General features: G+C 46.5%; 3 protein-coding genes and 3 long non-coding RNA genes across 8 annotated transcripts in view; 2 read left to right on the top strand and 4 right to left on the bottom strand.

The window, feature by feature from the left end:
* Positions 1–5,550: 5,550 nt before the first annotated feature.
* LOC138752584 (uncharacterized) lies at positions 5,551–7,117 on the top strand. The gene is made up of 2 exons (XR_011350747.1): positions 5,551–5,634; positions 6,781–7,117. It is a non-coding gene; the product is annotated as an uncharacterized lncRNA (long non-coding RNA).
* A 13,184-nt stretch (positions 7,118–20,301) lies between these two features.
* mpdu1b (mannose-P-dolichol utilization defect 1b) lies at positions 20,302–36,554 on the bottom strand. Its single transcript, XM_069920073.1, has 7 exons — positions 36,387–36,554; positions 33,875–33,940; positions 29,720–29,852; positions 28,637–28,722; positions 22,589–22,707; positions 21,605–21,715; positions 20,302–21,103 (listed from the first exon to the last, which is right to left on the bottom strand). Exons 1-7 carry the CDS (start codon positions 36,481–36,483, stop codon positions 20,981–20,983), a joined length of 735 nt encoding a protein of 244 aa, XP_069776174.1. The 5' UTR covers positions 36,484–36,554; the 3' UTR covers positions 20,302–20,980.
* Positions 36,555–37,204: 650 nt separating this feature from the next.
* Positions 37,205–43,590, bottom strand: LOC138754972 (uncharacterized). Its single transcript, XR_011351970.1, has 3 exons — positions 43,333–43,590; positions 40,391–40,515; positions 37,205–37,509 (listed from the first exon to the last, which is right to left on the bottom strand). It is a non-coding gene; the product is annotated as an uncharacterized lncRNA (long non-coding RNA).
* LOC138754975 (uncharacterized) lies at positions 43,236–49,586 on the top strand. Of its 2 annotated transcripts, none has more exons than XR_011351972.1 (3): positions 43,236–43,951; positions 44,543–44,742; positions 49,373–49,586. It is a non-coding gene; the product is annotated as an uncharacterized lncRNA (long non-coding RNA). The 2 variants fall into 2 exon arrangements; XR_011351971.1 differs by having other exon boundaries at positions 44,543–44,680.
* LOC138754970 (macrosialin-like) lies at positions 48,600–74,724 on the bottom strand. 2 transcript variants are annotated; one of them, XM_069920072.1, is made up of 6 exons: positions 74,604–74,724; positions 57,371–58,008; positions 55,976–56,092; positions 54,037–54,109; positions 52,868–53,041; positions 48,600–49,468 (listed from the first exon to the last, which is right to left on the bottom strand). In XM_069920072.1, exons 1-6 carry the CDS (start codon positions 74,653–74,655, stop codon positions 49,455–49,457), a joined length of 1,068 nt encoding a protein of 355 aa, XP_069776173.1. In that variant the 5' UTR covers positions 74,656–74,724; the 3' UTR covers positions 48,600–49,454. The 2 variants fall into 2 exon arrangements, with proteins under 2 accessions (XP_069776173.1, XP_069776172.1); XM_069920071.1 differs by lacking the exon at positions 48,600–49,468 and adding an exon at positions 50,705–52,110 and having other exon boundaries at positions 74,604–74,721.
* A 58,081-nt stretch (positions 74,725–132,805) lies between these two features.
* The window catches only part of LOC138754976 (eukaryotic initiation factor 4A-II-like), an 8,834-nt gene continuing 8,160 nt past the window's right edge, over positions 132,806–133,479 (bottom strand). The window contains exon 11 of the mRNA XM_069920074.1: positions 132,806–133,479. This exon is cut by the window's right edge and continues 353 nt beyond it. The gene's annotated coding sequence lies outside the window, so the exon portion shown is untranslated.

Consider the following 133,479-nt stretch of genomic DNA (forward strand, 5'->3'; position numbering starts at 1 on the left):
TCCATGGTGTTTATTGTTAGTCCAGGATGTAGAAGCCACTAACTACACCAGAAAACCAAGATTTTGCTTCCTGAACACTGTGGGTGTATTTTATGGATTTTGAGAAGCTGATCATGAAAATCGCCTTCAAACTTTCCGATCACGTACCGTTTTCTTAACATTAATAAAAACAAATGCCCTAATGGGCTCAGTATTCGCAAAGGGACTGGTATCCAAGAAACCTTTTCCATCCCATGCTGCCTGCTCATATTCTGTTGGGGCCGTCTACATTAACATTCCTTCGCTCTCCCATCTCAGCATCTTTCAGATTTCAGGTACACACATGACGTCACGTTCAACCCTACGGGGCGCAGCAGAATTACTGCTTATTGGTAGCGCAGGGAAAAGAAGCTACTCAACGCACACGTGTAAACAAACTGACGGCGCACACAAGTGCGAGTCCTGAAACGAGGCCCTGGTCAAGTTTGCCGTTGAGGAATCCAACGGTGGAGGGGGAACGGCTGGTCCTGAACCTGGGGTGGGGGGGGGGGGGGGGGGCAGTTCTGTATCTTTTGTCCCGTTTCACCCTTGCCAGGGATCCCAGGAATTGGATGCCCCGTCGGCCTTTAGTGGTAGAATCTGCTCAGCCTCGACCCACAGTGCGGTCCCCAGCATCTGCAGATGCTGGCGTTGAGATCAGGCAAGTGTGAAATGGGCAATTGCAGTGTAGGCCCTTCCTATTGAAGGAAGAACAGACCAAACGCCGGAGATGGACCCTTGCAAGTGTGAAAGCATTCAGTGTCCCGGTTAGTGTGAAAGGCCAAACCCCCATTCCTATCCCGGGACTCTGAACAGCCGATTTACCGGGATGCAAGTGTGAAAGGGGCTTTTATCTTTGCTCTGTAAAGGACGTTGTTCGACCAGCTGAGTTTCTACAGCGTTGTGTTCTTCATCTACCCAGCAGTGGTTCCCAACCTTTTACTTTCCACTCACATCCCACTTTAAGTATTCCCTATGCCATAAGTGTTCTGTGATTAATAAGGGATTGCTTAAGGTGGGATGTGAGTGGAAAGGAAAAAGTTTGAAAACCACTGTTTTAATCGTACCAAACTGTCACGGTTTCATAACTCCGAAGGAAATGGGCCAATGACAATTTTTCTCAAGCAAAATATTTCAGTAATAATTGGGTCCAGAGCAGTGATTCTCAACCTTCCCTTCCTACACATCCCACCTTAAGCAATCCCTTACTAATCACAGAACACTTATGGCATACGGAATACTTAAAGTGCGATGTTGGAAAGTAAATTGGGCCATGATGATCTGCAAATGGCAGCACTTACCACTCCTCTGGGAGCCCCTGGTGATGAGCTGGGAGGTGTCTGTGGTAGATAACTGTGTCGTTCACTGGTGATCAACGACTAGGATTGTTCATCCACCACCCCCACCCCCCCCCTGAACTTTAAACCAGCTGGTACATCTGACTGTGGGTGAGGTGCAAGGGAAAAGGGCCAGATATGAATCAGAGCTGGCTGTGCACAGCGAGATCCCACCGACGGTGTGGTGGGGGGCGAGCAGTCACTTCAGGGTGTTTAAAGTCCATCAAACCCCCCTCCCCACAAACATTCAACCTCAACCTAATTCCTCACGCAGCACCAACCCAAATACATCTCAACACCACCGCAGACACGTGGTCCCAACACCTCTCACCGCCTCCCTTTCACCCACATGCTCACACATACGCACGTACACACACTCATATACACCCATGCACATGCACACATACACACTCACACACCTGTATACACACCCCCTCACACACACATCCTCACACATATACACTCTCACACACACACATACATCTACACACACACACACTCACTCACAGTACACACACTCACTCACAGTACACACACTCTCATATACACTCACACACCCCCCACACACTCTCACACATATACACACATATGCATGCACACAGTCTCACACACACACACACTCTGCACTCAAAATCATTGAAGAGCCCTTCCACCCCGCATGCAGCATCTTTCAGCTGCTCCCTTCGGTGGTGGGGGGGGAGAGATCCAGGAGGATCAGAGCCAGCACCACCAGGCTGAGGAACGGCTTCTTCCCACGGGCAGTGAGAACGCTGAACAACCAATGGAACCGCTCGCACTGACCCTCCGAGACTCTCATATTCACGAAACAATATTTATTTGTATAGATAAATGCTTGTCCTACATACATATTGTCTGTCTGTATGAGTGTTATGTCTGGTTGTGTGTCTGCATGTTTTGCATCGAGGACCAGAGAACACTGTTTTGTCAGGTTGTACTTGTACAATTGGCCTTCAATAAACTTAACTTGACTTCACACACACACTCACTCACTTTTTCATTCAGACACACACACATTCACACACACACACACACACACACACACAATCACAGACACATACACACACAGACACATACACACACAGAGACACACACACTCAAATACACACTCACGCTTTCAGACACTCATATACAGAGACAGACATACACACACACACTCACTTATACATTCAGACATTCACACACATACTCTCACTCACACACACGCACAATATTGAATGAATCATCTTTGATGCCATCTCACAGAGGATGTGACTGATGGAACTCACAAAGGTTGGGAATCAAAGGCTTTTCACCAAGGAATGGGGGTGGAGTGGGTGGTGTGGGGAAGGGGGATGTGGGGGAGGGTAAGTTGAGGAGGGGAAGGGAATGAAGAGGAGAAAGGGAGGAGGAGGAGAAGGGGGATGTGGGGGAGAGTGGAGAGAGAGATAGGGAGGTGAGTCCAATCCGCCCAATTTACATGACCCCCCAGGAAATCCCACGCAGACAAGGGAGAGAATGTTCAAACTCCTTTCAGACAGCGCAGGATATGAACAGGGTAAGGCAGTTGGGGGGTGTGGGAGGGAGGAGGGGATGTGGAGGAAAGGGAGGGGAGAACAGGAGGATGTTGGGAGAAGGTGGAGTGGGTGAAGAGGGAAGGATGAGGAGGGAGAGGGAGGAGGATGGGTGGAGAGGAGAGGAGGGGATGTGGCAGAGAAGGGAGGGAAGAATGGGGGATGGTTGGGAGAGGGTGTAGAGGGGAGCAGGGCATAGTGGAGGGGTGCTGGGGCAGGGAGGAGGTGAATGGAGAGGAACAGGGGATAGTGGAGTTGGAGAGAGGAGGGTGAGCAGCGGTAGTGCAGTTGAGGAGCGGATCAGATGGAGGGGAGTTGGGGCAGTGGGTAGTGGAGTTGGGGCAGTGGGTAGTGGAGTTGGGGAGGTAGGTAGTGGAGTTGGGGCAGTGGGTAGTGGAGTTGGGGAGGTAGGTAGTGGAGTTGGGGCAGTGGGTAGTGGAGTTGGAGCGGTGGGTAGTGGAGTTGGGGTGGTGGTTACGGGAGTTGGGGCGGTGGGTTGGGGAGTTGGGGCAGTGGGTAGGAGAGTTGGGGCGGTGGGTAGGGGAGTTGGGGTGGTGGGTAGGGGAGTTGGGGCAGTGGGTAATGGAGTTGGGGAGGTAGGTAGTGGAGTTGGGGCAGTGGGTAGTGGAGTTGGGGCGGTGGGTAGTGGAGTTGGGGTGGTGGTTAGTGGAGTTGGGGTGGTGGGTAGGGGAGTTGGGGCGGTGGGTAGTGGAGTTGGGGCGGTGGGTAGCGGAGTTGGGGTGGTGGGGTAGCGGAGTTGGGGAGGTGAGTAGCGGAGTTGGGGAGGTGAGTAGTGGAGTTGGGTCGGTGGGTAGGGGAGATGGGGCGGTGGGTAGGGGAGTTGGGGCGGTGGGTAGGGGAGTTGGGGAGGTGAGTAGTGGAGTTGGGGCGGTGGGTAGGGGAATTGGGGCGGTGGGTAGTGGAGTTGGGGCAGTATGTAGTGGAGTTGGGGCGGTGGGTAGGGGAGTTGGGGCGGTGGGTAGCGGAGTTGGGGAGGTGAGTAGCGGAGTTGGGGAGGTGAGTGTGGAGTTGGGTCGGTGGGAAGGGGAGATGGGGCGGTGGGTAGGGGAGTTGGGGCGGTGGGTAGGGGAGTTGGGGCGGTGGGTAGTGGAATTGGGGTGGTGGTTAGTGGAGTTGGGGCGGTGGGTAGGGGAGTTGGGGCGGTGGGTAGTGGAGTTGGGGAGGTGGGTAGTGGAGTTGGGCCGGTGGGTAGTGGAGTTGGGGAGGTGGGTAGTGGAGTTGGGGAGGTGGGTAGTGGAGTTGGGGCGGTGGGTAGTGGAGTTGGGTTGGTGGGTAGGGGAGATGGGGCAGTGGGTTGGGGAGGTGGGTAGGGGAGTTGGGGCGGTGAGTAGTGGAGTTGGGGCAGTGGGTAGGGGAGTTGGGGCGGTGGGTAGTGGAGTTGGGGCGGTGGGTAGGGGAGTTGGGGCGGTGGGTAGGGGAGTTGGGGCGGAGGGTAATGGAGTTGGGGCAGTGGGTAGTGGAGTTGGGGCGGTGGGTAGGGGAGTTGGTGCGGTGCGTAGGGGAGTTGGGGCGGTGGGTAGGGGAATTGGGGCGGAGGGTAATGGAGTTGGGGCAGTGGGTAGTGGAGTTGGGGCGGTGGGTAGGGGAGTTGGTGCGGTGCGTAGGGGAGTTGGGGCGGTCGGTAGTGGAGTTGGGGCGGTGGGTAGTGGAGTTGGGTCGGTGGGTAGGGGAGTTGGGTTGGTGGGTAGGGGAGATGGGGCGGTGGATAGGGGAGTTGGGGAGGTGGGTAGGGGAGTTGGGGAGGTGGGTAGGGGAGTTGGGGAGGTGAGTAGTGGAGTTGGGGCGGTGGGTAGGGGAGTTGGGGCAGTATGTAGTGGAGTTGGGGTGGTGGGTAGGGGAGTTGGGGCGGTGGGTAGTGGAGTTGGGGCAGTATGTAGTGGAGTTGAGGCGGTGGGTAGGGGAGTTGGGGCGGTGGGTAGGGGAGTTGGGGCGGTGGGTAGGGGAGTTGGGGAGGTGAGTTGTGGAGTTGGGGCGGTGGGTAGGGGAATTGGGGCGGTGGGTAGTGGAGTTGGGGCGGTATGTAGTGGAGTTGGGGCGGTGGGTAGGGGAGTTGGTGCGGTGCGTAGGGGAGTTGGGGCGGTGGGTAGTGGAGTTGGGTCGGTGGGTAGGGGAGTTGGGTCGGTGGGTAGGGGAGATGGGGCGGTGGATAGGGGAGTTGGGGAGGTGGGTAGGGGAGTTGGGGAGGTGGGTAGGGGAGTTGGGGAGGTGAGTAGTGGAGTTGGGGCGGTGGGTAGGGGAGTTGGGGCAGTATGTAGTGGAGTTGGGGTGGTGGGTGGGGGAGTTGGGGCGGTGGGTAGGGGAGTTGGGGAGGTGAGTAGTGGAGTTGGGGCGTTGAGTAGGGGAATTGGGGCGGTGGGTAGGGGAGTTGGGGCGGTGGGTTGGGGAGGTGAGTAGTGGAGTTGGGGCGGTGGGTAGGGGAGTTGGGGAGGTGAGTAGTGGAGTTGGGGTAGTGAGGAAGGAATGAAGAGGTGGGCAGATGTTGTTCTGAGGTGAGTACGGATGACACACCTCTGGGAGGTCCCAGCCCACTTTGGATTCCTGAAACCGGAATCCCGGGTCTCCCTGCCTGAATACTTGGTGCTGATCGTTATCAGGAGCGAAGTTGTCAGTTGCCCCTGGCAACTGCGGTGTAACACCCGCCTGTCTGTAACTGGGAGGGAGTGAGACACTCCCTGGTCTCACGCGAGGTAAGGTGGACTCCAGGTGTGTCTTCACCATCTGCCCCCACACTGCTCCTGATCCGATCTTGCTACCGTTTCCATTCCCACACAAACAAGACCATTAACCCGCTCGATGCTGGGGGGGGGGGGGGGGGAGGGGGCGGGATTGAGGGTCGGGGTGGGTGGGAGATCCAACAAGGCAGGGCAGGGGAAAACAAAATCCAGACCATGTGGCCACAGAGACCAGGTCAGGCTGTGCCTGGGGGAAGAGGAACGGTCCTCACAGAGGATACAGGGAGAGAGTCAGGGTTTACAGGGGGTCCCGGGGAGTGGGTCGGTATTTACAGGGGTTTCTGAGGAGTGTGTCAGCGTTTACATGGGTCTCTGAGGAGTGTGTCAGTGTTTACAAAGGGGCCCGGGAGTGTGTTGTTGTTTACAGGGGATGTCAGATTTTATTAATGCATACAAGGGGTCTGGGGAATGTGTTGGTGTTCACAGGGGGTCCCAGGACATGTGTTGATGTTTACCAGGGGTCGCAGAGAGTGTGTCATTGTTTATAGGGGCTCTTGCGGAGTGTGTCGGTGTTTACAGGGGCACCAGGGAGTGTGTCAGTGTTTACAGGGGTCCCAGGGATTTGTGTCAGTGTTTACAGGGGTTCCAGGGAATTGTGTTGTGGTTTACACAATGTCCCAAGAATTTTTTTCAGTGTTTGCAATGTCCATTGATTCCAGTGAGGGTTAGACCCATCCCCTAGTGAGGGTCAGGATGGGACCCATCCTCCATTGAGCTTCAGTCTGGGACCTGCCCCCGGCGAGGATCAGTGTGATGGACCCATCCCCCAGTGATGGTCAGTGTGGGACCTTCCCCCAGCGAGGGTCAGGGTGGGACCAGTCCCCCAGTGAGGGTCAGTGTGGGACCTGCCCCCAGCAAGGGTCAATGTGGGACCCGATCCCTGTGGGGTCAGTGTGTGGGACCTGCCTCCAGTGAGGATCAGTGTGGGACCAATCCCCCAGTGAGTGTCAGTGTGGGACCCTCCCCCGGCAACAATGGATGTTCTGTATCACCCCTTTGCACTTATCCCAGCATCACCTCTCGGTCACTTCTCATAGTGGAAAGTGGCACCTTTCCCCACACACCCACCATGACCGATAGCATCTCTTGCTCTATTTGCAGAAGAGAACCTTGCCTCCCTGATGGAGAGATAACGTCGACCACATCAAGATCGAAACGTCACACCAGCTGCCAATGGCCGTCAGCATCTGCTCACCGGACGGTCCTTCATCCTGTCTGATCAACACACCCATGGGTGGGTACACAGGTGCTGAGTGAAGCTATCTGCAAAACTCCCACACACTGCAAATCTACTGAGAGAGGAGGGTGAGAAAATCGAACCAGGAAGGCATGAATTAATTGTAAAAGCACAATGCTGGAAAAACGACTGGTCATACAGTAAGATAACGACATATAAATCTTCATCGGGCTCAAGCCCGAAACACTGGTTGTAGAGACACGGTTTGACCTGCTGAGTTGTGTTTGTACTTCAACCACGGTGTCTGTGGACTTTCGTGTTTTACGACAAAATTAATGCTGGAGTCACCCTTTAATTATCTGACATCTTTGGGGGGTGGGGATTGAACCACCGATAGCCCAACCTGCCTTGGAAAATTTCTACAGGGGTGCGCCGCCAGGAAGTGTGCTATTTGGCTGCATCACGGGGGGTGGGGGCGCCAATGCCTCTAAAAGGTAGCGGGCGCAGTCCGGGACATTACGGGCAAGACCCTCCCCCTCCGTCTACTGGGGGGATGGGGGGTCAAGACACGCTGCCGTCAGAGAGCAGCAGCAGCATTCCATCATGGATCCCAAACCACCTAGCGCGTGCTCTGTTCTCGCTGCTGCTGTCAGGAAAGAGGTCTTGGGGCCATAGGTCTCGCACCCGCCAGGTTCAGGAACAGCTGCTCCCCTCCACCATCAGACTCCTCAACGACAAATTCAATCAGGGACTCTTACTTTGCACATTTATTAGACATAGCAGCCGTAATAGGCCATTCAGCCCATCAAGTCTGCACCACCATTCAATCATGAGCTGATCCATTCTCCCAACTCAGCTCCCTATAATCTTTGAAGCTCCAGCTGTTCAAGAACTTGTCAATCCCTGCCTTAAATACACCTGATGACCTGGCTTCCACAGCCACCTGTGACCACAGATTCACCACCCTCTGGCTGAAGAAATTCCTCTGCGTCTCTGTTCTGACCAGGCGCTCTTCAATCCTCTTGTCCGAGACTCTCTCATTGAATATTTATTTTCTGGACTGTGCAGTTTGTTTGCTCATTGTTGACATTTCTCTCTTTGGCATACATAACTTTTCTTGTGCTCTGCTTTATTTTGGAACTACCGATAAGTAGAAATTCTGCCAGGCCCACAGGAGAAAGAATCTCAGGGTTGTATGTGATGTAGTCTGATGATAAATTGGAACTTTGAATTTAGAAAATGTTGCAGGTCAGTCGGTGTCTGAGGGCAACACAACCCAGCTCAGTGTTAAGAAATAGGAGCAAGAGTTGGCCATTCGGCCCCTCGAGTCTGCTCCATCATTCAATGTCTGATCTGATGAGAGGCTCATCTCCACCGACCTGCCTATTCCCCATATCCCTTAATTCCCCCACTATGTAAGAATCTACCCAACCTTGTCTTAAATATATTCACTGAGGTCACCTCCCCTGCTTCAACAGGCAGCGAATCCCACAGATTCACCACCCTCTGGGAAATGCCGTTCCTCCTCATCCCCGTCCTAAATCTATTCCCCGAACCTCGAGGTGATGTCCCCCTAGTTCTGGTCTCCCCCTCCAATGGAAACAACTTACCTCCCTCTACCTTATTGACACTTCTCATAATTTTATATGATCCCCTCTTATTCTTCTAAATTTCTGCGAGTCCAGCCCCAATCAGAGGCAGACCCCTTCGCCTCTGGAATCAGTCTGGTGAACCCCCTCTGCCCCACCTCCAGAGCCTTCCTCAAGTAAGGAGTCCAGAACTGCACACCGTCCTCCAGATGCAGCCTCACCAGCACCTTGTAGCATAACCTCCCTGCCCTTACGTTCAATCCCTCGAGCAATGAAGGCCGACATTCCATTTGCCTTCGTGACAACCGACTGCACCTGCAATACAGCCTTACACAACTCCTAAGTCCTTCTGCACGGCCGCAGGTTGCAATCGCTTGCCATTTAAATAATATTTTGATCTTCCATATTTCCTTCCAAAGTGGATCACCTCACGTTTACCACCGTTGTCCTTTGTCTGCCAGACTCTTGCCCGCTCGCTTAACCTATCTATAATCTCTCTGCGGACGGTCCATCCCCTCTGCACAATTTGCTTTTCCACTCAACTTAGTGTCAACTTGGGTACACTGCACTCTGTGTTCCATCTTCAAGATTGTTCATGTCTATTGTGAACCGTTTAGGTCTATCAGAAGCGGGAAGAAGGGACGGAGAGGTTCTCTGGCTGCAAGGGGATGTCGAGGGAAGAGTGCAGAGATTAATTAGGGACTTGAACTGAGTTACAGGGAAAGGTTAAACAGATGAGGACTTTATTACCTGGAGTGTAGAAGAATGAGGGGAGATTTAATATTTAAAATTATGATTGTTATAGAGTAAATGAAGCAGGCTTCTTCCAATGAGAGATAAAAATTGGAAGACATGAGTTAAGGGTGAAAGGGGAAAAATTTAAAGGGAGCATTAGGGGGAATGTATTCACACAGAGAATTTGGGCGTCTGCAACGAGCTGAAGTGGTGAATGCAGGCTCAATTTTAACAAGTAAGAAAAATTTGGACAGGTACATGGATGGGAGAGATTTGGAGGGATTATGGACTGACTGGCAGATCAGTGTGTCTAGGCAGAATACTAGTTCAAGTGTACGCAAAAGTCGGCAGACGCTGTGATTGTCATCAAAACACAGAAATGCTGGAGGAGCTCAGCCAGTCTCACAGATTCATAGGAAGTAAATTATTGCTGACATTTTGGGCCTGAGCCCTTCTTTGAAGGAAAAGCAGGCAGGCGCCCGAATTAAAAGGAAAGAAAAAAAAACCCAGGGGATAGTAGCTCAGTGCAGACTAGAAGGGGCGAAGGGGCTGTTTCACTCTGCAGTGCTCTATGGTTCCCTGCTAAGGCCCCTCAGGGTTCCTGGTCCTTCAGTAAGATCCTCCCTTCCCTCTTCTCAAGTCCAAACAAGACAGACCTGTTTTCTGTAGCTGCTTGCAATAGGGCAACACTTCTGGACGGCCTCCAAAGCCAGTTCATCCTTTCGTAAATAAGGGAACAAGACTGTTTACTGTGTGGATACTCCACGTGTGGCCTCAGCCGCACCCTGCACAAAACTTCCCTTCAGCAAACCTCCAGCCTTTGCAATTATTCCCTGGAGCCGAGATAGAGGTCCACAAAATTAATGAGGGGCATAGAGAGAGCACAGTACAGGCCCTTCAGCTCTCGATGTTGTGCTGACCCATACATTCCTTAAAAAAAGTACTAACCCCTCTCTACTAAACCCTGTATTTTCCCTCCATCCAGGTGTAATCTCTTCAATGCCCCTAATGTTTCAGCCTCCACCACCATCCCTGGCAGGCATTTCAGGCCCCCACAACTCACTTACCCCTAAACTTCCCTCCTTTCACTTTGTACAGACGTCCTCTGGTGTTTGCTGATCCCACCCTAGGAAACAGACACTGGCCGTCCACCCTGTCTATGCCTCTTGGAATCTCGTAGACCTGGAATAAGTCTCCTCTCCTTCTTCGCTCCAAAATGTCCCAGCTTTGCTCACCTTACAAGCAGGCTTTTTCCACTGGGGTTAGGCAAAATACAAACCAGAGGGCATGGGTAAGGAGTGAAAGGGTAGGAGAAATTTTAGGGGGAACTCCTTCACACTGAGACTGGTTGAGTTTATTGTCACCCAATGAAACAGTGTTCTCCAGTCCTTGGTGTGAAAGACGGAGACACACAACCAGACATAACACACACACACACACACACACACACAAACAGACAATACATATGTAGAACAAGTATTTTATCTACACAAATATACAAATGACAGGCTCAGGTGGTCAGTGTGAGCAGCTCCTTTGGTCGTTCACCATTCTCACTGCCTGCAGAAGAAGCTGTTCCTCAGCCTGGTGGTGCTGGCTCTGATCCTCCTAGATCTCTTCCCCGATGGGAGCAGCTGGAAGGTGCTGGGAGTAATGTCTCCCTCCATTTTGCCCCATTTCCCCACGGTCAACCCTTCATCTCTGGAATCAGCCTGGTGAACCTCCTCTGCACCGTCTCCAAAGCCAGTCCGTCCTTCCTCGAGTAAGGAGACCAGAACTGCACGCGGTTCTCCAGTCGCAGCCTCGCCAGGACAGTCACAGGTTGCAGCAGAATCTCCCTGCTCCTAAATTCAATCCCTCCAGCAATGAAGGCAACATTCCAGGGACAGGGGAACAGTGGAGAGGGGGGGGGGGTCAGAGAGAGGGGAAGGACTGGGGAGCAGGGGGACAGAGAGAGGGGAAGGACTGGAGAATGGGGGACAGAGGGATGGGACGGACTGGGGTGGGGAGGGGGAACAGAGAGAAGGGATGGACTGGGGAAGTGAGGGGGGGTCAGGGAGAGAGGGGATGGACTGGGGAGCAGGGGGACAGAGAGAGAGAGGGAAAGGACTGGAGAATGTGGGACACAGGGATGGGACGGACCAGGAGAGGAGAATAGGGAGAGGGGATAGACCAGGGAAAGGAGTGGGGGTGTCAGAGAGAGGGAATAGACCAGGGAATGAGGTGGGGGGGGGGGGTGGCAATAGAGAGAGAGAAGGGACAGAGACTGTGGACCAGAGGCAGGGGATAGTCCCTGATCGTGAATGTCCACATTCATGCTGTGAGACCTGCCCCAGAGCCCACTGTCAGGGTAAAGCCCTGGAGTTTGTGACCCCACCTCTGTCTGCTCCACCAGCTTTGTGTGGAGATGAGTTTACAAGGAGACAGCGGTGATAAGAGGTGGAAGTGCAGGCAGCGCAGCCCCTGAGTCACGGACAGGAATGTGCCAGGGTTGGGCAGCCCACACAGGTAGATCCAGGAGAGACCCGGGACTGAAGGTGTGGAGGGGGGAAGGGGATGATCGTGGACTTCAGAGGACTTGAGTCGACCACCCTCCACGACACATCAATAAGTGGAGAGAGTGGGGAGCACCCACGTTCCTCAGAATCACAGCTATCGCGGCTGCTCGGCATCTCCTCACTGGACTAGAAGGCACGACCGCGACTGCACTTCCTGAGAAGACTGAAGCGGGCAAGGCTGCCGGCCACCATCATGTCAACCTCCTACAGGAGCCCTATCGAGAGCGTCCCGGCCGGGGCTATGTCACAGTGCTGCAGAAAAATGGATTGGAGGTCAATCCACAGGACCCGAAGAGTGGCAGAGAGCATCATAGGAGGTCTCCCTCCCCTCCACCCCCCACCATCGACATGATCTACAGGGATCATTGTCTGAAGAGGACGTGCAAAATTGTCGAGGACCCCCTTCCACCCCCACACACGGCATCTTTCAGCTGCTCTCGTTGGGGAAGAGATGCGGGGAATCAGAGCCAGCACCACCAAGCCGAGGAATGGCTTCTCCCTACGGGCAGTGAGAACTGATGAACTGCTCGCACTGACCCTCCGAGACTCTACTATTATTTAACAATATTTATTTGTTTTTTTTCTATCTGTACTGCATGTCTTTGGCTTGGCTTCGCGGACGAAGATTTATGGAGGGGGTAAAAAGTCCACGTCAGCTGCAGGCTCGTTTGTGGCTGACAAGTCCGATGCGGGACAGGCAGACACGGTTGCAGCGGAAAATTGGTTGGTTGGGGTTGGGTGTTGGGTTTTTCCTCCTTTGCCTTTTGTCAGTGAGGTGGGCTCTGCGGTCTTCTTCAAAGGAGGTTGCTGCCCGCCAAACTGTGAGGCGCCAAGATGCACGGTTTGAGGCGTTATCAGCCCACTGGCGGTGGTCAATGTGGCAGGCACCAAGAGATATCTTTAGGCAGTCCTTGTACCTTTTCTTTGGTGCACCTCTGTCACGGTGGCCAGTGGAGAGCTCGCCATATAACACGATCTTGGGAAGGCGATGGTCCTCCATTCTGGAGACGTGACCCATCCAGCGCATGTAAATCACTTGAAAATGTGTTTGCTGTGTTTGCATGTTTTCACCTGAGGACTGAAGGCTGCTGCTTCAACCAGTACTACTTTACAAGTGACTGACGATAATGAGGTGGGAATGGTGTGGAGTGAGGGGCAAGGGAGGAAATGGAGGCCATAGGTGGGTGGGACAGGAGAGAGGGAGGGTGGATGAGCAGGAAGGCAGGGGAGGGCGAGAGGGGAGGAGGGAGGGAGAAAGAGTGGCATGGAAAGAGAGGGGGGTGGATGGAGGGAAGGAGAAAGAGGGGCATGGAGAGAGGAGGTTGAAGGAGAAAGAGGGGCATGAAGATAGGGGGTGGATGGAGGGAAGAGGGGCATAGAGAGAGAGAGAGGGGGGTGGATTGAGGGAAGAGGGGCATGGAGAGAGAGAGAGGGTGGAAGGAAGGAGAATGGGTGTGGAGGGAGAGAACAGTGGATGGAGGTAGGGAGGATATGGAGCTGGGAGTGTGCAAGGGAACAAAGGAATGGAGGGAGGGGTAGAGGAAGTGAAGGAAGGAGAGGGAGGGCAGATGTGGAGGGAGGCTTAGAGGGTGGGTGTGGAGGTAAGGAGGGGTGAAGGGAGAGGGGGAAGGTGAAGAGGGAGGGAAGATGTGTGTGGAGGAAGGAAGGGGTGGAGGGAGAGAGGGAGGGTGAGTGAGGAGGTAGGGAGGGAAGATGGGTGTGGATGGTGGAGAGATGAACGGAAGGATGGAGGGGTTGGATTGCAGAGGAAGGGAGGGAAGGAAGGAGGGAGAGAGGGGGCAGATGTAGCATTAGCCGGGCTATCTGGCCCCACTCACACAGGAGAGTCAGATTCTGGCCTCCTCTGGCACTGAGATCTGCCCCCTGACCATTCACGTTAACTGTCTCTCTCTCCCCACCCTGAGGCTTCCTGCAGGTCTTGATGTGCACCGCCTGTCAGGTACCCAGGAGGTCATTAGGGTCCCTTACACCGCGCAAGGAAGACAAAGAGGGTGGGGATGTGTGGCTGTTGGATGCAGGATTTGGTAACATCCCCCCCCCCACTTTCAGGCTGGTGGGGTGGGGACTAAAACACAGTGGTGAGGGGAGTGAGGGGGTGCAGGTTGAGGACTGCTCCCACCTCCCGGTGCAGACAGAACAGGCCCAAAGCCTATAAGGCAGGGTTGGTCGGGGGAACTAGGCCACAGCCTCCTTTGGACCATCCTGCTAGAGGGGGTGGAGGCATGAAGGAGGGGAAGGTGAAGTTAGGGGGAGGGGGTGGTTGCCAGGGAACTTCCTCCGGGCTTCTCCGAGCCTGACAGGAATGGGAAGAAGCTGGAACGTCTCTGCCCCGGGCCGGTTTCTAAGCAACAGGCAGGTATGTGGTTGGGGGGTGGGGGGAATTAGCGAGGCCCATTCCTCCAAGGGAGGTGAAGTGTGAAAGGAATGCGTGTGGGCAAACAGGTGAAAGGGGAACCTCCTTGGGCAGTGAGGGAGAAGCTCCCTCCTTGGGAAATTAGGTGAAGCTCCCTCCTTGGGCAGGGGGAAGCTCCCTTCTCAGGCAGTGAGGGGATGGGGAGCTCCCTTCTCGAGCAATGAGGAAGAAAGCTCCCTCCTTGAGCAGAGAGGAGGAAAGCTCCCTCCTCGGCCAGAGGGAAGCTCCCTCTGGTGGGGGAGGCTCCCTCCTTGGGTGGGAGTTTCATTAGCCCCTTTCACACTTATGTGGTCCCAGGAATTAACAGTCAATCAGCCTTTAAAGTGTCTAGTGCGAAAGGAAAATCTTCTCAACGCTGTCTCATGCCAGGAATTGATGGCCTTGACCCCCTAATACCAATCCCCGGTGTCTGCAGGCGTTGGTGTTGGCATCAGGCAAGTGTGGGATTGAAAGGACGCAGGTTTTTGCATGAGTGCAGGAACATGAAGGAAAAATTTAAATGAAGGTATAAACATTTCCTTGGGAAAGTCGCAATGAGTGAGAAAGAGGAAATTAAAGCAGTAGTGGATCATTTTTCAACAGCATGGGAAAGTTGGTAGCCCTATAGTGCACAATTGAGAAAGACAATGGGAAAAAGCGATGGACCTGACTTCCCAGGATGCCGTGCTCCGTGCATGCAGCCGTGCTTGCAGCCCTTTCTCTGCTGCATGGCATTCTGGGAGGGCAGGGCAGCGCAACCGACTTTCCTATGCTCTATAAATTGTACACGAGAGCGCTATTAACTTTCCCACGCTGTATAAATTGTGTGCAATAGCGCAACCAACTTTCCCACGCAGTATAAATTGTGTGTGATAGCGTGACCAACCTTCCCACACTGTATAAATTGTGAGTGAGAGCGCGACCAACCTTCTCACGCTGTTTAAAAATTGTCCGTTATTTCTATTTATTTCTTGCACTTTCCCACAGTCCCTTATAAAGATTTATATAGGTTGGCACAACAACAGGGGCAAAAGGGCTCATACTGGACTGTACATAAAGCTTCTTTGGCTTGGCTTCGTGGATGAAGATTTATGGAGGGGTATGTCCACGTCTGCTGCAGGCTCGTTGGTGACTGACAAGTCCGATGCAGGTCAGGCAGGCACAGTTGCAGCGGTTGCAAGGGAAAATTGGTTGGTTGGGGTTGAGTATTGGGTTTTTCCTCCTTTGTCTTTTGTCAGTGAGGTGGGCTCTGCGGTCCTCTTCAAAGGAGGTTGGTGCCCGCCGAACTGTGAGGTGCCAAGATGCACGGTTGGAGGTGATATCAGCCCACTGGCGGTGGTCAATGTGGCAGGCATCAAGAGATTTCTTTAAGCAGTCCTTGTACCTCTTCTTTGGTGCACATCTGTCTCGGTGGCCAGTGGAGAGCTCGCCATAGAACACGATCTTGGGAAGGCGATGGTCCTCCATTCTGGAGACGTGACCCATCCAGCGCAGTTGGGTCTTCACCAGCATGGATTCGATGCTTGTGGACTCTGGCAGCTCGAGTACTTTGATGTTGCTGATGAAGTCATTCCAATGAATGTTGAGGATGGAGCAGAGACAGCGCTGATGGAAGCGTTCTAGGAGCCGTAGGTGATGCCGGTAGAGAACCCATGATTTGGAGCCAAACAGGAGCGTGGGTATGACAACGGCTCTGTACACGCTGATCTTGGTGTGTTTCTTCAGGTGGTTGTTTTTCCAGACTCTTTTGTGTAGTCTTCCAAAGGCGCTATTTGCCTTGGCGAGTCTGTTGTCTATCTCTTTGTCAATCCTTGCATCAGATGAAATGGTGCAGCCGAGGTAGGTAAACTGGTTGACCGTTTTGAGTTGTGTGCTCGATGGAGATGTGGGGGGGGGGTGCTGGTGGTCATGCTGGCTGATGGAGGACCTCAGTTTTCTTCAGGCTGACTTCCAGGCCAAACATTTTGGCAGTTTCCGCAAAACAGGACGTCATGCGCTGGAGAGGTGGGTCTGAATGGGCAACTAAAGCGGCATCATCTGCAAAGAGTAGTTCACGGACAAGTTGCTCTTGTGTCTTGGTGTGAGCTTGCAGGCACCTCAGATTGAAGAGACTGCCATCCGTGCGGTACCGGATGTAAACAGCGTCTTCATTGTTGAGGTCTTTCATGGCTTGTTTCAGCATCATGCTGAAGAAGATAATAAAGAGGGTTGGTGCAAGGACGCAACCTTGCTTCACGCCTTTGTCAATGGAGAAGGGTTCGGAGAGCTCATTGCTGTATCTGACCCAACCTTGTTGGTTTTCGTGCAGTTGGATAACCATGTTGAGGAACTTGGGGGGCATCTGAGGCGCTCTAGTATTTGTCAGAGCCCATTCCTGCTCACGGTGTCAAAGGCTTTGGTGAGGTCAAAAAAGGTGATGTAGAGTCCTTTGTTTTGTTCTCTGCACTTTTCTTGGAGCTGTCTGAGGGCAAAGACCATGTCAGTTGTTCCTCTGTTTGCACGAAAGCCACACTGCGATTCTGGGAGGACATTTTCGGCGACACTAGGTATTAGTCTATTAAGGAGAATCCTAGCGAAGATTTTGCCTGCAATGGAGAGCAGTGTGATTCCCCTGTAGTTTGAGCAGTCTGATTTCTCGCTTTTGTTTTTGTACAGGGTGATGATGATGGCATCATGAAGGTCCTGAGGCAGCTTTCCTCAGAAAGCTTAATTATGTTATAATTAGGCATGATTAATTTTGTTCAAATATAAGATCATAATACATTGATCAGGATTTAGAGTAGGTCCCCCATTGCTCGATGTGTCATGATATCAACGGGAGAAGATAGAACAACCTCAGGGATGCCTCGTTGCAAGTATTAATGCGTTCTGTGCCCCAGTTAGGAGTGGTCAGGTGTGACCACCCAAACCCCTATTCCTATCTCGGGGCACTGAATGGCCAATTTAGTGGGATGCAAGTGTGAAAGGGGCAACTTACATCTGGGAGGAAGGTTCAGGCTGCAGACATGTTATATTCAGATAGAAGCAGGGAGGTTATTTTCACTGGGTGGTGGGATTAGAATTTGGTCACAGAGTCCCAAGATTTCTTTTATTGTAAAATCTCCTGGTGCCCGTAACAACAGGGGAAAGAGAAGCAAACGAGGGTCCCTTCAGAGGCACTGAGTATCCATGGATTCACCTCCAACCCCTCCCACAACCTCTGAAGCCACTAACACTCCTGTTCAAACCATCAAGGTCCAGATCCAAACCTCCGACAAGATGAGGAAGCCCTCAGCGCCTGTCTTGACCCCTCCTGGCTCTGACACCTGGTTCCCACGAGCCAGTCTCCAGCGGCCCCGCAGCCCGTGTGGGTCCATCAGCTGCTGAGCCCCTCAAAGGTCAGCTGCCATGATCATCGTCCTGTGGGGACGTCTCCCTGCCAATGACCAACACCTTTCATCAACTCCCCCCCACCCCTGCAATTTCTCTGATCCCGGAGACATTACATTACCCACCAACCTGTAGTGGTAAGCAGCAGCCGCTCTAGACTTGCTGTAGCTAACAAACAGAAGCGCTGTGCACAAACCTGGATTCAACAGGGGTCTGGCACTGCCACCTGGGTCACCAAACAGCAAGCACTGAGAAGAAGCCACGAGGTTTGAGGGGGTGGTGGAAGGGGTCCTCAATGATTTTGCGCTCTCTCTTCACACAACCCCGGTAAATCTTGTCGATGGCGGTGGGGGGGGGGGGGGGGGGTTTGGGGAGACTCCAGTGATCCTCTCTGCCACTCTTAGGGTCCTGTAGAAGGACCTCCGATCTATTTTTCTGCAGCAACTATACTCACACAGGGGATGCAGCCTGGCCAGGACGCTCTCGATAGAACTTCTGTAGCTTGGGTTGATGGTGGCCAGTGGCCTTGCCCACCTCAGTCTTCTCAGGAAGTGCAGTCACTGTTGTGCCTTCCTGAGGAGATGTTAAGAGTCTACGATAGGTCACTACCACCAGGAACAGCTTCTCCCCACGGGCAGCGAGAATACTGAACGACCAAAGGAACTTGGTGCCCTCCACTACAGAGTTGTCGATGTATAGCGGAGGGTGGTCATTCCTGATCATCTCTTCCATCTTGTCCAGGTTGTTACTCTTGCGCCATTTCACAAGATTTTCCACTGATGAAGCCAACTTGATGGCGCCATTGATCTGGTGATGACACCATGGGTCAGGAGCGTAGGACCCTGAGACGCGCCATTGTTCCTCGCCATGACAATAAGCAGCAATGGTTGTTTAAAAAAAAGGTTTTAATCACATTGGAAAAATATCTGGGAATGCGTTAACAGCCGGGGCAAGTTACAGGCCGCAATTTAGTCGAGATTTGTGGGGTTTCTATCTAGGCAAGGGGCAGCAAGGCAGTGACTCCCAGATGTGACTCAGCAGCACAGCCTGCAGGCCATCAGCGGTGCAACAATGCCCACTGTTCCGCACAAATCAATGGGACAATAGGGAGGTTTAAGTCCCTGGGAGTTCACAGGTCAGAAAAACCTCTCCTGGAACCCTGAAATAAGGTACTTATAAAGGAGGGGGGGTGGGGTGGTGGTACGGTTGGCATAGCGGTCAGTGCAACACCTTGACGGCAGCAGCGATTGGGACCTGGGTTTGAATCCCACGCTGTCTGTAAGTTTGTACGTTTTCCCTGCGAAGCTCCGGTTTCTTCCCACCGTTGGGTGTAAATTGAAAGGCACAAACTCATGGGCTGAAACGGCCTGTTACTGTGTTGTAGGTCTGAATTTAATTTTAAACCTTTTTTTTTGAAAAGCAACACCTCTACTTTCCAAGGAGATCTGGCATATCATTCAAACAAGGCCCTGGTGAGACCTCAGGTAGATTGTGAGCAGTTTAAGAAAGGATGGGCTGACGTTGGAGAGGGGTCTGATATAGATGTAGAATCAGAATTCAGTGTCATGAACGTGGCATGAAATTAGTTTAGCAATTATATTTTAAGGTAAATAAATTAGGGCAAAAATAAGAGAAAGTGAGGCCGTCTCTGTGGTTCATTGATCATTCAAGATTCTGATGGCGGAGGGGAAGAAACCGTCCTTGTTCCGCTGGGTACTCGTCTTCAGGTTCCTGGACCTTTTCCCCGATGGTAGCAGAGCGAAGAGGGTGTGGCCTGGTTGGTGGTGGAGTCCTTGAAGATAGAGGCTGCTTTCTTAAGACCACCTCATGATGGAGTGGAGTCTGGTGCCTGTGATGTCGCAGGCCGAGTTAACCACCCTCTGGAGAGTTGGCACCTCCGTACCAGGCAGGGATGCAACCAGGATTCGAGAAGGACTCCCTAAGAGGCTGAAGGCTTCACGATCGTGTTGGAGGCTTGGGCGGTCAATGGATCGAGCGGGAGTGCCTATGTGGGTGCGGCTGGAGGCAAATCTGCGGACACTCAGTGACTTGGAAGGGACTCTCTTTCGCCTGTTGCTAGGAAGCTGATGTACTGAGAGTCGTCACAGGGGGGCGGTGTGCTCCCAACTCTGGTGCCTGTTGGGACATGGGGAGTTGGGTGAAGGGGTGAGGTTCTCGGTAACTGGGGCTCCTGTGTGGTGGAAGGCACCTGGGCCTTAACCTGCGGAGTGTGGGGAGGGGGCGCGGAGGGGCCAGAGGACAGGTTGACGGAGCATTTCCTGTCCACTCTGCAGACCCTTTCTCAGGCCATTCCGTTTCTCTGCCGAGTGAGACAGTGATGGAGTGGTCTGGTAGGAGGGGCATTGAGGGAGCTCTGCGCCGTGGGTGGGCACGGTGAAGGAGCTCCGCGCTGTGGGAGGGGCAGTGAGAGACCCCGTATCGTGGGAGGGCTGGTGAGGGAGCTCCACACCCTGGGAGGTGCAGTGAGGGAGTTCCACACCGAGGAAAGGGGGGGTGAAGGAGCTCCACACTTTGGGAGGGGCAGCGAAGGAGCATATCACTGTGGGAGGGGCAGCAAGGGATCTCCGCGCAGTGGGAGAAGCGCTGAGAGAGCTCCACACTGTGGGAGGGGCGGTGAGGGAGCTTCACTGAGGAGAGAAGGAAGACGAGGACGGAGAGAAGAGAGTGACAGAGGAAGATGGAGAGAAGGAAATGGAGAAAGGGAGGAGATGGAGAGGGTGAGAGAGCAGAGGTGGAGACACATTTCACCCACATCAGAGACACACAACAAATCTGGTTTTAATCACAATGCATCTGCAGACCTGAGCACGATGTCTTGATCCCTGAGAACATGATAGGAATGTTGAATCTTGGCCCCGCACACCCAGCCCCTCCCTTCCCCACACAGGGAAGGTGCCAGAACAAGCTCCCTATGCTCTCCCCAACGTTGAGAGCCCCCAACAGGAGACCACATGAGGAGCGCAGCCCCTTCCGAGGTTTTCCATCACTGACCCCCGCCAACTGCCTCCCCTCCTCACCCTCCACATGATGATTCTCCATCTCACTGGAAGGATCCAGCAACAGCTTATGGTAACGGAGAGCTCAGAGAGCACGTTCCTGCCAACGAGATCACCAAAATCCAGGTGAACTGGATCCAGAGTCATAGTGTGTGGGACCTGTCCCCCATTGAGGGTCAGTGTGGGACCCATCCCCCAGTGAGGGTGTGTGGGACCCGTCCCCAGTGAGGGTCAGTGTGTGTGTGACCCATTCCCTCAGTGAGGGTCAGTGTGGGACCCGTCCCACAGTGAGGGTCAGTATGTGGGACCCGTTCCCCCAGTGAGGGTGTGGGACCTGTCCCCCAGTGAGGGGGTGGGTGATGTCTACGATTGGGGAGTGGGGGGATTTGTGCACAAACCCGAGGGTAGTCCCATGAATTTCGGGGATACCCAATCCGGATGGATCACTCTGTCTTCTTGCCCATCTCGGTGGGGACGGACCAGTAGTACAGCAGCTGGGCAGCGATAATCCCATTGAAAGTGGACGCCACCACATAGGTGAGAACCATTAGCTGGTCGCCTGTCTCCTGTTGGTGGGAGTGGGGGAACAGTCAGTCACATCTGGGGAGGGGGTGGGTAGGGAATGTGTCTATTGTCAGACACTTCCTGGGGAGGGAGTTGGAGGACGAGAGGGAAGGTAGGGGGAAGCACTGTCAGTGACATCCCAGGGAGGGGCTGGGGAGGGGAGCACCATCAGTGACTCGCAGGGAAGGGGTGGGGGTGCTAGTAGGAGGGGAGGGGAAGAGCAAAGGGCAGGGGGGAGTGCCCACATTCTGGGCCATGGGTCTGAGGGGAGAGAGGGGACAGTGGAGTAAGGGGTAGGGAGGGGCACAGGCTGTAAAGGAGGGGTTGGGTGAGCCCATTTGGGGGGCAGGGGATGGGTCTGTATGGGGGAGCTGAAGGGTGAGGACGGGTGACATTTGAGGGGAAGGCTGGGGTGACCCTGGGGTGGATGGGGAGGGATGGGTGGGTGATCGTGGTGGGAGGCGAGGTGTCCGTGGGGGGGGTGGGGACAAACAGAGACCAACCTGCACCGAGGTGAAGATACGGGCCAAGGAGCCAGCGAACAGCAGGAAGACAGTGAGTGCCGAGAGTTGCCCGGTGTGGCCATTCCGGTAATTGGTGACAATCTGGATCACCTGTGGGGTAAGAAGAGCAGGGTGAGGACCGGGACCCCCCCCCCCCCACCAGTACCCCTGCCCTCACCAGAATCCCTCCTATACCCGCACCAAGATCTCTCCACATTGTGATCCCCCCCCCCCAACCAGGACATCCCTCTCATGATGACACCCCCCTTCACTGGGACCCCACCTTCACAAGGACCAAACCCCTAGCAACCACTTCCCCACCCCCCACCCCACATTCAAACCCTCGTACCTTTCCCTGGGGAGAAGGGGAGGGAGTGGGATGAAGAGGGGATGGACAGAGGGGAGAGATAGGGGTAGGAAGGGAGGAGTAAGCAGGGAGCAAGAGGGAGAGATGGAGTATGGGAAGGAAGGGGAGGGGGAGGGAGTGGGGTTTAGAAGTAGGGGAAGGAGGGAGGCTTGAGGGAGAGAGGGTGAGGAGAGGAGGAAGGAGAGAAAGGAGAGGGGAGGGGTGAGGGAGAATAGGGGTAGGGTGAAATGGAGAGAGGGGGCAGAGAGAGGCAGGTGGGAGAGGGGGAGCGATGGAGAGGGGGCCAGTGAATGGGGGAGGGGGAGGGAAAGAGAAAGAGAGATGGGGAAGTAAGTAGGGGTAGGGAGAGGGGGAGGGAGAGGGGAGGAAGTGGAGAGGGAAAGGGGGAGTGGATGGAAGGGAGAGGGAAGCAAGGGAGAAGGGAGTGAGGGAGAGGGGAGTGAAGGAGAGGTGGCAAGGGAGAGGGGAGAGAGATGGGGCGAGGGAGAAGGAGCAAGGGAGAAGGGGGTGAGGGGGAAGGGGTGAGAGGAAGGAGAAGGAGAGGGGGGTGAGGGAGAGGGGGCAAGGGAGGGGAGGAAGGAGGAGAGGGAGGGAGAGCAGTGCTGCCCACTCCTTACCCGGCTGAACATGATGGCCGGAGTGTTGAGAGCTTGGAGAAAAGCCACGCCAACCAACGGGGTGATAGGTGACAGCAGGAGTCCCACCAGGAGGAAGTATACAAGGAGCAGCACCACGCCTGGCGATAGTGAGGGCAAAAATAGAGTCAGGTGTAGATTGAATGTGTGGCTGGAATAAAAGACAGGGTTTTTAATTCTTGGACCAATGGGACCGTTTCTGGGGGAGATGGGACCTATAGTGTAAGGATGGGATACATCTAAATCCCAGAGAGACCAGTCTCCTGGCCCAGGCATTTGCTAGGCCAAAGTTCCTCAACATGATTATCCAACTGCACGAAAACCAACAAGGTCGGGTCAGATACACCAATGAGCTCTCTGAACCCTTCTCCATTAACAATGGCGTGAAGCAAGGCTGTGTTCTCGCACCAACCCTCTTTTCAATCTTCTTCAGCATGATGCTGAACCAAGCCATGAAAGACCCCAACAATGAAGACGCTGTTTACATCCGGTACCGCACGGATGGCAGTCTCTTCAATCTGAGGCGCCTGCAAGCTCACACCAAGACACAAGAGAAACTTGTCCGTGAACTACTCTTTGCAGACGATGCCGCTTTAGTTGCCCATTCAGAGCTAGCTCTTCAGCGCTTGACGTCCTGCTTTGCGGAAACTGCCAAAATGTTTGGCCTGGAAGTCAGCCTGAAGAAAACTGAGGTCCTCCATCAGCCAGCTCCCCACCATGACTACCAGCCCCCCCACATCTCCATCGGGCACACAAAACTCAAAACAGTCAACCAGTTTACCTATCTCGGCTGCACCATTTCATCAGATGCAAGGATCGACAATGAGATAGACAACAGACTCGCCAAGGCAAATAGCGCCTTTGGAAGACTACACAAAAGAGTCTGGAAAAACAACCAACTGAAAAACCTCACAAAGATAAGCGTATACAGAGCCATTGTCATACCCACACTCCTGTTCGGCTCCGAATCATGGGTCCTCTACCGGCACCACCTACGGCTCCTAGAACGCTTCCACCAGCGTTGTCTCCGCTCCATCCTCAACATCCATTGGAGCGCTTTCATCCCTAACGTCGAAGTACTCGAGATGGCAGAGGTCGACAGCATCGAGTCCACGCTGCTGAAGATGCAGCTGCGCTGGATGGGTCACGTCTCCAGAATGGAGGACCATCGCCTTCCCAAGATCGTGTTATATGGCGAGCTCTCCACTGGCCACCGTGACAGAGGTGCACCAAAGAAAAGGTACAAGGACTGCCTAAAGAAATCTCTTGGTGCCTGCCACATTGACCACCGCCAGTGGGCTGATAACGCCTCAAACCGTGCATCTTGGCGCCTCACAGTTTGGCGGGCAGCAACCCCTTTTGAAGAAGACCACAGAGCCCACCTCACTGACAAAAGGCAAAGGAGGAAAAACCCAACACCCAACCCCAACCCATCAATTTTCCCCTGCAACCGCTGCAACCGTGTCTGCCTGTCTCGCATCGGACTTGTCAGCCACAAACGAGCCTGCAGCTGACGTGGACTTTTTACCCCCTCCATAAATCTTCGTCCGCGAAGCCAAGCCAAAGAGATGTAACAACACAACTTTTGATTCTTGAAGTGTTCTAGATGTAAAGTATTATGAATATAAAGCACAGCAACTCAGTGATGCTGACTCTCAACATCAGCTTATCCTCAAATATCTCAACTAAGATTGGGCGACAACAACATAGAGACCAATGTTTTTTTTTGCTCATTTCTTATAGGGCAGCAACCTCCTTTGAAGAAGACCGCAGAGCCCACCTCACTGACAAAAGACAAAGGAGGAAACACCCAACACCAACCAACCAATTTTCCCCTGCAACCACTGCAACCGTGCCTGCCTGTCCCGCATCGGACTTGTCAGTCACCAACGAGCCTGCAGCTGACATGGACATACCCCTCCATAAATCTTCGTCCGCGAAGCCAAGCCAAAGAAAAAAAACTAGAAAGATTGGGGACAAGGGTTCATGTCAGGGAGGAGAGGAAGAACAGAGTCTTTAGCCAAAGAAAAAAGGCTTTTTCACACAATCTGGAGGTGGAACAGCAGCAGGTAATAAATAGTGGCCATAGTATCAATTGTAGAGAGGGTAAGAGGCAGAAAGTTAAAGGTGGAAGATCTCTGAGATGCATTTATTTTAATGCAAGGAATGTGGTAAACAAGGGGGATTAACTAATGGTGTGGATTGACACGTGGCATTATGATGTGACAGCAATTAGTGAGACTTGGTTGAAGGAAGGTTGTGACTGGCAGTTAAACATTCAGGGAGTTTGCTGCTTTAGACGTGACAGAATTGGCGGGATACGAGAGGGAGGTGTCACATTGCTAGTCAGGGAAGATATTACAGCAGTGCTGAGGCAAGATAGACTGGAGGACTTCATCGCGGGAGGCTCTGTGGGTTAAACTAAAAAATAAGAAAGGTGAGGTTACAAATATAGGGATATATTATAGGCCGCCAAAAGAGGATAGGGAACTGGAAGAGCAAATGTGCAGGGAAATAGCTGAGATGTGTAGTAGAAATAGGGTTGTGATAGTTGGGGATTTCAATTTTCCTAATATTGATTGGGAAACACAATCAGTGAGAGGGCAGGATGGCTTAGACTTTGTACAATGTGCTCAGGATTGCTTTTTAACAGCAGAATGTTGAGGTGCCTACTAGAGGGGAGGCAGTGTTAGATCTATTGTTGGGGAACGGAATAGGGAAGGTGACGGAAGTGTGCATTGGTGAGAACTTTGGATCCAGCGATCATGGGTCCATTAGCTTCAACTTAAATATGGAAAGGATAGGTCAGGTCCGAGGTTGAAGGTCTTCGAGTGGGGGTAAGGCCAGATTTGAAGAAATGAGAAGGGATTTGCAGAAGATTGTATGGGCTGATCTTTTTTCTGGGAAGGATGTAGAGGTGATTTGGAGGGTATTTAAAGAAGAGATATTGAGAGTACAGGATCTTTTCGTGCCAGTCAGATCGAAAGGCAAAGCCAAAAGTTCAAAGGAAACATGGATTTCTGGAAAAATTAGGAAGTTGGTTTGGGATAAGAGGGGGGCATTTACTAAATTTAAGAAGCAAAAAATGGATAAGATCTATGATTGTTATGTAGATTGCAGAAAAAACCTGAAGAAGGAAATTAGAAAGGCAAAGAGAAGACATGAGGTGTCAATAGCTGACAAGGTAAAAGTGAATCTGAAGGGTTTTTACAGATAATGTGAATAGTAAAAGGAGGGTTAAGGATAGAAAAAGGACCGCTGGAAAATGTGAGCGGTGAACTGTGCGAGGAACCGCATCAGATGGGAGAGATAGTAAACGATTTTTTTCTCATCTGTGTCACGAAGGAAAAGGACCTTGGACTATGTGAGATAAGTGAAGCAAATGGCTTAGTTATGGAAAAGATAGGGATTAGTAAAGAGAGGGTTTTGGAGCTTCTAGGGTCAGTAAAAGTGGATAAGTCTCCTGGTCTTGATGGGATTTTCCCCAGGACGTTAAGGGAGGTCAGGGAGCAAATAGCGGAGGTACTGTCAGTGATTTTTCAACGATCACTGGAGGAGGGTGTCGTGAGATTGGAGGGTTGCTAATGTAGTTCCGTTGTTTAAAAAAGGCACGAGATGTCGGCCAAGTAATTATAGGCCTGTAAGTTTGACTTCGGTGGTAGGGAAAGTTATGGAGGGTATTCTTAGAGATGGTGTGTATAAATATCTAGATAAGCAGGGATTGATCAGGAGCACCCAGCATGGGTTTGTGAAGGGGAAGTCATGTTTAACGAACCTTGTTGAGTTTTTCGAAGAAGTGTCTATCTGGATTTTAGCAAAGCTTTCCACATGAAAGGTTAGTAAGGAAGGTTCAGTCACTAGGGATTAATAGAGAAATAGTAAGATAGGTTCAGAGGTGGCTGGAGGAGAGACAGCAGAGGGTCATGGTGGACAACTGTCTGTCAGAATGGAAGCCTGTGATGAGCGGTGTGCCTCAAGGATCAGTGCTAGGTCCCCTGTTGTTCATAATTTATATTAATGATTTGGATGATGGGGTGGTTAAATGGGTAAGTAAATACGCAGATGATACAAAAATAGGGGGAGTGGTGGATAGTGAGGAAGGTTTTCAGGGATTACAGAGGGATTTGATTTGTCTGGAAAATTGGGCTGAAAGATGGCAGATGGAATTTAATGTAGAGAAGTGTGAGGTGTTTCAATTCAGAAAAAAATAATCAAAATAGGACATACATTGGGAATGCACAGGACAAAGAGATCTTGGAGTTATGGTGCAGCATTCCTTGAAGGCGGATTCCCATGTTGTCAGGGTGGTTAAGAAGGCATTTGGTATGTTAACCTTCATAAATCATAGCATAGAGTATAGCAGCTGGGAAGTGATGCTGCGACTGTTTAAGGCATTGGTGAGGCCAGGTTTGGAGTACTGTGTTCAGTTCTGGTCTCCAAATTATAGGAAGGATATAGATAAGGTAGAGAGGGTGCAGAGGAGATTTACAAGGATGTTGCCTGGCTTAAAATACCTGGAGTACCGAGCAAGATTGAAGAGGTTAAGACTTTATTCATTGGAATGTAGACAGTTGAGAGGGGATTTGATAGAGGTGTTTAAAATTATGAAGGGGATAGATAGACTAGATGCAAGTAGACTCTTCCCCCTGAAGGCAGGGGAGGTTGAAACAAGAGGACACAAGTTGAGGGTAAGGGGGCAAAATTTTAGGAGAAACATTAGGGGATGCTTCTTCACTCAGAGAGTGGTGGCTGAATGGAATAATCTTCTGGAGGAAATAGTTGAGGCAGAGTCGATTCTTTCATTTAAGAGAAGACTGGATATATACATGGATAGGAGGGGGTGGGAGGGTTATGGGCAGAGAATAGGTGGGGGGATCTAGCGGAGTTGTTTGAGTGAACCGGCGTGAACTTGAAGGGCTGAGATGGCCTGTTTCCATGCAATAAACTATTTTATGGTTATATATGGAGAGTGAGGGGAGAGGTCAAGTATCCCCTCCACTGACAGCCCCCGCTGCAGTTCACCATCTCACCGCAAACCTCCTGCACAGTGTGGCACTGCATCTGTTGTGGTGGAAACACCGGCTCGGTACCTCACACTGTCTTCCCAGGTATACATACATGGTATTCATCACAGTCAGCAGGACCTGGGATGACAACACTGGGAGCACCGAACACGGTTCCAGTTTCTGTATCCCTGGGTCAGACCACTCTGGGAGCACCATGCACAGTTCAGGTCTCCGTAGCCCTGGATCAGACCACATTAGCCCCTTTCCCACTGGCATCCCAGTTAATTGGCCATACAGTGTCCAGGGATAGGAAGTCCCTTGTGTTGTTTCCACTGGGCCACCCTTAACTGGGGCACTAACTCCTTCTCACTAAACACAACTCATCCCCAGGGATTGGAGTGTTTGACCTTCAACTGGAAATGGACGACTTTCTGTTGTCCCTTTTCCACTGGTTTTATCAGCACACTGGCGTCAGCAAACATCAGGGACGCGAGTAGGGGTTGAAGCCGTCAATCCCCAGCGTGAAATGATGTCAGTTGACTTCGGCATTCGGACAGTGATCCTTTTCCACTGGACCCTGTCCTTGTAAATTCTCGGTTAATTCCTGGGACAGGGTGCCAGTGGAAAAGGGACTACTGGGAACACTGTGTACAGTTCCGTTCTAGTCACTGTGTCCCTGGGTCAGACCGCTCTGGGAGCACCGTACACAGTTCAGGTCTCCGCATCCCTGGGGTCAGACTGCTCTGGGAGGACTGTATGCAGTTCTGTTCTCTGCATCACTGGGTCAGACCACACTGGGAGGACCGTGCACAGTTCCGGTCTTCATGTCCCTGAGTCAAAGCACACCAGGAGTACACCATACAGTTGCGATCTCTGTGTCCTGCCGGAACAGGAAAGCTGCAGGAGACAACACAGGCTCTGATGCAACCATTCTGTGATTGCCTCTCCTGCCCACGTGGCTGAGCCCTGTATCGTTCGGCAGTTAGGACACAGCTGGAAGGGACAGCCCATGCAGCGGCCGTACCTCTCTGCATCCGCCCGCTGTAGTGCTGAATAAGGAATCCGATCGTCAGGGTCTGGAACATCAGGAACACTGCCTCACCCCATGAGCTGTGTGGAAAGCAGAGTGAGTGCTTCAGAGTCACTGTGGGCTCGCTGCAGTAGGAAGCCACAAGGGGGCGGAGTGGGGAGCTTGAGGGAGGGGCAGAGAAGTAGTGAGGAGGGAGGGGCAGTGAGGAGAGAGACAGTGAGGAGGGAGGGGCAGTGAGGAGGAAGGGACAGTGAGGAGGAAGGGACAGTGAAGAGGGAGGGGCAATGAGGAGGGAGGGAGAGTGAGCAGGGAGGGAGAGTGAGGTGAAAGGGAGAGTGAGGAGGGAGGGACGGTGAGGAGGGAGGGATGGAGAGGAGGGAGGGGGTGAGGAGGGGCGGTGAGGGAAGGAGGGCACAGCAGGGAGGGGTCTTGAGGAGGGTCATGAAAATGGGACAGTGAGGAGGGTTGGAACATGAGGGAGGTGCCTTGAAGGAGGGGCAAAGGATGGGGCCGTGAGGGAGCATGCTGGGAGGGGCCGTGAAGGTGTGGCACTGAGGAGAGAGGGGCTGTGAGGATGGAGAGCCCATGAGGAGGGAGGGCGGTGTGGAAGGAAGTGCGGTGAGGAGGGGCCTACGGAGGGGAAGGAGCCCATGACAAGGGAGGGGCAATGAGGAAGGAGGGGAGCAACGAGAGGTCCACAAGGAGGGAGGGGTGGCAAAGAGGGAGGGGCCTGTGAGGAGGGAGGGACGATGATGAGGGAGGGGAGTGAGGAAAGAGGGGCCCACAAGGAGGGATGGCAAAGGTGCACCTTTGGGAGGGGGTGGAGGGAAATAAGTAATGGTGAACCATCACCAAGTTGGTGGGGAGGGGTGGTGGGGGTGCTCAGATCCGGCAATCCAGTGAGCAGAGGGGTGGGCATCAGAACTGGGAGCCCAGTCAGAACTGAAACCCCAATGAGCAGAGAGTGGGTGGGGGGAGACAGAACTGGGTCTGGAGAGGTCCGGAACAACAGCATGCAGCAGACAGACGAGTAGCCTCGAACTGGGCGGAGGGTGGGACGGTCTGCAGGGAGCGTACCTAAAGGGAAAGTGGTTCCTGATGCTGTACGTCATGGACCCCGTGATGGATAACATCTCCAGCAACACCGACTTGAAGCTCAGCCCCACCGCATTCTTGGCTCGAAGGATCTTGAAGATCTGAGGCAGCTTAACTGGAAGAGAAGAGGGAAGGGGGGCTGGGAGTATGAGGGGAGAGGGCCTGGAACCTCCTGTAACCCAACCTCTCCGAAGGGGAAAGGGCTGCAGGGGCAGGAAGTCCGACCATCCCCTCCCCCCCCCCAGCCCACATGGGGAGGAGCAGGGAGGAAGCCCACGAGCTCGGGGTCACAGCAGCTGAAGGCCAGCGGTGAGCCAGCGGGGTGGGAGATTTGACCTTATTCACAATAAATTATTTAGAAACAGAAACCCATTAGGGGAGATAACTCTTTCCACATTTTGGGAAGATATCTTTTGTACCTTATCTTTCTCAATGTGAATCTGATATCTCTCTAATTGCCATTTTTCCTCAATTAAGACAGCTGATTTGAATTTAACTCTCTCTCAATCCAAGTCGTCTCCTTTGCCTTCCTTACTGCTAAACGTTCAGTACTGATGAGATGAAAAGATGCTTCCCCCCTCCCCCCCCCCCACTTATACCCCAAACGCTATCCGATATGTTGGCATGCCTAACTTTGGGGAAAAAAAGGTGTTCTTCTACGGTAACGGATTTAAATTTCCTTTTATTAATTACTAGCAGGATACTCGGCGTTGCCCGAGGAATAAAATTACATGGTTTAAACAAAACACCCCAAAAAAACTTCCATGGTAATTCTCAGTAGACTCTTGTTGTCTGCTCATGGAATGCCTGGAGGCATTAGGACTGAGGCGGGCTTGGCAGCGTTCCTTAGTTTCCTGCTTGTTTGTCTGGAAGCCTGAGCCCTGAGGCAGGCTGGGCCTGGTGCTGCTGTTCTGTTTCCCACTGCCTGCCCCTTGCCTGTCTGGAAGCTTGAGGGCTGAGGCTGGCATATCGCTGCTGTTCTGTTTCCTGCTGCCTGCTTCTGGCATGGCTGGAAGCATCAACAGTGAGGCGAGATGGATGTCTCTTGCTTTCTCCTTTGTCTAACTCTATGGGCTGGCAAAGAGCTTCAGCCAATGTTGCTTAGCTTTTTTTGGGGCCCACATTGAACTGGGTTTGGCTGCTTGTTTTTATTCTGATTGTACATTGATGCACTGACCGTAACTGATCGAGGGGGGCAAGTTCAATTTTTTTTCTGGGAACGTTGAACTTCATTTGGCCTTAAAGGTTAAATTCAATGTGGTCATGACATTCAGCATCAAATGTTACCACAATTCTAGTAAACAGTGGTAATGCGTATCAATACAAGTAAATACTTGTGTAATAATCAGTGATGCAAGTCAGTACAAGCTGGTCAAAAAAGCACTTTTGAATGTCATATGACCGTAAAGATTAAATTCAATGTGGTCATGAAATTCAGCATCAAATGTTACCCTGACCTAACCTCCGTGGACATTTCTTGAGTGCTCCCAGTCAAACATGCACAAATATATATTAGATTTTTGCAACTTATAAGATCACTTAGATGTTAGAGTTTGTCTTTTCTTTTAATGGTAGTGAAATTATATGTACTTACCAGATCACTTCAGAAGGGAAGGGGATAGAACTTGTAGTATAGACTAATCATTATTTTTTAAAATCTTTTTCAATTAGCTGTATGTTGTAATTGTTTAAGTGTTTACTTTTTTTTCTGTTTGACTGTTGTGATATTGAGTTTATATAATTTTTCTTTTATAAATTTTTTTAAATAGGGGGAACATCTTGACGCAGAGAGAAGCGGGGGTGTGGAATGAGCTGAAGTGGTGAATGCAGGCTCGATTCTTTTGACATTTGAGAAATATTTGGACAGGTACATGGATGGGAGGGGTATGGTCTGGGTGGTCAGTGGGACAGGGCAGAATAATAGTTTAGCACAGACTGCCGAAGGTCTGCCTCCATGCCTTGACGAAGGGCCTCAATTATATATCTCAGCCTCTTACGGCCACTGTGGGACCTGCTGAGTTTCTCCAGCAATTTTGCTTATTCACCTGTTTCCGTGCTGTAGTGTTCTGTTTCTGCCGAAGATGAGGAGATTCCATCTCTTCCACTCAGCCCTGAGGGAGACCGGCAGCCCTCAGGTCACATGGCACTGCCTTCTGTAGTCAGCCAGCACCTACCTCCAAAACAACTGCCATGGCCCAGAGAGGGGAAACCCTGCCCCTCCACTGACTCTCTGGGCATTGGCTCGATAGATGGGAGGATTGCTCGTAACGTGCCCTCTTCTCCGCCGGGTGAAAGGAGGGAGACGGGGGGGGGGGAGGGGGTGTCAGGTGGAGACACCAGTGCTCAGAACAGTCTGGGTTCCCAGCTCCCTGGGGCCATAGGCCTGATAATATCTGATTCTGAACGGGCTGCTGGAGATTGGCTCATGGGAGAAGGTGCCGAGGGCTAGAAGGGCTCCTGAAGGGGCTCGGGTGCTGCAGGCGACCTGATCGTAGCGGAGGTTTGGATCTGGGGTTGCCAATGGAGTCGGTGAGACTGTGGGAGCGGCTGGAGGCGAATCCACGGACACTCGGTGACTCCGAAGGGACTCAAAGGGCGCCAGGTAATACTAATGGCGACTCACTGCCTGCTGTTTGGCAGATGAAAGGAAATTTAATATAATTAAATTTAATTCAATGCCAGGGATGTGAGTAAGGGTTGAGGCCGTCAATCCCCAGCATGAAATGATGTCATTTGACGCCGGCGTTCAGACAGTGATCCTTTTCCACTAGACCCTGTCCCAGTAAATTCTCGGTTAATTCCTGGGACAGGGTGCCAGTGGAAAAGGGGCTACTGGGAACACCGTGTACAGTTCCGTCCTAGTCACTGTGCGCCTGGGTCAGACCGCTCTGGGAGTACCGTACACAGTCACGGTCTCAGTATCCCTGGGTCAGACCGCTCTGGGAGCACCGTACACAGTTCCGGTCTCCGTATCCCTGGGTCAGACCACACTGGGAACAAACAGCAAAAAAAGAAAATAAATTTAAAAACTTACAATGAATAAGAATAAAATAATAGGTTAAAAAAATACATGTAAATGTTCTCTGAAGTAACACACAAGCCTTTGGTGGTGACGGGAGCAAATATTCAGCCAGCGGAGAGCCTTGGTCGGGCTTTGCTCAGAGCAGCTGTTTGAATGAAGTTGTGTGAAACAGCAATGGCGTCACTCAAGATGAAAAGCTGGTTGATGCTGCTCGCCGTTGGGGCGACTTCTTATAAGTGTTTCTTTATCCCTGCTTAGTAAGAGCTGCCCTGGTCAGAAGGTTTATCTGAAAACTTAGGGGGGGGGGGGCAACAAGTATTGTTTGCCCGTCGGGCGGCTCCGTGGAGGGGGAGGAACCTGCAGATGCAGCGACGGTTAAATGTTCACACAAAGAATGTGACTGAAAATAAAGTAAAATGCTTTAAGGTTTATATATTCATGCAAGTGAAGTTTGTTCAGTGTAAGTACAGTCGATTATTTTGTCTTTTAAACTATTTATTCTCAACGTAAGTGTATTAGTTAGGCATTATAAGTCTCAAGCCACCGGATAATACACTTATCCGGCATCCACCAATTGGATGCAAGGGTTTAACTGTATTACAGTTTCTGTTTCATTACCTGACAATAAAAGAATCTTGAATCTGTCCCATTCCCATCGAACTGCAACACACAAAATTGCTGGAAAAAGTCAGCAGGCCACGTGGCATCCTTAAAAAGCGAAGGGGAGCTGATGCTTCAAGCCTGGGCCCTTTGTCAGATACCAGGCCTGAAGCCTCGGCTCCCGTTCACTTCCCAAGGATGCTGCGTGGCCTGCTGAGCTTCTCCAGCACCGTTGGGCGTTCCCCTCCATCCCCAGCGCCTGCAGCCTTTCTTGTTTAACTAAACGACCTCGGAGCCCGAGGGAAGCAGGCCCCTGGCCTGCACTCACGGCTGACTCAGGGGTGCGGGAAGTTCTTGGGAAATGGAGCAGCAGGCGCCACTCGGTCCCCTCAGTTCAACCTGCGGGACGGCAGCATGAATGGGGCCCGGTTCGCAATTCGGTCGGCAAGCTGGAAGGCTCAGTCATGCATTCGGCAAGCAGCATTTACAGCAGCAGGAGATTCACGGGGACTCACCCATCACTGATCCTGCAATGATGCCCAGTCCAAGAATCTTGCTAAGGAGAACTTTCAGACATGGAACTGAAAGGGATGGGAAATAAAAGGTTAACATTTTACCTGCAAGAAGACTCAAGCAGGTCGGGAAACACATGACTTAAATCTTTATGAAGAATGCACGTCAGCGCATCAAGAGTTTGCAGAGGTTCGATGTTATATGTAACTGTAGGCCCTTCCAGTCTATGACCCCGTGCTGCCCAATCACACCCAATTGACCTGCAACCCCCATACGTTTTACAGGGAGGGAGAGAACTCATACAGACACAAGGAGAACATACAGACAGTGCCAACCAATGGCACGATAACAGCACCATGCTAACCGCCACATAATCTGTGGCGTCCTCCCAATGACACCACAAACCTTGGCAAACTTCTAGATGCGCAGTAGAAAGTGCGCTGAACGGCTACATCACGGATTGGTTACAGGGGGCACAAATACCTGAGTGTAAAGCCCTGCAACAGGTAGTGGACGCAGCCCAGGACATTGCAGGCAAAACCCTCCCCACCATCGAGAACATCCATGGGGGACGCTGCCGTTGGAGAGCAGCAACAATCTTCAAGGACCCTCACCACCCAGCAGTTCTTGTTGCTGCCATCAGGGAAGAGGTAGAGGTATCATGAGACTCATACAATGAGGATTTATTGTCATGAACAAGTCGTGAAATTTGATATTATAAAAATAACAGTGCACAAAAAGTCAGGTCGTGTCTGTGGTTCATGATCATTCAGGAATCGGATGGCGGAGGGGAAGAAGCTGTCCTTGTGCTTGTCTTCAGGCTCCTGGACCTTTTCCCCAATGGTAGCAGAGTGAGGAGGGCATGGCCTGGGTGGTGCTGGTGGGTCTTTGAGGATAGAGGCTGCTTTTTTTAAGACACTGCCTCATGTCGATGTCCTCAATGCAGTGATGTTGCAGGCTGAGTTAACAATGCTCTGGAGTTTATTCTTGTCCTGAGAGTTGGCGCCTTCGTACCAGGCAGTGATGTAACCGGCCAGAATACTCTCCACCTGTAGAAGTTTATGAGAGTCTTCGGTGACATACTGAACCACCTCAGACACCTCACAAATTATAGCTGCTGGCGAGCCTTCTTTGCAATTGCATCAACGTGGAGGCTCCTGGAAAGATCCTCGGAGATGTTGACACCCAGGAATTTGGAAATTCTTGACCCTCTCCCCTACTGAGCCCTCAATGAGGAGTGGGTTGTGTTCCCCTGACTTCCTCCTGAAGTCCACAGTCATCTCCTTGGCTTTGCTGATGTTGAGTGCAAAGTTGTTGTCATTACACCATTCCACAAGCTGATCTATATGGCAGACTAAAGTAAATTTTGGGTAATATTACACCTGTTTACATCAGTTGTGTAATATTACACTACATGGCAATGAAAGAATCAGATATGAGGTGCAGTCACTAACAGACTGGTGGACAGCCAACAATCTATCTGAATGTTAGTAAAACAAAAGAGATGGTTGTCAACTTCAGGAGGGCCCGGGGGATTACGCTCCGCTGACCACTGACGGCTCAACCATTGAGGTCGTCAAGAGGCTCAAGCCCCTTGGAGTGCACTTGGCGGAGAATCTCATCTGGGCTCAACACCATAAAGCTCAGCTGCGCCTTAATTTCCTGCAAAGGCTGAAGGAAGTCCATATCCTACCCTCCACCCTCACGACGTTCTCCAGAGGATATATCGAGAGCATCCTGTGTAACTGCATCACTACCTGGTTTGGAATTACATCTCCTCAGTACGCAAGACCCTGTAGAGGATAGTGAACTCAGCAGAAAAGACCGTTGGGGTCTCTCTTCCTACCGCAACGGACGTCTCCCTCGATGCAGGCAAAAGGCATTAAACATTGTGAAGGTCTCCACAAAACCCTCACGCAAACTGTTCTCCCTTCTGCCATCTGCTAGGAGGTACCGTAACACTTACACCCTTAAGTCCAAATTGGGCAACAGCTTTCCTCCTCCAAGCCATGAGGCTCCTGAATTCCCAGTCCTGTATACGGCTTAATATTTTAATAATATTTTAATATTCTAACCTATTTATGTAAATCTGCTCCATGGTCCTGGAGAAACACTATCTCATCTTTACCATGTGAACGTGGTAAGAATGATAAAGGTGATTTGACTTGAAAAGATGCCAGGCAATTTCTGCTGATGGTGACTAAAATAAATTGTGTGTAACATTGCACCTGTTTACACCTTCTGTGTAATATTACACATGACAATGAAAGTCTCTCCATTTGCAATGGTCCTTTAAGAAGTCATGGGGTGTCTCTTGTGATTGACAGCCATCTCCACCAACCGGATGTTGGAATAGGACCTCCCCATCTTATTGACCACCGCGCTGTGAAATGAGCCAATCGGAACCTGGCAGAGGCGGGCGTCATCTACATGGCCACCTGGCAGCCTGCGAGAGAATGGCGGCGGCGGCAGCAAAGGTCGGTTCAATGGATCTGCTCCTCTCGCGGGACTCACCATCCAGGAGGTTCATCTCCAGGAAAAACACGTCATAACATTTCTCGGAGAGAAGGAAGTTCAGCAGAAACGTCTTTAGAATCTCCGCGGCCGCCATCGCGGCAAAAAAAAATACACCGGGGAACTCCACCTGACGGCTTCCGGTGTGTCGCACTCTGGGAAGTCCGGGCAGCGCCGGAAGTGGCGTTGTCCGTGTCTAAGGGGCCGGATCAAAGGTACCCTTGCAGGCAGGGATTACACTAGATTTTGCTTCCTGAACGCTTTAGGGTGTATTTTACAGATTTTGGGCCACTGATCACAAAAATCCCCTTAAAATTTTACTATTACGTACATTTTTTAACAAGATTTAACCTATTTTTGTGATTTGTTATATTTTAAGTCGCCTTCAAGCCAACATGAAGTGCAGCGCGTCGTTGAAAATTCATTTTCTGCAACCACACTTGGCCGTCTTCCCTGCTGAACTCGGTGCTGTCAGGTTTCACTGGGACGTTGCGGTCAGAGCGACTGTTGTTGGACACAGACATGAGAGGCATCAGATGCTGAGTACGAACGAAAATCAGTGGGAAGACATTTTTAGGTCAGTCGAACTAACGCAATGTGTCAGCATCTTGATGCGATTAAAAATGCTGAATTCAATAAAAAGTTAATCTAATATTTCTCCGATTTCCTACGTGATACAGCAAATCAGAAATTATCTTTGAGTTCAGCATGAAGTTGTCTATCACAATCCCCATTTTTATTTTTCAGGAAGCAAACCTTTTTGGGGAAATAAAAATGTCGACTGAGAGGCTTTGGAACTGCTGATAATTTACATCTGCTGCATTTTCAGGTCCTATTCTCACCATTACCTCTTCCAGAATTCAGAAAGGTTGATGACTGATGGCATCTTGAAGAAAGTGCGTCAGCTCCTCTACCGTCTCGGGAGTTTGCGGAGGTTCAGTATGATATCGCAAACCTTGGCAAACTTCTACAGAGGTGCGGTGGAAAGTGTGCTGACTGGGTGTATCATTGTCTGGTACGGTGGAGGGGGGGGGCACCAAGACCTCTGAGCAGAAAGCCCAGCAAAAGGTAGTGGTCACAGCCCAGGACACCACAGGCAAAACCCTCCTCCCATCGAGAACATCTACAGGGAGTGGTGTAGATAAGTAAACAAACAAAGAACTGTGAACAGATAACAAATGTCATCAAACTGACTGCAATACAGAGAGAACAAAAAGAAAATTAATAAAGTGCACAAGTAAGAGTCCTTAAATAAACCCCTGATTGAGTTTGTCATTGAGGAGTCTGATGGTGGAGGGGGAGCAGGTGTTCCTGAATCTGTTGGTGCGAGTCTTGTAACACCGATACCTCTTTCCTGATGACAACAGCGTGTGCTGGGTGGTGTGGATCTTTCATGATTGCTGCTTTTCTCCGATGGCAGCATTCCCCGTAGATGTTCTCGATGGTGGGGAAAGTTTTTCCTGCATTGTCCTTGGGCTACCTTTTGGGGGGCTTCAAGGGTATTGCTGTCCCCCATCCCAGTCTGTGATGCAGCCGGTCAGCGCACTTTCCACCACACCTCTGTAGGAATTCACCAGGGTTTCCGGTGTCGTACCGAACCTCCGCAAACTCCTGAGGAAGTAGAGGTGCTGACAGGCTTTCTTCACAATAACATTAGTGTGTTGGGTCCAGGAAAGATCCTTCGAGATAGTGACTCCCAAGAACCTAAATTTGCTCATCCTCTTCCCCTCTGATCCCCCAATGATCATTGGATGGTACACCTCTGGCTTTCCTTTCCTGCAGTCAACAATCAACTCCATAGTTTTGGTGATGTTGAGGGCAAGGTTGTTGTTGGTGCACCATTCAGCCAAGTTTTTAATCTCCCTCCTGTATCCTGACTCATCCCCTTCCTTTATATAACCCTCTACTGTGGTATCGTCAGCAAATTTGTAGATGGTTTTGTTGTTGTACTGAGCCACACAGTCGTAGGTGTAAAGTGAGTTGAGCTTCGGTACTGATGGAGATTGTGGAGGTGAGGAAATCCAGGATCCAACTACACAGAGGGGTGTTAACTCCCAGGTCTTGGACTTTACTGATCAGTTTTGAGGGGATGCTGAAATGGAGTCGATAAAGAGCATCCTGATGAATGCATCTTTGCTGTCTAGGTGTTGCAGGGCTTTGTGTAGGGCCAGTGAGATGGCATCTGCCGTAGACCTGTTGCCGCAATAGGCGAACTGCAATGGATCTCTGTCACCGCTCAGTCAGAAGCTGATCTGCTCCATCACCATCCTTTCGAAACACTTCATCACCTTTGACGTAAGTGCTACTGGTTGATAGTTATTAAGGCAGGTTACTGCACTCTTCTTGGGCACCGGTATGTTTGAAACAGGTGGGTATCACGCCCTGCTGGAGTGAGATATTGGAGATATCCGTGACTACCTTGGTAAGTTGGTCAGCCCAGGTCTTTAATACTCAGCCAGGAATTCCATCCGGGCTGGATGCTTTCCTCGGATTCACTCTCCTGAGGGCAGCATGCACGTCACCCTCAGATACGGACAGGACGGGATCAGGGGACGTGGGGTTTGCAGACAGGTGGTTTTTTGCTGTTACGGTTGTCAAATCAGGTGTAGAAGGCATTAAATTCATCTGAGGAAGAAGCTCTGCCGTCTGCTACTTCACTGGGTTTGGTTTTGTAGCAGGTTATGGCATTTAGGCCCTGCCACAGCTGTTGAGTGCCTCTCGTAGTTTCCATTTTCATCCGGAATCCCAACTCAACCCGGGAGATAGCTTTCCGCAGGGTCATACCTGCTCCTGCTGATCTGGATCTCCAGACTTAAGTGCCTGTGATCTGGCTCTCAGCAGGTTCTGGATTTTATTGTTCATCCAGGGCTTCTGGTTGGGGGAAACCCTAAACAATTTGGTGGGGACACTCTAATCGACAGCTGTTTTGATAAAGTCTGTGACAGTCTCGTTCAGATTCTCAGCAGAATCTTTAAACCCTGCCCAATCCCCTGACTTGAGGAAGTCCTGTCAACATTCATCAGCCTCCTGTGATCACCCTCGAGCTGTCTTGACCTTCAGAGCCTCACATTTTAGGTCCTGTCTGTATGAAGGCAGAAGGAAAACAGTAAGCATTCCTTATCTTGGTGATCGGGTGTACTGTGTCCTCTGGTACAGCAGGTTACCTGCTAGTGGTAGTTGGGCAGAGCTTTCCTGACACAGGCCTGGTTAAAGTCGTCGACCAAGATTTGTAGTGCATCGGGCTGGACCGTCTCTCGTTCACTGACTGCAGTTGGAGCAACACCTTCACAGCGCCAACGATTGGGACCGGACCGGGGTTCGAACCCCGCGCTGCCTACAAGGAGTTTGTTAATCCCCGTGTCACCGTGGGTTTTCCCCGGGGGGGGGCTCCGGTTTCCTCCCACCGTTCAAAATGAACTGGGGGGGGGGGTTTGCATTAATTAGGTGTAAATTTGGCCGCAATGGCCTGTTTACCGTGCTGAACGTCTAAATTTTAAAATCACCCAGCTCCGCAAGTGCCGGCTTGTAACTCCAGTGAGAATCTCTGAAGCAAACTCTTGGAGCAGACAGAAGGGTCTGCATTTAATCGAGATTTGCTGGAAGGCAGTGGAGCAGAATAAATACTCGGTTTTGTATGGTACAATACAATTGGCTTCATCGATTATATGTTACACCTCAAAAGTTAAAAGAATGGAATCCAACAATATTGGACAAGAGATTGGAACAACATGACATGCAATTTGGACATGTACAAAAGTGAAATCTTTTTGGGAAGATTTAAACCTAATATTAAATAGAATTACAAAAAAAAGGACTCCAAAAGACCCAAAAATCTTCCTGTTAAACCACATAAAAGACAAAGAATTAGGCCTAAAATAAGACACGTGTAGTGGGGATCGGCGGCAGCTCATAATGATGTCCCACCCCATCCCGTGGAGCCTGGGTCGTGGGGTATGTAAAGGAGGCCTGTAAAGTCTCAATAAAACAGTCTTGTGTTGACTCACCTGGTGTGCGTGCGTTACTGTAGCGGTTCTACCGAGTGGCCGCTACCCAGGGCTCAGAAAAGATTAACCACAATCAGGCTCGCAGCAGAAAGGTGCATAATGATAACTTGGAAAACGGAGGCAACCTTAAAAATACAACAATGGTAATGAACAAGTGGTTTCCATTAGAAAAAAAATCACCAACAATCTACAAGACAAATATGCTTTATTTGCACAAATCTGGGGACCATACATAAAGTTCATTAGAAACCGTCGATTTCAGACCTTCATCTCTTAAAATGATAAGATACAAGCACGAAAATACTTAAATATGGAACTTTGTGATATGGTTCACAGTGTGAAAAAAAAACTTTGGACGACACGATTTCTGTTTTGTTTCTTTTGTGTTCTATTGTTTATTTTTTTCTCTCTTTCATTTCTTGCTTTAAGTTATAAGGTGAAAATATCACTGTGTATATTTTAATGGTGAATATTTGTATATATTATTGACATGGTTCACGGTGAAGTAAAACAATTATATTAAGTGGAGCAGTAGGTCGACGTGAATCTAGTGCTCGTCCGCCACCCAACATTAACGAAAAGGCTTTTCCACAATCCGAGTTCCGATTTAGTCTGGCACCATCTGGTCGGGTAGTGGTGTCAATCAGTGCAGGGAACAGCCAAGAGTAGCCTCAGGTCATCAGTTTTATTCTTCGGTGACTGGACATTTGCCGAAATTATGGACAGTCGGGGAGGTCTCAGACCCCTGCGCTTCAGCCTTGTTTCAATCCCAGGCTTCTCTCCACGACCCTGACCTTGGTGGCGGCCTGCCCCTTTAAGGCCTCTGACTTGCAGCTGTTCTGTTTCTAACTCAGCAGTTACCCTGGAGATTTCTACATCTTAACTGTGTTCAGATGGCCACAAACCCCCCCACATGCAGCTGGGAAGGTGTTTTTTTTTAAAAGGTTTATGTAACGGGGGTTCTGCAGCCCTCAGAAAGTCACTGTGGGTAGTGGCAAAAGAGACTCCCCCTCAGAGTCACCGAGTATCCGTGGATTCGCCTCCAGCCACAGACTCACAGAGTCCGGTCCAAACCCTCGGTAGCTTGAGCTCAAGATCCGAAACTCCGACACGGTCAAGAAGCCTCCAGCACCCTCAACACCCTCTTGTACCCCAGTTACGATACCCCGCTTCATCCAGTCTGCAGCAGCCTGCCCGGGCTCCTCGCCTCAAGTCACCCACAGTCCTATGAGTCTCTTCAGCTGCAGAACCCCTCACCGGTCTGTGGTTGTCTCCTAATCTCAAATGGGGAGGGGGGATGGTCTCCCTATTTTCTGCGCCGGTCCTCTGCTTCCCCGGAGTCAGCAACCCACCCACCCTTTGTGGCTGTCACCGATTTCTTCGGGATTCTATAATTATTTAAATAGAAAACACAGCCCAGGAGATCGTTTCAGAGTTTATTGACAAGGTTAACCTTGGAGAGTCCACAACAGAGACTCTGCCCATATGAGGCAGAGAACAAGCTTTTATTACCCGAAACAATCAAGTCTTCAATCAATTGCTACAGGATATGTACTCCCTCTCGCACAGTACGGTTACAAGACAATGAAAAGCAGGAAACAGATAAGGACACATCCTTATCACATTCCAGCAACTTCGTGTGAGTTACTCCCTCACCCCCTTCTGTCTTGGCGTCTGTGATAGTACAGACCTATCACCAATGTATATAGTTACAGTATCTAGAGTATGTAATGACTGTGCTTACAGCGATTGGCTGAGAGCTTAGCCACGCCTACTGTCTGGGCCTTAAAGGGTTGTGTCCCTAGCCAGGTCGGATCATTCCGGACTGGTCGGCCACCTGTGAAGAGCTCCTGTCTTTTGCTAATAAAAGCCTTGGTTTGGATCAAGAAGTCTTTGGTTCTTTCGACGAGCTCTACAGCGTCTACTTGATTAAAGTCATGTTCCCTTCCACAGTGGCTGCTGCCAATCACAGGTGCGGACTCCGCAGTCGCGGAATTTTTAAATAAAGCCTGTTCAAAACCGAACTGGACGGGATCACTTTGTCTCCATTCCCCGCGGGTCCACGCCAGTGATGGGGTCACCACCCTGCCCCCTCCTCCCATACCACACCATCCAGAATCCTTAGTAATGCTTTTTGTATTAATGTTACTGGTAAATCGTAATTCCCGTAGATCACTGAATGTGACGGCGATCATAGTGAGATAAACAGTCAGGAAAATTTAAATTAATTAAAATTACACCTCTAACTTACATACGCATGGCCTGAATGTATTTACCTCGTTTCATGGGGTTACAGTGAAAGTTCGGTAAGAAAACATTATTAGTAACTGAACTTTTTTTGATTTTTCTCATTTTTCTTTTAATTACTATGTCATTCTCAACAAAGTTATTGATTTTGGTTCACAAACATTAACGGCCACAATGTTGTCGCTAAAACACCAGAACACCAGCGACTGTGAAAACAGCGGTAGCAACAAAAACAACAGCGCTTGCTGATGGGCGTGCAGGCGGAACCGCGGGATTCAAAGTGTCGCTGCCATTGGGTCACAACGACGGCTCTGACCGGAGCGCGTTAGACGGTTCAAAAAGGAACCGAGCATCATAGGGAGATTGATGCATGTCAGCTGGGCTTACGGAAAATGTTTTCATTGTTAGAACGAACGACAGGGATATTTTTATTTATTTTAAAATACATTTCTGCTGAAACACAGCACAAAAATCTTATAGACGGTCGTTTTGGGGTCACCTCCTCTGATGGTGTCACCCGCTGCGGTCCGCACCCCCCTAGTGATGCTAGTGACTTCTGCAAAATTGCAGAATGATGTATAAAATGGTGGGAGAAAGTGGGACGGAAAAGTCCATTGAGCAACGGGAAGGGGAATTCAGTCAGAGACGAGCCGGGTTTTGAGGGAAACCCATTCTACTCACTGTCTGGCGGGTACCTGTGTTGTCTTTTTCTTCTTCGCGCCCTGCGAACACGGAACACCCCCACCACCCACCACCGCATCTCATAGAGGAGACGACCCTGCAGGGCAGTGGACCAGGTGGTGCCACCTCAGAGGAGAAGACCCTACAGGGCAGTGGACCAGGTGGTGCCACCTCAGAGGAGAAGACCCTGCAGGGCAGTGGACCAGCTGGTGCCACCTCAGAGGAGAAGACCCTACAGGGCAGTGGACCAGCTGGTGCCACCTCAGAGGAGAAGACCCTACAGGGCAGTGGACCAGGTGGTGCCACCTCATAGAGGAGATGACCTTGCAGGGCAGTGGACCAGCTGGTGGTGGTGGGAGGGGGGCGCTCAGCGGCTGAGGGGTCCACGCAGGCTGCGGGGGTGCTGGCGGCTTGCGGTTGAAGGACCCTTCATGGCCCTGCGTGGCTGCTGGAGGCCGGCTCATGGAAACCAGGCGTCGGAGCCGGAATTTGAGGGCGCTGCGGGCAAGAAGGGCTCCCGAAGGGCGCTGAAGGCTTCCTGATCATGTCGGAGGTTTGGAGCTGATTGCCCAATGGATTGAACTGGAGTCGGGCGGCTGCGGGAGCGGCTGGAGGCGAATCCACGGACACTCAGTGACTCTGCTTCTATTGTTTGGGGGGGGGGGGGGTCTGGGAAATACAGCGACTCCTTGTTTGCCTTACGCCAGAAAACCATGTGAGGGGGACAGTTACCTTTGCCGATCGTTTCTGCAAGGACCTGAGTCCCACTCCCCGTTGCGATCTGCATCAGAGCAGCAGGCGGAGGTTCTGGGGTCGCCGGGACTGGCGGACACTCGACGTATACCATATTTATTTGTATATATATATACTCGTGTAATAGTTTTGAGATCCAATTTTTCGGGTCAAATTTGGGGGGGGGGTGGTCGACTTTTATACTACTTTTGACCGCGGTCGAGGACCTGCATCGTTTAAGGCGCCGAGTGCTCGGATGGAAGGGTGGGGCGACGGGAGCTCAGATGGGCGTGCGCCCGGGGCGAGGATCCGTGGTTGGGGCATCGGGAGCTCGGATGGGTGGCCGGCCGGGGTAAGGAGGATCTGCGGTCGGGGTGTCGGGAGCTCGGATGGGTGGGCGGTCGGGACGTTTACACGGGAAATCACGCGATGTTTGGGCCATGAAAAGTGGCGTTGAATGTTGTAGGAGTTTATATGGTGTACAATTCACAGATCCAGCACCGGCACAGGCGCCCAGGAGACCACGTCGTGACCAACGACTTTCGGTCGTGGAATAAACCAGAGAACGTCAACATCTAGCACAATATAGAAACAGATGAAGAAGGGAGAATGTCGCAATGGGAAACAAAAGTAAGGAGCATCTCAGCAATAGTGATCACAATATAATCAAGTTCATTGCCATGTGCACCAAGGTACAGTGAGAAAGTTCGTTTTGCATACAATTCAATTAGTCAACCTATACTTATTACAGCATTAGGATCATAAGAATTATTCCAGAATGAAAGGATTATTAGAGGAGCGTTTGACGGCTCTTGGCCTGAACTCGTTGGAATTTAGGAGAATGGTGGGGGGGGGGGGAGAATCTCATTGAAGCATTTCGAATGTGGAAAGGCGTGGACAGAGGAGGGGTAGAAAGTTTGTTTCCCCACTGTAGGAAAGTATTGGTCTAGAGGGCACATCTTCAGGATTGAAGGATGCCCACTTCGAACAGAGATGGGGAAGAATTTCTTCAGCCAGAGGGTGGTGAATCTGTGGAATTTGTTGCCACAGGCAGTCAAGGAGGCCAAATCATTGGGTGGATTTAAGGCAGAGATTGACAGATTCTTGATTAGCCAGGGCATCAAAGGTTATGGGGAGAAGGCCGGGCAGGGGGGCTGAGTGGGGAAAATGGATCAGCTCATGATTGACTGGTGCGATAGACTTGATGGGCTGAATAGTCCATTTCTTCTCCTATGTCTTGTGGTCTTATTAAAGAAAATGCAGCATTGCGAAGAGAACAGAGCAGAGGCAATATTATGTCACTGGTGTGAGGCTTGTTCTGGAGTTTCATAGCAGAGGGAAAGAAACTGTCCTTGAATCTGGTGGCCCATGATCTTGAACGTGAGATGTAAATGGAACAAACACAAGGTTAATGCTTTGATTTCGGATTTATTGTCAGAGTACATGTATGACATCACATACAGCCCTGAGATTCTCTTTCCTGTAGGCCAAGAAATTGGCAATGCAAAACAAAAACCTGACTCAATGTACACATGTAAACAAATAAAAAATATAAACAAACTGACTGTGCAATACAGAGAGCGAAAAAAAATCAATAAAGTGCCTTTAAATATGTCTCTGAATGAGTTGGACGTTGAGGAGTCTGACAGCGGAGGGAAAGCAGCTGTTCCTGAACTTGATGGGTGTAAGTCTTGTGGCACTGAGACCTCTTTCCTGATGGCGAAAACAGGTGTCTGCTGGGCAGCGTGGGTCCTTGATGATCACTCCTGCTCTCTGACATCAGCATTTGGTATAGATTTTCTTGTCGGTGGGGATGGTTTTGCCACACCTCTGTAGAAATTTGCCAGGGTTTCCAGTGTCATATTGAACCTCCGCAAACTCCTGAGGAAGCTGAGGCGCAGATGTGCATTCTACGCGATGCCATTGGTGTGTTGGGTTCAGGAAATATCCTCCAAGATAGTGACTCCCAAGAACTAAAATTTGCCCACCCTCTCCCCCTCCGATGATCCACCTCAGGCTTTCTCTTCCTGAAGTCAACAATCACTTCTTTAGTTTTGGTGACATTGAGTGTGAGGTTGTTGATGGTGCACCGTTCTGCCTCCTGTAGGCTGACTCATTCCCCCTTTTTATACAACCTCCTACTGTGGTATGGTCGGCAAGATTGTAAATGGTGTTGTTGTCTTACCGAGCCATGCCGTCGCAGGAAAGTTGAGGGCAGGATTTTGGACAGTTCAACGGGCAACAAATTGGCAGATAGAGGGAGCGTTCACAGGGGTCGACCAGGACAGTAAATTCCAATAACAATATCAGGGCTCTGTGGATGACCAAAAGGGTAAGGAAAGGGTTAAGTGCCATCTGAGGACACGAATCCACAGAGGAGGGGAGAACTCGATTAGGGAAGTAACAAAAGAGGAATTAGGAGATTAGATTCTCAAGATAACAATCTCAAGGTCATTTTAACTAGGTGAGGGTTGCCATGGAAACAGACATGAGCAGCTGACTGGTTCATCCCATGGTTGTTCTCTGATTGTTTCCCAGAAGTAGCCCATAAGAATAAGACATAAGAGCAGATATGGGCTATTCGGCCCATCGACCCTGCCCCGCCATTCCATTCAACCCCATTGCCCAGCCTTCTCTGCATGTGGCCTGGCTAATAAAGAACTTATCAATCTCTGCCTTAAATCCTCCCAATGACCCAGCCTCCACATCCGCCTGTGGCCACAGATTCTCCACCCTCTAAGCAGATGCCCTTCAATCCTGAAGTTGTCCTCGACTATCCCACCATGGGGAACAATTTTTCTATGTCTACTCTGTCCACACTTCTCCACCTTCAAATTTTTCAATGAGATCCCTGCCCCCGTTCTCTGAAATTCCAACCAGGCCAAGAGCTGTCAAAAACGCTCTTCACATGATAACCCTTTCATTCTCAGAATCATCCTTGTGAACCTGCTCTGAACCCTCTCCCCCCCTCAGCACCTCCTTTCTTAAATGAGGAGCCTAAAACTGCTCACAATTCTCCAAGCGAGGTCTCACCAGGGCCTTGTAAAGCCTCAACATCACATTCTATTCCTTTTGAAGTCAACGCCAGCATCACATTCGCCTCCTTCACCCCCAACTTCACCTGCAAGTTTACCTTCAGGCCGTCCTGCACGAGGGCTCCCTCTGGATGCTGAGTGTTTGAAATGGGAAAGGAGGACATATTTTATAAATGAACAAATAAAACAAGGGCTGGATTCATCCACGTGCTTTGGTATCAGGTTGTAGAGGCATCAGTCCACACATTAACTCATGTGAAAAAAGAAGTGTGGTGTCCAAGGACCGGTGAAAAGTCAATGTCTCTTAACAAGTGGGACAGGATATATCCTGGGAATTATAGGACAGTTCGTGTGAACTGTATCGTTGGAATTATAGAACATCTGTGGGAAATATATTGTGGGAATTATAGAACAGTTTGTGGGAATTATATCCTGGGAATTATAGAACAGTCCATGGGAATTATAGAACAGTCCATGGGAATTATATCGTGGGAATTAGAGAACAGTCTGTGGAAATTATATGCAGGGAATTATAGAACAGTCCGTGGGAATTATATCCTGGGAATTATAGTCTGTGGGAATTATATCCTGGGAATTATAGAACAGTCCGTGGGAATTATAAAATAGTCTGTGGGAATTATCGAACAGTTTGTGGGAATTACAGATGGTGTGTTTACCTGCAGTGTTAAGAAAAATCTTTGGGGAAAAGGCATGCCCATAATGTTTGGGATAAAGACACTTTTTCCTTTATTTGCCCCTATGCTTCATGGTTTTAAATTTGTGATCAAACAATTCACATATGATTAAAGTGCACATTCCAGATTTTATTCCAGGTTATTTGCAGACATTTTGGTCTGACCCTGTTGAAGTTACAGCAACCATAAAGTCTGGGATACTTGGCTTCACAGCATTTGTGATTGAAAAAGTTTTTCCAAAGCTAAAAACTGGAAAATTCTTGAATGGCCAAGTCAGTCGCCCGCTCTAAATCCAACTGAGGACGCCTTCCATAAGCTGAAGAGAAAATGTAAGGGGACAAACCCCTGAAACAGGCAGGAGCTGAAGATGGCTGCGGTAGAGGCCTGGCAGAGCATCACCAGAAAGATGCTCAGCGCCTGTTGATGTCCATGAATCACAGACTCCAGGCAGTCATTCCAGGGAAGGGCTGTGAAACAATGTGCTAAACACGACTATTTTAATATGCACATCACTGCCACGTCCCCAAAATTATGGTGCCCTGAAAATGAGGGGACTATGTATAAAATGTGCTGTAATTTCTACACGGTGAATCGTGGAGCAATTGGGAAAATAAAGGAAAAAGATGTCTGTCTCAAATATTATGGGGGTACTAATTTCAGATTTATTATTCAAGTACGTACATGACATGCAAACAACTATAAGTTCCTTTTTCCTGCAGGCGAGGCAGAATTATCACTAATTGGTAGTGCAAAAAATAAACTGTACACAGTGTAAACAAATAAAGAACTGTAAACAGATAACAAATGTAAACAAACTGATTGTGCAAAAGAGAATTTTTAAAAAATCTATAAAGTGCAAAAGTAAGAGTCCTTAAATAAGTCCTTGATTGAGTTTGTCGCTAAGGTGTCTGAGGGTGGAGGGGGAGCAGCTGTTCCTGAACCTGGTGGGGGCAAGTCTTGTGGCACTGAGACCTCTTCCCTGATGGCAGCAGCGAGAACAGAGCGTGTGCTGAGTCCTGGGGGTCCTTGATGATCACTGCTGCTCTCCGATGGCAGCGTCCCCCGTAGATGTTCTCGACTGGGGGGAGGGTTTTGCCTGTGATGTCCTTGGGCTGTGTCCACTACCTTTTGCATGGCTTTACAGTCATGGGTACCACAGGCTGGTCAGCACACTTCCTGCTGCACATTAGTAGAAATTTGCCAAGGTTTTCAATGTCATATCTGCAAGCTTTTGAGGAAGTAGAAGCGCTGACATGAGTTCTTCACGATGACATTAGTCACCCACCTTACTGAATTTTTCAAAAGGCAATGGAGAGAATAGGTCATGAAAATGCAGCAAATGCAAGTTATCGGTAGTTTCCAAAACCTTTCATTCGATAACATTGGACAATGAAGATTTTGCTTCCAGAACACTTTTGGTTGTATTTTATGGATTTTGGGCAGCTGGTCACAAAAATCACCTTAAAATGTTTCTATCAGGTAGTTTTTTTAGACATAATCTATTTTTGTGATCTGTCATATTTTAAGTGCAACACATTGCTGAAAATTCATTTTTTCCATCTGCACTTGGACGTCTTCCCTGCTGATCTCAGCGCCGTCAGTGACGAACATGGTGAAAGGTTTCACTGGAACATTGCAACCGTGGAAAAGCCGTATCAGGGCAACTGGAACCCATCAGCGCCGGTCAACTATTGTTGGACCGAGACGAGAGGCATCAGATGCCGAGTACAAAGGAAAATCAGCGGCAAAACTTTTTTGTAGGTCAGTCGAACTGACGCAATGTGTCGGCGTCATGATGCAATTAAATATGGTAAATTCAAGAAAAGCTAATTTAATGTGGGAGGCTGCGAAGAGGGGCGGGCGGCAGAGTGTTGTGTGTGGAGGAAACGTGGCCTTACTACCTGCCTGGAATGTGTACATTGTGTTCTTCCCATCTGAAACTTATTCAGAGGTCACATTACCTGTCAGTCAAATTTGGACTAATTAGTGCACACCTTGCCTTTTGCTAATTTAAATCACCTCGGGTCATCATTGGGTGGCAGCACAAATTAGCACTGTATTTAGCACCAGCACAGAGCACATTTGCTCTCACCCCACATCAGGTCGTTACGATTGTAACACTCGTGTCCAGACTCATCTCTCTGTGAACCCACTGAGCCTGATATTCTTCCCAACAGAGGGGTCTCAGGAGGAATGGATGGTTGCATAGCAAGGTTGCATGCAAGCACTGGGAGTCCCTTCTGTGGGCACAGTAGGGATCCTGAGCCATGCTCCAAACCCTGTTTGGACCACATTTGTTGCAGTCTGTGGAAGGACAGAGCCAGTGAGTGTGGAGGATAGATGACACGTGGCAGTGTGCACCTCAGGAGGGGACGAGTGGCTTTGTCTCCTCCCTCTGTGACCAACTTCAGGCGCTGATAGAAGTGAAGGGTGTCAATGGTTTAGATTTGTGGGAAGAGCAGAACCATAGGCCAGAAACCAAGGAGGGAACAGAGGTTCCACATGGTCCAATGGCATGGCTTGTTTAATCATCCCTGAATTCATAGTCCAATGGGGTTGCTTGGTCAATAGCCAGACCTATATTCACATGAATCAATGGCATTGATTGGTCAATAGCTCCCACCCTGAATTCACACTGACCAATGGCATTAATTGGCAATAACCACACCTTATAGACATATAATAGCATTGATTGGTCAATAGTCCACACTATATTCACATGGACTAATGGCATTGGTCAACAGCCTCACCTTACATTCACATGGAACAATGGCATTAATTGGTCAATAGCCAACCCAATATTCACATGGACCAATGAGAATTGATTGGTCAACAGCCCCGCCCCCTATTAAAGGAATGTTGTACCCTTCTGCATTTTGCGTGTGGGAGTCAGCAGTGGAGGAACTCAGCCCAGGAGGAATTGGTCACAGATTTTTCTGTTTTTATTACAAACATACTTTTTAAAGTCGACAAAGTTGGGTTAGAGAGATGCGGTGAGAGATGGCATTTCAAACCAGCACAATCTCCTCCTTGGCAACGGCTTCCTGTGTCGAGTAACTCCATCATGCCCCTTGCTATCCTACCCAGACCCCCACTCACCGCTGATACTCTGACCCTCCCTGCACTCCCCCCGAGGGATGATTCAGAAGCGTGGGCTTAAGAGCGTTTGAACCTGTGAGAGTTGGAGGGTTTCCCATCTGACCTGTGATAGCTCTCCCACGCTGCCCTGGGCTCAGGCTGTTTATATTCCGCCCAGGTCCAGTGAAGGTTCCTACCTTGCACCCCCACCACTGCCCTTTGACCCCCCTTCCTCTGCCTCCCCAGTCCTCTTCCCCATCCCTCCCCCCCACCCCACCAGGCTAAGGAAGGTGAGTGGAGATGAGAAGCAGTGCAGGTCCCAGTGCCCAGCCTCCAACACCCCTTCCTGGGTGGATGCTTTAAAAATCAACCTCAGCCCTCTCCCCTTCCCAACCCCCCTCCCACACACACACACACACACATTAATGCACGTGGACTCAGACAAACACTCTTGCACACTCAAACTCACATTCGGGCACACACACTACTGAAAACAGCAAGCATTGAGGAGAAGGAATGGTGGAGGGAGGGAGGGAGGAGAGGATCGAAGGAGGGATGAGGGGATGGGGAGGGAAGGGGAGAGGGAAGAGGGGAGGGGGAATGGGAGGAGTGAAGGAGGAAGGGAAAGAGGGAAATAGGAGGGAGAAGAGTGGATGGGGTGGGAGGTGGGACATGGGGAGGAGGGACATGGGGAGGAGGGAGATGGGAGAGGAAGGAGATGGGAGAGGAGGGAGATGGGAGAGGAGGCAGATGGGAGAGGAGGCAGATGGGGAACGAAGGAGATGGGGAGGAGGGAGATGGGGAAGGAGGGAACGGAGGAGGAGGAGGAGAGGGGAAGGAAGGAGGGAATGATACTGACGGACAAAGCATCGCAAGATCACAAGGCAAAGCCAGCGGAGGCAGACACCTCCAGGAAGGACCCCAGCTCAGCCGTGCCAGGCTCCGACTGCATGGCTTCTCTAAGCAAAAGGAAGTTGAAAGGAAAGAGAGTCGAATGGGAGGGTGGAAGGTGGGGATGATGCCCCTGATCCCAGGATCCTGTCCTGGAGGGAGGTGCCCTCAGCCCAGTCCCAGTCAGCTCTGGCCCGGAGCCCAGCAGGGAGGTGGGATGGTCAGAGGCTCTGGTAGCCGGTGGGGTTCCTCTTCCTGCCAATCAGGTAGGCCACCACGATGATGACAATGAGCAACACTAGCACCACAGCAACCACGATGGCCACCACTGGCACCTTATGGTCTCCGGGGCAGATCTCGGCTGCGGGCAGGGATGGAGAGGGTGGGTGAGCAGGCAGAACAATCCTCACCGAGATTCCTCCCTCCCTTCCAAACCCCACTCCCCCTCTCCCCATCCAAACCTACCCCACCCTCCCCGTCCCGATCCCACCCCAGCACACAGCCCCCTCCTCAAGATCCCTCTCCCCACCCACCCTCCAAATCCTCTACCCCAGTCTCACCCACCCATAGCACCTACCTCCCTCCACCCCAGCACCCACCACCCTCTGCCTCCCCACCCCAGCACCCACAACCCTCTGCCTCCCCACCCCAGCACCCACCTCCTCACCTCACCCTACCCCAGCACCCACCTTCCCTGCCTCATGCCACCCCAGCACCCTCCACCCCTGCTTCACCCCACCCCAGCACCCACCTCCCCATCCTCACACCTCAACCCCTACCCCCCTGCACCCACATCCCTTCCCCCACATCCCATCCACCTCATCACCCTCTCCCCACACACCCCCACCCTCTCCCCTCCACTCTCTACCACAAGACTCACCTTCTTTCTCCCCATCCCCATCTAACCAGTGCCCCACCCTCTTCCCCCACACATTTCCCCCACCCCTCCCGCTACCTCTCCACCCTCAGCACCCCACACCAACCCCAACAGCTTCACCCAGTTCACTTCCCCCCCAAGCACCACCCCACCCATATCCTTATTCCACCCTCTTCCCCAACCTGTCTATCTCTTCCCCAACTTCTCCCCCACCCATCCCTCATCAGGGAGGGGTCAGTACCTGGGCCGTAGGTCTGCTTTGGTGGGATGTTGAAGACCTGCACTTGTTGGTCCACCATGTCGACCCAGAAAGCGACACTGGCCTCCACCGAAAGCTTGGAGCACTGGAAGCTGTGGCCCAGATGGGTGTTGATCAGTGCCAGGGCAGAGTTGTGTGCCGCGAACTTCTCCGGAGCTGTCAAAACAAGATGCGTCCTGAGACCCCAGCCCGCTCCTCCCAACCCCAGCTCTGAGTCCCCGGCTCCCTCCAGCCCTCCCAACACCCACTCTTATACCTTGGCCTCTTCTGGACCCGCTCTGAGACCCCGGCCCCCGCGCGTCATCCCAACACTTGCTCTGGGACCCTGGCCCCTGGCCCTCCTGACACCTGGTCTGAGACCATCTGGACCCCTTGGGTCCTCCTGACACCCAGTTCCCTCTGGATACCTGCTCTGAGGCCTTGGCCCTTCCAGCCTTCCCAGAAGGCAAAGGGTGGAAGCGGAAAGGGCGGAGAGAGGGGAGGGAGAGTGGGCGAGAGGGGTGTGAAAAGGGGGAATTTCTGCACTCAGGTGGGCAGGACTCTGACCAGTGGGGCTCGGGGATCCACGGTCCAGGGATCTTGATATATCTTGGGATATCATGAAAGGAAATGGAGGATTTGGAGAAGGATTGGATGACAAGGAGCTTTGAAGAGCTAGAACAGCTGTTATAGGCCAAAAGGCCTTGATCAGAGTCAGTGAGTGCAGATAGCAGTGGTTGTGTCGTGTGGGAGTCAGATCCATCCATACTTTGTACCCTCCCCTCAGATCCCACATCCCTTCCCATTCCTCTCTCCGCGCCCCCTCCACACCATGCCCCCTCTTCACCTGCCTGCAGTCTGTATGTTTCCACACTCTGGTCTCTACACCCCTCCCTGTCTCTGTAACCCCCTCTAGTCCCCAACACCCCTCCCTGTCTCTGTAACCCCCTCCGGACCCCTACACCCCTCCCTATCTCTGTAACCCCCTCCGGACCCCTACACCCCTCCCTATCTCTGTAACCCCCCTCACTATTTCTGTAACCCCACCTCCATACCTCCGTACCCTCCCCCCATACCCTGTAACCCCTTCAGCCTCCCTCTCTCTGCAGTGTACTGTACCCTGAGGGAATGGGTAGCCTTCAGGGCACCAGGGGTGAGAAATGGCCACTCACCAGGGGCTCCAGGGAACTGATAGGTGAGCTGGGCTAAAATCTGTTGCAGGAAGTAAGTCTTCTTTTTGTTATTCTGTAGAACAGAAAGACATCAGGTGGACGAACCTATGGCAACCACACCCTGTGATCCTGACGTTAACCGTGACCCGGGTCTTTCTCATACATCATCAGACCCACTAACTGCTCACTGATCCTGACCCCTGCCCTCAAACCCTGGAGTTAGAGAGGGCTCCTGCTCCCAATGTCCGACCTCAGGGCTAGAAAGGTTTCCTGCTTCTGACCTTTGACCCTACATTTAGAGAGGGTTCTTGCTCCTGAACTTTCACCCTGGATTTAGAGAGGGATCCTGCACCCGACCTCTGACCCCAGGGTTAGAGAGGTTTCCAATTCCCAGTTTCTGACCCTGGATTTAGCGGGGACTCTAACTCCTGATCCCTGGGTTGGGAACATAGAACATAGAACAGTACAGGCCCTTCGGTCCACCATATGGTGCTGTCCTATATTTTAATTATTTTAAAAGTTCTGGTTTAAAATAGGCCATTTCGGCTGATGAGCCTGCGGCATCCAATTACACCCAATTAACCTACAACTCCCAGTACGTTTTGGACGATTGGAGGAAACCCACGCAGACATGGGGAGAACTTACAGGTAGCGTGGGATTCGAACCCTGGTCTCGATCGCTGGTGCTGTAACAGCGTTGCACTAACAGCTAGGCCAACTAGGCCTCCCCTAATATGTACTGTAACTAAAAGAAAAATAACTAAACCCTTCCTACCCCGTAACCCTCTCATCCATGAACCTGTCCAAAAATCTCTTCAATGCCCCTAAGGTTCCAGGCTCCTCCACCATCCCTGGCAAGGCATTCCAGGCCCCCACAACTCTCTGTGAAAAATGTCTCCCCTGGACTTCCCACCCTTCACTTTGTATAGATGTCTGGTGTTTGTTACCTCTGCCCTGGAAAACAGGTGTTGACTGTCCACCTTATCTATGCCTCTCAGAATCTTTTAATCCAAAGAGAAAAACTCAAACTCTGCCTCATAATCTCCAATCCAGGCAACATCCTGGTGAATCTCCTCTGCCCCCTCTCCGTAGCTTCCACATCCTTTCTATAATGAAGTAACCAGAACTGAATTGTGGTCTCACCAGAGATTTGTGCAGCTGCAACATGAACTCTCTACTCCTGAACTCAATCCCTGATTACTGAAGCCCGGCGTTGCAGAGGCCTTCTGTGCCAACCTGTGTGGCAACTTTGCGAGATGTATGGATTTGAACCCCAAGGTCCTCTGTTCTTCCACACTGTTAAATTTATGACTATTACTATACTCAGCCTTCTGGTTTGACCTTCCAAAATATCTCATATTTATCAGATTGAACTCCATCTGCCACTTTTCCTGCATCCTGTCTATATCCTGTTGGAACCGATGGCAACTTCAACATAGTACACAACACGACTCATGTTCCCTGAGTTAGACAAGGTCCTGACTCCCGATCCCTGGGCTAGAGGGGGTCCCGACTCCCGATCCCTGGGCTAGAGGGGGTCCCGACTCCCGATCCCTGGGCTAGAGGGGGTCCCGACTCCCGATCCCTGGGCTAGAGGGGGTCCCGACTCCCGATCCCTGGGCTAGAGGGGGTCCCGACTCCCGATCCCTGGGCTAGAGGGGGTCCCGACTCCCGATCCCTGGGCTAGAGGGGGTCCCGACTCCCGATCCCTGGGCTAGAGGGGGTCCCGACTCCCGATCCCTGGGCTAGAGGGGGTCCCGACTCCCGATCCCTAGGCTAGACGGGGTCCCGACTCCCGATCCCTAGGCTAGACGGGGTCCCGACTCCCGATCCCTGAGATAGATGGGGACCCAATTCCCGATCCCTGCGGTTAGACTGGGTCCCAACTTCAAACTCCTGTTTGACAACCGTTGGCTGATCAGGCATTGAACGCACTCACCATCCGAAATCGGAATTTCAGGAAGCCCTCCAGGAAGTTCAGTGTCATGTTCACAGAGGCGTTACCACATACCCCGGACGCTTTGGTTCTGTTGGGATTGATGAAGAACGATCCCCACTACAACCAATGGCAACAGTTAGCAGAAACCTTGGAAACTCCCCTCACTAACAGCCCACTTCCACTAACAGGGGTCCTGAGCTCGCTGGATGTCTGTGGGCTGTGGGATCCACCTCAAATGTTACCCAGCAAGTTGATCAGATGGTTCTCGGAGTACGGTTGGCAGAGTGAGGCCTTGGGGGCTATTCCTCCTGAAGGTGACCGGGGGGGTGGGTGTCAGACGGCAGGGGTGTGGCAGATGGGAGAGGGTTATGACAGATGGGAGGGGGTGTGACAGTGAAGGTAGAAGACAGAGGGGAGTGTTGGACAGGACAAGTGTGTGATGGAATGGGGAGGCAAGTGGGGAATGTGGGGGAGTATGGGACCTTGTGTGTGTGTGTGTGTGTGTGTGTGTGTGTGTGTGTGTGTGTGTGTGTGTGTGTGTGTGTGTGTGTGTGTGTGTGTGTGTGTGTGTTTGTGGGGGGAAAGAGTGTGTGACTAATAGGACGGGGGTGTGAGGGGGAAGTGTGTTACGGGAGGGGGGTGAGGGGTAATGTGTGACGGGATGGGGAAGTGAGCTGGGTGGGGGGGGTGTAGTATCGGGGAGTATGGTACTATGTGTGATGGGACGAAGAAGTGAGCTGGAGGAGGGGGTGTAGTATGGGGGGAGTATGGGACCGTTTGTGGTGGGGTATGTGTGACAGGACGGGTAAGTGAGCTGGGGAAGGGGGTGGAGTATGGGGGGAGTATGGGACTGAGTGTGGGGGAAAATGTGTGACGCAATGTGGTAGTGAGCTGGGGGGTGTAGTATGGGGTGAGTATGGGACCACATGTGGGGGGAATGTGTGATGGGACGGAGAAGTGAGCTGGGGGGGGGTGTAGTATGGGGGAGTATGGTACTATGTGTGATGGGACGAAGAAGTGAGCTGGAGGAGGGGGTGTAGTATGGGGGGAGTATGGGACCGTTTGTGGGGGGGTATGTGTGACAGGACGGGTAAGTGAGCTGGGGAAGGGGGTGGAGTATGGGGGGAGTATGGGACTGAGTGTGGGGGAAAATGTGTGACGCAATGTGGTAGTGAGCTGGGGGTGTAGTATGAGGTGAGTATGGGACCACATGTGGGGGCAATGTGTGATGGGACGGAGAAGTGAGCTGGGGGGGGGGTGTAGTATGGGGGGAGTATGGGACCGTGTGTGGGGGGAATGTGTGACAGGACGGGGAAGTGAGCTAGGGTGGGGGGGGGGGTGTGTGTAGTATGGGGAGTATGGGACTGTGTACCATCCTGACCCCACCCTACTCACCTTCTCCTGCTTCCCAACCCTGTACTGGACGCGAAGCTCCAACTTCATGGTTGCCATGGCGCAGACCCTTTCCTTGTTTTCCACTTTGTACGTTCCCTTGGTCCACGCCGGTGGCCGCGTTGTTGGCACTGAATGTGTGGTTTGATTGGCCGGTGATGGTGTGGTGTGATTGGCTGGCGTGGGTGTGGTGTGATTGGCTGGCGTGGGCGTGGTGTGATTGGCCGGTGTGGGCGTGGTGTGATTGGCCGGTGTGGGCGTGGTGTGATTGGCCGGCATGGGTGTGGTGTGATTGGCTGGCATGGGCGTGGTGTGATTGGCTGTCGTGGGCGTGGTGTGATTGGCCGGCGTTGGCGTGGTGTGATTGGCCGGTGTGGGCGTGGTGTGATTGGCCGGCGTGGGCGTGGTGTGATTGGCCGGCGTGGGCGTGGTGTGATTGGCCGGCGTGGGCGTGGTGTGATTGGCTGGCGTGGGTGTGGTGTGATTGGCTGGCGTGGGCGTGGTGTGATTGGCCGGTGTCAGCGAATGGGTACTCGCTGGTAGGAGAGACGCTGGGGTCATGGGGAACACAGAGGTGGCTGGTACGAGTGTGGCTGGTCTGGGCGCACAGCCATCTCCCTCACATTGGGTGTCACCTCTTCCTGCAGAGAAAACACAATCCTTAATAAGAACAGAACCTTCCAGGTGGAAGCCATTTGGCCCATCGAACCTGCTTCCCCTCCACTTCAACGTGAGAGAATATCAGAGCACTCCCAGCGCAGTGAAGGCAAGGAAAGGTCCTCGGAACCAAGCGTCAGGATATTAGTTGACACATCCCTGGAGAAGATAGTTTTGGGTCAAAACGATGGTGGAGATTGGAGAGAGAGGGAGGAGACTGGGCGGTTGGGGTGGGAGGGGGATGAGTGAATTCGGGAAGATTGGCAGATCACACTGTGGGCAGCGTGGTTAACTCTGTTCACAGCACCAGCAGTCGGGGCCAGGTTTCAAATCCCATGTCTGACTGGGTACAAGGTTAGTTAGAGCGGACAGACTCTAGGGAATTAACAGGGGCAAAAATAAGGTGATGCCCAGTGTGGTGGACCAGTCAACACCAGGGCTGCTTCACCTGACATCCAAAAGCAGCCCCAGGGATCTGTGGCTCACTGCCAACTCCAGATTGCACCGAGAACATAAGAAATAGGAGCAGGAGTTGGCCGTTCAGCCTGTCAGGCCTGCTCTGCCATTCAATGAGATCTGATAATCGGCTCATCTCCACCGACCTGCTTTTTCCCCATATCTCTTAATTCCCCAACTATGTAAAAATCTATCTAACCTTGCCTTAAATATATTTACTGAGGTCATCTCCACTGCCTCAAAGGACAGCGAATTCCAAAGATTCCCTCTGGGAAAAACTGTCCCTCCTCGACTCCGTCCTGTATGTACTCCATGGAATCTTGAGGCCATGTCTCCTCGTTCTGGTCTCCCCCACCAATGGAAACCACTTATCTTGAAGGAGTGTGTGATGGGACAGTGTGGAAGGGAGCTTCACTCTGTCTGAGCCCGGGAATGTGTGATGGAACGGTGCGGTGGGAGCTTCACTCTGTGTCTGACCCCGGGAGTGTGTGATGAGATGGTGCGGAAGGAGCTTCACTCTGTTCCTGACCCCATGAGTATGTGATGGGAAAGTGTGGAGGGAGATTCACTCTGTGTCTGACCCCGGGAGTGTGGAATGGGACCGTGCAGAGAGAGCTTCACTCTGTGTCTGACCCCGGGAGTGTGGGATGGGACTGTGCAGAAGAAGCTTCACTCTGTGTCTGACCCCAGGAGTGTGTCATGGGAAGTTGCGGAGGGAGCTTCACTCTGTGTCTGACCCCGGGAGTGTGTGATGGAACGTTGCGGAGGGAGATTCACTCTGTGTCTGACCCCGGGAGTGTGGGATGGGACCGTGCAGAGGAAGCTTCACTCTGTGTCTGACCCCGGGAGTGTGTCATGGGAAGTTGCGGAGGGAGCTTCACTCTGTGTCTGACCCCGGGAGTGTGTCATGGGAAGTTGCGGAGGGAGCTTCACTCTGTGTCTGACCCCGGGAGTGTGTCATGGGAAGTTGCGGAGGGAGCTTCACTCTGTGTCTGACCCCAGGAGAGTGTCATGGGAAGTTGCGGAGGGAGCTTCACTCTGTGTCTGACCCCAGGAGAGTGTCATGGGAAGTTGCGGAGGGAGCTTCACTCTGTGTCTGACCCCAGGAGTGTGTCATGGGAAGTTGCGGAGGGAGCTTCACTCTGTGTCTGACCCCGGGAGTGTGGGATGAGACCGTGCAGAGAGAGCTTCACTCTGTGTCTGACCCCGGGAGTGTGCGATGGGATGTTGCGGAGGGAGCTTCACTCTGTGTCTGACCCCGGGAGTGTGTCATGCGAAGTTGCAGAGGGAGCTTCACTCTGTGTCTGACCCCGGGAGTGTGCGATGGGTCGTTGCGGAGGGAGCTTCACTCTGTGTCTGACCCCGGGAGTGTGTGAAGGGATGCAGTGGAGGGAGCTTCTCTCTACATGTGTAGAGGGGTCTTTGCTCTGCCTCTGCCCCCTGCTTTCCCTGCCCAAGGTGTGCTCCATGTCTAGAAGAAAGCAACTTGGCATCTTTGTGGTCCTCATGTCTGGAGGCCACTCTTCATACCTGCACAGGAAGCTGAGATCGGGGCATCAAGGAACATGTGGAGACAAAGCCTGAACAAACCAAAGACACAGTTAGCACAACGCCTTTACCACACCAGCGATCGGGACCTGGGTTGGAATCCTGTGCTGTCCGTAAGGAGTAGGCACATTCTCCTTTGGGGGGGGAGGGGTGGGGGAAGCTCTGATTTCCTCCCACTGTTTGAAATGTACCGGGACTGTAAATTGGGTGGCGCAGATTCGTGGGCCGTAATGGCCTGTTACCGTGCTGTATTTTTAATTTTAAAACTTTTTAAGTGTCTCTAACCCAGGGATGGTACCGGCAGTCACATGTCCCATTCTCCAGACCTCTCTACCCCTCTCTTTCTCCCCTCCCTCCATTCCTCCCTCTCTCCCTCCCCCTCCCTCTCTCTCCCCTCCCCTCTCTCCCTCCTCTCTCCCTCACTCTCCCCTCCCTTTCTCCGTCCCTCCCTTTCTTTCTCTCCCCCTCCCTCTTTCTTTCTCCCCTCCCCTCTATCTCCCTCACTCTCTCTCTCTCCCCTCTTTCTTCCTCTACTGCATGTGCCTCCACTCTCTTGCTCCACCTTGGAATTGGCTCAAAATCTGAAGATGGAAACTGAGCTGTAAACTCTCAGGTACCTTGATGAAGGCCTCAAGCCCAAACCATTGGTTATGTATCTTTATCTTTGCTATATAAAGTCCACTGGTTGACCAGCTGAGTTTCTCCAAAATTTTGCTTTTACTGTAAGCCCTCAGAGCGCTGGCCGTGCCAGAACCCTTTCCCCACCTCGCCATCTCAGTGTTGGCAGTTGGCCGGAAAGTGATTGCTTCATCACCACATGAACAGCAGTCGTTCCCCCCTCCCCCAGCAGGTCAGCATGGAGTCAGGGGCTTGAGGTGGGAGGGTGGGGAAGAAGGGGCGAGAGGATAGAGAAAGGGGAGAGGAGGAAGAGACAAAGGGGGAGAGAGCTGCAGGGTGGGGGAGAATGGGGAATAGAGTAGACTGGGGCAGTGAGATGAGAAAGAAAGGGAGGGGAGCTAAGGAAGAGAAGGGTGATGGAGAGAGAGACGAGAGGGGAGTTAGAGAGAGACAGAGGGAGAGAGAGGCAGAGGGAGAGACAGAGATAGAGACAGACAGCAAGAGAAAGAGAGAGAAAGAGAAAGAGAGAGAATGTGAACGTCCTGTACTTTTTTTATCTAAGTTCCAGTGACTTTATCTTCAGTCCCAGAGATCAGACTGGCAACCCTTCACTGCACCCCCTGAGTTACAAGAATCTCCTTCCTCAGATCAGGGGACCCAGCTGCTACTTTGAGTACTGTAGTTGTTTTGTTTTTAAAGTTTAGTTTCTTTTTTTCTCTCAGTTCCTGTTGAGTGGCTGTAAGTTAAGTATTTTGGTGTAACCGACTGCTGTCTCTCACAATGCGTATGAGATCAACCCTTTCCTCTTATTGAGCAAGGCTCTGTACAATTGCAGACGGATGTCTCTGCATCAAGCCTCTGGCAAGGAAGGTCAGCGTGCAATCCATCAGGCTCCAGATGAGGCCTTGCCACGAACCTACACATTCGCAGTACGACTTCCTTACTTTTCCATCCAAGCCAAGTTACCCTTGCTTCCCTGATGTGCTCTGCCTTGGCTTTCAGTCAATCTCACACCTTTTAACAACTACTCTGCATTTCTGTTCAGCGGCTAACAACACCGTTTGTACCTTCCATTTGGTGTGAAACACGAACATCTGCAGAAGTAAAAACACCACGCTGGAGAAACCCAGCCGGTCAAACAATGTCCTTTATGTAGCAAAGATAAAGATACATCACCGGCGTTTCGGGCTCGAGCAGAATGTCGGCAGGCACCTGGGCAAAATAGTAGTGGAGAGAAGGGGGAGGAGCACAGACCCACAGGCAAAAAGGAAGTAATAGGGGGATAAGGGAGGGAGGGCAAACAGGGGGAGGGGGTGGTGGTTCTGTGAGTGGAGATGGAGAGCTGGGGGGGGGGGAAAATCGGGGAGTGGGCCAGCAGAAAGCAGAGGCTGATGTTAATGCTGTCCAATCAAAAGGTGGTCTCGGTGGGACAGTGTCAGACATGACAGCGCAGGAGTGGGGCACAGAATTGAAATGGTGGTTGGTCACTGGGAGGTCCCTGTCACTGACGCAGACAGAGTGAAGGTGCTCAACGATCTCTCAATCTGGGTCCAGTCTCTCCGATGTAGAGAAAGCCACAACCATAGAACATTACAGAATAGAACCAGGCCTATTCGGCCCTTCTAGTCTGGGCTGAACTATCATTCTGCCTAGTCCCATTGGCCTGCACCGTCCATAGCCCTCTGTACCTCTCCCATCCACATACCCATCCAAATTCTTCTTAAATGTTAAAATTGAGCCCAAATTCACCACTTCAGATCATTCCACCCTCCCACCGCTCTCCGTGTGAAGAAGTTCCCCCTAAACTTTTCCCCTTTCACCCATAACCCATGTCCTCTGGTTTTTATCTCACTTACTCTCAGTGGAAAAAGCCGACCTACATTGACTCTGTCTGTCCCCCTCATAATTTTAAATACCTCTATCAAATCATTCTTCTACACTCCAGGGAATAAAGTCCTAAACTGTTTAACCTTTCCCTGTAACTCAGTTCCGGAAGTCCAGGCAACATCCTAGTAAATCTTCTCTGCACTCTTTCTATTTTATTGATATCGTTCCTGTAGTTCGGTGACCAAAACTGCACACAATCCTCCAAATTTGGCCCCACTCATGTTTTAACCAACTTTACCAATAACATCCTACACTCAATACTTTGATTTATGAAGGCCAAGGTGCCAAAAGCTTTTTTTACAATCCTATCCACCTGTGATACCACTTTCAGGGAATTATTCCCAAACCCCTCTGTTCTACCGCCCTCCACAGTGCCCGACTGTTTAACGTGTATTTTCTACCTTGGTTTGTCCTTCCAAAATGCAACACCTCACACTTGTCTGCATTAAACTCCATCTGCCATTTTTCAGCCCATGTTCCAGTTGGTCCCGATCCCTCTGCAAGCTTTGAAAGCCTCCCTCGCTGTCCACGGTGCTGACCCTCTCCCCCGTCTCATTTCCAAGAGAGGTAGAGAATCCCCATTCTGTTCCCCCTCCATCACTCCTTTCCCTCTTCCCCCCTCTATCCCTGCTTTCTCTCCCTTTCTTTCCTATCTCACTCCCCGTCTACATCCTCTTCTCCTTCATCTCTTCCCCCCCTCCTTGTTTCCCTCCTCTTCCCCTCCCCTGACCTGTTACCTAGTTGGATCCCCCTCCCCCAATTGGAGATACTTCCCCACCCCCCACCTTTTCTGCCAGCTAAAACGTCCGTGCTCCCCCCCACCTTCCAGCTCCAGGACCCAGAATGTGATTGGTTTCACCTTCACAGAAGCTGCATGATACCTGAGCAAACTTTGCTTTGTTTTCCGAGTGATTAAGTGAGTGGCATGGTTAGCGCAAGGCCTTTACAGCGCCAGCAATCGGGACCGGCCAAGGGTTCGAATCCCACGCAGTCTGTAAGGAGTTTGTATGTTCTCCCCATTGGTTTTACCTGGGGGCTCCGGATTCCTTCCACCGTTCAAAACGTACTGGGGGGTTGAAGGTCAGTCGGGTGCAATTAGGCGGCACGGGCTCGTGGGCTGAAAGGGCCTGTATGTCTAAAAGGAACATCCAGGCTTTCAGGCTCAAGAAAGGTTTGCTCGCAAAGAGCAGAGTTGGTGGGGACCAGCGAGCAGGGCGCAGGGCTCCATTCGCCAGCCTTCTGATCGGAGCAGCTGTTCTCAACCTTTTTCTATCCACTCACAACCCACTTTAAGTCATCCCTAGGCCATCGGTGCTCTGTGGTCACTAAAGGGTTGCTTAATGTGGGATGTGGGTGGAAAGAAAAAGTTTGAAAACCCCCCATTTTAATCGTTCCTCATTGACTCGTTATGTGCATGGTTTCAGAGCTCCAAAGGAAATGGACCAATGACCATTTTTCTTAAGCAAAATATTTCAGTCACAACTGGGTCTAGAGCAGGGATTCTCAACCTTCCCTCCCCACCCACCTTAAGCAACCCCTGACTAATCACAGAGCCCCGATGGCCTAGGGATTAGTTAAAGTGGTATATGAGTGGGAAGAAAAAGCTTGAGAACCACTGGTTCATTGCTTATCAGAACTGTTTTACGATTTAAGAACCCCCGTTATCTCGAATTCAAGCAACCAGCAAAAAGATAACGGAAAATAAATACGGGTCTAAAATTGGCATGCCTCGCCATAATCAGGCTACACGCAATCTCAAACAACTGGAAAATTCACTTAACCGGCATCTAGGTGCCGTAGACCAGGGGTTTTACTGTGGTATGTGTGGATGTCGTTCTGAGTACAGTTTCTGTAGTTTGGTCACGTTGCTGTGATTTGAATAAACCTTTGTACATATTAAAAAAAACTCCCAAGCACGTTCAGCAGTCTGGGCTTGACACATTCAGCAGTTCTGGCTCGACATCGATTCTTGTGATCCTAGGCAACTTTCTCTTTCTTTATAACTAATATCAGAACCAACTACTTGCACATGTTGTTGTGACCCCGTGAAACTCACTCCCTCTGCTCCATCACACATGAAACTCACTCCTTCTGCTCCATCACACGTGAAACTCACTCCCTCTGCTCCATCACACGTGAAACTCACTCCCTCTGCTCCATCACACGTGAAACTCACTCCCTCTGCTCCATCACACGTGAAACTCACTCCCTCTGCTCCATCACACGGCTGCCTATCAGCTCGTTGAGTGGTGCAACAACAGCAGCTTTGTGCTCCCTCTAAATAAATCTTCTTACACTTTCATTTCAATCCTGAAAAAACATTACTGGTAAAGATTGAAAAAGGCATTGTATTCTAGGAAAGATATTCATCTTCACACAATTAATCCTTTCTATTAAAGAAATTGGCAAATCTTTCCATCTTAATTTTCCCCAATAAAGGTATGTAGTTAATTTTAGATGTGGGAATGGTTGAAATATTTTATGTTTTAGAAGTGTTGTCATACAGTGCGTTCAAAAAAAGAAAACTGAGAAATGGAAATGGGGAAAAGGGGAAAGGTGGTGGTGAGGAAGCGGAAATGAGATGTAAACAAAGTATGAGATGGCCATGTTGAACTATATGACTATAAATATTAACAGAATACATAACCAAATCAAAAGGAAGAGGCTATTAAATTTACTGAAAAAAGAAAAAATAGATATAGCATTTGTGCAGGAAACACATCTAACTGAAGTGGAACACAAGAAATTAAGGAGAGACTGGGTAGGACACGTAACGGCAGCATCATATAATTCAAAAGTCAGAGGTGTAGCTATATTAATCAATAAAAATGTACCAGTCAAAATAGAGGAGGAACTAATAGATCCAGCAGGGAGGTATGTCATGATAAAGTGTCAGATATATTCAGAATTCTGGAATTTGATCAATATATATGCACCTAATGAAGAGGATCAAAAGTTTATGCAAGATATTTTTTTGAAGATTGTAGATACAAAGGGGAATATATTGATAGGAGGGGACTTTAACCTTAATTTGGATTCAAAATGGATAAAACTGGACAAAAGACTAGCAGAAAGAACAAAGTAGCCAAATTTATGGTTAAATCAATGCAGGAAATGCAACTTTTGGATATATGGAGGAGACAACACCCAAAGGAGAAGGAATACTCATATTATTCGAGTAGACATAAACATACTCAAGGATTGACCTGTTTCTGTTGTCAGCCCAGGAAAACGGAATATAAAGCTAGATTGCTATCGGATCACTCACCCCTGTTATTAGCAATAGAACTGGAGGACATCCCACCAAGAACTCCATGCTACTTAAAAGACAGGATTTTAGAGAATTTATTGAGCGCCATTAAAATGTACTTTGAAATAAATACAGAATCAGTGAAGGACAAATTTATATTATGGGATGCAATGAAAGCCTTCATTAGAGGGCAGATAATAAGTTATGTAACTAAGAGGAAGAAAAACTACAATCGGGAAATCGAACAGTTGGAAAGGGAACTAGCAACAAGGGAAGCTACAACAAAAAGAAGAGAATTGGCAGACAAAAAACTAAAATATGAAACATTACAAATGTATAAGGTGGAGAAGAACATAATGAAAATAAAGCAGAAGTATTACGAGCTAGGAGAAAAAATGCACAAAATACTGGCTTGGCAGTTTAAAACAGAACAAGCTAAAAGAACGGTATTGGCATCAAGGAAAAAGGACAAACAAATTACATATAACCCAACAGAGATCAATGAAAACTTTAAGGAATTCTACGAGCAATTATACCGAACTGAGAATGAAGGGAAAGAAGACAAAATAAATGAGTTTCTAGCTAAAATTGAACTACCGAAATTGCAAGGAGCAAAACAAATTGATAAAACCATTTGAAATAGAGGAAATACAAGAGATATTAAAAAAGCTACCGAACAATAAAACGCCTGGGGAGGACGGACTCCCAATAGAATTCTATAAAACATTTAAAGAGTTACTAATTATTCCTCTTCTGGAAGTAATGAACCAGATTGAAGAAACACAAAACATGCCAGATTCATGTAAAACAGCAATAATTACAGTAATACCAAAGATGGGGAAAGATCCACTAACACCAGCATCGTATAGACCAATATCTCTACTTAACTCAGATTATAAGATAATGGCAAAACTACTAGCAAACAGATTGGCCGACTGTGTACCAAAAATAGTTAAACTAGATCAAACTAGATTTATTAAGAAAAGACAAACAACGGACAATGTCTGTAAGTTCATTAACTTAATTCATGCAGTACAAGGAAATAAGACCCCAACAGTGGCTGTTGCTTTAGATGCAGAGAAAGCCTTTGCCAGGGTAGAATGGAATTATTTATTCAAAGTATTACATAGGTTCAACCTACCAGAGAAATATATTAAATGGATTAAAGCATTATATAAGGGTCCAATGGCGAAGGTGACAGTAAATGGATATATATTGAACCAATTTAAATTAAGCAGGTCAACTAGGCAGGAATGTCCACTATCTCCCTCACTGTTCGCTTTAGCAAAAGAACCATTGGCAGAACTGATAAGAACAGAAAATAAAATAAAAGAGATAGAAATAAAAGAGAAGGAATCAGTCTATTTGCAGATGACATCATAGTATACTTAACAGAACCAGAATTATCAATAAAAGAATTACATAAGAAATTGATGGAATATGGAGAAGTATCGGGGTACAAGATCAATGCAAATAAAAGTGAAGCGATGCCAATGAATAATGGGGATTTCACAAAGTTTAAAAAAGAATCACCATTCAAATGGCAAACACAAGCAATTCGATACCTAGGTATACAACTAGATAATAATCTAGGCCATCTATACAAATTAAATTATCAGCCATTAAAGAAGAAATTACAAGAAGACTTAGAACATTGGAAAGATTTACCACTAACATTGATAGGAAGGGTAAATTGCATTAAAATGAATATCTTCCCAAGGATACAATACCTATTTCAATCATTACCAATTCCCTTAACAGAAAAATTCTTCAATAAGCTAAAGAAAATAATAAGGAAATTCTTATGGAAAGGGGGAAACCGAGAATAGCACTAGATAAATTAACAGAATGGTACAAACAAGGGAGTTTGCAGCTACCAAATTTTAAGAATTATTATAGAGCAGCACAATTAAGATACCTATTAGATTTTTATCAAACAAGGGAAAAACCAGATTGGACCAGGATAGAGCTAGATAAAATAGGGTAGAAGGTACCAGAACATATACTTTATAAGTGGGATGAAAAACTGGTGCCATATAGAAGTTCACCAGTACTGCACCATCTGCTCAACATTTGGAAGAAGATTCATGTAGAAAGGAAAAAAACAAATTATCAACTACCAAAATAATAATTTTAAAAAAATTTTTTTTTATTTTTCACACCATAAACCACATTAACCATGATACATACTTTTTCCTTTTCAAATATATACAGTGCCATTTTCTCCCCCCCCCTCCCATCCCACCCTCCCTACCTCCCCCCTCCCGTCCATTTAAAGTACAAAATCTAGGATACATTAAAGCAGTCAAACAATGTTGTCATTCAATAAAAATAAACAAGAAATTCCACTACGTCAATTCTTTTCATTCCTTCTCCTTTCGTTAATTTAGGTAGTGAATGTCCCCGGTAGGTTTTCGCTATTGTATTTAATGTAAGGCTCCCATATTTGTTCAAATATTTCAATATTATTTCTTAAACTATATGTTATTTTTTCTAATGGAATACATTTATTCATTTCTATATACCATTGTTGTATTTTCAAATTATCTTCCGATTTCCAGGTTGACAAAATACATTTTTTTGCTACGGCTAGAGCTATCTTAACAAATCTTTTTTGTGCATCCTCCAAATCAATTCCAAATTCTTTGTTTTTTATGTTACTTAGGAGGAAGATCTCTGGATTCTTTGGTATATTGTTTTCTGTAATTTTATTTAATATTTGGTTTAGATCTTCCCAAAATTTTTCTACTTTCTCACATGTCCAGATTGCATGAATTGTTGTTCCCATTTCTTTTTTACATCGAAAACATCTATCAGATACTGTTGGGTCCCATTTATTTAACTTTTGAGGTGTAATGTATAGCCTGTGTATCCAGTTATATTGTATCATGCGTAACCTTGTATTTATTGTATTTCTCATTGTTCCAGAACATAACTTCTCCCATGTTTCCTTTTTTATCTTTATATTTAAATCTTGTTCCCATTTTTGTTTAGTTTTACCATTTGTTTCCTCATTCTCCTTTTCTTGCAGTTTAATATACATATTTGTTATAAATCTTTTGATTATCATTGCATCAACTCAGACTGCTTCCTAATTTGTCCTTCAAGTAGGATCTCAATTGGTAATATGCCAGCACTGTATCTTGAGTTATATTGTATTTATCTTTCATTTGTTCAAAGGATAATAATCTATTTCCTGAAAAACAATTTTCTATTCTTTTGATCCCTTTTTTCTCCCATTCTCTAAAGGAAAGGTTATCTATTGTAAAAGGGAGTAACTTGTTTTGCGTCAATATTAGTTTTGGTAATTGATAATTTGTTTTATTTCTTTCTACATGAATCTTCTTCCAAATATTGAGTAGATGATGTAATACTGGAGAACTTCTATATTGTACTAATTTTTCATCCCATTTATATAATATGTGTTCAGGTATCTTTTCCCCTATTTTATCTAATTCTAATCTAGTCCAATCTGGCTTTTCCCTTGTTTGATAAAAATCTGATAGGTATCTTAATTGTGTGGCTCTATAATAATTTTTAAAGTTTGGCAGTTGTAAGCCTCCTTGTTTATACCATTCTGTTAATTTATCTAGTGCTATCCTCGGTTTCCCCCCTTTCCATAAAAATTTCCTTATTATTTTCTTTAACTCCTTGAAGAATTTCTCTGTCAGGTGTGTTGGCAATGCCTGAAATAGGTATAATATCCTTGGAAAAATTTTCATTTTAATACAGTTTATCCTTCCTATTAGTGTTAGTGGTAAATCTTTCCAATGCTCTAAATCGTCCTGTAATTTTTTTCATTAGTGGATAATAATTGAGTTTATATAGTTGGCTGAGGTTTTTATTTATTTGTATACCGAGGTATCTTATTGCTTGCATTTGCCATCTGAATGGTGATTCCTTCTTAAATTTTGAGAAATCCGCATTATTCATAGGCATTGTTTCACTTTTATTTACGTTAATCTTGTAACCCGACACTTCTCCATATTCCTTCAATTTCTTATATAATTCTTTTATTGATAGTTCTGGTTCTGTTAAGTATACTATAACATCATCCGCAAATAAACTGATTTTATATTCCTTGTCTTTTATTTTTATCCCTTTTATATTATTTTCTGTTCTTATCAATTCTGCTAGTGGTTCTATAGCTAACGCGAACAATAAAGGTGATAGTGGGCATCCCTGCCGTGTTGACCTGCTTAAGTTAAATCTACCAAAATAATTATTGATGCAAAATCAACTAATCCCTTTCACAATAGATAACCTTTCCTTTAGAGAATGGGAGAGAAAAGGGATCTAAAGAATAGAAAATTGTTTTTCAGGAAATAATTTATTATCTTTTGAAGTACAAATATGGAATAACTCATGGTACAATGTTTGCATACCACCAACTGAAAACCTACTTGAAGGACAAATTGGGAAGCAGACTGAGGTTACCAGAAGGAAGCAGCTTTGACTATGTGATTACAGACACAATGATAATTAAAAGATTTATAACGAACATGTACATCAAGCTGCAAGAGAAAGAGAACGATGAAATAAGCTGTAAACCCAAACAAAAGTGGGAACAAGATCTAAACATAAAGATAAAAAATGAAATATGGGAAAAGCTATGCTCCGGAACAATGAGAAATACAATAAACACGAGGTTACAGATGATACAATATAATTGGTTACACAGGCTATACACCACGCCCCAAAAGTTAAATAAATGGGACCCAACAGATCAGATAGACGTTTTCACTGTAAGAAGGAAATGGGAACAACAGTACATGCAATCTGGGCATGTGAGAAAGTGAAAAAGTTTTGGGAAGATCTAAATCAGGTATTGAATAAAATAACAAAAAGCATCATACCAAAAAATCCAGAGATCTTTCTTCTAAGTAATATAAGAAGTAAAGAACTAGGCCTCGATTTGGATGAAGCACAAAAAAGATTTATTATGATAGCCTTAACTGTAGCAAAAAATGTATTATGTCAATTTGGAAATCAGAAGAGAGCCTGAGAGTACCGCAATGGTACATAGAAATGAATAAATGTATTCCATTGGAAAAAATAACATATAATTTAAAAAATAAAGTCAAATTATTCAAACAAATTTGGGAACCGTACATGGAACACAACAGAGAGGGACTACTGCGGATCTCCACCCCTAAAATGATAGAATGAGAAGAAGACAAAATGAACTGACCCAGGGTGTAAAAGTAGATGACATGATTTTCTTGTTTATTTTCATTGTGTGATGACATTGTTTAATGGGTTTATTGTATTGTATATGTTGAATGTTTAATGGGTTTGGAGGGAGGGAAGGGAGGGGGGGAAAAAGGGGAGAAAATGACACTGTCTATATTCAAGAGGGAAATGTTTGTGTGTATTTTGGTTAATATGGTTCATAGTGTGAAAAATAAAAAAATTTAAAAAAATAAAGGTATGTAGTTTAATTTAAATAAATTATCTAAATGCTTATTAACATTAACTCCTAAATATTTAATTTCCATTTAAATTTTGTCCTTTTCTTAACTTGAACATAATCTGTCTCAATCATTGGTGTCGCTTCACTTTTATCAATATTTACTTTGTAACCTGATACTAATCCATACTCTGCCAACCGATTATTTACTTTTTGTAATGAGCTTTCAGGGCTTGTGAGATATATCATCTGCAAAAAATCATGGATCTCAAAGCCCTCAATCTCATTATCACTTCTAATCACCTCAGCTAAAGGTTTTACAGCCAATGCAAATACAAAAGAAGATAATGGGCAACCTTGACCAGATGATCTTTCCAACAAAAACAACATTGATATTTGCCTATTTGTAATCACCTTAGCCTTTGGTGAATTATATAATGCTCTTATCTAATTTATAAAATTTGTTGGAATAACGTACAATTTACGAAATCAACCTGAAAAATTTGATAAGATTTGAAAACCCAACATGGATTTGATTGCTACGACTTTACCTGCAGCATCCACCACACCCCCATCCAACCCGCCCTAATTAAGACTTATGTAAACTTCAATTAATTAATTAAAAGATATAGGTTTATTAGACAGGCTTTTTCTTTTCTTTCTACTTTTTTGTGGAGGGGGAGAAAATATATTAAAATTGTATTATTTTTTGTGTTGCAATTTTATCATTTTTGTTATGGATAAATACTGTATATGTTTTGATGCAAATGGAAAATAAAATTAAAAAAAATAAAACAACAGCTCAACGTCAGTAAAATCAGGAGGAAGTCGGGGGGTGGAGTGGAACCCAACCCAGTCCTCATCGAGGGCTCAGTAGTGGAGAGGGTCATCAAGAACCTCAAATTCCTGGGTGCTGACATCTCGGTGGGCCTGTCCACACCGGTGCCATTACAAAGCAGGCTCGCCAGCAGCTGGACTTCATAAGGGGTCTGAGGAGATCCGATTCGGCACCGAAGATTCTTGTGAACTTCCGCAAATGGACCGTGGAGAGCCTTCTGCCGGGTTGCACCACTGCCTGGGTGGTGGTGGTGAGGGGGGGAGGGGTCTTTGGGGGCACCAACTCTCAGGGCAAGAATAAACCCCAGAGGGTTGTTAACTCGTCCTGTGACATCACAGGCGTCAGACTCCACTCCATCGAGGACGTTGACATGAGTAGACTGTTTCACGATTTAAAAAAAAACATTATCTCGAATTCAAGCGACCGGAAAAAAGATAACGGAAAATAAATACGGGTTTTAAATTGGCACGCCTCACCGAAATCAAAGACCCCCACCACCCAGGCCATGCCCTCTTCTCTCTGCTACCATCAGGAGCCTGAAGATGAGCACCCAGCGGCATCAGATTCCTGGATGATCAATGAACCACAGGCACTGCCTGACTTTTCGGGCACTATTAATTTTACAATAATGTTGTAAGATGGTTATAATATAAATGTTTGCCCTGTAACGCTGCCGCAAAACATCGAATTTCATGACTTGTTCATGACAATGAATCCTGATTCTGATTGTATTACCTCACCCTGCCAGTTTATTCAGACAACTGTCTACATACTGATTCAACCTTGAGGACGATCTCAGCCCTGAAACGTTGGTTCTGTGTCTTTATTTGTACAATATAAAGTGCATTTTTTGACCTGCTGAGTTTCTCCGCCATTGTGTCACAACTCAACTTCAACGACTGCAGACGTTTGTGTTTTCCTCCATTTCACCCCCCACCCCAGTTGGATGAAGATACATCACCAACATTTTGGTCTTGAGGTGCAGACAACATATCGGCAGGCACCCAAAAAAGGGCCGTGTGCGTAGCACAACACCAGCGATGGGGTGGGGGCGGGGGGGAGGGAGGCTGTGGTTCGAATCCCGATCTGCCTGCGAGGAGCTTGTATGTCCTGGGGCATCTGGTTTCCTCCCACCCTTCTAAAAATAAAACATGCCAGGACTTGTAGGTCAATTGAGAAGCTCGGACCTGTGGGCCGAAATGGCCTGTAACTGCCTGTTTTTAAAAAAATATACACGACTAACGTTTCGGGCTTGAACTTTCATCCAGGTATGAAGAAAAATACCTCGGTGCCCGAAACGTTGGTGAGGTATATTCATCTTTGCTACCTAAAGTTCACTGTTTGACCTGCAAGTTTCTCCAACATTGTGATTTTACTTCAACCGCAGTAAATCCAGTCGGTTCGTTTCCCCCCCCCCCACCCAATTGGAGACATTTCCTGTGTTCCACCTCCCCAACCTGTTCTGCCAACTAAAACCAACTCGTTACTTCCCCTCTTCTCCGGGACCCGGAAGGCCAACTGTTTCTCCTTCCACAGATGTCGCCCGACTTCTTGAGCAGAGATGGGCTGTTTCTGGAGTAATGCTGGCCAGTGCCTCCCTCCTTTGGCAACCCCCCACCACCAACTGCTGTTATCACGCTCCCTGGTGATGGCTCTCAACCTGCTTCACCTCTTCACGGGGTGGGGAGGGGAGAATGCTTCTCTGCAGCGAGGTGTTGCAATTGGCAACCTGCTGCCTGAAAGAGGGAGAGGGTGGGAGCAGATCCAAAGGGAATAAAAACTCCAGGTTTGGAAATGTGGCGGGCTGTGGGGAGAGGGGCTGTTGGTTGGAGAACTTTTCCATAGGGTCAGAATGGATTTGATGGGCTGAATTACCTCCTCAGAAGCAAAGGAAAAGTTCAGAGAAAGGGTCTTCAAATCACTGCAATGGTGCAGAACACCACTCCCTGTCTCCTCTCCCACCTCCATCACTGTCCCCCACATTCCATCCCCACTCTCCCACCTCCCTCCTCTCTAACCCTCCCTCCCCCCAACCCTCTCCCCCTCTTCCATCATTCCCTCCCACATTCCTTCTCTGCTCCCCTTTCCTAACCCCCATCCTTTCCCTTCCCACTTTTTCTCCTCCCTTCACTTTTCTCTCCTTTTTCCCACTTTTTTCTCCTCCCTTCACCTCTCCAATCCTTCCCCATGACCCTTACTCCTCCCACCTGTTCTTCCACTCTCCCATTTCCTCTGCTTCTCTCCCCTCTTTCCTGACCCCCTCCTTTCCTGATGCCCCCTTCCCTTTCCCCACTCCCCTCCTCTTCCCTTTCCTCCTCCCCCCTCTCCCCTCCCTCCTCCTCCCCCCTCTCCCCTCCCTCCTCCTCCCCCCTCTCCCCTCCCTCCTCCTCCCCCCTCTCCCCTCCCTCCTCCTCCCGCTCTCCCCTCCCTCCTCCTCCCGCTCTCCCCTCCTTTACCCCTCCCCTCCCCCTCCCCCAACCCAGTCCTATCGTAGCCTCTACCCCTCCCCGGACGGCTTCCACCCCGTTCGATTCGGGCAGCCAGAGATGAAACAGAAGCTGGACCGACTCACCCATAGCGCCCGAGAGCAGGACAAGGCAGAGGAGGAGGCATCCGAACACCATGTCTGTAGGGTGTGGGGCGTGTGCGATCTGGGCGACCTCTGTCCACCAACGTCTTCAGGAAACGAAACCGATCTCTCCCTCTTACAGCCACCAATCACGAACAGAATGCGGTTGCAAAAGGAAGGTTGCGCCAAACTGGAGACCTCGCCTCGTGTTTTTCCATTGCTCACTCGCTGATTAATCCCCCTCCCGCTCCCCCTGGGTTCAAGGACCGAAACTAAACCAGGAAAACCCTGGGAGAGGGGCTTCACTTCGACCAGAGGCTTTCAAACTTGTTCAAACTATAAAACTTGTTCAAACTATCAAACTTTCAAACTTGTTCAAACTTTCAAACTTGTTAGTCCCACGTTCAGCTACTGAGGGGAAAGAAAACGTTTCAAAGCCCCTGGATGAATAGATGGGGAGAAGTTTCTTAGCCAGAGTGGGGGTTAATACAGGCCCTTCAGCCCTGGATGTCCTGCTGACTTTCCATAATTAAACCCTTCCTAACCCAACCCTTTTCTTTCTACTCACATCCACTTTAAGTCATCCCGAGGATGACGTGGGGTTAGGGGTTGCTTCAGGTGGGATGTGAGTGGTAAGAAAAAAGTTTGAAAACCACTTTTTTAATGGTACCTCATTGACTCGTTAAGTGCACCGCTTCCAAGCTCCAAAAGAAATGGGCCAGTGACAATTTTTCTCAAGCAAAATATTTCAGGAACAATTGGGTCTGGAGCAGTGGTTCTCAACATTTTTCTTTCCACTCATGTCCCACCTTAAGACATTCCTAGGCCATCGGTGCTCTGATTAGTAAGGGATTGCTTAAGGTGGGATATAGGGGGGAAGGGATGGTTGAGAATCCCTGCTCTTGACCCAAATGTGACTGAAATATTTTGCTTGAGAAAAATGGTCACTGGCTCATTTCCTTTGGAGCTCTGAAATCGTGCACATAATGAGTCAATGAGGGATGATTATAACAGTGGTTTTCAAACCTTTATCTTGCCACACACATCCTTACTAATCACAGAGCATCGATGGCCTAGGGATGATTTAAAGTGGGAAGAAAAAGGTTGAGAACCACTGTCCCATAACCCTCTATTTTCCTTCCATCCATCTGCCTGAGTCTCTTAAATGCCCCCAATGTTTCAGCCTCCTCCACCACCACCCCCATGGCAAGGCATTCCAGGTCCCCACAATTCTCTGTGTAATAAAACCTACCCCTGACTTCTCCCCTAAACTTCCCTCCCTTCACTTTGTACTCTGGTGTTTGCTACTCCTGCCCTGGGAAACAGGCACTGGCCGTCCACCCTGTCTATGTCTTTCTTAATCTTGTAGACCTCGATCAAGTCTCCTCTCATCCTTCTACGCTCCAAAGAGAAAAGTCCCAGCTCTGCTAACCTGGCCTCATAAGACTTGTTTCCAAATGCAGGTAACATCCTGGTCAATCCCCCTCTCCATAACTTCCTGTAATGAGGTGACCATTGTTGAATCTATGGAGGGCAAGCCATTGGGCGTATGTTCGATTAGCCAGGGCATCAAAGGAGGTGGAGAGAAGGCCAGGCAGAGGGGCTGAGTGGGAAAATGAATCGGTTCATGATTGAATGGCGGGGCAGATTTGATGGGTTGAATGACCTGCTTCTATGCCTGATGCTCTGAATCAAAGCGGACAACACTGTAAACCCTTGACCGAATCAGTGGAGAGCAAACATTTAGGTTGGACCCTCGGGTCAGATCAAGGAGGGGGAGGTACGTGTGTGTGTAAGGTGGCAGGGATGGTAAGATCATAACAGCTTCCAGCCCAAAGGTACAAGCTGTGAGTAAAACACAAAGGTCTGTGATTGTAGTAAAAACGCAGCACTGGAGAAACTCAGCAGGTCAAACACTACGTTATGTAGCAAAGATTACCAACTTACCAAGGTATGGAAAAAATGTAGACAGGTGCCTGAATGAAATGGGAGGGGGAGAGCAGGGGGAGGAGCACAGGCCCTACAGGCAGGAGGACTGGGTCAGTACGTTGTCAAACAGCTTGAGAGTAAAGGGAGACCCCAGGGAACCAGTCAGCTGCATAGGCCTCCGGTCCGATGCTTTGTAACTATCCTCCCATGCAGTGACACAGCCAGACAGGATGCTATCAGTTGTCACGGTGGGGACCATTGGTCTTTCTCTGCTCAGCTCCCTTCGGAAAGGTTGGCGCTGCTGCGCCACCGAGGTCGGGCCGCACTGTAATGAAATAAACAGCAGAACCCATGAAGCGTCCAACAATCTCCCTCTCTCAGCGTCGATGACGCTCACAGGAGTGAGGGGTACAAAGAAATTAATTCTCTCCACGGAGCCCCAGCTCCAAGCATCCCATTTTTATATACCTTTTGGCTGGGGTCTGTGTGACACCCTACAGCTGGCAATTCTTGTTTTCACAGCAATATGTTCCTCTTGTGTTTGCAGACAAGGCAGCAAAAACAGGATGTCCTTGGGGTTAGTAACTATCTCACTGCAAGGTAGTACTCATCTAGATTACAAGGCTACTAGATTCTCAATCATTAACCGTTTGTTGAACGTATTTTTTTCACACACATTCAGACATACATCTGCAGGACAAGAATTTCATCTGTTCAAATAAATAAATATTGGTTCATGAATATGAGAGTCTTGGAGGGTCAGTGTGGGCAGTTCCTTGGATCGTTCAGCGTTCTCGCTGTCCCATGGGGAGAAGCTGTTCCTCAGCCTGGTGGTGCTGGCTTCGATACTCCTCCCCCCCGACAGGAGCAGCTGAAAGATGCGGTGGAAGGGGGTGATTTTGCATGTCCTCTTCAGACAGCGATCCCGTCGATGGGGGGAGAGGAAGACTCCAGAGATCCTCTCTGCCGCTCCTAAGGTCCTGTGGGTCTGTCTAAAATGGAAGCTATCATTATGGAAGAGGTACAGTGTTCGGGTCCATCCCATTCTTATTTAGTAGCAGGGTCAGTTTGAGGAGGGATCTGAGTTTGTTGGATAGTTGTGCTTTGAGGGGTGTGGATCACTTAAAGGATGTCTGCTTCAGTGGCCATGAGAGAAGCTCTCACAGGAAGTGGAACAACCGTGGCTGAAGTCAAATCACAAACTCATCAAGTCATACAGTGAACATTCTTTCCAAAGGAAAGATACAGATCTGACGTTTCAGGTCTGAGCTGTTCATTGAGGTATGGACAAAATGTCGACAGGCGTCCAATCAAAAAGATGAGGGGGGGGGAAGGAGGGTCACAGGTAGGAGGTATGAGGTGGATAAGGGAGGGAGGGCACAGTAGTGAACAGGAGATGGGGGGATGGTTCTGTGGATGGAGAGGAAAGGGGGTGGAGAGCCAGAGGGAAGGGGGAAGGGAGGGATAACAGGGAGCAGGCCAGCAGAGAGCAGGCAAGTCGACGTTACTCAGCTAGGGAGGGCCCGGATGGAATACTCTAATTTACAGGGGTCTTGGTGAGATCATACATGAGGCTGTTGACAGACCTGTCAGTGCAGGAGTGGGACGCAGAGTGGTCGGACACTGGGTGGTCCCTGTAACTGGTGTGAAGGAGCTCAGTGAAACAATCGGCCAGTCCCTCCAACGTAGAAGAGACCATGACAGGAGAATCAGATGCAGATCACTCCCGCGGATACACAAGTGATGTGTTGCTTGCCTTGAAAGGCCTGTTTAGGGGCCCTGGACCGTGGTGAGGGAGGAGATGGGGAGGGTGCAGGCGTGGAACCTGCGGCCACTTGCTATGGCTTCCTGCCTCGGTGAGAGGTAAGGCTGTGACCTCCCCCCACCCCGGCATGTTGGGCTGTCTATTCCCAGTGCTCTACCTGCAGTGGACGGGAGGTGGAGGGCAGGCTCCAGGCTGAGGAAGGTGTGGGGGCTGCCTCAGTGGGCAGGTCGCCTGACTCCGACAGTAAAACTGTGAGTTCGAGGACCCACGCTGGGTCCCGCAGAAAGGGAACATAACTCCCCAGGCTGAGGGAGCACCCCACAGACTGAGGGAGCATCTCCCAGGCTAAGAGATCCCCTAGCTTGAGGGAGTGCATTCCAAGACTGAGGGAGCAGCCCCCAGACTGAGGGAGCACACCCAGACTGAGGGAGCACCCCCTAGGTGAAGGTATCTTCCCTAGGGTGAGGGAGTACATGGCCACACTGAAGGAGCACCCCCTGACCAAGGGAGCACTCCACAGACTGAGAGATCACCACACTTCAGGGAGGGAGGGAATATCACTGTAGGGGGGTAGTGAGGGTGGAGTGATGGGGAGGGAGGGAGGGGGTGAGGGGGAGGAGTGAGGGGTATGTGGTGAGAGTGAAGGGGGAGTGACAGTGAGTGGGGGAGTGTGAGAGATAATGGATTATAGGAAATAAAGCTAGTATGAATGAAATAAGGAATACTAGACTAGACTAGAGGAAGTTAAGTAAATGCTGAGTAGGGATGAATTTCGATAAGAGTGTGAGGAAGGGTTATGCAAGTACAATAGAAGAAAGGTCTTATAGTGATAGTACCCCATGGTCTTTCAGGTTTACAGAAACTGGACGTAGGCACCCCGGCTGATACAGCTGGACTCCCGGACGAAGGGTGACTGGTCAGTGGACGAAGCGAGTGATATCCGAGAGGAGGCATTGAGAACAAAAGATGGGAGGATGTTAAGGAAGCGCGCTAGGAATAGCTACTGGATCCCGGTAAGTGGAATTTATTTACCTGCTAGTATGGGAGGAGTAAGTAGCAAGGGAAACATTCCTAAAGAAGGACAGGAGGATCAGATACCTAAACATAGTCCATTAGGATTAATGTTATCCGATTGGGGTGCGGGGAAAACCCATGGAAAGGATAAACAGACCATGGTCAGGTATTGCTATCAGGAATGGGTTAAGAATCCGATAAAAGGGAGTTCGGTATATTGGTCAAAGTTCGGATCCGACGAGGACTGGATGTGTCAGGCATTGAACATCTGGCTCTACCAAAATCAAGGAGGTAATACCGAGAGCAGAGAATATGCAGCCTGTTGGCTCAGTGGATCGTTTGATCAAATGATTTTGAGCGAAAAGGATTGTAAGAACAAGAAGGATGAGGAACCTTCTGCCCCTGAAATACAAGGATGGGATGTGTTACATTCCCTTCCTCCACCTTATGCTCCCCTTGTGCCGACTCCTATCTTCCCCCTCTCACCTACACTTTACCCTTTTTCACCTTCCCCTCTTCCTCCACAGTTAGAGAAAGAAAAAGAAAGTAGGGGTGGTATGGTGACCCGCTCACAGAGTACAAAATTACCACTTCACTTGACACGAGAGGGAGGAGACTTTGATTATGAGGGTCATTCAGAACATCATAGAGGGGGCGGGGGGATGCCAGAAATTAACTGGATGAGACCTTTACGAGAGGTTCCCTTGGGAGGGGACTTGGGGGGGTCTCGGATTCGTAAATGTGCCTCTGACCAGTACAGAGGTTGAAGGAAATGACCTCTCTGATAGAAGACCCTCAGGGATGTGCAGAACAATTAGATCAATTTTTGGGACCTAATATATATATACCTGGGATGAATTAATGTTTATCTTTAAGACTCTCTTTACTTTGGATGAGTGTGGAATGATTCGCCAGGCAGGGATTAGAGTCTGGGATAGGGAACACCAAGGGGGACCAGAGGCGATACCTGCAGAAGCTAAATTTCCCCTGGCAAACCCAAATTGGGATAAGACTACTAATGATGGTTGCACGCGAATGGATGAGTACAGGGTTAATCTAATTAAAGGAATGAAGGAGTCGGTTCCAAAAGGACAGAACTTTAAGAAGGCATTTGAGGTTCCCCAAGGTCCCAAGGAAACCCCCTCCGCATTTCTGAATACATTACGTGCGGCCATACAGCAATATGGGGGGTTGGATATAGGATCCCCAGCAGGTGAACAGTTGGTATTGACGGGCTTTGTTACTAATTCAACCCCAGATATCAGGAAGAAATTACAAAAGACAGAGAATTGGTATGAACAGGGAATAACACAGCTTTTACAGATCGCACAAAGGGCATACGTCCAGAGGTCTGAAGATAAACAGAAAGGAAAGGCTAAGATTTGGATGCAGGCAGTCAAGGAAGTTGTGGAGGGACAGCAGGAAAATGTTCGGAGCTGTTTGCCAGCTCCTGGACGTTGGGAGGAGTGCCAGGAGTGGGGAAGTAGAGACCAGAGCAGAGGCAGAGGTAGAGGAGAATTCCGGGGACGACGACCATCCCCGAGACCCCGTGGAGACCCTGGTATAAATTGGGAAACAGGAGCATTAGTTTGCTATTATTGTAAAAAGGAGGGACACTTTAAGAGGGAATGCCCAATGCGAGCCAGGGAGACGTGATCTTATGCATTGATGGAGGCAGAATATGAATAGGGGGGGTCAGGGTTCTCAGCCAATACACACCGTGGGGCTGCATGGAGAACCATTGGTAAATTTAAGCATATGACTTTTCTAGTAGATTCAGGGGCAGCCCGGTCTAGTATTTTACAACGGCCCGAGGGTGTTAAAACAGAAGGGACAGTGCTGGTTTCGGGAGTGGGAGGTAGAGATTTTACGGTCCCTATACTAAAGAATGTAAGGATACAAATGGGAGAAAAGATAATAACAGAGGATATTTTACTAGTTCCCCAAGCTGGAGTTTGCTTGTTGGGACGGGATTTACAGGACCAATTGGCTATCGGTACCAGACCATAGGGATCATGTATAGGGGTTCAATTTTATGTACTAACAGAGGAGGATCGGGAACTAATAAATCCTAGAGTGTGGGCAAAAAGAGGCAATAGAGGAGGGTTAGATGTTCCTCCCCTGCAAGTCACTTTAAAAGAACCTGACCAAGTAATTAGACGAAAACAGTATCCAATTCCTATGGCTGGCCGAAAGGGGCTGCAGCCAGTAATTGACCAGTTGGTGAAAGATGGTATACTCAAACCTTGTATGTCACCTTTTAATACCCCAATTTTACCTGTCCAAAAACCAGACGGTACCTATCGATTAGTGCAGGACTTGGGGGAATTAAACAAAATCATTCTCACCCATTATCCAGTCGTACCTAACCCCTATATGATAATGGGTAAAATTGATCCCCATAGTAAGTGGTTTAGTGTAATTGACCTCAAAGATGCCTTCTGGACCTGTCCGTTGGCAATAGACAGTAGGGACATGTTTGCATTTGAGTGGGAGAATCCTTTTACAGGACGGAAAAATCAATACCAGTGGACGGTCCTTCCCCAGGGTTTTACAGAATCCCCAAATTTGTTTGGCCAAGTTTTAGAACAGGTACTAGATGAGGCCCCTCGAAGAGAGAATTGTCAATTAATACAATATGTTGATGATTTATTAATCACGGGAAAAACATATGATGTGGTTAAACAATACACTGTTGAATTTCTGAATTTTCTAGGGAATAAGGGTCTTAGAGTGAGCGAGCCAAAATTACAATTTGTTCAATCTGAAGTTAAATACTTAGGTCCTCTGGTCAGTAAAGGAATTAGGAAGATAAGTCCAGAGAGAACACGCGGTATTCTGCAGATCCCACCTCCAAAGAGTGCTCAAGAACTTAGGAAATTCCTTGGTTTAGTGGGATACTGTAGAATTTGGATTGAGAACTATTGTAGCCTGGTCAAATTTCTTTATGATAAACTTGCGACTCTAGGGGGTGAAACTGTTGTCTGGACGGAGGAGGAGATTAAAGATTTTACCTTGGTGAAACAGCATCTTATAGTGCCCCAGTTTTGGCTTTACCCGACCTAAATAAGCCATTTGATCTATATACCAATGCGAAAGACAGTGTGGCCATGGGAGTATTAACGCAAGAGAGGGCAGGCTTTAGACAACCAGTTGCCTTTCTGTCAAAAGTTTTAGATCCCGTTTGTCGTGGTTGGTCAGAATGTGTGCAAGCAATTGCAGCCACTGCTATTTTAGTTGAAGAAGGATCAAAGATTACGTTTGGTGCCCCGATGATAGTTCACACCCCTCACACAGTCCGCACCATTCTCTTACAACGTGCCAGAAGGTGGCTTACTGATTCTAGAATTTTTAAGTATGAAGCGATTCTCATGGATAGGGATGATTTGACACTGATTATGAACAAAGAACAGAATCCAGCCGCCTTCTTGGTTTCTCCAGATTCTGATACCGTCCCCAATGATTTAGAGCATGTATGTTTAGAGGTGATAGATTTACAGACAAAAATTAGAGATGATTTAAGTGATGAACCTTTACGGGAGGGTGAAAGATGATTTATTGATGGATCTTTCCGCTACATTTTTAAAAAATTTTTTATTTTTCACACTATAAACCACATTGATCAAGATACATACATTTTCCTTTTCAAATATATACAGTGTCGTTTTCTCCCCCCTCCCTCTTCCCATCCCACCCTCCCTACCTCCCCTCCTATTCATTTAAAGTTCAGAATCTAAGATACATTAAACCCGTCAAACCATGTTATCACTCAATAAAAATAAATAAGAAATTCCACTGAGTCAATTTTTTTCATTCCCTTCTCCTTCTGTCATTTTAGGTGGTAGATGTCCCCGGTAGGTTTTCTCTATTGTGTTTCATGTATGGCTCCCATATTTATTCAAATATTGTAATATTATTTCTTAAATTATATGTTATTTTTTTCTAATGGAATACATTTATTCATTTCTATATACCATTGTTGTATTCTCAAGTTATCTTCTAATTTCCAGGCTGACATAATACATTTTTTTGCTACAGCTAGGGCTATCCTAACAAATCTTTTTTGTGCACCATCCAAATCAAGTCCAAATTCTTTGTTTTTTATGTTACTTAGGAGGAAGATCTCTGGGTTTTTTGGTATATTGCTTTTTGTGATTTTATTTAATATCTGGTTTAGATCTTCCCAAAATTTTTTCACTTTCTCACATGTCCAGATTGCATGAATTGTTGTTCCCATTTCCTTTTTACAGTGAAAACATCTGTCATATACTGTTGGGTCCCATTTATTTAACTTTTGAGGTGTAATATATAGCCTGTGTATCCAGTTATATTGTATCATACGTAACCTCGTATTTATTGTATTTCTCATAGTTCCAGAGCATAACTTCTCCCATGTTTCCTTCTTTATCTTTATGTTTAAATCTTGTTCCCATTTTTGTTTAGTTTTACCATTTGTTTCCTCATTCTCCTTTTCTTGTAGTTTAATATACATGTTTGTTTTAAATTTTTTGATTATCATTGTGTCTGTAATCACATATTCAAAATTACTTCCCTCTGGTAACCTCAGACTCTTTCCCAATTTGTCCTTCAAGTAGGATTTCAGTTGGTAGTATGCCAACACTGTATCATGAGTTATATTATATTTATCCTTCATTTGTTCAAAGGATAATAATTTATTTCCTGAAAAGCAATTTTCTATTCTTTTGATCCCTTTTTTCTCCCATTCTCTAAAGGAAAGGTTATCTATTGTAAAAGGGATTAGCTGATTTTGCGTCAGTATTAGTTTTGGTAGTTGGTAATTTGTTTTATTCCTTTCTACATGAATCTTCTTCCAAATATTGAGCAGATGATGTAATACTGAAGAATTCCTACGTTGTACCAATTTTTCATCCCATTTATATAATATATGTTCAGGTATCTCCTCCCCTATTTTATCTAGTTCTAATCTAGTCCAATCTGGCTTTTCCCTTGTTTGATAAAAATCTGATAGGTTTCTTAATTATGCGGCTCTATAATAATTTTTAAAGTTTGGCAGTTGTAAGCCTCTTTGTTTATACCATTCTGTTAATTTACCTAATGCTATCCTCGGTTTCCCCCCTTTCATTAAAAATTTCCTTATTATTTTCTTTAACTCCTTGAAGAATTTCTCTGTTAGGAGAATGTCTGAAATAGGTATTGTATCCTTGGGAAAATGTTCATTTTAATACAGTTTATCCTTCCTATTAGTGTTAGTGGTAAGTCTTTCCAACGCTCTGTCATCCTGTAATTTTTTCATTAGTGGATAATAATTGAGTTTATATAGATGGCCGAGGTTTTTATTTATTTGTATACCTAGGTATCGTATTGCTTGCATTTGCCATCTGAATGGTGATTCTTTCTTAAATTTTGAGAAATCCGCATTATTCATTTGCATTGCTTCACTTTTATTTGCGTTAATCTTGTATCCCGACACTTCTCCATATTCCTTCAATTTCTTATGTAATTCTTTTATTGATATTTCTGGTTCTGTTAAGTATACTATAACGTCATCTGCAAATAATCCGATTTTATATTCTTTGTCTTTTATTTTTATCCCTCTTATTTTATTTTCTGTTCTTATCAGTTCTGCTAGTGGTTCTATAGCTAACGCGAACAATAAGGGTGATAGCGGGCATCCCTGCCTTGTTGATCTGCTTAAGTTAAATTGCTTTGATATATATCCATTTACTGTCACTTTTGCCAATGGCCCCTTATATAATGCTTTAATCCAATTAATATACTTCTCTGGTAAACTGAATTTTTGTAGTACTTTGAATAAATAATTCCATTCTACTCTGTCAAAGGCCTTCTCTGTGTCTAAAGCAACCGCTACTGTTGGAGCTTTATTTCCTTCTACTGCATGAATTAAGTTAATAAATTTACAAATATTGTCTGTTGTTCGTCTTTTTTTAATAAATCCAGTTTGGTCTAGATTTACTATTTTTGGTACATAGTCAGCTAATCTGTTTGCTAATAGTTTAGCTATTATCTTATAATCTGTGTTAAGTAAAGATATTGGTCTATATGACGCTGGTGCGAGTGGATCTTTCCCTGTCTTTGGTATTACTGTAATTATTGCTGTTTTGCATGAATCTGGTAAGCTTTGTGTTTTATCAATCTGATTGATTAATTCCAGGAGGGGAGGAATTAATAAATCTTTAAATGTTTTATAGAATTCTATTGGGAATCCATCCTCTCCTGGTGTTTTATTATTCGGTAGTTTTTTTATTATCTCTTGTATTTCTACTATTTCAAATGGTTCTGTTAATTTATTTTGTTCCTCTATTTGTAATTTCGGTAGTTCAATTTTAGTTAAAAATTCATCTATTTTGTCTTCTTTCCCTTCGTTTTCAGTTTGGTATAATTGTTTGTAGAATTCTCTGAAGTTTTCGTTAATCTCCATTGGATTATACGTGAATTGTTTGTCTTTTTTCCTTGATGCCAATACCATTCTCTTAGTTTGTTCTGTCTTAAGCTGCCATGCTAGAATTTTGTGTGTTTTTTCTCCTAGTTCATAATATTTCTGTTTTGTCTTCATTATGTTCTTCTCCACCTTATATGTTTGTAGTGTTTCATATTTTATTTTTTATCTGCCAATTCTCTTCTTTTCGTTGTGTCTTCCTTCATTGCTAATTCTTTTTCTATATTTGCTATTTCCTTTTCCAACTGCTCTGTTTCCTGATTGTAGTCCTTCTTCATCTTGGTTACATAACTTATTATTTGCCCTCTGATGAACGCTTTCATTTCAAAGTACATTTTAATTTGTCTTTCAATGAATTCTCTAAAATCCTGCCTTTTAAGTAGCATGGAGTTTAATCTCCATCTATACATTCTTGGAGGGATGTCCTCTAACTCTAATGTCAATATCAGGGGTGAGTGGTCCGATAATATTCTAGCTTTATATTCTGTTTTTCTAACTCTGTCTTGCATGCGAGCTGATAACAGGAATAGGTCTATTCTTGAGTATGTTTTATGTCTACCCGAATAATATGAATATTCCTTTTCCTTTGGGTGTTGTTTCCTCCATATATCCAAAAGTTGCATTTCTTGCATCGATTTAATTATAAATTTGGTTACTTTGTTCTTTCTGTTAATTTTTTTCCCAGTTTTATCCATGTTTGAATCCAAATTAAGGTTGAAATCCCATCCTATTAGTATGTTTATCTTCAAAAAAAATATCTTGCATAAATTTTTGATCTTCTTCGTTAGATGAATATACATTGAGTAAATTCCAAAACTCCGAATATATCTGACATTTTATCATTACATATCTCCCTGCTGGATCTATTATTTCCTCTTCTATTTTAATTGGTACATTTTTACTGATTAATATAGCTACTCCTCTAGCTTTTGAATTATATGACGCTGCTGTTACATGTGCTACCCAATCTCTCGTTAATTTCTTGTGCTCCATTTCAGTTAAATGTGTTTCTTGTACGAATGCTATATCAATTTTTTCTTTTTTCAGTAAATTTAGCAGTTTCTTCCTTTTGATTTGGTTATATATTCTGTTAATATTTAAAGTCATATAGTTCAATGTAGCCATTCCATACTTTGTTTATCTTCCCTTTCCGTTTCTCCATCATCACCTTTCCTTCATATTCATTTCTGCTTTCTTGTTTTGAACACTTTATAAGACAACATTTCTAAAACATCAAACATTTCCCTTATTCTCCTATCTAAAATTTATTTAACACCACTATCCCCTCCCCTTCCTGAGATGCCCTTTATCCCTTGTCGGGCACCACATCTCCCCTCTCCATTTGGATTTGCGAATTCACTCGCAAGCGTCAACTGATTTCGCAGTGACTGTAACTCCTCCCCACCCAGCCCCACCCAGATAAGATTTTAATTTTCATATATAACAAAGGTCACTCTCTTAATTCCCTCCTTACTTCCTCTCTTCCCTTTCTTTCCCTTATTAATTCTTATCTATACTCTATATATTTTCTTTTAAATACGGATACACTCATGTACACACATATATACATACACACACACACACACATATATATATATATTTATATACATATATATACCCACATACACACATACATATAGTTCGTGGTCATTTTTGCTCTCGTTACATGTCTTCACAAAGATAAGCGTATACAGAGCCGTTGTCATACCCACACTCCTGTTCGGCTCCGAATCATGGGTCCTCTACCGGCACCACCTACGGCTCCTAGAACGCTTCCACCAGCGTTGTCTCCGCTCCATCCTCAACATCCATTGGAGCGCTTTCATCCTTAACGTCGAAGTACTCGAGATGGCAGAGGTCGACAGCATCGAGTCCACGCTGCTGAAGATCCAGCTGCGCTGGATGGGTCACGTCTCCAGAATGGAGGACCATCGCCTTCCCAAGATCGTGTTATATGGCGAGCTCTCCACTGGCCACCGTGACAGAGGTGCACCAAAGAAAAGGTACAAGGACTGCCTAAAGAAATCTCTTGGTGCCTGCCGCATTGACCACCGCCAGTGGGCTGATAACGCCTCAAACCGTGCATCTTGGCACCTCACAGTTTGGCGGGCAGCAACCTCCTTTGAAGAAGACCGCAGAGCCCACCTCACTGACAAAAGGCAAAGGAGGAAAAACCCAACACCCAACCCCAACCAACCAATTTTCCCCTGCAACCGCTGCAACCGTGTCTGCCTGTCCCACATCGGACTTGTCAGCCACAAACGAGCCTGCAGCTGACGTGGTCTTTTTTACCCCCTCCATAAATCTTCGTCCGCGAAGCCAAGCCAAAGAAGAACATGTCTTCATCTCTCTGTCTGTTTTGTAGTTGTTCTGTAAATTTTCGTGCTTCCTCTGGATCCGAGAATAGTCTGTTTTGCTGCCCTGGAATAACTATTTTAAGTACCGCTGGGTACTTTAGCATAAATTTATATCCTTTTTTCCATAGGATCGCTTTTGCTGTATTAAACTCCTTTCTCTTCTTCAGGAGTTCAAAACTTATGTCTGGATAGAAAAAAAATTTTGACCTTTGTATTCCAGTGGCTTTTTGTCTTCTCTTATTTTCTTCATTGCTTTCTCCAATATATTTTCTCTTATTGTATATCTTAGGAATTTTACTAAAATGGATCTTGGTTTTTGTTGTGGCTGTGGTTTAGGGGCTAATGTTCTATGTGCCCTTTCTATTTCCATTTCTTCCTGTCATTCTGGTATTCCTAGGACCCTGTGGATCCAATCTTTTATAAATTCTCACATATTCTTGCCTTCTTCATCTTCCTTAAGGCCCACTATCTTTATATTATTTCTTCTATTATAATTTTCCATTATATCTATCTTCTGAGCTAACAGCTCTTGTGTCTCTTTAACTTTTTTATTTAATTCTTCTAATTTCTTTTTTAAGTCCTCTACTTCCATTTCTACGGCTGTTTCTTGTTCTTCCACCTTGTCCACTCTTTTTCCTATATCTGACATGACCATCTCTAATCTATTCATTTTTTCTTCAGTACTTTTAATTCTTCTTTTTATTTCACTAAATTCTTGTGATTGCCATTCTTTTACTGATTCCATATATTCTTTTAAAAAAAATATCCATTGTCTTGCCCTTCCCTTCTTCTTCCATTTCTCTATATTCTTCTTCTTCTTCTTCCTCTGGGTTGGTCATCTGTTGTTTCCTTGATTTCTTTTTACTCTCTTCTTTCTTGTTCTCGTTGTTTTCTATGTTCTCTTCTTGTCACGCATGCGCAGTTGCGCACTTTTGCTTGGCTCCGCGAGCCATTTTTGTAGTCCTGAACTCGGGACTTCGACTGACCTGAGGGAGCGGGCTTCTCTCTCCACAGCGGGCCTCCTCGGACAGGTAAGGCCTTCAACTTCTTCTTCCGATGTCTTTTCTTTTTCTCTTCTTCCCGTTGCTTTCGACTTTTCTTTCTTCGCTGCCATTTTCTTCCCACCTTTACTTTCACTTTATTTAAATTTTTGTGTTTGTGCCTTTGTGTTTTCTGTGTTGTTTTTAAACTTTTCCGGAGAGGGCTGGAGTTCCACGACCGGCCACTACTCCATCATGTGACTCCCTCATCATCTTTCCGCTACATTGACGGCATTCGTTATAGCGGGTATAGTATAGTGGATGGGAATGAAGGGGGTGGGGGGGTATCTCTACACTGAAATGAACTGTATAAAAGTTGGGTGAGCCCCAGTATGTGTGTGTATTCCCAGGGTAAGGGGAAGCACCCAACTTTGCACTGTTGTACAATAAATGTTCTTTGTTCTCAATTTTTGTCTCAAGCGAAATCTGTGAAGGTACTTCTGTTTCTCACAGGAGTGAGGGGGAGTAACGGGAGAGTGAGTGGGGGAGTAGTCGAGTGAGGGGTGAGGGGAAGAGTGAAGGAGAGGTGCAGTGAGGGGTGAGTGGGAGAGTAGTATAGTGAGGGGTGAGTGGAGGGAGTGAGGGGAAGAGTGAAGGGGAGGTGGAGTGAGGGGTGAGTGGATGGGGAGGAGGGAGCGAGGGGGAAATGAGGAGGGTGTGAGGAGTGGGGGGGGAGTGGAGGCACCAACTCTTAAGACAAGAATAAACACCAGAGGGTGGCTAACTCAGCCTGCGACATCACGGACCCCAGACCACTTCATCGAGGTCATCTACAAGAGGCGGTGCCTCAAGAATGCAGCCTCTATCTTCAAAGACACCCCCCCCCCCCACCACCCAGGCCATGCCCTCTTCACTTTGCTACCATCAGGGACAAGGTCCAGGAGCCTGAAGGCGAGCACCCAGCGGCACAAGGATCATCTAATTCATCTAATTCCCTGACAAGTTCCTGGCAATAAATTCTGATTCTGGAGAGCCTCGTGAAGCTTTTCTCTATATTTTTCAGTTTAATGAGGCCCTGTCCTGCCGGGGGTGGGGTGGGGGGGAGGCGGGAGGGTACAGGACCAGAACTGTGCACAAAACTCCACGTGTGGTTCCACCAACGTCCTGCTCCTGTACTCAGTGCCTTGACTGATGGAGGCAAGTGTGTCAAACAATTTGTTCACACCCCCCCACCCCACCCCGCCACCATCTATCTGTGTCACCACATTCAGGGAACGATGCACCCCAAGTCCCTCTGTTCCACACCATTCTCCAGGACCCAGCAGTGTGTGTCGTCCATTGCGGTAACCTGTGGATCCGAAATGAAACTCACATGTCCGTCCATGGCCTTATGTACTGTCCCACCCCTATCACCTTATTGTCTGTCTGGGCCCCCTCCAGCCCAGATGGCCTTAACACTGACCCCTCTGCTTTCTGCCACACAACTCCTCAACTCACGATGGGGATACGATCTGGCAAACCCATCGCAAGTTGAAAAAAATCGCATGTCGAAAAAGAAACCAGCACTTACCATTTTAAAAAAATAATTACATTTTGAATATTCCGCACTGAACATAACCAGCTGGAAAGCACACTGGACGTGAAGAATGTTTGAGGCATTGAGCTGAAACTCATTGCTGGATGGTGAGGAGAAAGCGACAGGGTCATCAGTCTCACTCTCTTCTGACGAAACGAGAACAGGCTCGTGGACGCTGGCTGCCTTCGTGCTGCGTGAGTATCTTGAGTTAGTCTCCTGAGTCGTTGCTTTCCTCTTGTTCTCACCAGCAGGAGACTCACGTGGGCATTTAGTGGACATGATGGGGTGGGTCCTCCAACCAGAAGGAGACTCACGTGGGCATTTAGTGGACATGATGGGGTGGGTCCTCCAACCAGAAGGAGACTCACGTGGGCATTTAGTGGATGGGATGGGGTGGGTCCTCTAACCAGCAGGAGACTCACGTGGGCGTTTAGTGGACGTGATGGGGTGGGTCCTCTCATCAGCAGGAGACTCACGTGGCCGTTTAGTGGACGTGATGAGGTGGGTCCTCAAACCAGAAACAGGAGACTCATGTGGGCATTTAGTGTATGGGATGGGGTGGGTCCTCAAACCAGAAATAGGAGACTCACGTGGGCATTTAGTGGACAGGATGGGGTGGGTCCTCTAACCAGAAACAGGAGACTCACGTGGGCATTTAGTGGACTGGATGGGGTGGGTCCTCTAACCAGAAACAGGAGACTCATGTGGGCGTTTAGTGAACAGGATGGGGTGGGTCCTCTAACCAGCAGGAGACTCACGTGGGCATTTTGTGGACGTAATGGGGTTTTTTACAGTGCATCTGTTCATGTGATCATTACAGAGACCGCATACAGTTGAGGCAGCCTCGTGAGACATTAGGGCTATACAATACCTCCGCGTGTTGCTGCCGTGGCCCAGCATCGCGAGAGAGTGGTGTACCGCACATCGCAAGCGCGGGAACAGATCGGAATTCGAAATCGAACCATAATAATTTTGAAAGATTGTATGTTGAGTACCTCCTGTTCCTTTGACCCACCACTTTTAAGGAAGAGGTATGGGATGCCGCAGAACCAGGGGTGCCAGGCTGGGGACTGGCCTCTTCCTACAACTTGTGAGATTTAACTTTAATCATACAGCAGGGTAATAGGCCCTTCTGGCCCACGAGCCCGTGCTGTCCAAATACCTGAATTTACCAACCTCCCATATGCTTCGAAAGACGGGAGGAAACAGGAACACCCGGACAAGACACGGGGAGAATGTATAACCTCCTTAGAGATAGTCCTGGATTGTTGAATGATAGATACAGGTTCCAAAATGTTTATGTACATTTATTTTATATAATATGTTTGTACATATAGTATGTGATTATTCTATGCTGTGCACTGTGGCCCAGGGAAACACTGTTTCTTCTGGTTGTCAGTGCATGTTCAGGTGATGATGAACTTGAGGCATGTCCCTGAGAACAGCGTTGTGCAGCTGATTGGTGACAAGTGCCTCTCACATCTTTCTCCCCTCCCTCCATAGTCCGCAAAGAGCTGGGTGACAACGCCCTCCCCGTGGCTGCCATCCTGAGGTTGGGAGCAAGAATCTCCGAACATAGGTGCTCTTTGATTAAGAAGGGGTCCCTTCAGATGGGTCATGAGGGGAAAGAAGAAGGACTGAAAACCTTTGCTTTTATCGTTCCTCGTTGACTCGTTATGTGCACTGTTTCAGAGCTCCAAAGGAAATGGGACAATGGCAATTATTCTCAAGCAAAATATTTTTGCAATCTCTAAGCCAGAGGTGCTCTGTGATATGTAAGGGATTTTGTGAGTGGGAAGAAAAAGTTTGAAAACCACTGATTGAGATAAACCACGTTACAAAATAAATAAAAACAGTGCAAGAAAGAAAAAGTCAAAGTTAGGCTGTGTCTGAGGTTCATTGTTCATTCGGGAACCTGGGAGCGGGGGAGAAGCTGTTTTTGTGCTGCTGGGTGCTCCTAGATCTCCTCCCCGATGAGTGAAGAGGGCATGGCCCGGGTGGAGGGAGAGGGAATAGAGGCCGCTTTCCTGAGACGTCCTTGATGGAGTGGAGTCCGGAGCCCGTGATGTCGCCAGGCCGAGTTAACAACCCTCTGGGTTTATTCTTGTCCTGATGGTCAGGAGGAAGTCCATGCAGGCCACGTAGTAAACTCCATACAGGCAGTGCCAGATTAGAACTCGGGACGCTGGTGCTATAATGCTGAACAGGCCGTCACTCCCCCCGTTACATGACATTAACACATCAGCTTTAAAGAGATTCACTGATCTGCGGCTCTTTCCTGTTTAAGCCTGCAGAGTATTTTTGAAGAGCAGGATTAAATGGTGGCCCACAATGGCAGGAAGTGCAGTACTTCTTCAAAACTGTCCAATAGGCACCAGTGGGGGTGGGGGGTGGGGGCAGGCTCAGTGTCTGAAGAAGCATGTGGCCGTGTGTAAAATCTGGAACGAGTTAAGGGCTCAAAGAGCCTATTCTACCAATGGCTGATCTGGTATTGGAGGCAGTCACTGCTCAATCGGACCATTACAGTACAGAAAACAGGCCCCTTCGTCTCTTCTAGCCTGTGCCAAGCTATTATTTCTCCTTGTCCCACTGACCTGCACCAGTCCGTAGCCCTCCCATCCACATGCTGGTCTAAATTCTTATTTTAGTTTTCTTAACATTTAAACTTCTTTTAGATTTCGACAGACAGCACGGTAACAGGCCATTTCGGCCCCGAGCCATCCAATTTACACCCCGTTAATCCCCCACCCTGCGGAAAACCCAGGCAGACGTACAAACTCCTTGCAGACAGTGTGGGATTCGAACCCTGGTCCCGATGGCGGGCACTGTGAGGGTGTGGCAATGACCATTCACACCACTTAAATTTCAAATGTTCACCACTTGAGCTCGTTCCACACGCTGACCGCTCCCCGTGTGAAGAGATTCCCCCTCAACTTTTTCCCTTTCACCCTTAACCTAGACCCTCTGGTTTGTATCTCACACACCCTCAGTGGAAGAAGCCGACCTACATTTACTCTGTCTGTCCCCCTTATAATTTTAAATACCTCGATCAAATCTCCCCTCATCTTCGACGCCTCTATTTCTCACTATCTTCGCTACCCTTAAAGTCTAAACCTCGGCAGAGAATGCGTTTAGTGACTCCAGCCTCAGCTCATCCATAGCTCCACCTGAAGGTGCAAGGTTCCTTTTATTGTCCACTTGTAAAAAGTAATATAAATTTCACCATATATTGTAATGTTTGTTTGCTGTAAAGAGTCTTTAAGAGCATTACCCAGCACCCCTAACAATAAGAAAGAGGGGAAAGACAGTCCCTTCATGACTGAGCGCCCATGGATTTGCCTCCAACACTCCTGCGGCCTCCCACAAGCCACTCGAGCTTCAGATCCAAACCTCCCGACACAATCAGGAGTCCTTCTTGCCCTCAGCACCCAGCTCCAATACCCCGGTTCCCGTGAGCGACCCCTGTGACTATGGCACGGCTTGGGAGAAAACCAATCCCCTTGAATCCACCCTTATGTCGCAATGTTCACCATCTGTAGTAAGCATTATTGTAATATTTCCCATCACATGGCTGGTTCTGATCTGAGTCATTGATCACACATCATGAGTTCATTGAAGTGCAGTTTCGTCAGTGGTTTCAAATCTGCCTTCCAAGAGAAAATGGGACACAGCTGACATCTCTGCTACTATGGTGAACCCCGTGGGCAAGTGAGACAGATCAGAAACACTCTTCAGGAGGCGGGTGTGGACGTGTCAATGGCGACTGTCTGCAGAAGACTTCATGAGTCATGAGTCTGCAGAGGCTACATTGCAAGGTGCAGACTCTCCAGATTCAACTTTTTTCAAACACCTAACATGGACTTGAAGGACGAATATGTGATTTGAAGAACCAAGGTAGGTGTGAGGGGCCCGGTACATTGCTGTACACCTGATCTAGAGTGCCAACGTTGACATGCTGTCGAAACCTTGGTAAGACTGCTATCAGGTTGGCCTGGTTAAAATCACCAGCTGCGTTCATGGGCCCATCAGGGTGGGATGACTGGGTTTCACCAAGATGGCACCATCAAGGTCCTTCAAGGCTTCCCTCCTCATTAGCCGAAGGTGGAATATAAACTGCGGCAATCAGCGTGGCAGAGAATTCACTGGGCAGGTGGAAGGGTCCGCAGCCTCAGAACGGGAAGGTGAACTCAGGTAGACACCGGGGCTCAATAGTCAGGGGAATAGATAGGAGATTCTGCGGCCACAAAAGAGACTCCAGGAAAGTGTGTTGCCTCCCTGGTATTTGGAACCAGGATATCTCTGAGCAGGTGCAGAATATTCTTAAGGGGGGGAGGGTGATCAACTAGAGGTTGTGGAAACAAGGATGGAGTGGGGTAGAGGTCTTGCAAAGCTTCGGGAGGTAGGAAAGTAGCTGAAGAGCAGGACATACAATCTCTGGTTTACTCTCGGTGCCACAAGCTAGGGAATAGAAAAGGTGTGTCAGAAGGGCAATGTTATGGTGGTCACGGGGGAGTGAGGGAAGATCAGAACAGCAAATGTGTGGCTGAGGAGATGGTGCAGGAGGGAGAGTTCATTGGAACATTTTACGGGGAAGGGGGTGAGCAGTAAAAGTGAGACCCAGACTCAAGGGGAACCAATACCCTGGCGGGGCAGTTTGCTAATGCTCTTGGTTGGAGTGGGGGAAGGGGTTTAAACTAGAACCACGGGGGGTGAGGGTGGGAACCAAAGTGAAGAAGCAGAAGAAGAGGTGGTTAGCACACAGGTAGGGACAACTGGTAGGGAGTTTGTGTAGAAAGACCGGCAAAATGGGGAAAGTTGGAGCCATGGGGATGTTGCGGTCAAATGCCAGTCCAGGGGTTCTCAACCTCTTTGCTCAAAGCCCCACATTAATTTTTCAAAAAAACGCACACCCCCGTAAGAGATCAGTAACACTGATCTAAAAGAAAAGTGAGGATTGTGAGAGATGAGTAACACTGATATAAAAATATGAAGATGAGGAAACTAATATAGATATATGTATAATGAATAAAGCCAGTATGAATAGGATAAGACATGGATATTAGAATGTAGGAAGTAGAGTTAGTCTGAATAAGATAAGGGACTTCTAGCCCTAGATAGAATTAGCAGGTTATGCATATGTAATTAGTAAGCCCTAGACAGTATTAGCAAGTTCTACATATGAAGAGTTGGGAAGGTGTAAATTAGAACAAAGACAGTGTGAATAAGGACAATGAGGATAATGACATGATGAGACACCGATAGGATGCCCCCTGGTCCTCCAAGTTCACAGAAACAGCACATAGGCAGGCAGGATTGCCTAATGCCAAACCTATCCAGGAGGCAGAAGAATGTAAGGGGGAGGGTATTCCTATACTGAAATGAACTGTATAAAAGTTGGGTGAGCCCCAGTATGTGTGTGTATTCCCAGGGTAAGGGGAAGCACCCAACTTTGCATTGTTGTATAACAAATGTTCTTTGTTCTCAATTTTTGTCTCGAGCAATTTCTGTGAAGGTACTTCGCCCCGGTCCGGGCGAAGGGTAGACGGCGGCGGCCCCGATACGGGCAGGAGCAAGGGGGAGACGGCGGCCCCGGCCTCGGTCGAGTGAGACAGGCGGAGGCCCCGGTCCGGACAGGGAGTGGGAGGCGGCGGCCCCAGTCCAGGCACAGGGAGAGCAGCAGCGGCCCCGGCCCCGGTCCGGGCGAAGGGTAGACGGCGGCGGCCTCGATCCGGGCAGGAGCAAGGGGGAGACGGCGGCCCCGGCCTCGGTCGAGTGGGGCAGAGGGAGGCCCCGATCCGGGCAGAGAGTGGGAGGCGGCGGCCCCAGTCCAGGCACAGGGTGAGCTGCGGCGGCCTCGGCCCCGGTCCGGGCAGTATGGACCGACCTAGGAGGGGAGGCAGGCCCCTCCAGCCCGGGTAAGAAACCTGCATAGGAGAAGGCCACTCTGATATAAAACCTACGACCCAAGGACCTCGCTGCCACGTCCCAGCTTGCTTGGCCACGGCACACGAACCATGGGTGTAAAGGGTGGGGCCAGTACTGCGCGCACTGCACTCCACCTAAAAGCTCCTTTGCGCAGGCCCGAGGACAGGCCCACGTCCTCCCCCTCCACGTCCTCCCCCTCCACGTCCTCCCCCTCCACGTCCTCCCCCTCCACGTCCTCCCCCCCCACGTCCTCCCCCTCCACGTCCTCCCCCTCCACGTCCTCCCCCTCCACGTCCTCTCCCTCCACGCCTTCCCCCTCAAAAGATGCTCACAAACTCAAGCTAGCATGCTGGAACATCAGAACCATGCTAGACAAGGCTGACAGCCACCGACCTGAACGTCGGTCTGCCCGCATTGCACATGAACTCCTCAGACTTGACATTGTTAGGAATTAAAGTACCTTTAAAGAAATTGCTCGAGACAAAAATTGAGAACAAAGAACATTTATTACTACAACAATGCAAAGTTGGGTGCTTCCCCTTACCCTGGGAATACACACACATACTGGGGCTCACCCAACTTTTATACAGTCAATTTCAGTATCAGAATGCCCTCCCCCTTACATTCTTCTGCCCCCTGGATGGGTTTGGCATAGGTAATTCTTCCTGCCTACGTGCAGTTTCAGTACACTTGGAGGACCAGGGGGTATCCTGTGGGTGCCCCATCATGTCATTGTCCTTATTCACACCTTCCTGATTCTCTGGGCTACAGTCTCTTAATATGCAGAGTTGACTCATTCTATCTAGGGTTGGCTAATTTCATATGTATAAATCTGTGTATGGTTAGCTAATTAGAAATGTATGACTTGGTACTTCTGTCCAGGGCTAGGAGACCCTTATCTGATCCAGACTACCTCAACTTCCTACATTCTATTGTACCTTACCATTCCTTATCTTAGTCCTATGGTCTTGTCACAAAGGATAGAAGATTCTTATGTTAATCGTGCTGACTCTGCTTTCCTGCATCCTAAGCCCCAAACTTATCCTGTTTGAACTGGTTTCAGCCATTTTACTGATGAACTTTAGTTTCTTCCATGTTCATAATTTTAGGTCAATTTTCCCATCTCTCACAATCCTCACTTTTCTTTTAGATCAGTAATACTGATCTTTCACCATGATCAGTGTTACTGATCTTTGGTTACTAGTGTCAGTGTGACTGATCCCCCCCCCCCCCTCCTCACTTTTCTTTTAGATCAGTAACACTGATCTTTCAAGTGTAAGGTGTAGTTTTACCCAGCTGGTCAATAACCGAATTGTAATGTCTGTGTAAAGTCTTTAGGTAGGGGAGCACCATGAAGGTCAGGGGAGTGAGTCCAGCTGCTTATTAGGGTTTGGAGTATCAGGCTCCAGTTCTCAGTAAAGAGTCTAGTCCATCCCATACGTTGAAATATTGAAGCAGTGTCTTTGAAGCACACGACCTTTGTAAGTGTTGTCCCGACGAAGTCTGTGAGAGGCGCTGCCTTCAGCAGCGAACGAGTAGCAGTCTATGAGAAGCGCTGCCTTCAGCAGCGAACGAGTAGCAGTCTATGAGAAGCGCTGCCTTCAGCAGCGAACGAGTAGCAGTAGTCAGGCGGTTCCGTTTGATTGTGGCTCGTATCTGATGTCCTCTTCAGCCCCGAACCCTAGGGCCACCGATCTCCGAAGGCTGTTTGGAGCCTGATATTAAAGTGTCAAGCAGCTCACGTTGTTGGAAACTGGTGCTCCCTTTCATGGGGTGATGAAAAGTGACCAAGCAGGGGGGGGATTGTTTCTTGTGATTTAACTGTGTGTTGCAGCTTGTCTGCTAACATTAGCATATATATCATTGAACTTGTGAGTTGCAGCCTGTCTGTGTACATTAGCATATGTATTAACTCTCTCTCTCTCTGTTACATGTACAATGCTGACTACCATTCTGTCTGTCTTTGTCCCACCATGTCCTTTGTGCTATCGCTTCAAAACTCCTGTCTTTAATACCTGTGTAGGCTATGATACAAATTAGATGTACTCCACTAAAGCTGTTTAATTCCCCTGGTCCGTATTGGGATCCCTTATATCCCATTATGATTATACATTAAATCTATGCCCTGTCTACATTCTAAAGGAGCTGAATTGTAACCTCTGCTGCCCCTATTCCAGGGGGGCTTAAAACATTAACGAACAATATTCCAAAGAAATTAGTAAACAACAATGAACAATACATGTAAAGCTCATTAAAAACAGCATTAAAATACAATAAGAACTGAATAAAGCACAATAAATGTAAAGCTCATTGAAAACTGCAATAAAATACAATAAGAACTGAATAAAACACAATAAATGTAAAGCTCATTGAAAACTGCAATAAAATACAATAAGAACTGAATAAAACACAATAAATGTAAAGCTCATTGAAAACTGCAATAAAATACAACAATAACTGAATAATCAAAAGACAAGTAAAATACAACAATAACTGAATAAACCATTAAAGAAACGAAAAAAAATGTTAAATTACGGCACTTTGTAACAATCTGACTTTCCCTTGTGTTAGTGTAAAAATTGTAAAATGAAACACAAACCATATTTGCATGGGTTTTGAATATGTTAGACCTTATTAAAATGCAGTTGGAGCTGCTTGTCTGTATGGGGCACAACCCTCCAATTTGTTAGAGTGAGTACATAACAGACATTGCAGCACAAGAGCCCCTGCAAGAGAACTTGAAACATATTCAACCTTTAGTTCTGCCTTAAGTAAAATGCCTTGTGCCACAGCTCACAGGAGCTGGCCTTATTTAAAACAGTCTGTAAAACAGGCACCAAAAAAAAGTTAAAAGATGTTCTTATGAAGATTGCACACACAATAATTTAAGTACAGGCTAGTTTCTATTATATTCCACTTAAAAGTTCTGCTGCATGAATCCTGGAGCTTGTGGAGTCATTATTGAATCAAGAAATATTGGTACCATGCCAATCTCATTCTAACATGCCAATTTCTCCAGTCCTTAAGTCAAGATGTACTGAATAGCATCTGGTACAAGATCTGTGAGTTCTTAATGATATTATTATTCTTATGCACCCAATTGTTCTGAACTATGCCACCAATTTAAATCATATTCCACCTATTGCAGTACTCACACACCACCATAGACCAGTTCGCAGGTTTATTTCTCCATTAAGCTGAATCCAGTTGCGCAGGGTTTACCTCCGTGATTATTTACAATGTAACTTCCGCACTACCGGATTTAAATATAAACCTGATGAATGGGGGAAAGTTATCATGAATTAAATAACAGCGGCAATACAGAGAAATTGTGCTGAGGCATTAATTTCACTCCGGAGGAAAATGCACCAGAGAAATGAATGATTAAACTTATAGGAATCCCCATAGGAATCCCCAGAGGTATCTTTATTCTCCAGAGGTGGGTGATCTTTAAACTCACGGACCTTGACTGCTGAATGTGTAGAAGAAATGTATTAAATGTGTTGATAGGGCTCCATACCTCTAACTGCAAGACAAGAGCCTGAAGCCTCAATTTCAAGTGCCACAGTGCACTTAAAGGGACATGCACACTCCCCCTTCAACTGGCTGATCCAGCCACTTTACACATCAGATCCTTTCTTTATCTCACATACACTTAAAGTTAAGATGTATAGAACTCACCCTATTTGCGCAAACATTTCTCCCTGCAAATGTTATAACATCACTCAACTCTCAGGTACTCCCTGTGCAAAATCACATTTAAATACAATTTATTTCATAAATTGGAATTAACTGGTAGTTAAATTCGCTAATTCTACAGTATTGAAAAACGATCATTTATGACATTTAATTTTTAGCATGAATTTTAATCAATATTGGTCAGTGACTGAAGTGGGAAGTCGTGATTTATGAAATTATCTCTGGTCTCTACTCTCCCACTCCCTGCACTTCTCCCAACATTCAGGAGCTGGCACACAGTCCCTGCCTTTTCCATGTTACTCATCTACTATTACTTTAACTGCTTGCATCAAAATGTTAGCCTTTGCTTTCTGCTTATCCTCAGATGTCTGGACAAATGCTTTTTGTGTGATCTGTAGAAGCTGGGTTATTCCCTGCTCATGCCAATTTTCTGTCTTTTGTAATTTTCTCTTAATGTCTGGGGCTGAGTTGGTAACAAAACCTGTTAGTACCAATTGTTCCCCTGCTGGGGATTCTATGTCGAGACCCCCATATTGTATATATATTTGGTCCCAAAAATTGGTCTAACTGTTCAGCACATCCCTGGGGATCTTCTATCAGGGAGGTCAGTTCTTTCTTAAAGTTACACACTTCAGTACTGGTCAGGGGCACATTTACGAAACCGAGACCCTCTCCCATGGGAACTTCCCACAGTGGTCTCATCCAATTGGTTTCTAGCTTATTAGGTCTGGGTTCCTGCTCCCTGGGAAATGAATCAAAGGGTTCTGCCCTTTCTTCCTGAAGAGTCTCACGCTGTTCTGAATTAAAGTTACCTCTCTCTCCTGCCAACAGAGGTGGTAATCGAGTGCTTTGTGAGCAAGTTATCATACCACTCCTGCTCTCTTCTCTCTTCTCTAGTGGTGGGGGAGGTGGGGAAGGTGCAGAAGGGTAGGTCATAGGAGGGGAAGGAAAGATAGGAGCCGGCATAGGAGGAACATAGGGTGCAGGGAGGGAATGTAACACATCCCAACCCTGTGATTCAGGGACAAGAGGTTCCTCCTCTCTCTTATCCCTGGATTCTTTCTCATTCAAAACCAGCTGTTCAATGGATCCCTTGAGCCAGCAGGCTGCATATTCCCTGCTCTCAACATTGTCTGGCTGGTTTTGATAGAGCCATAAGTTCAAAGCTTCACACATCCATTCATCCTCGGATCCGAATTTTGGCCAGTACACGGAGCTCCCTTTAACCGGGTATCCCACCCATTCATTACAACAATACCTGACCGTCGTCAGTTTGTCTTTACCGCGGGTCTTTCCTGTGCCCCACTCAGATAACATCATCCCAAGCGGGCTGTACGTAGCTATCTGGTGGTCACGTCCTGTGTCAGGACTCTCATCTCTACTGCCCGCTATTCCCATACTTAGGAACAAGTAAAATACTCTTACCGAGTTCTGGCAGTACTGCTCTAGCGCGCGTCCTTCCGCCGTTTGTTCTCAATGCCTCTTCTCGGATATCACTCGCTTCTTCCACTGACCAGCCACCCGTCGCCCGTGAGTCCAGCTGAATCAGCCGGGGTGCACCTACTCTCGTCGTCGGGGTACTCTGTCAGTGGAGGGAGTGTGATCCCGGACGAGCCCCCATTTGTTAGGAATTAAAGTACCTTTAAAGAAATTGCTCGAGACAAAAATTGAGAACAAAGAACATTTATTACTACAACAATGCAAAGTTGGGTGCTTCCCCTTACCCTGGGAATACACACACATACTGGGGCTCACCCAACTTTTATACAGTCAATTTCAGTATCAGAATGCCCTCCCCCTTACATTCTTCTGCCCCCTGGATGGGTTTGGCATAGGTAATTCTTCCTGCCTACGTGCAGTTTCAGTACACTTGGAGGACCAGGGGGTATCCTGTGGGTGCCCCATCATGTCATTGTCCTTATTCACACCTTCCTGATTCTCTGGGCTACAGTCTCTTAATATGCAGAGTTGACTCATTCTATCTAGGGTTGGCTAATTTCATATGTATAAATCTGTGTATGGTTAGCTAATTAGAAATGTATGACTTGGTACTTCTGTCCAGGGCTAGGAGACCCTTATCTGATCCAGACTACCTCAACTTCCTACATTCTATTGTACCTTACCATTCCTTATCTTAGTCCTATGGTCTTGTCACAAAGGATAGAAGATTCTTATGTTAATCGTGCTGACTCTGCTTTCCTGCATCCTAAGCCCCAAACTTATCCTGTTTGAACTGGTTTCAGCCATTTTACTGATGAACTTTAGTTTCTTCCATGTTCATAATTTTAGGTCAATTTTCCCATCTCTCACAACATCGACATAGCCGCTCTCAGTGAAGTCCGCCTGGCAGATGTAGGCAGCCTCCAAGAACGCAGCGCGGGCTACACACTCTACTGGTCTGGCAAGCCTTCGGATGAACGACGCCTATCTGGTGTAGGCTTCATGGTCAAGAGCTTCATCGCCTCCAAACTCGAAAACCTTCCGACAGGCCTCTCGGACCGAATCATGTCCATGCGACTCCCCCTTCAGAACAAGCGTCACATCACCATCATCAGTGTCTATGCTCCAACCCTCCAGGCGGAACCAGCAAAAAAGGACAAGTTCTACACCGACCTGCGCAACCTCATCCAACGCACCCCTACAGCTGACAAGGTTGTCATCCTGGGCGACTTCAACGCTCGTGTCGGCAAAGACTCAGAAACCTGGCCAGGAATCCTGGGCAAGCATGGCGTCGGCAAGTGCAACGACAATGGGCGCCTCCTGTTGGAGCTCTGCGCAGAACAGCGGCTTGTCATTACAAACACCCTTTTTCAGCAGAGGGACAGCCTTAAGACCACCTGGATGCATCCCCGATCCAAGCACTGGCACCTCCTGGACTACATCCTGGTGCGAGAAAGTGACAAATGAGATGTGCTCCACACCAGGGTCATGCCTAGCGCGGAATGCCACACTGACCACCGGCTGGTTCGCTGCAAGCTCAACCTTCACTTCAAACCAAAGCCCAGGAACAATAAAGCCCCCAGAAAGAGGTTCAATGTTGGAAACCTGCAGTCAGACGAAGCGAGAGGAAACTTCCAGGCAAACCTCAAAGCAAAGCTCGACGATGCAACCCGCCTCACGGACCCGTCCCCTGAAACCCTCTGGGATCAGTTGAAGACTACCATACTGCAATCCACTGAAGAGGTACTGGGCTTCTTCTCCAGGAAAAACAAGGACTGGTTTGACGAAAACAGCCAGGAAATCCAGGAGCTGCTGGCAAAGAAGCGAGCTGCCCACCAGGCTCACCTTACAAAGCTGTCCTGTCCAGAGAAGAAACAAGCCTTCCGTCGCGCATGCAGCCATCTTCAGCGCAAACTCTGGGAGATCCAAAATGAGTGGTGGACTAGCCTCGCCAAACGAACCCAGCTCAGCGCGGACATTGGTGACTTCAGGGGTTTCTACGAGGCTCTAAAGGCTGTGTACGGCCCCTCACCCCAAGTCCAAAGCCCGCTGCGCAGCTCAGACGGCAAAGTCCTCCTCAGCGACAAGATCTCCATCCTCAACCGATGGTCAGAACACTTCCAATCTCTTTTCAGTGCCAACCGCTCAGTCCAAGATTCCGCCCTGCTCCAGCTCCCTCAACAGCCCCTAAGGCTAGAGCTGGATGAGGTTCCCACCCTGGATGAGACATATATGGCAATCGAACAACTGAAAAGTGGCAAAGCAGCAGGTATGGATGGAATCCCCCCAGAAGTCTGGAAGGCTGGCGGCAAAACTCTGCATGCCAAACTGCATGAGTTTTTCAAGCTTTGTTGGGACCAAGGTAAACTGCCTCAGGATCTTCGTGATGCCACCATCATCACCCTGTACAAAAACAAAGGCGAGAAATCAGACTGCTCAAACTACAGGGGAATCACGTTGCTCTCCATTGCAGGCAAAATCTTCGCTAGGATTCTACTAAATAGAATAATACCTAGTGTCGCCGTGAATATTCTCCCAGAATCACAGTGCGGCTTTCGCGCAAACAGAGGAAATACTGACATGGTCTTTGCCCTCAGACAGCTCCAAGAAAAATGCAGAGAACAAAACAAAGGACTCTACATCACCTTTGTTGACATCACCAAAGCCTTCGACACTGTGAGCAGGAAAGGGCTTTGGCAAATACTAGAGCGCATCGGATGTCCCCCAAAGTTCCTCAACATGATTATCCAACTGCACGAAAACCAACAAAGTCGGGTCAGATACAGCAATGAGCTCTCTGAACCCTTCTCCATTAACAATGGCTTGAAGCAAGGCTGTGTTCTGGCACCAACCCTCTTTTCAATCTTCTTCAGCATGATGCTGAACCAAGCCATGAAAGACCCCAACAATGAAGACGCTGTTTACATCCGGTACCGCACGGATGGCAGTCTCTTCAATCTGAGGCGCCTGCAAGCTCACACCAAGACACAAGAGAAACTTGTCCGTGAACTACTCTTTGCAGACGATGCCGCTTTAGTTGCCCATTCAGAGCCAGCTCTTCAGCGCTTGACGTCCTGCTTTGCGGAAACTGCCAAAATGTTTGGCCTGGAAGTCAGCCTGAAGAAAACTGAGGTCCTCCATCAGCCAGCTCCCCACCATGATTACCAGCCCCCCCACATCTCCATCGGGCACACAAAACTCAAAACGGTCAACCAGTTTACCTATCTCGGCTGCACCATTTCATCAGATGCAAGGATCGACAATGAGATAGACAACAGACTCGCGAAGGCAAATAGCGCCTTTGGAAGACTACACAAAAGAGTCTGGAAAAACAACCAACTGAAAAACCTCACAAAGATAAGCGTATACAGAGCCGTTGTCATACCCACACTCCTGTTCGGCTCCGAATCATGGGTCCTCTACTGGCACCACCTACGGCTCCTAGAACGCTTCCACCAGCGTTGTCTCCGCTCCATCCTCAACATCCATTGGAGCGCTTACATCCCTAACGTCGAAGTACTCGAGATGGCAGAGGTCGACAGCATCGAGTCCACGCTGCTGAAGATCCAGCTGCGCTGGATGGGTCACGTCTCCAGAATGGAGGACCATCGCCTTCCCAAGATCGTGTTATATGGCGAGCTCTCCACTGGCCACCGTGACAGAGGTGCACCAAAGAAAAGGTACAAGGACTGCCTAAAGAAATCTCTTGGTGCCTGCCACATTGACCACCGCCAGTGGGCTGATATCGCCTCAAACCGTGCATCTTGGCGCCTCACAGTTTGGCGGGCAGCAACCTCCTTTGAAGAAGACCGCAGAGCCTACCTCACTGACAAAAGGCAAAGGAGGAAAAACCCAACACCCATCCCCAACCAACCAATTTTCCCCTGCAACCGCTGCAATCGTGTCTGCCTGTCCCACATCGGACTTGTCAGCCACAAACGAGTCTGCAGCTGACGTGGACTTTTTACCCCCTCCATAAATCTTCGTCCGCGAAGCCCAAGCCAAAGAAGACTTCTGTTTCTAATACCACCATTAGCAGAAAAAAGTTATATATTCAAAAGAAGTTTTAATTAAATCATTTACTGCAAGTGTATTTTAATGCAATTGTGAGAAACAGAAGAACCTTCACAGATTTCGCTCGAGACAAAAATTGAGAACAAAGAACATTTATTGTACAACAGTGCAAAGTTGGGTGCTTCCCCTTACCCTGGGAATACACACACATACTGGGGCTCACCCAACTTTTATACAGTTCATTTCAGTGTAGAGGTACCCTCCCCCCCAACATTCTTCTGCCTCCTGGATTGGTTTGGCATTTGGTAATTCTATCTGCCTACTTGCAGTAAACTTGAAAGACCATGGGGTATCCTGTCTGGGTCCCATCATGTCATTGTCCTTATTCATGAATCTGCCTTTGTCCTTATTCACACATCTCAACCCCCAGGACTTATAACTTGCTAGTTCTGTCTATCACTATATATATAAGACCTTTATTCTATTATACTTGCGTAACCCTCACACTCTTATCGGAATTCATCCCTACTCAGCACTTACTTAACTTCCTCTAGGCCAGTCCAGTATTCCTTATTTCATTCATACTAGCTTTACTTCCTATATTCTATTCTTCTTCTTTGGCTTGGCTTCGCGGATGAAGATTTATGGAGGGGATAAATGTCCACATCAGCTGCAGGCTCGTTTGTGGCTGACAAGTCCGATGCGGGACAGGCAGATACGGTTGCAGCGGTTGCAGGGGAAAATTGGTTGGTTGGGGTTGGGTGTTGGGTTTTCCTCCTTTGCCTTTTGTCAGTGAGATGGGCTCTGGGTCTTCTTCAAAGGAGGTTGCTGCCCGCAGAACTGTGAGGCGCCAAGATGCACGGTTTGAGGCGATATCAGCCCACTGGCGGTGGTCAATGTGGCAGGCACCAAGAGATTTCTTTAGGCAGTCCTTGTACCTCTTCTTTAGTGCACCTCTGTCATGGTGGCCAGTGGAGAGCTCGCCATAGAACACGATCTTGGGAAGGCGATGGTCCTCCATTCTGGAGACGTGACCCACCCAGCGCAGCTGGATCTTCAGCAGCGTGGACTCGATGCTGTCGACTTCTGCCATCTCGAGTAGTTCGACGTTAGGGATGAAGGCGCTCCAATGAATGTTGAGGATGGAGCGGAGACAACGCTGGTGGAAGCGTTCTAGGAGCCGTAGGTGATGCTGGTAGAGGACCCATGATTCGGAGCCGAACAGGAGTTATCTTTGTGAGGTTATCTTTGTGAGGTTTTTCAGTTGGTTGTTTTTCCAGACTCTTTTGTGTAGTCTTCCAAAGGCGCTATTTGCCTTGGCGAGTCTGTTGTTTATCTCGTTGTCGATCCTTGCATCTGATGAAATGGTGCAGCCGAGATAGGTAAACTGGTTGACCGTTTTGAGTTTTGTGTGCCCGATGGAGATGGGGGTGGGGCTGGTAGTCATGGTGGGGAGCTGGCTGATGGAGGACCTTCAGGCTGACTTCCAGGCCAAACATTTTGGCAGTTTCCGCAAAACAGGACGTCAAGCGCTGAAGAGCTGGCTCTGAATGGGCAACTAAAGCGGCATCGTCTGCAAAGAGTAGTTCGTGGACAAGTTTCTCTTGTGTCTTGGTGTGAGCTTGCAGGCGGTTCAGATTGAAGAGACTGCCATCCGTGCGGTACCGGATGTAAACAGCGTCTTCATTGTTGAGGTCTTTCATGGCTTGGTTCAGCATCGTGCTGAAGAAGACTGAAAAGAGGGTTGGTGCGAGAACACAGCCTTGCTTCACGCCATTGTTAATGGAGAAGGGTTCAGAGAGCTCATTGCTGTATCTGACCCGACTTTGTTGGTTTTCATGCAGTTGGATAACCATGTTGAAGAACTTCGGGCGGCATCCGATGCGCTCTAGTATTTGCCAAAGCCCTTTCCTGGTCACGGTGTCGAAGGCTTTGGTGAGGTCAACAAAGGTTTTGTTCTCTGCACTTTCCTTGGAGCTGTCTGAGGGCAAAGACCATGTCAGTAGTTCCTCTGTTTGCGCGAAAGCCGCACTGTGATTCTGGGAGAATATTCTCGGCGACACTAGGTATTATTCTATTTAGGAGAATCCTAACGAAGACTTTGCCTGCAATGGAGAGCAGCGTGATTCCCCTGTAGTTTGAGCAGTCTGATTTCTCGCCTTTGTTTTTGTACAGGGTGATGATGGTGGCATCACGAAGGTCCTGAGGTAGTTTTCCTTGGTCCCAACAAAGCTTGAAAAACTAATGCAGTTTGACATGCAGAGTTTTGCCGCCAGCCTTCCAGACCTCTGGGGGGATTCCATCCATACCTGCTGCTTTGCCACTTTTCAGTTGTTCGATTGCCTTATATGCCTCATCCTGGGTGAGGACCTCATCCAGCTCTAGCCTTAGGGGCTGTTGAGGGAGCTGGAGCAGGGCGGAATCTTGGACTGAGCGGTTGGCACTGAAAAGAGATTGGAAGTGTTCTGACCATCGGTTGAGGATGGAGATCTTGTCGCTGAGGAGGACTTTGCCGTCTGAGCTGCGCAGCGGGCTTTGGACTTGGGGTGAGGGGCCGTACACAGCCTTTAGAGCCTCGTAGAAACCTCTGAAGTCGCCAATGTCCGCGCTGAGCTGGGTTCGTTTGGCAAGGCTAGTCCACCACTCATTTTGGATCTCCCGGAGTTTGCGCTGAAGATGGCTGCATGCGCGACGGAAGGCTTGTTTCTTCTCTGGACAGGACGGCTTTGTAAGGTGAGCCTGGTGGGCAGCTCACTTCTTTGCCAGCAGCTCCTGGATTTCCTGGCTGTTTTTGTCGAACCAGTCCTTGTTTTTCCTGGAGGGGAAGCCCAGTACCTCTTCAGTGGATTGCAGTATTGTAGTCTTCAGCTGATCCCAGAGGGTTTCAGGGGACGAGTCCGTGAGGCGGATTGCATCATCGAGCTTTGCTTTGAGGTTTGCCTGGAAGTTTCCTCTCACTTCGTCTGACTGCAGGTTTCCAACATTGAACCTCTTTCTGGGGGCTTTACTGTTCCTGGGCTTTGGCTTGAAGTGAAGGTTGAGCTTGCAGCGAACCAGCCGGTGGTCAGTGTGGCATTCCGCGCTGGGCATGACCCTGGTGTGGAGCACATCTCGTTTGTCTCTTTCTTGCACCAGGAGGTGCCAGTGTTTGGATCGGGGATGCATCCAGGTGGTCTTCAGGGTGTCCCTCTGCTGAAAAAGGGTGTTTGTAATGACAAACCGCTGTTCTGCGCAGAGCTCCAACAGGAGGCACCCATTGTCGTTGCACTTGCCGACGCCATGCTTGCCCAGGATTCCTGGCCAGGTTTCTGAGTCTTTGCCGACGCGAGCATGAAGTCGCCAAGGATGGCAACCTTGTCGGCTGTAGGGGTGCATTGGATGAGGTTGCGCAGGTCAGTGTAGAACTTGTCCTTTTCTGCTGGTTCCGCCTGGAGGGTTGGAGCATAGACACTGATGAGGGTAATGCGATGCTTGTTTTGAAGTTGGAGTCGCATGGACATGATCCGGTCCGAGTGGCCTGTCGGAAGGTTTTTGAGTTTGGAGGCAATGGAGTTCTTGACCGTGATCATTATCTCTCACACAATTAAGGTTGGGAATCCACTAGAACACATTCCATATTCAACAACTACTTCAATATGTCAACCATCTCAAACGCACATTCAACAATTGTCGTCACTTCAGAGGGAACCTGTAATGGAAGATTTAAACTGTGTATTTTTACTTCTGCAGCTGCAAGTCTGAGAACCTGCTTGTTTTTTAGAATCAGCAGACATAATCTAATTTACACCATGAGGCCCAGGATGCATATTTTAAGTGGACACACCTAAATTTACACTATGGGGCCCAGGGATGCATATGAATCAGTAGACATTGTCCAACTTCCACCATGAGGCCCAGAGAAGCAGTTGTCTTTTGTTGGTCGCAGACTGTCAAGAGACCTTGAAGATAATTAAATAATTTGTTCAAAGAGATAAGATCTGAAGTAAACAACTTTTGGGTAATATAAGCCATGGTTCCACTGCTGAAGTTTGAGACTCTCCAAGAGGTGGCAACATCTCTCAGCAAGAAGAAGAACTTCAAGAGTCCAGCTAACGTCCCGGTCGAGAGAGGTGGGGAAGCTGCTACCGGAGCCCCGACAACCTAAGTGTGCAGTCGTTGCCTCGCTTCGGCAGTTGGGACCAGTCCAGGCGTTGATAAGTATAATTGGGAAGGGCTTGCATATTGTATTGTGAATTCAGCTTTAGATTTAGTAATAAAGACTTGTATAAACTGAACTGCTCTCGGTGTGTGTGTGTGTCTATTTCTTTTGGTAGCTCGAACACTGTGACCATTCTAAAACGAACAAAATGAGAGGTACAAGTTTACCCAAGACAGAACCTTGCCCCAGACTTTTTTGATTCGAGGGACTAATTTTGTTTGTTTCAACCTTAAATCTCCACGTTTTGTAATTGACAGTCAGTTTCTCTTAGCTTGTAGAAAATCATGAACAGCACTGAAGCCACATTCTACTAAATAAGACGATGGAAAATGTATCAATAGTTCCCTTGCTAAAGTAGTCGTGTTTGGGTCTTTCTATTCGATCTTGTTAAACAGTCAAGTCCTGGTGCCTTCCACTTTGAACAGAGTTTTCACAGATTCATCATGCGGAACTTCAGATACATCCACCAGCCATGGCTGAGAGGCTGAGAGCCATGGCCCAAAAGGGAAAATACATTGCCTTTAAATCACAAAATCTACCACTGAAGTCGGTAACCAACATTTTCAAATGATCAACAATGAGATTTGTAGCAGCATTAGTTACCTCACACATTCAACCAATAGAATTGACTGAAATTTCTTGCAGAAATATTCCTTGGGCATAATTCTAGAAGTGTCATGAATCCAAATATCTTTGTTTTTGCATCAACGAGCATCATATTCGCTTGTTCAATGTACTTAATTTCTCAAAAATGTCCGTCAAGTAACTCACATGAGCATTGCCATCTGTTGTTAGCAAGAGCTTCATGTCAGATTTGCCCTTCAAAAACTCCCGAGGAGATCAAACAGTTTCATAAGCCTTCTGAAGCAGTTTCCCTTTGACAACCACCTTACTTCAGTGTGAAGCAATAATCTCACATGTTCTGGATTTTTATCAACACAAAACTGTTTACAGACATTCACATTTGGCATTAGGTTTGATGGCGTTGATACACGACCACAGAATGAAGTATCTCATGTAGAAGAGTGGAAACTTTCTTGGCAACTAAGTTTTCTCGGTGGATAACAATGCACAACCAACATGTTTGGATTTTCATCCTTCATTAAGTTTAAACATTTTGGTTTTTTTTACCCATCATAACAGGTGCACCATCTGCAGCACAAGACACAATCTTTCCTTTTGGTATTTCATTTTCATCCAAATAATTTTTGAGCTGTACATAGAGGTTATTTCTAATGATTCACAAAACAACCTCTCTCTTGAAACTCTTCCTGATCAATATATTTCACATATGCCAATAACGGAGCCTCACTGTCCCGTACGGTAGATTCATCCAGTTGTATTGAGAACTTTCGTGATTTCAACTTCTCAATAAGCTGTTTTTCAGCATCTTGACCCATGTCATCTATTCTGTTGCAGACAGTACTATTACTCAATGGCATTACTCGGACACATTTATTATCCTTTTGCAGAACTGTTTTGAGAAACAACTATGTTGCAGGTTTAATCATTTCCTCCCCAATCATATGATTCTTCCCATGTTTTGCTATCATCAGAGAAATTTCATAGCTCGCTTCAAGGGTACGATTCAGGGCTGTAGTTTGCACAGCAAATAATGAAGTGTTTTTGATCTAATTTCAAACTTCTCTTTCAGTAATTTAAAATATTCCAATTTCGAATTGACAGGGTTTGGAAGTTTTCCCCTCAAATGAGCTTCAAGACAGCCTGCTTTCATTGATTCATTTATCAAAAATTTATTGGCATAAGAGGCAAAAAGGCGCACGCTCATCGTGTACAGCAAGTATCAACCCAAACTTCAAGAACTCCGCTGAATATTGACGAATCTTTTGCTTGCTTGGTCTGTTCATTTTGAATATACCACAGCGCGAGCTCCCTGAGACAGATTAATCAATATTTTGTTATGTCTTAGAAATGAAAAATGTAATAAAATGATTGAAGCAAAGGAAGAATACTGTCCCTATAAAACATGAAAAAAAAATACGAGCGTGGCTTCTGAGATTTTTTTCTTGCAGAGAGGGCATCAAAACTGCACAGGCCTCGTGCTTTACTTTCTGGGATCCCTATTTTTTTCCACGATTTCAGCATCCCCTTCATGCTGACGCAGGACCCCTGACACCCACCCCCCCACCCCAGCATCAATACACTAGTGGACAAAAATACATAAAGATACAGGTCTCAGGGGAAGTCACGTAATGGAGTAGTGGCCGGACGGTGAACTCCAGCCCTCTCCAGAAAAGTTGAAAAAAATAAAGGAAAGCACAAAGGCACAAAAATAAAAATTAAAGTAAAGTGAATATAAAGGTGGAAAGAAGATGGCGACGAAAAAAGAAAAGCCGAAACCAACGGTAAGAAGAGAGGAAGAGAAGACAATGGAAGAAGAGGAAGAGGCCCGCGGTGGAGAGAGAAGCCTGCTCCCTCAGGTCGGTAGAAAGTGGACTACAAAAATGGCTCGCTGAGCCGAGTAAAAGTGCGCAACCGCGCGTGCACAACTCCTCGCGCATGCGCGATGCGCATGCAAAAAAACACACTGACGGGAGGGGCGACCAGCTGGGGACTCGATCTCCACAGCCGGCAATGACAGCTACAGAACAGCAGCAGCATGAGGAGAACATAGAAGACAACGAAAACAAGAAAGAAGAGAAGAAAAGGACAACAAAGAAACAACAGATGGCCAACCCAGAGGAAGAAGAAGAGGAAGAGTACAGTGAAATAGAAGAAGAAGGGAAAGGCAAGACAATGGATATATTTTCTCTTATTAAAGAATACATGGATTCATTTAAAGAATGGCAAGCACAAGAATTTAGTGATTTAAGAAGAAGAATAAACAGTACAGAAGAGAAAGTGAATAAAATAGATATGACCATATCAGAAATAGGAAAAAGAATGGACAAGGTGGAAGAACGAGAAGCAGCAGTAGAAATGGAGGTAGAGGACTTAAAAAAGAAATTAGAAGAATTTAATAAAAAAGTTAAAGAGACACAAGGGCTGTTAGCTCAGAAAATAGATATAATGGAAAATTATAACAGAAGAAATAATATAAAGATAGTGGGCCTTAAGGAAGATGAAGAAGGCAAGAATATGAGAGAGTTTATAAAAGAGTGGATCCCTAAGACCCTAGGATGTCCAGAACTACAGCAAGAAATGGAAATAGAAAGGGCACATAGAGCATTGGCCTTTAAACTTCAACCACAACAAAAGCCAAGATCTATTTTAGTAAAATTCCTAAGATATACTACAAGAGAAAAGGTACTGGAGAAAACAATGGAAAAAGTAAGAGAGGACAACAAGCCACTGGAGTACAAAGGGCAAAAAATCTTCATTTATCCAGATATAAGTTTTGAACTCCTGAAGAAGAGAAAGGAGTTCAATACAGCAAAGGCGATTTTATGGAAGAAAGGGTATAAATTTATACTAAAGCACCCAGCGGTATTGAAAATATTTATTCCAGGACAGCAAAACAGACTATTCTTGGATCCAGAGGAAGGACGAAAATTTGCAGAACAATTACAAAATAGACTGAGAGATGAAGACGTGTAACGAGAGTACAAAAGTCTGCCAACTAAAAAGACGTGTGTATAGGACTATATACATATATAATACATATATTACATAAGTGTATGTGCATTTAAAAGAAAATATATAGTGTATAGAGAAGAATTAATGAGGGGAAAAAAGGGGAAGAGAGGAGTAAAGAGGGAATTTAGAGAGTGACCTTTGTTGCATGTAAAAATTGAAATCTTTTCTGGGGGGCGCTGGGTAGGGAGAAATTACGGTCACTGCAAAATCAGTTGACGCTTGCGAGTGAATTCGCAAATCCAAATGGAGAGGGGAGATGTGGTTGCCCGACAAGGGATAATGGGCAACTCAGGAAGAGGAGGGGACAATGGGGTTAAAGAAATATTAGGTAGGAGAATAAGGGGAATGTTTTTTTTTTCCCCTTGGAGTTCATTTATTTATTTATTTATTTATTTTTAAAAAAATTTTATTTTTCACACCATAAATCACATTAGCCATGATATACACTATTTCTTTTTCACACATATACAGTGACTTTTTCTCCCCCCCCCTTTCCTCCCAAACCACCCCCCCACCCCCCCCCTCATCCATTTTAGGTATACAATCTAGGTTGCATTAAGCCAGTCAGACAATGTTGTCATTCAACAAAATTACACCAGAAATTCTACTGAGTCCATTCTTTTCTTTCCTTCTCCTTCCATCAACTTAGGTAATGTTTGTCCCCGGTAGGTTTTCGCTATTGTATTTAATGTAAGGCTCCTATACTTGTTCGAATATTTCAATATTATTTCTTAACCTATCTGTTATTTTTTCTAATGGAATACATTTATTCATTTAAATTTAGTAGTTTCTTCCTTTTAATTTGGTTATGTATTCCATTAATATTTAAAGACATATAGTTCAGCGTAGCCCTTTTATATTTTGTTTATCTTCTCTTTCCGTTTTTCCATCATTACCTTTCCTCCTTTTCCATTTCTGTTTTCTTATTTTCAACTCTTTATAAGACAACATTCCTACAACATCCAACATTTTCCTTATTCTCCTATTTCTATCTTATTTATCCCCAATCTCCCCTTCATGTCCTGAGTTGTCCTTTATCCCTTGTCGGACAACCACATCTCCCCTCTCCATTTGGATTTGCGAATCCACTCGCAAGCGTCAACTGATTTTGCAGTGACCGCTATTTCCCCCCACCCCGCCTCCCCCAGAAAAGATTTCACTTTTCATATGTCACAAAGGTCACTCTTTTAATTCCCTCCTTATTCTCTCTATTCCATTACCTTCCCTTATTAATTCTTGTCTATACTATCTATATTTTCCTCTAAGTACAGATACATTCATGTATGCTCATTGTCTCTATTCACTCTTATACCTCTTTACCCGCATACATATCAATCGTGATCATTTTTACTCTCATTACCCGTCTTCATCCCTCAGTCTATTTTTGTCTTTACCCACATACATATCAATCGTGATCATTTTAACTCTCATTACCCGTCTTCCTCCCTCAGTCTATTTTTGTAATTGTTCTGCAAATTTTCGTGCTTCTTCTGGATCCGAGAATAGTCTGTTTTGTTGTCCTGGAATAAATATTTTCAATACCGCTGGATGCTTTAGTATAAATTTATACCCTTTCTTCCATAAAATCGCCTTTGCTGTATTGAACTCTTTTCTCTTCTTTAGGAGTTCAAAACTTATATCTGGATAAATGAAGATTTTTTGCCCTTTATACTCCAGTGGTTTGTTGCCCTCTCTTACTTTTTCCATTGTCTTCTCCAGTACCTTTTCTCTTGTAGTATATCTTAGGAATTTTACTACAATAGATCTTGGTTTTTGTTGTGGTTGTGGTTTAGAGGCCAATACTCTATGTGGCCTTTCTATTTCCATTTCATGCTGTAGTTCTGGACATCCTAGGGTCTTAGGGATCCACTCTTTTATAAACTCCCTCATATTCTTGCCTTCTTCATCTTCCTTAAGGCCCACTATCTTTATGTTTTTTCTTCTGTTATGGTTTTCCATTGTATCTATTTTTTGAGCTAGTAGTTCTTGTGTCTCTTTAGTTTTTTTATTAGATTTCTCCAATTTCTTTTTTAAGTCTTCTACCTCCATTTCTGCTGCTACTGCCCGCTCTTCCATCTTGTCCATTTTCTTTCCCATTTCTGTTAAGGTCATCTCCATTTTATTTATTTTCTCTTCTGTGTTGTTTATTCTTTTTCTTAAATCCTTAAATTCCTGTGTTTGCCATTCTTTAAATGACTCCATGTATCCTTTAATAAGAGCAAGTATATCCTTTACCTTGCCTTTCTTTTCTTCTTCTATTTCCCTGTACTCTTCCTCTTCCTCTTCTTCTTCCTCTGGGTTGACCATCTGTTGTTTCTTTGGTGCCCTTTCCTCCTCTTCTTTCTTGTTTCTATTGTCTTCTGTGGTCTCTTCTTGCTGCAGGTGTTCTGCAGCTGTCGTTGCCGGCTGTGGAGATCGACTCCCCAGCTGGTCCCCCCTCCCGTCGGTGTGTTTTTTTTCATTCGCATCGCGCATGCGCGAGGAGTTGTGCACGCGCGGTTGCACACATTTACTCGGCTCTGCGAGCCATTTTTGTAGTCCATTATTTACCGACCTGAGGGAGCGGGTTTCTCTCTCCGCAGCGGGCCTCTTCGGACAGGTAAGCCCTTCACCTTTTTCCTCCTTTGTCTTCTCTTCCTCTCTTCTTACCGTTGCTTTCGATTTTTCTTTTTTTGTCGCCATCTTCTTTCCACCTTTATACTCACTTTTCTGTAACTTTTATTTCTGTGCCTTTGTGTTTTCCTTTGTTTTTCCCGACTTTTCTGGAGAGGGCTGGAGTTCACCGTCCGGCCACTACTCCATCACGTGACTCCTCCAGGGGAATGTTTGATGTGTTAAAAATGTTGTCTTATAAACTGTTCAAAGAAAGAAAGCAGAAATGGATGAGAAGGAAAGGTGATGATGAGGAAACGGAAGGGAAAGATAAACAAAGTATAAAATGGCTACATTAAACTATATGACTTTAAATATTAATGGAATACATAACCAAATCAAAAGGAAGAAACTGCTAAATTTACTGAAAAAAGAAAAAATTGATATTGCATTTGTGTAATAAACACACTTAACTGAAGTGGAGCACAAGAAATTAAAGAGAGATTGGATAGGACATGTAATGGCAGCGTCATATAACTCAAAAGCTAGAGGAGTGGCTATATTAATCAGTAAAAATGTACCAATTAAAATAGAAGAGGAAAAAATAGATCCAGCAGGAAGATATGTAATGATAAAATGTCAGATATATTCGGAGTTTTGGAATTTACTTAATATATATTCGCCTAATGAAGAAGATCAAAAATTTATGCAGGATATTTTTCTGAAGATAGCAGATACGCAAGGGAATATATTAATAGGAGTGGATTCAAACATAGATAAAACCGGGAAAAAAATTAACAGAAAGAATAAAGTAACCAAATATATAATTAAATCGATGGAAAAATGCAACTTTTGGATATATGGAGGAAACAAAACCCAAAGGAAAAGGAATATTCATATTATTCGGATAGACATAAAACATTTTCAAGAATAGAATTATTCCTGTTATCAGCTTGTATACAAGATAGAGTTAGGAAAACAGAATATAAAGCTAGAATATTATCGGACCATTCACCCTTGATATTGACAATAGAGTTAGAGGATATCCCTCCAAAAATGTATAGATGGAGATTAAACCCCATGCTATTTAAAAGACAGGATTTTAGAGAATTCATAGAAAGACAAATTAAAATGTATTTTGAAGTAAATACGGAATCGGTGAAGGATAAGTTTATATTATGGGACGCAATGAAAGCGTTCATCAGAGGGCAAATAATAAGTTACGTAACTAAGATGAAGAAGGATTACAATCAGGAAACAGAACAGTTGGAAAGGAAATAGCAGAGATAGAGAAAGAATTAGCAAGGAAGGAAGACACTACTAAAAGAAGGGAATTGGTAGATAAAAAAATAAAATATGAAACATTTCAAACATATAAGGTGGAGAAAAATATAATGAAGACAAAGCAGAAATATTACGAACTAGGAGGAAAAACGCACTAAATTCTAGCGTGGCAGCTTAAGACAGAACAAACTAAAAGAATGGTATTGGCATCAAGGAAAAAAGACAAACAGATCACATATAATCCAACGGAAATTAATGAAAATTTCAGAGAATTCTACGAACAATTATACCAAACTGAAAACGAAGGGAAAGAAGGCAAAATAGATGAATTCTTAACTAAAATTGAACTACCGAAATTACAAACAGAGGAACAAAATAAATTAATAGAACCATTTGAAATAGTAGAAATACAAGAGACAATAAAAAATCTGCCGAATAATAAAACACCAGGAGAGGATGGTCTCCCAATAGAATTCTATAAAACATTTAAAGATTTATTAATTCCTCCCCTCCTGGAAGTAATCAACCAGATTGATAAAACACAAAGCTTACCAGATTCGTGCAAAACAGCAATAATTACAGTACTACCAAAGGCAGGGAAAGATCCACTTGCACCAGCATCATATAGACCAATATCTCTACTTAACACAGATTACAAGATAATAGCTAAATTATTAGCAAACAGATTAGCTGATTATGTACCAAAAATAGTAAGTCTAGACCAAACTGGATTCATAAAAAAAAGACGAACAACAGATAATATTTGTAAGTTTATTAACTTAATTCATGCAGTAGAAGAAAATAAAACTCCAACAGTAGCGGTTGCTTTAGACGCAGAGAAGGCCTTCGACAGAGTAGAATGGAATTATTTATTCAAGGAACTACAAAAATTTAGTTTACCAGAGAAATATATTAATTGGATTAAAGCATTATATAAGGGGCCATTGGCAAGAGTGTCAGTAAATGGATATGTATCAAAACATTTTAACTTAAGCAAATCAACAAGACAGGGATGCCCACTATCACCCTTATTGTTCACGTTAGCCATAGAACCACTTGCAGAACTGATAAGGACAGAAAATAAAATAAAAGGGATAAAAATAAAAGGCAAGGAATGCAAAATCAGTTTATTTGCAGATGATGTTATAGTATACCTAACAGAACCAGAAACATCAATAAAAGAATTACATAAGAAATTGAAGGAGTATGGAGAAGTGTCGGGATACAGGATTAATGCAAATAAAAGTGAAGCAATGCCAATGAATAATGTGGATTTCTCAAAATTCAAGAAAGAATCACCATTTAGATGGCAAATGCAAACAATACGATATCTAGGTATACAAATAAATAAAAACCTCAGCCATCTATATAAACTTAATTATTATCCACTAATGCAAAAAATACAGGAAGATTTAGAGCATTGGAAAGACTTACCATTAACACTAATAGGAAGGATAAACTGTATTAAAATGAACATTTTTCCAAGGATACAATACCTATTTCAGGCACTGCCAATACACTTGACAGAAAAATTCTTTCAGGAGTTAAAGAAAATAATAAGGAAATTTTTATGGAAAGGGGGGAAACCGAGGATAGCACTAGATAGATTAACAGAATGGTATAGACAAGGAGGCTTACAACTGCCAAATTTTAAAAATTATTATAGAGCCGCACAATTAAGATATCTATCAGATTTTTACCAAACAAAAGAAAAGCCAGATTGGACTAGATTAGAGGAGATAGGGGAGAAGATACCTGAACATATGTTATATAAATGGGATGAAAAATTGGTAAAACATAGGAATTCTCCAGTATTGCACCATTTGCTTAATATTTGGAAGAAGATTCATGTAGAAAGAAATAAAACAAACTACCAATTATCAAAACTAATACTGACACAAAATCAGCTAATCCCTTTTACGGTAGATAGCCTGTCTTTTAGAGAATGGGAGAAAAAAGGGATTAAAAGAATAGAAAATTGTTTTTCGGGGAATAAATTATTATCCTTTGAGCAAATGAAGGATAAATATAATATAACTCAAGATACAGTGCTGGCATATTACCAATTGAAATCCTATTTAAAGGATAAATTGGGAAGTAGTCTGAAGCTACAAGAAGGAAGCAATTTTGAATATGTGATTACAGACACAATGATAATTAAAAAATTTATAACAAACATGTATATCAAATTACAAGAAAAGGAGAATGAGGAAATAAATGATAAAACTAAACAAAAGTGGGAACAAGATCTAAACATAAAGATAAAAAAGGAAACATGGGAGAGGTTATGTTTAGGAACTATGAGAAATACAATAAATACGAGATTACGTATGATACAATATAATTGGATACATAGGTTATATATCACTCCTCAAAAGTTAAATAAATGGGATCCAACAGTATCTGACAGATGTTTTCGTTGTAAAAAAGAAATAGGAACAACAATTCATGCAATCTGGACTTGTGAAAAGGTGAAAAAATTTTGGGAAGATCTAAACCAGATATTAAATAAATTTACAGAAAGCAATATACCAAAAAACCCAGAGATCTTCCTCCTAAGTAACATAAAAAATAAAGAATTTGGACTTGATTTGGAGGGTGTACAAAAAAGATTTGTTAAGATAGCCCTAGCTGTAGCAAAAAAATGTATTATGTCAAACTGGAAATTAGAAGATAATTTGAAAATACAGCAATGGTATATAGAAATGAATAAATGTATTCCATTAGAAAAAATAACATATAGTTTAAGAAATAATATAACATTATTTGAACAAATATGGGAGCCGTACATGGAATATAATAGAGAAAACCTACCGGGACATCTATCACCTAAAATGATAAAAGGAAAAGAGAATGGAAAGAATTGACTCAGTGGAAGTTTTTGTTCGTTAATGTTGAGTGACAACATTGTTTGATGGGTTTGATGTATCTTGGACTCAGAGTTTTGAATGGATGGAGGGGGAGGTGGGGGGGGGAGGGGAGGAGGAAGGGGGGGAGAAAATGACACTGTATATATTTGAAAGGAGAAATGTGTATATCTTGAATAATGTGATCTATAGTGTGAAAAATAAAAAATTTAAAAAAAAAGATACAGGTCTCACTCAATACTATACTGAAAAAGTAAAGGGTCTGGACTGAGACACGAATGTGGAGATAATTTGGAATCCTCATCACTAATGAGATCATTTGGAATGGACGAAAATAAGAGCAGTTAGAAAAAAATATAATTGTGATGTTAACCAAGGATAACAACAGTTAAAATCAGAGAAACATCGGAAGAGCAAAAACACGTTATGAAAATAAAAAGAACAAAGTGATTTTACTTGGAAGTTACCACGATTGTGTTCTACTGACTGTGTCACATCTTTCACACCAACATAATGAGTTTATTTTTTACAAACCAACTTTTTAATTATTTCCTAAAATATTCCCATGCCCCACCAAAGTATTCCCACACCCCAAAGGACCTTGTAGGTATGATGTTGAATGTTGTGGCCATCACTGAGTCATGGATAAAGGATGGATGTCATTGGGAGCTGAATATCCAAGGATACAGTGTATCGAAAGGAAAGACAAGTGATCATAGGGGGAGGCATGGCTCTGTTGGTAAGCAGAGAGGTGACAGGATCAGAAGATATAGGATCATGGTGGGTTGATTTAAGAAATGGCAAGGGTTGGGGGGCGTGGCAAGATGGCGTAGAGGGCAGACGTGCGATCCCACCGCTCCTCAACCAGTTTTTTAAGCACCCGTCTTTAAAGTTTATCTAAGTGAATAAAAGTTGTATCTTTATTTTTGGAAACATTAGTGGGTCACAATGGCGACTAATGTTAAAAAAACGAAAGATCAATTACAGAAGAAATGACCTTTTAAATGTGCTGAAGAATTGAGCCCTACCTGTCCAGCTGAAGCCACGGAATTGTCGTTTGGAACCTCCAAGGCACAGAGAACTCCTGCCAGGCTGAGTATTACACTGGTGCCGACCTTGTCTCCACAAGATGATGCCGGCATGATGATGAGCTCAGCTGGAGTTGATTCACGCATTCGTGACGTCGGACGCGTGGGCGACCCGGCTGAGAGAAGAGCTGCCGTCGGGTGAGCCGGGGACGTGCAGAATGGCATTGTAAGCTGCCTCTGCATGGTCCCTGGCCTTGCTGGGCATGCGCGGTGCCTCAAGAGTCCGCGAATTACTGGACTGCGTGTGGGCTGTGGGGGGGGGGGCCCGAGCGGTGGTGTCCTGACATGGTCAGAATACCGTCGTCAGGTGTGCAGACCCGCAGCTGTACCGGGAAGGGCCCGTTGGAAGAAGAGGAAGACTTACCTTTAACGAGCAGTTCACAGGAACAATTGGAAGTGGAGTCTAGAGAAGGTAGGTCTCAAGATGTGGAACTGGAACCTGGAATGGAGTCTGTTTGTACAATCTTGGAAGGGATTGCTTATCAAATGGACAATATGTTTAAACAAATTACTCAAGGATTTTTGGATGTGACAACTAAAATATCTAATTTGTCTGAAGATATATCTAAAGTTAAGAGGGATGTCAGTGGATACAGTGGAAGAAAATTTTTTTTTAAATTGAAACAGATTTTTCTGAATGTAAAATTCAAGTTGTACGTAACAAGGAAAAAATAGAGAAAGTGGAAGATTCGTTTGTGGATTGGGGAATCCAGAAGAAAGAGTTACTGAAAAAAATTGATTCATTGGAAAATCAAAGTCGGAGAAACAATGTGAAAAGTGTGGGTCTTCCAGAAGACATTGAAGGGTCTAATCCAATAAAAATTTTCAAGAGTTGGATTCCCGAGGTGTTGGGCAAAGAGTTTTTTTCAGAATGTTTAGTATTGGAGAGGGCACATAGAGCATTGCGAAAGAAACCGTTACCAGGACAACTACCACGAGCGGTCTTAGTTCGGTGCCTGAACTATCAAGACAGAGAAATGATATTACGGTTGGCAGTTCAGAAGGCACGAGAAAGTCAATCTCCAATAATGATTCAAAATAACAGAGTATTTTTTTACGCAGATTTGAGTCAAGAAATTATTAGGCGACGTTGGGAATTTAATTCGGCTAAAGAAGTACTGTGGCGGAAGGGTTATAAATTTGCTTTTCGATATCCTGCTGTGTTAAAGGTCTTTTATGGTCATTTTCAATCTCAGTTTTTTGAGAATGATCTTGATGCATTATTTTTTGTTAATTCATTACCGGATTTACGAGGACATGGAAGAGTTTCGCCACCGTCGCCTAAAAAGAGGGCAAATGGAAATGAAAATGGGCAGAATGGGAAGAATGGAAAAAATGGAAAGAAAGTGGTTTTAACACAAAGTCTTATTGACATTGAAGATCCGGAACAATCATTGGGAATGAAGTCATTGGGTTGAATATATTTACAGTATTGAATTGTATTAATGTGAGATATTTTTCTGGCTGGGGGGGGGGGGTGGTGGATGGCACTGAAATCTTTGATAGTCATCTGCCACTAGTGGGGTTTACCACACCCAGTTTTTTAGAGCTTTACTACCTTTGGCTAGTGTTTTTTTTTGGGGGGGGGATAATTAAAATTTTTTCTATACATACCTTCTTTAAAAAATATATTTAGAGGAGGAAGAATGGTTTTAATTTACTAGAAAGGGAGCGATATTTTGTAGTAAGTCATTATATTGTTAGTTTGTAAGGATGTCTAATGTGAAATTTGCAACTTTTAATGTTCAAGGGTTAAATAATCCGATTAAGCGAAAGCGAGTTTTGGCTTATATCAAGAAAATGAAAATTGATATTGTCATTTTACAAGAAACACATTTGACTGAAAAGGAACATTTGAAATTGTAGAGAGATTGCGTTGTGCGTGTGTTTTTTCTTCATTTAATTCTAAGGCAAGGGGTGTAGCAATTTTAATTCATAAGAATTTGTCTTTTGAGTTGCAAACTATGGAAGGGAATGCTGAAAGGGTTTTAAAGGTGAATTGTAAAATTTTTACTGAATCTTGGACTTTGCTTAATGTTTATGCACCTAACATGGACGATGAATGTTTTATTTCGGATGCTTTTTTGTTATTAAATCAAGCTAATGAAAATATTTTAGTTGGGGGAGATTTTAATTGTGTCTTGGATTCTTTGTTAGATAGATCCCCAAAAAATATAAAGAAATCAAAGATAGTGATACAAATTGGGGCCTTGATGAAGGACTTAAATTTGGTGGATATTTGGGGAAGGGTTAATTCTACAGAGAAGGATTTTTCTTTTTATTTGTCTCAACATGATTCTTTTTCTTGAATAAATTTTTTTTAGTATCAGCACATTTACAAGGAAAGGTATTACAGGCAGAATATAAAAGCAGGGTTATATCAGATCATTCTTTATTATTTTTTTCTTATGTAAGTTCAGAAATGGTACGTTATAGATGGAGATTTAACACAATGTTATTGAAAAAAACCAGAGTTCATTATTTTTGTTAAAGAACAGATAACTTTTTTTTGTCTGAAAATGTTAATTCAGTAAAAAGTCGTTTTATGTTATGGGATGCGTTAAAAGCTTATTTAAGAGGACAGATTATTAGTTATACCACTAAAGTTAAGAAGCAGTATATGGCAGAAAGCTTTGAATTAGAAAAGCAAATTGATGAATTGGAGAAGGAATTTCAGAAGGAAGTGACAGAAGATTTTTAAAAAGTGGCTTTGACTAAATTGAAATTGTGTTTGTAATACGTTGCAGACTTATCAATTTGAATGTTTAATCGATCTAAGCAGCGTTATTATGAGTTGGGTGAGAGGGCACATAAGGTACTTGCATAGCAGTTAAAGAAGGAACAGGTTTCACACATTATTAATGCTGTTAAAAAAATTCAACAGTTACCTATAAACCTCAGGAAATTAATGACCAGTTTTATTCATTTTATAAAAAATTATGTACTTCTAAGGGGCAACAGGATAGAGGTTCTATTGATTCTTATTTATCTAAGTTAACGTTATCAGCATTAGAAGATGAGGATGTTATGGATTTGGAAGCTCCATTTACAGAATTAGAGATTAAGGCAGCTATGTTGGAGATGTCTAATGGGAAGTCACCAAGCGATGATGAGCTTTCGTTGGAATTTTAAAAAACTTTTTATGAAGATTTATCTTCGGTGTTTGGGGATGTATTACAACAAGTGACTGAACAATATGAGAATCTTGCTTTAATTTCTGTAATCCCGAAAAAAGATAGACCTGTTGAAAGTGTCTTCGTATAGACCTATTTCTTTATTGAATGTTGATTATAAAATTATAGCAAAAGTGTTAGGAAATCGACTTGCTAAGTATTTACCTAAATTGATACTTGTTGATCAAACAGGTTTTATTAAAAATAGAAATGCTTCAGATAATATTCTTCGATTGATTAGTTTGGTCAATGCATATCGACAGCAGCCCAACCATCCCAAGGTGGTTGCACTTGATGCGGAAAAAGCCTTTGATAGGTTGAATGGGATTTTTTATTTGAAGTATTGGAGAAGTTTAAATTTGGCCCTTTTTTTATTGGTTGGGTTAAAGCTTTATATACGAACCTGACTGCTTGGGTGGTGACAAATGGTCAAGTTTCATCATCGTTTAAATTGACGTGTCCAACTCGACAAGGTTGTCCATTGTCACCAGCTCTGTTTGCATTGGCTATTGAACCGTTAGCTCAAACAATAAGGCAGAATGAACAAATAAGAGGGATGAGAGTTATGGATGAAGAGTATAAGATTAATTTGTTTGCAGATGATGTTTTGATATATTTAACAAACCTAGAACAATCATTGCCACATTTACGGGAATGTTTATTACAATATGGAACATTATGTGGATATAAAGTTAACTGGGATAAGAGTGAAATTTTGCCAGTTGGAGAAGATTATTCAGAGTATAAAAATATTATAAAACTGAAATGGTCTGATAAAATTAAATATTTAGGAATAATTGTAAATACTGACTATCAATCTTTATACAAGTTAAATTATGTTCCATTATTAAAAAAGATTAAAGCAGATTTAATTAAGTGGAAAGATCTTCCGTTAACTTTAATTGGTCGAGTTAATTGTATTAAGATTAATATTTTTCCTCGTATTCAATATTTATCTCTTTCAAAAAGTTTCTTTTCAGGATTTCAATAAAGTTACAAGAGAATTTTTATGGAAAGGTAAACTACCATGGGTAGCATTAAATAAACTTACTTGGAAATATGTATTAGGTGGGCTTCAATTACTTCATTTTCAAAATTATTATGAAGCAGCCCAGTTAAAATTTATTAGTAGATTGATGAATTTGGACCAGCCCCCGAGTTGGGCTAAAGTTGAGATGGCCTGTATTTCTGAAGTCGAGGTGTATCGATTTATATTTTGATGGAATGTAAATTTGTTGAGGGAATATAATATGCTGATATTAAAACATCTATTAAAATTATGGATAAAAAAAAATATTTTGGGATTAAAAGGTAAATTGTCAATTTTAACTCCATTATATAATATTCAGCTTATTTCTTTTTCAAGGTTTAATAGTCATTTAAAGAGTTGGGAATCTAAAAGTATAAAAACATTACAGGATTGTTTTGTGGGAGGACAGTTTCTTTCAACCAATTGAAAGAGCGTTTTGATATTGCTGAAAATTCTTTATTTGTTTATTATCAACCTTGATCTTTGGTGAAAAATATATATGGTAGAAAGATGATTTTACCTGTATTGACGGAATTCGAGTCTTTGATTTCTTGTATACCAAAAAGGGTTAGGGTTATGTACCAAGTATTACAAGACAATAAGGATAAGTCAGAATGGGAAAAATCTAAGCTTAAATGAGAAAATTATTTAGCTTTTGTTTTTCCTGAAGACTACTGGGCAGATATGTGACATGATAGTGTTACTAAATTGACGAATGTGCGGTATGGAATGGTTAATTATAATTTTCAACATCAGTTGTATTTAACCCCAGAGAAATTGAAAAAATATGGTTTCAGTAATTCGGATTCTTGTTTTAGATGTGGTGTATGGACTGGAACTTTTTTACATGCTGTTTGGTCTTGTGTGTATGTACAATCATTCTGGGACGAAATTAAGTTAATTTTGGAAAAATTATATAATTTTAAGTTACCATTAAATCCATCTATTTTTTTTATGGGTTATATGATTCCTTTAAGGGGATTAGGGTTGGATAAATTTCAAATTGCATTTATATATTTAGCATTGACTGTAGCTCGAAAATGTGTAGCAAGTACATGGAAAGATAATATAGTGATTAATATAATGCGATGGCATAATGAATTGAAAGCTTGTATTGTTATGGAAAAAATTACATTTAATCTACATGACAATTACTCTTTTTTTGTTAATAAGTGGTTACCATATTAGATATATTTAGATATATTTTGATTTATTATATACTTTTAGTTTCTGTTTATATATTTTTAGCTCTCCTTAAGAGATCTGGCTGATGGGTTGGGGGTGGGGATTTGATTTATTTTTTAAAATTATTTCTGTTTTTTAAAATTATTTATTTTATTTTTTTATATATATATTCATATAAAATTTTCTTTATGGAATGTATTTTGTATTACTATTAATGATTCTTCAAATAAATAAAGTTTTAAAAAAAGAAGTGACAAGGGTAAAAAGATGCTGCTGGCTGTTATATGCAGACCTCCAAACAGTAGCTGGGATGTGGATAACAAGTTCCAACAGCAAATTGAAAAGGCGTGTCAGAAGGGCAATGTAATGGTTGTCACTGGGGATTTTAACATACAAGTAGAAAACCAGGTTAGGACTGGATCTCAAGTGAGAGCTTTTGTAGAAAGCCCACAAATTGGCCTTTTAGAGCAGCCTGTTGATGAGCCCACGTGGGGATTGTCTGCACTGGTATTATACGCCCACGGCAGTGGTTCTTGACCTTTCTCTTTCCACTAACATTCCACTAAGTGTGCCATCGGTGCTCTGCGATTAGTAAGGGGTGGAAAGAAAAACTTTGAGAACCACTGTTTTAATCGTCCCTCATTGACTCGTTATGTGTACCATTTCAGAACTCCAAAGGAAATGGGCCAATGGCAATTTTTCCTCAAGCAAAATGTTTCAGTACCAATTGGGTCTAGAGCAGTGGTTCTCGCCTTCCCTTCTCATCCACATACCACCTTAAGCAATCCCTAGAGCACCCAATGGCCTAGGGATTACTTGAAATGGTATGTGAGCGGAAAGAAAAAGGTTGAGAACCACTGTCTTAGAATAAAGGAACCATTAGGGGACAATGATCACAAAATGATTTGAGTTTAACGATATTTTAGTGGAGTGGAGGAAAATACAGCAAATGAGAGGGGAACTGGTCAAAGTATACTGGTATATTGGTGCTATCAAGGAAGATGGGGTTTCTGCAAGAAATGTGGAAGGTGCAGGATAAACACATAGCAAAAAAAAGGACATATTTGAATGGAAAGATGACGAGGGAGGTCAAAGCCAACGAAAAAGTAAAAGAGAGGACATACAAGGAAGCAAAAACTAGAGGGAAGACAGAGGATGGGAAGGTAACTAGAAAAACTCATAAGGAGGGAACAGATGAAAGCAGGGTCACAAATAACATCAAAGAGGATGAAAAAAGCTTCTCAAGAGTTAATGGGAGACGAGAGTGGAGAAAGGATCACTAGAAAGTGAAGCTACAGAAATAATAACGGGAGACGAGGAGATGCCACAGGGGAAGAAACAATGTGCCAGAGATTGAATGGTATCAGAGAAGGGGAGTGAGGGCAGTTTCTAGATCAAGAGAGAAGGTGCTCTCAGGAACCTGAATGGTCTCAGGGTGGATAAGTCTCCCAGACCAGATGAGTTGGACCTTCGGGGTGAAGGCATCGGTAATGACTTTTCAGAAATCATTCTGGTGTGGTCCCGGAGGACTGGGGGAAATCGTAAAAGTCGCCCCACTGACAGGCTGGGCCCGGCCTGGCACCAGAGGTTGGGAAGATACTGAGAGTTGATTTTCAAGGATGAGGCTACAGATTACTTGGAGGCACATGACAAAGTGGGTCAAAGGCGGCAGGATTTCTTAAGGGAAAATCTGCTTGACAAACCTAGTGGAATTCTTTGACCAGCCGACTGTGTAAGGGACAAGCAGTGGATGTTGAATATTTGGAGTTTCAGGCCTTGGACAAAGTGCTGCACACGAGGAACAGGAAACATAACCAATGTAGGAAGCAGAGAGTTGAAATACAGGGTCTATATTCTGGTTGCTAGTGGTATTCCTCAGGGGTTGGTGTTGGGGCCACTTCTTTTTACATTGTATATTAATGATTTGGATTATGGAATGAATGGTTTTTGCGATTATTGGAAAGTAGGTAGAGAAGCTATTAGTGCCTGGGAGCTGCAGGACTGAAACTGGAGTTAAAACACAATGCTGAAAAAACTCAGGTAATAGGTGGAGAAGGGAGGGAGGGAGGGGACAGTAGAGATCAAGGGGAGGAGGGATGGCTGGGTGAAGGACTGGAAGGGGAAGGGGGAAGAGGGGAGCAGAAACCTGAAAATGCCCTTTGACTGGAGATGCCCCAGATGGAAAATCAGGTGGTGTTCCTCCCATTTCTGGGTGGTCTTGGGTGGGACAGTAACTTAAGGCCACGGACAGACATGCAAGTGTGGGAGCGTGACACCGAACTGAAATGGTTGGCTACTGGGAGGTCTCTGGCACCGGTGCAGAAGGAACAAAGGTTCTCAGCGATCTCCCAATCTGCACCCAATCTCTCCGAGGTAGAGAAGGCCACATTAGGAGAATGGAAGAAGAGACAGATGTAAGAAAGTGTATGGTCATGCACTTTAGTACAAAAAAATTAACAGCAGCCTATTTTTTTTAAAAGGGGAGAAAATTGAAAATACACAGATGCTCGTGCAGGGCCCTGAAGTTAAACTTGCAGGTTGAGTTGGTGGGTGTTGTTAAGACAGAGATTGATAGGTTCTTGATTAGCCAGGGCATCAAAGGTTATGGGGAGGACAGGCAGTGGGGAAAGGGATCAGCTCATGATTAAATGGTGGGGTGGACTCAATGGGCTGAATGGCCTATTTCTGCTCCTGTGTCTTATTTTACCATCAGGTACTCTATTGCAGAGTTGGTGGTCTTTGTACCACGTTTCGCAATGTAAATTGGTGCAAGTTCTGTCCCTTCAAGGTTTGTCCAAAACACCAGCATCTCTGCCTCAAGCTGGATCCTAGAGTCTGGAATGGAGTCCTGGAGCCTTATTTCTTAAATCACCAGAGTACAACAGCCTTGTGCTTCTTTCTGGTTCAGATGCAGTCTCAGCTAATCCTTGTGGACACTGATTGGTGGGAAGGAATGAGTGGACCAGGAAGTCACCAAGGGAGCAGTCCCTGCAAAAATCTCTGGTGGTGGAAATTGCAGGGGATATGTAGGAAGTGGAGGCTGGTGGGTTCTTGTCCCAGTGGTGTCCAGAGGCCAGAGCAGATGTGCAGGAAATACAGGAGATGGGGTGGGGTGGGAAGAGGGTAAGGGCTGAGTGGAATGGCAGGCAAGAGGAAACCATAAGTTTGGACATTCTGGAATGGAAGACCTCATCCTGTGAGCAGATTAGAGACAGAGGAATCAAGAGAAAGGAATAGAATCCTTACAGGGGACAGGGTGTAGTCGAAGTAACTGTGCGAGTTAGTGAGTATGTAGATGACGTCAAGTTTTGTCTTCCGAAATGGAGATCGAGAAACGGGAGAATTGCTAGAGGTGGACTAATTTGAGGTTCCGATTATCACATACAACCCTGAGATTCCTTTTTCCCGCGGGCCCGGCAGAATTACCACTAATTGGTAGTGCAAAAAATAAACTGTACACAGTGTAAAACATATAAACAAAGAACTGGAAACAGATAACGAATGTAAACAAACTGACTGTGCAATAGACAGAACAAACAGAAAATCTGAAGGAAAACAGAAGTGCACAAGAGTCCTTAAATGAGCCTCTGATTTTGTTGTTGAGTCCGATGGTGGAGGGGGAGCAGCTGTTGCTGAACCTGGATGTGAGTCTTGTGGCCCCAATACCTCTTTCCTGCTGGCAGCAGTGAGAACAGACTGGGTGCTGGATGATCGCTGCTGCTCTCCAACAGCATTCCTTGTAGACGTTCTCTATAGTGGGGAGCACTTTACATTCAGGGGCATTTGGTGTTCCCATACCAGATCGTGATGCAGCCAGTCAGCACCCTTTCGACCACACGTTAGAAATACAGATGGGGGTCAGTGAAAATTTGCAGCAAAGCAAAATACAGATGACGTCAGCAAGTCTGCAGCAGTTGATGAGATCATCATGGGTGTGAGGCAGTACAAATGTCATCGCAAATGTACTGGAGGGAGTATCACCTACGGAGGCTTGTAGCATGAATTACCAACTAAAAGGCAGACACAGCAGCCAACCCCTTTGAATTGGACAAAGTGTAATGAGTCAAAGTTATAGAGGGTGAGAATTTTGCCAGGCAGAGGGCAGTGGTGGACTGATTGGGTCTGTTGAGAAAGAAATGAAGGGCTTTGAAGTGAAAGCTGCCTGCAGCACCCTAACGAGAACATTGCTTTAAGGCCAGTAGAAACCTGGAGAAACCCAACAGGCCATGCAACATCCCATTTTGTTACTGTGGTACCGAAAACTATTAATTCTGTCTGGACTGCAGGAAAAAAAGAACCTCAAGGTTGTCTTGACAATAAATCTGAATGCACTAACTCAGCATTTTTGGTACAACCGACCAACATTTTGCAATTTGCAGTTTTATGCATTCATTTATCGTCTGATTGTATCAGAACCTGATTAAACAGTCATCTCTAGTCCATTGCAGAACCATGTGCTTCAGTTTCTATCTTCAAAAAAATGTACAGGGGTTGTAGATCAATTGAGCAGCACAGGCTCATGGGCATAAAGGGCCTGTAACCATGTTTTATGTCTACATTTAAATAGAAAGACGTTCCGTACATGCATAGTGCAACTGGCCCAGTGTCAAGTGTGCAAACAGTGCCATCTATTGGAGGGGAGGGAATGCAGCAGGGACTCTTGTTTGTCATTTCCACCCAGTTTGCAAGTGTGTGGACGGTGGCATTAAATAACAAAAGTTGTAGTTTTGAAGGAAAGACCAGACAGAAGGGGACTTTAAATGCAAGGCTTGTGGAAAAATTGGCTGATGAGATGCCCTCACTCTGTCTCAGAGGGCCAAAAGAAACAAGTCATCAAAGGTGGTTTTTTAAAGAGCATAAAAGCAGCAGAGGATTGCAAGGGTCTCCTTCCTCCATCAAACTAATCTACCAGGATTGTTGTTTAGAGGACCCCTTCCACACAATTTGCATGTTTTGTCTGTACAAGTTTGCATTGTGGACCACAACAGTTTCATCCAGTTGAATTGGTACAATCCAATGACAATAAACCATCTTGGTGGAAGATGGCTCAGGGAGACACAAAACAAAAGGCAGCCACTCGGCCCATCAAGTCTGTTCCATAAACCTACACTGAGCAACTCTACACTAGTTCCAAATTTCCAGCCTTTTCCTCATATCCCTTGATGCCCTCATTAATAAGATACCCATTTCTTGTTTAAACACACCCAGTGATCTGAATGCAGCAGTGAGTTCCACAGACTCTGGCTAAAGTTTTTCTTCCTAATCTCATTTTTTTCTGGATAACCTCTAATTTTCAGACTATGACCCCCTTGTCCTCGATTCAAGGGAAACATCTTACCCACATCCACCCTATCTAAGCCTTTCAAAATACTAAATGCCTCTGAGATCTCCTCTACTCCAATGAATACAACCCAAGAGCGGCCAATGCTCCTTGTATATTAGCCCTTGAATTCAGGGAATCATCTTAGATTACCCCTTCACCAAAGCAAATATAAGTTGCAAGTAGTCGGAGGTAAGTAGCAATTATGCAAAGCAGTGGGCCTGTGCTGAATTTTGATACCCTCCATCCTTCAACAAAGGCCTTGATCATCAGACTATCTGAAAGTCTTTTAATTGATAAAACAATTAAGTTTTAGTGTGCCAGACATTTGGGTAAATCCAGACCACTGCAGTTTTACCAGAGAGCTTGTCCAAAGCATTTCATATAGAGTACTTGACCTGTACCCCACAGGAAAACTGTGTAGACCACCAAACCAGCAGTTCCCTGTAACCCTTGAGAATTTGTAAGGCAGTCATCTCCACACAGATCCCATCCCTCAGGGTCAGTGTATTTCAGAAATTCATGACCTTCAGAAATATCCAATCACCTTAATTCAAGTCTTCCGGGCTTATTTTGTGATCACCCCAGTCCTAGTCCTTTTACGATCTATATCCCACATTCTAAGCCTCAAGGAGATCACACATCCACATTACCAAGGGCACTGGTGAGAATTGCATTCATGGAGCAGAATTGTTTTGCACTGACTTAAAATAATTTAACCAAACAGCATTGGTGGGTGTTTACCAAGTTTAATGTTCAATAGTACATGGATTTTTAAAGTGCGACATCCAAAGCACAAGAAACCACCCTGCAGCAACACAGGCGAGCTCAACAACTTGCTGTAGTTCAGGCAAGAGGAATTTAAAAAGATGGTGAGATGGCCTCAACTGGGCCCACACGCAATAGTTTGGTGTCCAGGCTTCTGACGTGCAGCTCACTTCAGCAAGCAGCATCAAAAATGCCAGGCACAAGTGCGGCAAGCGACATTAATCCCAGCCGCTCCCAAGCTGAAAATTGTGGGCAACTGGGAAAGGTTCCATTACGCTAAAAAAAATCAACCCCTGTCCTGTTTTGACACAGGAAGTTATTGAGACCATTGAAGAATCCCAGAACAATACACGTAAACAAATACAAATTTATTGAACTGCATTTAATAAATACTATACAGAATGCAAGATTTGTACACTTCCTCTGTCCGTGATTAGCACACACACCCAGAATGCTATCCCACTGCACTTCAAATCCTAGAACATTATCCTGAAGTAAGCTGGCTTCACGTAATTGGCAGATTTCAAACATCGATGATACTTCCGGGTTAGCAAGTACATGGTTACATGATGAAGGATATCTAATGCTACTAAATCTAAGATAAGACTGGGCCTGAAGAGGTACTTACCCAGAATTTTT

The sequence above is a fragment of the Narcine bancroftii genome, chromosome 2, assembly GCF_036971445.1.
Source record: "Narcine bancroftii isolate sNarBan1 chromosome 2, sNarBan1.hap1, whole genome shotgun sequence".
NCBI lineage: Eukaryota > Metazoa > Chordata > Chondrichthyes > Torpediniformes > Narcinidae > Narcine > Narcine bancroftii.

Coding starts and splice junctions, on each gene's coding strand:
- mpdu1b (XM_069920073.1), bottom strand. CDS start 36,483: ATGGCGGCCGCGGAGATTCTAAAGACGTTTCTGCTGAACTTCCTTCTC. Junction 33,941..36,386: donor GGAGATGAACCTCCTGGATG/GTGAGTCCCGCG, acceptor CATCCCTTTCAG/TTCCATGTCTGAAAGTTCTC. Junction 21,716..22,588: donor CGGCCATCATGTTCAGCCGG/GTAAGGAGTGGG, acceptor CTTACCCCACAG/GTGATCCAGATTGTCACCAA.
- LOC138754970 (XM_069920071.1), bottom strand. CDS start 74,655: ATGGTGTTCGGATGCCTCCTCCTCTGCCTTGTCCTGCTCTCGGGCGCT. Junction 56,093..57,370: donor GGGTTGGGAAGCAGGAGAAG/GTGAGTAGGGTG, acceptor CATTGGTTGTAG/TGGGGATCGTTCTTCATCAA. Junction 52,111..52,867: donor AAAGCAGACCTACGGCCCAG/GTACTGACCCCT, acceptor CCCTGCCCGCAG/CCGAGATCTGCCCCGGAGAC.